Source organism: Amblyomma mixtum, chromosome 2 (genome assembly GCF_055824585.1).
Source record: "Amblyomma mixtum isolate Tamu chromosome 2, ASM5582458v1, whole genome shotgun sequence".
In the NCBI taxonomy this organism is placed as follows: Eukaryota; Metazoa; Arthropoda; class Arachnida; order Ixodida; family Ixodidae; genus Amblyomma; species Amblyomma mixtum.
The window spans coordinates 90,520,663-90,664,841 of record NC_143013.1 but is presented as its reverse complement, the minus strand read 5'-3'; the positions used below and the strand labels follow the sequence as shown (position 1 = coordinate 90,664,841).

At 47.3% G+C, this 144,179-nt stretch overlaps 1 protein-coding gene across 1 annotated transcript; it reads right to left on the bottom strand.

Moving 5' to 3' along the window:
* Window positions 1–36,416: 36,416 nt before the first annotated feature.
* On the bottom strand, window positions 36,417–101,948 carry LOC149360112 (SEC14-like protein 2). The gene is made up of 12 exons (XM_089572180.1): window positions 101,799–101,948; window positions 77,806–77,875; window positions 73,534–73,577; window positions 69,707–69,769; window positions 54,788–54,881; window positions 51,167–51,261; window positions 50,173–50,251; window positions 49,601–49,681; window positions 48,917–49,003; window positions 47,278–47,384; window positions 39,069–39,387; window positions 36,417–36,742 (listed from the first exon to the last, which is right to left on the bottom strand). The coding sequence occupies exons 1-12, from the start codon at window positions 101,850–101,852 to the stop codon at window positions 36,639–36,641; spliced, it is 1,197 nt and encodes a 398-aa protein (XP_089428306.1). The 5' UTR covers window positions 101,853–101,948; the 3' UTR covers window positions 36,417–36,638.
* Between the last annotated feature and the right edge of the window lie 42,231 nt (window positions 101,949–144,179).

Below are 144,179 nucleotides of genomic sequence, written 5' to 3'. Positions count from 1 at the left end.
TTACTTGCATCCAATAGCTCTAAACTGGATCCAAGCTTAAACAGCAAGCCGTCGGCAGATTTCCCTTGCCAATTCTCATGCATCCTGCCTTTTTCTGCAATCTCGGACGTCCCCATGGCACTCTATTTTGCCTCAGCTTTTTATTACTTGCATTATTACCTTCCCTTCAGTGTTTTGTCACATGCCTTCACTGACAGCTCTATGGGGACTGCCACCTTGCAATCAATACCAGCATTTCAGTTTTCCGAACAACATTTTACATGCTTTGGATTGACCTGTTTGCTAATGTTACTAAGAATGCACTAATATTTTTTTTTATTGTCAGCATTACATTTTGCCAAGTTATAAGGCCTCCCGAAAAAGATATATTCACTGTATACTGGTTCAAATAACTAATAATCCTGATACACCCACCCACAAGCTATGATATTTACACCACGACGTGTCCTTTGTATCGCCGTCTTCCAAGTTGCTTGCGTTAAAATCCCCTGTGTGGCATCAGATTGGGTATTCTTATGGCACATGCCACAAATCTAACTTAACTAGAATCGTGGAATGAGTTCAGACCTTAGCCGCTTGTTTTATTCTCTCAGACTATTTTTGAAGCTCCAGTGTAACAGCACTAAAAGTGAATCTTCAAATTTCTGCATGCCGTGCAGAAACAGATTTTTTTAAACTGTTTATTGTCACATAACCAACTAATCTGTTCTGAGTCATGGTTCCTTCTGCACTAGTCGCAGAAGCAGTGTTGTGCCTCAGCTCATGCCACTGCATTTCAAGATTCATTTTTGTTTTTGCCACAAAAGGCTGAAATGGCCTTCCAACTCACAGGGCTTACTAAACTCTTGTCCTTTGAGCTAGTCACTGCAGAAATCCATGCAGGAAATGATGATGTTCATCCACTGAATTAGGTAAATCCCCGAAGGTGAAGATTTGTGATAAGGGACTAATTACTCATTAGCATCCGCTCAAGTGGAGCCATAAGGCTACAAAGAAAACCTACAAAGTTTTCCTTTGTAGCGGTATGGTTGTACATGGATGCTAATGAATTACTTCCTATTAGTATAAATTACAAACTCATTAAGTTCTTACTTGGCGTATCATGTTAGCTCACCACTCAAGTATTGTCATTTAGTACTGTTTAGGTATAATAAATGTTAAAATAAGTAATTGTAATAAAGTGCTTAGCCACTTGCTCAGCTCAGGAAACCAATACAATGCTATCTTATGCGTAAGAACTATCCTCACAATCTATTTCAAGTAATATTGGGGCAGATTTACACAACAGTTTTGTCGGATGGTATATAGTTGCATTTAGGCTAACTTGCACACTGCACAAGCTAGATCTAGCCAGCTAAACTCGTGCACTGAAAAGCTAAGCATGCATTACGGTGCCTATCTGTGTCAGTCTTTCCTTGGCGCTTCTCTCTTATCGTATCTTCAGGTAAGCAAGACATCGACTTCAAAACATGGCTCAGTGAGAATGCTGCAAATGCATACATATGCATGTGACTTTTATATATTCAGGATAGTGTTTACAGGACTGCTGGTTCATCTTAAACACAAAAGCCGTCAACTTCAAGTTGAATTATAGAGATGCAGGAAACAACAAAAGCCATCACTGCTTTTCTGTTTTTCTTCGGCATTCTTCGGCCTAACTTCATATTGCTATTTTCCGAATTTCTGTTGCCTGTCAATGCCTCAGTTAATTTCTTTTTTTGAAAGCAGACTGGCAGTGATATAGGTATATTTTGCTGAACATGTTGATAGTCAGCAACTAATAGCACTCTAAAATTCAGCATATGATAAGTGGTATGAACATCACTTAACAGTTAGCAATGTTCACTTTTGCTTGCTACCTTGGGTAGTGGTCATCGTTACATTCAGCTATTCTACATTTTACTGATCAGTGAAAATAACTTTAGACATTGCTCTAAGACTGTATCAGAGAACATATGCAGATATACCTGTCACATACTTAAACGGCTTATTTGTGATTTCATTTTATTGCGCGATATCATAGCTTCCTTACTGGAAATCCAATTTTGCAAATTCTGCTTGAGAAGTTAGTGTTTGTTCGAGATAACCAGGTAATATGGCCATTGTACCCTGTTTTTCCTGACTATACAACTATTATTTCTCAGCCTAAGCCGGGAGCCGTGGCCATGTAAACCCTCCAAATTGGTTCTTGCATTTACTCTACCTCTAATCGAGTTTACTGGCTCTGACATCTCATGATATTTCTATTATTGACAATGGCATTGTGACAGACTGCATCGTCATCGGCACGCGTCGCACAAGACGAGTACTGCGCATGTCTGAGCTGAACAGCTGCCGGTATAAATACCGGAGCACTTCTTAATAAACATTCTTTCCTTGTTCCCACATGCTTGCGTGCTACATGGTGTCAGAAGTGGGCGGCGGTTTTTCACCGTCGTTGGTGTCGTCAGAATAGCCTGGCAGTTTGAAGACACCCCCGCAGGAACCGCCGCGAAAGCTCGGCAAGCATGGCGTCGTTAATAATTCCACCGCCGAAACGGATGGACACAACGGGAGACGCCTTTCACAGCTGGACCATCTGAAAAATGGAGTTCGACCTGTATGCAACGGCAACGAAGCTGAAAAAGCAAGCAAAGGAGGTTCAAGCTGCAACGTTCCTGAGGGCAATCGGTGAAGAAGCAAGGCGAGCATTCTACACTTTCACGTTGGAAAAGGAAGACGACAAACACGACATCCAGATTCTGACCCAAAAGTTTGAAGCGCACTTCAAGCCAACAACCAACTTGACGTTCAATGAATTCCGCTTTGGCTCCAGGAACCAGCAAGAGGGTGAGTCGTTCAACGATTGCCTCACGGAGCTTCGGGCGTGATATGTTTTGCCGAGCTAGTAGCGTGTCCCACCAGGCATCGGGTCCAGGAGCACCGCCGCAGTGCCGAAGGAGGAAGGGACGTGGGCCGCAGACGGGGAGTAGGGGAAATGAAGGAAAAACTGTATTTACATAATTACATGATTATTTACAAAAATGACAAACAAGGTAAAAACTGAGAAGTCTCAGGGAAACGTTGAGCGTATCGCTCAGGGAGTCGCTCCGGGAAATGGCTTCTCGATGAACGGCTCGAGCGCTTTAAGTAGACCCTCCCGAGATCTTCCCGCCTTTTTCAACCAATCGTAGGGACTTCGTCCGGGTGCTCCAAGGTCGTTCACCGCTTCGTCGTCTTCCTCGGCTGAGGCCCCTGGATACTTGGAAATGTCCAAAAGAGCGTGTTGACGGGCTAGTCGTTTCGGGCCAAGTGGATTCCATATCTTTGTTCCAAGGAAACGTCAAGGGCGAACACCTACAGCGTCGTCAACTCGCTTCATCCGCTGAGGCCCTTGGATACTCGGAAATGTCCAGAAGAGCATGTTGACGGGCTAGTCGTTTCCGGCCAGGTGGATTTCATATCTTGTTCCAAGGAAATGCCCCAAATGCGAACACCTGCCGCGGCGTCACCCCGCGGTTGACAAAAGAGCGAGGACGGGTTGAATGGCAGGCGCTTGGCAGACGCTCGTCTCCGCAGGTGGCAGCTGGCGTTTGAGTCATTGTTACCCTGACAGATGCACACACAAAGTCGCAGGGTCAATACTTGGGTGCCTTGGGTGACGTTTAAGGGAAACTCCGGAAGACACGTCGTGGCAGTTAGGCAGAGGTGGTGGTACCAGGAATACAGGAGTTGAATACGTCCCTCGTGTTCGTTTCCACCTGTCATGAGGTTGCATGGGAGCGCGTGCATGAAGACCACTTTCGCAGAACGGCGCACTGCCTCTGGGCATGGCCTAAGTGGGCACAGGTGTGATGGGAACACAAAAAGAGAGTTAGGGGGGGGGGGGGGGGGTGTAGAGGCACAACAGGCGCTAGCACAGCAGTGTGAGTTTGGCATATTACAACAACGAATGCTGCGCAGAAGAATTATTCTTGGAACCAGTGACAAAGTTCAGCAGCAGAGACTAGTTTTGGAAAATCCGTCATACACCAAAACTGTCGAAATCTGCCGTGCAAGCGAACAAGGCAAAGTACGTTTCAGTGAAATACAAGACGCATGTCCTGCTAGATTAGATGCACTGAAATCAAAAGCCAACACCTGCTTTAGATGTGGTTTCGACAGTCACAAGAATGGAAACTGTCCCGCCTTGGGTAAACAATGCAGGAAATGCGGAGGCCGCAACCATTTCGCACGTAGATGTCAACGGCCGCATCCACAACCGCGGAGCGAAGGAAGAAACGTACAAGCAGTTCAGATAACAAGCGACGAAGAATTGTTTCTTCAAACACTTGAAATCAATACTGTCGATCTGGTGGATCGTTGGTCTTCGGGAGTCGTTACCGCAAGCATGTATGTAAGATGCAAGATTGACACAGGTGCAAACTGCTGTGTAATGCCCGAGGCGCTCTTACGTCGCATAACATCCCAGCCTGCGCAGCCATGCTCCGCTACTCTGCGCACATTTTTCGGGCACAAAGAAATGGCATCGAAGAAGATTAAGCTCCCCCTTAGCCACAAGGGACTGTGCACGGAAGCGGAATTTTTCATCGTTAAGCCGGAAGTGCCAGTGACACTGAGTGGCTGCGTGGCTGAACGTCTTGACCTGATAAGCCGCGCAAGTTCAATTGATGCGTCCGGCTGCAAAGAACCTCGTGGATTTGAAGATGTCTTTCAAGGCCTAGGAGAACTAAAGTGCGTTGTCTACCACATACAACTAAAGCCCGATGCTCAAGCTACCGTCAAACCAGCAAGAAGAGTTGCTGTTGCCCTTGAAGACCGTATGAAAGCAGAGCTGCAAAGAATGGAAAGTGACGGAGTTATCGCAAAGGTAACTGAACCAACTTTCTGGTCAAGCCATATGGTAGTGGTAGTTAAAGATAAAAAAGTGCGAATATGCATAGATCCGTCAGATTTGAACAAGGCTCTCCTGAGAGAGCACTACCACATGCCAACCTTAGAAGACGTAGTACCGAGACTGTCTGGAGCACAGTACTTTTCCACGTTGGACGCGTCATCGGGGTTCTGGCAGGTAAAGTTAGACGACCAGGGCTCACGAATATGTACTATGGGCACCCCGTATGGCAGATATAGGTTTTTACGTTTGCCGTTCGGCATAGCGTGGGCTCCAGAAGTTTTTCAACGAGCTATGCACGGAGTAGTAGAAGGCCTTACTGGTGTAGCCGTTGTTATGGACGACATTTTAGTCTGGGGAAACACTCGCGAGGAGCACGGCAGCAACCTGTGTAATTTGCTGATGCGGTGCAGAGAACACAACTTGAAGTTTAACAGAAAAAAGTGTCATTTCTTGCAGTCCGAAGTGCGTTACATGGGCCATGTACTCACCAGAGAGGGACTCGGCTTGGACCCTGAAAGGGTGGAAGACATCCTACAAGTGCCAGCGCCAAAAAATCGTAAGGAGCTTCAAGTTTTTCTGGGCATGGTCAACTTTGTGGCGCGCTTCATGCCCAACATGTCCACTTTGTCTGCCCCACTTAGAGAGCTGTTAAAGAAAGACATATAGCATGGATTTGGTCAGACGAACAGGAAAATTGTTTTAAACAGCTCCGGACAAGTCTTATAAAGGCACCAGTCCTAGCATACTTTCAGCAGGACCAACCCGTGGTACTGTCGGTTGATGCTAGCCAGTACGGTGTTGGGGCCGTGCTCTTGCAAAACGGACGGCTGGTCCCGTACTCGTCCCGTTCGCTAACCGCAGCCCAACAGCGACACGCGCAAATTGAAAAGGAGACTTTGGCAATACTCCATGGCTGTACAAAGTTTCAAGATTACATATTTGGTCAACCAGAAGTAACGGTTGAATCAGATCACAGACCACTGGAAATGATATTCAAGAAGGCATTGTGCGAATGTCCGATACGCCTCCAGCGCATGAGGCTAGTGCTTCAAAAGTACCCAATCACAGTCAAGTACAAGCCAGGAAAAGAACTGCTGTTTGCTGATGCCTTGTCGCGTTTTCCAAGTAAGGTGGAACTACAAGAAGAAACTGAGCAGTTTCAGGTCAATATAGGTTCTTCTCTGCCCATTGTAGACGACCGACTACGAAGCATCCGGGATTAAACCAAGAACGATCCACTGATGTCGCAGCTGCTTTGTTATTCGAGTACACAATGGCCCGAGGACAGATTACAAGTTCCGGATACCTTGCGTCCGTTTTGGGCCTACCGCGACGGACTGCACGTAGAGGACGGTATGCTGCTTCGGAGCAACAAGTTGGTCATCCCGGCAGCCAAGCGCCCGGAAGTCCTCCGCTTAGTACACGCAGCACACGGGGGAGAGGAGAAAATGAAGGCAAGGGCACGGCAGGTAATGTTCTGGCCTAATATGAATGCGGACATTCGGGCACTTGCGAAACCTTGCCCAGTGTGTCAAAAACACAAAAACAGAAATGCAAAGCTTCCTATGATCAGTCATCCGGTGCCCAGTTTGCCTTGGCAGTCTGTTGGTACGGACTTGTTCTACTGCGGCGGCGCCCAGTACCTGCTTATAGTGGATTTTTACTCTTTTTTTTTTTCGAAATCCGAAACCTCCCCCACGCAACAGCGCAAGCGGTCATCCATGCATGCATGGAAGTTTTCGCAACACACGGGATCCCTGTCAACATCTGCAGCGATAACGGGCCCCCGTTCAGCAGTGCAAAGTTCAGGTCGTTCACGTCTTACTTTCACATCAACCATGTCACATCCAGCCCCTACTATCTACGTGGGAACGGCATGGCGGAGCGTGCCGTTCAAGAGGCAAAAAAGTTGCTTAAAAAATGCTGTTTTGGCACCTTTGCATTTCGCAGCGCCATGCTGGAATGGAGGAACTCGCCGAGAGACGACCTCCTGTAATCCCCAGCCGAAAGATTGATAGGCCGCCGCACCAGAACGAAGCTACCGGTACTAGACTGTCATCTCGAGCCAAAGACTATTCCTACTGCAGATGTCCGAACTCGTCTAGACGACATCAGGACAATGCAGCAGAGGTACTACAGCAGGTCTGCTAGACATCTGCCAGAGCTTCACAGGCGGTCTACAGTGTCTGTCTATGACACCTTGCAGAGAACATGGGCTCCAGCAGTAGTTGTAGGCACAGCAGGCACGCCGCGATCCTACATAATGGATACTAGCGAAGTACATCTGCGTCGCACAAGAAAGCATCTAAGAACTGCAAAAGAAGAAATGCAGGACCCTCCTTCGGAGATGGAGCCGCCACGCGACGCTTCGACTAGTCAGGCAACAACTGCAGACGGGCTTCGCAGAAGTAGTCGGCAGCGTAGGGAGCCACAACGTTATCCCTTGCCGGAACGGCGAACTTAATCGCCTATTTAATTTTTTCCCTCTCTCCTTCCGTACTTTTTTTTTTCGATGAAGAGAAGATGTGGCAGAGTGCATCGTCATCGGCACGCGTCGCACAAGACAAGCACTGCGCATGTCTGAGCTCAACAGCTGCCGGTATAAATACCGGAGCACTTCCTAATAAACATTCATTCCATGTTCCCACATGCTTGTGTATTACAGGCATGTAGAGACTTATACAAAGCCACCCACTTTGTTTTGCATTCCCAGGAACATTTGCGAATTCTTTGGAGTTGCACAGAGTATATGCCAGCTTGTTTTGTACATAGCAACAATGACATGGCATTTAGCAGAACTTCCCATACTTGTTTTCAACACTGCATTCGGGCTTGTGCAACTGCAATGTGATCTCAGGAAGGCATGCTAAACCCCAACTTGATGGTCGGCTGTCACTGTGCACAACAAAGCCATACACTTTTAGCCCAGTGATGCATGTCTAAGCCCCTTTGAAGCCACATAGTGCTATTTCTATTTTGGCTTTAATAGTGGCCTGGAAAACATGACAAACATAAATCACTATTGTTGCAGTGTAACTGTTCTGTGAAATACAGAACTGCTTTAATTACAACTAATTTTACCTGTTCCAGTTAGCTGGAAATAGAATTTCTCATGTCCCTTAGCGTTTGTGTTTGACAGCAGTGTTGAGCTAAATTGTGAATGTTAAATGCACGCATAATTCATTCATTTTTTCATTTATTTTTCCCTTAAAGGCCCAAGGGCATTGCATAAGGGGGCAGCGAACTCAAGATTTGCACCAACGGAAACATAACTCATTTTCACCGGAACAGCGCGCACTAAGACACGGACAAGAAGGGAGACAAGACACACACGTGTCTTAGTGCGCGCTGTTCCGGTGAAAATGAGTTACCAACTTGCCCAAGCATCTGTTTTAAGGAAACATAACACTACAGAGAAAGACAGACACACAACTTATGTATTGGCTAGGTAAGCATATCTTTTGCAGCAACAGTATAGGAAGCCTAGGAGAAGGCCATTTACATATTACAGTGACTGAGCAAAATGCTTGGGAAAGGCTGCAAGTGCAATTATTTTTTTTTTCTGTTTCAGCAATGCAAAAACACTGCAGTGTGCTATTTTGAATAACTGACTAAAAATTTAAGTATGTAATCTTAACTATTTAAAACAATATGATTATTCCGATTGTAATTACGGATGGTTGTTAGCAGCCTGTATTGCAGCCTGGCACGATCTAGATAATTCGCGGGGCAGCGTAACTTTCAGAGCAGGCAGCATTCTGTTATTTTGGGGCTGGAATCAAGGGCCGTTGTAAGAGCGTAGCGTCGAACGAGGAGGAGTACTCGATTGCGATGTGACGCGTTTTAAGCATGAAATGCTTTTAGCTCCCGTTGTCGGCATTGTGGTGACATCACGCCGAGACCGAGAGCCATCATTCGGGCACTGAAATCCACTCATCCGGGCTCTGAAACGAGAACATCCGGGCACCGTACGAGACTTAACGAGAGTCGTTGTTGTTGTGACTGAGAAAAGGATGAAAAGGAAATTGCACGGGCCTGCTACTGGCTCTAGCCAAGCCACCACCGCTGCCACGTGCAGATAGAGGAGAGGTAAGAGATCAGAGGAAAGAGAAAAAGGCAAGAAATACGCGCGTCGCAGCAACAACTGCGTCCGCCGGAGCGGACGCTGCTGAAAAAATCGGATAAGCGGCCGAACCCGCGCTCGCCGAAGCGAGGACAGATACTCCTACTCTTTAACGAGAGTTGTTGTTGTTGTTGTGACTGAGAGAAGGATGAAAAGGAAATTGCACGGGCCTGCTACTGGCTCTAGACAAGCCACCACCGCTGCCAACGTGCAGATAGAGGAGAGGTAAGAGATCAGAGGAAAGAGAAAAAGGCAAGAAAAGACGCGCGTCGCAGCAACAACTGCGTCCGCCGGAGCGGACGCTGCTGAAAAAATCAGTTAAGCATGAAATGCTTTTAGCTCCCGTTGTCGGCAGTGTGGTAACGTCACGCCGAGACCGAGAGCCATCATCCGGGCACTGAATTCCACTCATCCGGGCTCTGAAACGAGAACATCCTGGTACCGTACGAGACTTAACGACATTCAACGATACTCTCTAAGCCCTCCTACGGGACCGGCATACAAGCGCCGGTTGCTCTCCAAACGAGTCACAAAAAATAACTGCTGCCAGTGTCTTCTCAATGTTTATCAAGATATCAGTCGAGCTGTGCATTTGATAATGCACGGAATTATAATTTCCGATTTCTAATAACGTGTGGAAAAAGCACATACATACCACAATACACTTCGTTGTCATACGTGATCTGTTAGGGGCTTTGAGAGAAGGCCGCTTAGAGAAAGAGGGGAGCTCCAGGGGGAGAAAAGCTTTCGGCGGAAAACTTTCGCTCCCTCCCCAAGGATGGCGCTGCGGTCCCACACTCACGCATGCAAGACCGGCCGCTTGGCCTTCAAGCCCTTTCCCCCTCTGGCAGGCAGATGTACGCACGCTCGCGGAGTATTCGAACGGGCTGCATATACATTCTTGTCAGGCCTGCGTCTCGTCGTGTCCGCGTACGCTTCTGCATCGTCCTGGATTTCAATGCCGCCACCGTCACAGCTGCTTAAGCCGAGCAATGGAGCCTGTGTTAGGCCCGTAAACATTTCATGCTTACTCTACTCTCGGTTACGGAAGAGGCGCAATTTTTTCAGTCTCTTGGGTAGAAATGATCCAAACATGTATCCATTCCGACCACATCGCTTCAGATGAGCAGACTCGCCTTCGATCTTGCAATGTTTTCTCGCGAATTGGTTCGCGGCCGTTGGGCCGCCTGAACCGAGATCCGTGCAGTCCCAGCCCGAATCACAGCCGACTACCATTCTACCTTCGACAAAAATCCCGCAGTAAAATAAACGTTAATGCAACGGATATTGTCTTGAATACGCCGCAATTAGTACGGGTAATTTCTACCGCAAGATAACTGCCTGTTTCGCTACAAACACATGCCTGTACCGCCGCACGCGATTAGACGGGCGGCACTGCCGGGACCGCCAATCGTAACGTTCGAACCGTTCGTCTCATCCGCCAGCAACAAAGTGATCGTACAACACCATTCCGCCCCACGCCCGGGCGGTGGCAGAAAGCGAGTGGTCCGCTCGCTGGCGAATCCGCCCAAAAAACGATCGTACAACGGCCGTTGCACTCACTCACTCACTCACTCACTCACTCACTCACTCACTCACTCACTCACTCACTCACTCACTCACTCACTCACTCACTCACTCACTCACTCACTCACTCACTCACTCACTCACTCACTCACTCACTCACTCACTCACTCACTCACTCACTCACTCACATTCAGATCACGATCTGAGTCGTGGTTGAGTTCGAGCTGGCATTCAGATCATGGTCTCAGTTGTGAGTGAGTCCGGGCTCATATTCAGATCATGGTATCAGTTATGAGTGAGTCCGGGCTCATATTCAGATCATGGCCTCAGTTGTGAGTGAGTCCGAGCTCATATTCAGATCATGGTCTTAGTTGTGAGTGAGTCCGGGCTCATATTCAGATCATGGTCTCAGTTGTGAGTGAGTCCGGGCTCATATTCAGATCATGGTCTCAGTTGTGAGTGAGTCCGGGCTCACATTCAGATCATGGTCTCAGTTGTGAGTGAGTCCGGGCTCATATTCAGATCATGATCTGTGTTTTCCGGGACGACGATGTGCGCTTGTTTTTTTTTTCCTCATCACTTGCTGACAGGGGAAGGCAGGAAAGATTTACCGGCGCTCGAGGGCGAGCCGGCTTGGCGACGACATTTTGTTCCTTCCCCTTTGAGAGCTTACTCGGGTGCGGCAGTATGCCGCGTGGCGATGCGTCGGAACCTTTGACCGAGTCCCACCATGGTTGTGCAAGGGGGAGGGGGTCCCTTGTCACTCGTCTTGGTCGGTTCAGGGGAGTGCCACTTGTGTGCTTTAGTGAGCCCACGCATGTCTTCAGTACAAGCGAGTGAGTGAGCCGAAATTAGTTGTGAAGTGGGAGGAGTGACTGAACCAAAATGAGGCGTGAGTTGTGAGTCCAGATGAGTCGTTAGTCGAAGTAAGTCGTGATGAGCGGCTGATCCCGGTTGAGTCGCGAGTTGGAGTGAATCCGAATGAGTTATGAACCGAAACTAGTTTGAGTTCATTTCTTCAAATGAGCTCAGGTCTACGTGAGTATGAGCTTAAGTGAGCCCATAGGTTGAGCAAACTTTTGTGAATGAGCCTGAGTGAGAACTTGTGATTTTGCCAAGGTGTGGTGTCGAGTAACTGGTGAAACGTAATGTAAATAAACGCTAAGGCACATGAGCGGTGCTACTAAAGCACACACCTATTTTCTTAATGGCACGGCTCTTTCATCTGTCTGCTGATTCAAATATCTTAGCCTTTGTAAGGTCAATGGCCGTGCCTGGAATGTATTATGAGCAACAGATGAAACGCGAGCAAGGCAAATGAAACACGAACTGCAAAGCCCAGTACTAGCGTAGGTTCTTTTCACTTCGTAGGTGCGAACACTGTAGAGCAGAATGTTGGGCCAGTTGGTGTAGCGAAATATTCAGGAAAACTTTGAGCAGAATGACACAAGACGGAAGGGAGAAACACGTACACACACACGTACGCGCTCGTGTGTGTGTACGAGTTTTCTCCCTTCCGTCTTGTGTTATTCTGCGCAAAGTTTTCTTGAATATGGTGAACACTGTCTTTAGATGTGTAACCCAGCTTGTAATTCCTCTCCAGGAGCTAATATATTTGTGTTTTTGTGTTGGTGTTCGGAACTCTGTTGTTCGCGTTTCAGTTGTTGCTGATAGGACATGCTAATTACGTAACTTAAAAGGAAATCACATGCTTGGCTATTTGCGACAAATTTTCACTGTGCGCATATATGGCAAGCTTGCGATAAAGTTTGCCGTGCCGATTTCTGCGCCGTAACACACAGCGTAGCGAGAGGATCAATAACTTTTTAGGCGGAGGCATGTTATTGTCCATGACATCTGCTTGCGCTCATGAGTATGCTCTTAGCAGAAAGGAGTAAAAATATCAAAGGAAGTCCACTAGAGGTCAGTTTACTCCCTTTTTTACTCCCATACAGGCGTATTCGTATTAAGAGTGTATGAGCTCCGCGTTGTATAGATGCCATACATGACGTTCGTCAGCTAACCGCGCTAGGTTGAGACCTGACTGGCAAGGAATGTTATTAGGCAAATGTACACGTCTAAAGTGGCTGAAGGCAGCAGTCTTTAGGTACGCGGAAGAGCAATTTCAGCACCGGCTTGGTACTGTCAGCTTGCCTATGTCACGCAAACTAAATCTATACTAAATCCACTAGAAGGAAATCCACTAGAGGCAAATAACTAGAAGAATAAGAATGGCGTGGAGCGCATATGGCAGGTTCTCTCAGATTATGAATGGTAGCTTACCAATATCCCTGAAGAGAAAAGTACACAACAGCTGTATCCTACCGGTACTCACCTATGGGGCAGAAACGTGGAGGCTAACAAAGAGGGTTCAGCTTAAGTTAAGAACAACGCAGCGAGCTATGGAAAGGAAAATGATAGGTGTAACGTTAAGAGATCGGAAGAGGGCGGAGTGGGTGAGGGAACAAACGCGGGTTAATGACATCCTAGTTGAAATCAAGAGGAAGAAATGGGCTTGGGCAGGGCATGTAATGCGAAGGCAAAATAACCGCTGGTCCTTAAGGGTAACGGAGTGGATTCCAAGAGAAAGCAAACGTAGCAGGGGACGGCAGAAAGTTAGGTGGGCGGATGAGATTAAGAAGTCTGAGGGGATACAGGGGTGGCAACTGACAAAGGACAGGGTTAATTGGAGAGACATGGGAGAGGCCTTTGCCCTGCACTGGGTGTAGTCAGGCTGACGATGATGATGATGACTAAATCCGCACAAAAAATTGCTTCTCTCGAGGCTCTAGTACGCTCTAATATCACTTTAGCGTGGAATCCTGTTCAAGTAACTCGCACTGCTGCTCTTGAATCAATAAAAAAATCGCCCAACCCATTTTATCCTGTGAGCACTATTCACGTCACGCAAACATCACATCAGCTAAACGTTCCTGAACTTACCTAAATTGTCATATATAGAGCATCAGCCTCGCATTTCGGGAGGCGCTGGGTTAGATCCCTAGTGCCGGTGGGTCACTCTAATCCTTTCATAAAAAAAAACCGGCGGGTACCCACCGTTTTATTTTTTTATGAAATGATTAGAGTAAAATGCTTTGAATAGGGTTTTTGACAGCCTCACACGCCCTCAACGGGCAATCAATTCTCGTGGGATCGAAATACGTCTTGTGTGGCAAAACCCGTTGTGGCCCCTGTTTGTCCACTCAAGGTGAGGGTCAGTGACCCATTTCCGAAACATTTCACCCCGTACTGATCAATTCGTGCTAAAAGGCACATACACACAAAAACACAAACGGACGAAGCGCGTTTCGTCCGTTTGTGTTTTCGTGTGTATGTGCCTTTTAGCGCGAATTGATCAATATGAAGCACCAACTAGCCCCCGCTCTTGCATTGTTAACAGTTATTTCACCCCAGTTAAGCCGAACACCACACATATGGAAGTCGCACCAATTGTATCACCGATGCATTCGCCTTTTCCGTTTCTGCAGGATCTATCATAAAACACAATTTTAAAGGAGCAACTTTTCGCTCGCCCATTGTACTATCCGGACGAGTTTCCAGGACACGTCAGTCACATCTGCATGCCGATAGCTCCATTTATAATCGATGGCTTCAGACCACAATTGCGGCAGTAGAAGTTGGATTCGAATGCTGCAATAAATGATAGCGAAATGAGGTGATTGCTGAAAAACACTGCATATTGTTCCGAGGTCGCTTTCCGACCGTCCTAGAGACTTGTCCTGGATAGTAAAGTCATGAAATTTATGAGCGTGAACACGGCAGCGCGCGGCAGATAGCCTCGAACCCTACTCGTGGCGATACACGGCGGCCGCCTTCATAAACAAAATGGAAAAGGAGACGTGTCCTTCGGATTGCTGGAAGCTGGCAAGGCGGCATAGCCCTTTCCACCACGTTGCTAAAAGCAGCCGCTGCGTGTCGCCACAAGTAGGGCTTGAGGCTATCTGCCACGCGCTACCGTGTTCACGCTCGTAAATTTCATGACTGAACATCTCGTCTCGCCTCGACCACGGATTCAAAGCAGGCACCCAGTCTTTGCCGAGCCACTTGTTTCCAAGACCAAACAACAACTGAAATCGATATTTCTTGCCGACACAGTGCAAGCACCCTTGGCACAGATAAACCCAAGCTAATTATGTGTACAAATTTCTACCTCGAACCCCATCATCAGCAAAGTTTTCTATTTCTTTCTGTTGTGCCTTCCTGAAAGTATGAAAGTAAATAAAATTGCAGCCTCTCTCGTCGTCGACAGTGGATATAGGAGTTAAGTGCTTTGCAGTACCGGCGTAGATCTATATATAGGGTGCTGTATGTATGGCGGTGCTAGCCACATTCCTGAAATGAGTCTCGTCCTGGTCATGCCAGGCCACGAAGCACTTCATCCGCCGACCTCGCTGAAGCCCAGAACGAGCTACAGATGCTGACTCCCCTGAGTCAACAACATAGGCCTGTATCTAAACACAACCACAAAAAGCGCAGTACTGCTCGGGCTCGAGAACCCGCGCCATGGACCACCACCTTCCCGCCACCCTCACCAGTCTATTTATATAGACGCCGGACACCTTATCGCTTGCAAGCAATGAGTAACGAGACTTCTTACTGGGCAAGTGTGTAGGTTTGCATAATGGAAGCCAGGAGCAACAACAGAAAGAAAATGGTTGGTGACAGCGTTACCTGTACGTACGCCTTCTTACTCTGTGGCATCGTCCTTCTAGTTAGCTTCCATGGTCAATAAAGCTATGGAGACGAGATGGAATCGCTGTAAAATTAGTGCTGCCGATGGAGACTGCGATTTTAACCTTCGACGCAGCCGAGTGAAACTGCGTTGCCGCGTTGTTTAAGTTTCCGGTGGGCACGAGTGAGCCCCGTAAATCGCTTGTTTTCTCCACCGGCCTGGTAGTCTCTCGTCTGCGACCACACAGTTTCTACATATTGCCTAGGAGGAAAGCTGGCGGCACTGTCTATGAGGCTTTCTTAACTGCATCCGCTTCGGGAATGCTGGGAAGATGAGGTTTGTTACTTGGCTACTGTTGGTCCTAAAACATAACTACGACTGCAGAAATATAAATTTTCGCAGAAAATATCACAAGGACGCGTTGTTTTACGATCAGAATGTCATATAATAAAATCTTCCTGGTGTATATTGCAATAAATGAACAGAAAAGCAGATAGCCATAAACGAGCACCGAATTTTCCCACGGTTAGAGAGAGATTTTTCTTAACGTCGCCGTGCGAACAGCAAATATATATATAGCTAACCGTCGAAGCCATTTTTTTTTTGGCGTTTACCACACTTGCTTTTCAGAGCAAATACATAAGAAAAAAAAATTGCTAACACCTAACGTAGTACACTTTAGAAGCTGCCGTTTTTGCATTGTGAAAGATGGAAACATTTCATTGGTTACGTGTGCTGTTGCCGGTTCGCGTCATATGTTCGCGCCATGAGAAATGTCGGTTAGAAAGTTGTTCAGGCATGAAAAGTGTCGTCTCTCACCATGTCCTGGCGCTGCGCTTACGGATTTAGCCAAGAAAAATATGTGTTAGGAAGCTGAAACTTGTCCTGCCACAAGTAAGTGACGGCCATGTTGACGCTGGCGCATGCAATGTTTCTGCTTTTGCAAGGCTGTGTTTTAGGCCAGTTGGTGATTCATATTGGAAAAGTGCTTCGGTGCGGTAAAGAGGGACGAGGCAATGAAAGAAAACAAGTTCTGTGATGTGTCTTATTCCATCGTTCCGTCCCTGTTTGCCGCAGCGAAGCACTTTTTCAACCTTTTCTGACCCATGCTGAAATAAACCGCGCCAATAGCAGTTCGCAAATGAACCGCGGATTTGCGCTTATCATTCCAAGCAACTCATAAATCCGCTATTCACTGAAACGGGATGTGGATGCACAAACGCAGGAAGAAAAAGCGGATTGGCACAGGTATTCTTTAATTTTCACTTGTGTAGTCGACACAACAAACGTCCAGATAAAACAACTAAATGGGCAGGTTTATTAGCCTGCGAAGGTTACATAAGAACACAGAAAAGACGGAGCACAGCACGCATGTCCTTTTCCGCAAGCGAGTTCGTACGGCACTGCCCGAGTCTTTCTCCCCGACCGGATGTCGAGGGGGCCGCGGTAACCGGCGAGCGGTGTCCAGATGTGGCTCCGCGCCTCTCGGGCCTCCCGCTGCTCTTCCAAGAAGGGGAGCGTGGTCGCCGGCGCTCGGAGAATGGGGACCGTCGCAGGACTCGAACGGCCGGCGTCGCCTGTGCACTTGTCTCCAGAAACCGGAGCGCCTCCGTCGACAACAGTCGGCCATCCTTTTCCTTTCCAGCCGCCCTCGGTTGGTGTGCATCTTCGCTTTATCTTCTTTCTTAGTTTCAGCATACTGGCGTCCAGCTCCAGTGCGATTTCGTCGTCAACTGAGTCCGCTGTCACGTTCCGGGGGCGAAAGTTGAAAAGCAGAGTGAATGGAGTCGTCTTTGTAGCTCGATTTATCGTGTTGTTGATTCGCCATTGCACCTGCGTGAGCGTTTCGTCCCAGTCCTTCCCGTCGCTTCGTTCGGATAAGCTGGCAATCGCAGGGGTTATCATTCTGTTGTACCTCTCGACTTGTCCGTTGGCACGAGGCGTGCAAGTTGCGTTTTTCACGTGGGTTATGCTGAGAGTCTTACAGTAGTGCTCGAATTTTCGGCTGGTGTAGGCAGTTCCCTGATCGGTAACCAACCGTCGTGGGGCCCCGAATATGGAGACGATGTCCCTGAGAAAGCTTTTGGCGTAGCCCGACGCGGTGCTTCGCACGGCCCCAATGAGCACAAACTTAGTGAAGCCGTCCACTGCCACAATCACGTGTGTATTGCCACTCTTGCTGCGGATAAATGGGCCCAAGTGATCCATATGAATGGTGTCGAATGGCACGGCCACTTTTTCGATGCTGTGCAGCTTTCCAGGTTTTTTTCCAGACGGAACCTTTCGATACAAACACTCTAAGCAGCACGAGATATGTCGCTTCACGTACCGGCGCATTCTTGGAAACCAGTATTTGCTTTCGAGCAAGGCCATGGTTTTGTCAACTGCAAAGTGACCCGCATCGTCGTGGCATCGTCTCACGACCTGCCAACGTGCCGCTCGTGGCACTACCCATAGCAGACGCTCGTCGCCGTTGTTGCCACACGTTCTCCTGAAAAGCCTGCCTTCAACCAGGACATATTCTTTTCTGATGCGCTCAGCTTCTTTCGTCTCTGATGATCCCTTTAGGGAATCCACGATCGACTGTAATGTTACGTCCGTCTTCTGTGCTAGCGTTAGCCAGTCTTCGTTGGAGAGCTCTGTTACAAAGACATTAATGCCACTTGCAACGTCAACTTCTTCAGCTTCCGACGCAGGAGCCCTGCTGAGGGCGTCGACGTGGCTCATTCTAGCTCCTGGTCGATGCTTTACATCAAACGTATACTCTTGCAACTTTAGATACCACCTGCCGACACGTGGCACCAGATCTCGCTTTGACAAAGCAGTTCTCAATGAGTTGCAGTCCGTAACAACAAGAAACTCGGTTCCGTACAGGTATGGTCTAAGCTTCTCAATTGTCCAAACAACGGCTAAAGCTTCCAGTTCGTATGAATGGTAGCGTTCCTCGTCTCGCGTGGTGCTACGGCTAACATACATAACGGGGTGCATGAGGCCGTCTGGTTGCTCTTGCAACAACACTCCTCCGAGGCCGACCTTGCAAGCGTCGGTGTGCACTTCCGTTCTCGCTCCGTGTGCGTAAAGTGCCAGCGTTGGTTTGCTCATCAGCTGTCTTTGTAGCTGCCTGAATGCAGTCTCTTGATCGTCGTCCCAGCGCCATTCTTCTCCCTTGCAAAGCAGGATCGTAAGTGGCTTGGCTATCATGGCAAATCCAGCCACAAAACGTCGGAAATAGCTGCAGAGGCCCAGGAAGCGTCGGAGGTCGTGGACGTTTGCTGGTGTAGGAAAATTTGCAATTCCTATCAACTTGAGGCTGTCGGGGTTGATGGTCGATGCGGCAATTTCATAACCCAAGTAGCTAATTTTCTCTTGGAAGAAGGAGCACTTTTTCAAGCGCAGCGTGAGACCAGCCGAACGCAGGAGCTCGAGTACCTCGCCCAAGCTGTCTAATCCTTCCTCAAACGAAGCCGATGGAATCAGCAGATCATCCATGTAGGCCATGACCTTCGTGTGCCTAAGGGAGCCGAGGACGGTGTTTATCATACGCTGGAACACACTCGGTGCGTTGACAAGTCCGAATGGCATGCGGGTGAATTCGTAGTGTCCATCCGGAGTGACGAACGCTGTCTTCTCTCGGCTCTCTTTATCAATTGGCACCTGATAATAGCCGCACGCAAGGTCTAGGCTAGTGAACAGTCGTTTATCATGTAGCCTGTCAAGTTGGTCATCAATCAACGGAAGCGGATACCTGTCCTTTTTCGTTATTTTGTTGAGGGCTCGAAAGTCTACGCAAAGCCGCTTCTCGCCATTCTTCTTTGAAACAAGTAGGATAGGACTCGCGTAAGCAGAGTTGGAGTCCGTTACTACTCCAGCCTCCTTGAGTTCGTCAATCATTGTTCTCACAGCCTGCCTTTCGGAGTAGGCTAGGCGGTATGGGCGGTACGTTAGAGGAGCGTCGGTGGTCACCTCAATCTTCATTTGCGCCGCGACCGTGCACCCGATTTCTGAAAGGCACGTCGCAAAGCAGTCGCGGTACTGGTTAATCACTGCGACGAGTGCCTCTTTCTGCGTGGCAGAAATCGTTGTGCCAACCGTCAAATCTTCAGCCGAGATCGCCTTTACCAGTTTTCTTTCGTTGCTGTTTGCGATCAGGGAGGGTTCGGTATTTTCTTCTTCCATGCACAACGTTCCTCTCGCGATCTTCTGGTTTTGAGCGACAATCAGAGGAGATTCGGATACGTTTGCCACGGGCAGGCATATCTCGCCCAGTTCATCTTCTCTTAATACGCAGCTTGGCACATACTCGCCGCTCGTCTCGTGCAGCCTGCCGCGAACGAAGATGTCGCTGTGCGTAACGTTGTCACTCCCAAGCGCAATGAACCCGACGTAATTAGGAGGTATGACAACGGCCTCCTTCGCCCACAAGTTCACACGTCGTGGAGGTAGGGCCGGTATAGCAAGATTGGTGAGAGTTCCGTCTTCGTCCTCCGACCCGTTACGCTCCTCGAAAATGCGCACGGTGTTCTTCCGGCGCACCACCGTAATGTGAGGCTGCTCAGTAAAGGGTTGACCGACAAGCAATGGGACAGCCTGCACTTCGTCGCGGACAACGTGTACCTTGACGTCGGCCGTAGCCTGGTCCACCGTCAGCCTCGCTTCGAAGCTTCCCAGGGGTGTTGTTTTTCCCATTCCGAACCCTCTGATAGTGAATGGACGGCTGAGTGCTTCATAAGAGAGGTGTAGCTTTTCCGCTTCGCTTTCTCGTATCGTTAAGCATTGGCTGCCCATGTCGATGTACGCTTTGATCGCCTTCCCATTCACGTTGGCATCCATGAAGTACTTCTGATTTAGCACCATGCTGCCCCTTGTACTGCTGCTTTCTTGGGCTAGGACGGCTGTTTTAGCTGTGTCGCTGTCTGTCGAGCCTTTCCTCGAATAACAGTCTTTGCTCTCATGGCCTGCTTTTCCACAATTCGTGCAGCGCGGTCTACGCTGAGGTTTTGGACATGCTGCTGAGAAATGTCCATATGAAGAACAATTAAAACAAAGTGGCTCGCCTTTGTCGTTGAATTTTCGTCGGGGAGCCCTCGTCGATCCGTTGTCTCCAGCGCAGTGTTGAAGCTGATGCGCCGCTGGTGACGAATTGTGTCCTCCTAGGACGCGTTGAGGGTGCCGAATAGCTGGTGGTTGATACAGCGTCTTGGCTCTAGTTTCCTTTACGACTTCTGTACGCTCGTAGAGCCGCTTCATGCACCTGAGCAACTCGTCGGGGCTGGCGTAGTCTCTGACGCTGAGGGACCGCACAAGATCTTCATTGTCGAGTCCAGTGATAAGGTATTCAATACAGGCCGTGTCGCCTACATTGCAGCGCCTTGCTTTCGCCAGCTTGTCGTAGAAGTACGCCTCTATACTTTAGTGGCGCTGTTTCTTGCGTGCTTCCATGTCCCGGAAGGTGTGCTGGAAACTGGATGCTGATGGAAATGCCTTCTTCAACTCGTGTTTCCACTCTGCCCAAGTGCGCTGGACATTCGTCAGGCCGTCGTACCACGTCTTGGCAACGCCTCGCAGCTTTGTGAGTGCGAAGCACGTCGTTTGCTGGTCGCTCCAACCGTACGCTGCAGCCAGGTTGTCTACCTTGTTCAGCCACATTTCGACTGTTGGCTGGTCGTTAGATGACGGGTCATAACTTGGCACCAGTTGTGCGCTTGCCGTGGCCAGTCGTCCACCCACGACGCTTGATGTTCCCGTCGGTGGGTGATGTGGCGTTTGGGCCGCCTGCAGAAGCTGGGCTGCTCCCTGCAAGGCCTCACGTACCGCCGTCTGCACCGCAGCCTCCATCAGCGCCTGGAAGTCGAAGGCCCCGGGGGCTCTTCCGTTGGGGTTGTCCAGTCCGTGGCCGTCTACCGTGTCGGCGTTCATGGATCCCCGCCCTGAATTAGACTGCCCCTCGTCGTTTCGTAGAGAATCGCTTTCGCTGAGTGCCGCCTCCCTTGCCCCCACATCGTTGGGTGCGTCGCTGTCCGTTGAAAGGCCCGGTCGCGGTGCCACCTTGCCCGCAGGACCTTCCGTCGTTGGCTTCGATCGGAGCATCATCGTTGCTTACGTGGTCGAAGCTCTCTTTGAAGGCGCCAGTTTTGCAAGGCAGTCTCAATCCCACTTCTGAAGATGTAGTTGATGTAGTCGACACAACAAACGTCCAGATAAAACAACTAAATGGGCAGGTTTATTACCCTGCGAAGGTTACATAAGAACACAGAAAAGACGGAGCACAGCACGCATGTCCTTTTCCGCAAGCGAGTTCTGTGATGTGTCTTATTCCATCGTTCCGTCCCTGTTTGCCGCAGCGAAGCACTTTTTCAACCTTTTCTGACCCATGCTGAAATAAACCGCGCCAATAGCAGTTCGCAAATGAACCGCGGATTTGCGCTTATCATTCCAAGCAACTCATAAATCCGCTATTCACTGAAACGGGATGTGGATGCACAAACGCAGGAAGAAAAAGCGGATTGGCACAGGTATTCTTTAATTTTCACTTGTGTAGTCGACACAACAAACGTCCAGATAAGACAACTAAATGGGCAGGCTTATTAGCCTGCGAAGGTTACATAAGAACACAGAAAAGACGGAGCACAGCACGCATGTCCTTTTCCGCAAGCGAGTTCGTACGGCACTGCCCGAGTCTTTCTCCCCGACCGGATGTCGAGGGGGCCGCGGTAACCGGCGAGCGGTGTCCAGATGTGGCTCCGCGCCTCTCGGGCCTCTCGCTGCTCTTCCAAGAAGGGGAGCGTGGTCGCCGGCGCTCGGAGAATGGGGACCGTCGCAGGACTCGAACGGCCGGCGTCGCCTGTGCACTTGTCTCCAGAAACCGGAGCGCCTCCGTCGACAACACTTGCTGTCTCGATATACAGAGTATATACGCCATTTTCATAAATGAGACAACTCGAAGAAGTCTTACGACGGAAACGATGTAAAGTTTGGTCACCATCACTAGTCTCTCAGAGAAGCGCGTACCAAAGGGAAACAAAAAATATTTCCGTTTCTCGATCGTACAGTCAGGTAGACAACACAGGCGGGTAAGATCTTGAGCTACTTCACGTGAAATGATCGACGCTCTTCATAGGGAAAGCAGGTCACATTTGCGCAGTTCCCCATACACAAGCACAGTTACCGTACCTGCGCATTTTTTACCGCGACCATATTGGTTGCAGCGGAGTTGCTGCAGCCTGCGGTTGCTTCGTACTTCAAATGAAACGAGTGCGTAGCTGGATAACTACACTACAACAAAGCGCGCAAAAGATGAGTGAACAAGAAACTTAACAATCGAAATATTCAATCCATGAACCAGTCAACAAGCCATCAGACGTCAGTTCGAAGCCAGGTATTCCCGGCATGCCTAGGGCGCCCTTGGTGGGTGCAGTGCAGGACCGCTAGCGGCATGGTGAAAAAAATTGGCAGTGGTTTAGCTCTGGTTAAACCTGGAGGATTGCGAAAGCAACGTGGGGAGAGAGAGAGGCGATGGAGAGCGCGCGGCAGCAGCGGAGGCCGCGGTACGCTAGCTATGCGCCACTACTGCGCATGCGCAACTGGCGAGCGCGGCGGCGGCACTTCTGAGTCACCCGCGCAGCGACGGCGGCAGCGCGCCATGTGACGTCACCGCTCCTCGCGCATGCGCAGTATGGCCTTGCCTCCGCTCCGCGAAATAGTTCTGCGACTCGCGTAGTCTTACCTTCGCAACAAAACGGCGTGGTGCCCATGATGGACGCCCTCCGCATTGAGTGTCGCGGAAAGGGCGTCGGCGTAGTCACCGCCGAACCGTCGTATTACAGGTCGGCGTTTTCGCGCAAGCATTTCATGGAGTGTTCCCGCTATGCCAGAAAGCTCAGAGCGGTAGATACACAATGTTTTATAACCTCCTAATAGTTGCTGATAACACTGCGCTGGTTAATCAGCAACCTCAGGACTACGGAATATATGCACAACTGCGTTTTAAACACAGTTATCACAGCAATGTTTCGCGAGGTGTTTTGGTTTTACTCTCAGAATGTTGTGACGTCTGGCAAGGGTCTGAAACCCACCTCTCGTCATGTGCGCTCCCGAAACAAGGATTTAGTTGTTGCGCCAGGCGTCCCTTCTGCGAACCCATCTAAATTGTTTCTTCTAGTATTTCGATGGGTAAGCCCCGAGCCAGATTTTACGATGTTTGTGGGTTTTGTACCAAGTGAGTTTGCGATGCTTGTGGGTTTGTTCCAAGTGAAAGAAGCAAATAAACAAATAAAAATTACTGGTAGTTTAGCATTGCTAAGCACGAAATATTGTAGGTAATCATAGTTTTTTTTTAGGTAGACAGCACCGCGACGTACATGAAAGCGCGATTGATGTGCTCACTGACTCAGAGAGCCAGTGACACGCGTATTCAACATTTTCATCGTCAATACCAACTTACCCAATGTACGCTGGCCGCCTATACTCCGGTGCTGCGTTTCTGCAGCAATGTTGTCAAAGCCAATGCGCCTTGCTCTAGTGGCGCCTTTCTGCAACAATGTTGTCCATGCCAACGCATGCTGCGCGCATCTCTCTGTGACGCATCCCCCGATTATAGGTGGTCGGTTCGAATCCCTGCCACGAGCTAGTACTTAACTCGTTGGTTTATGCTTCTCGAAACGCTGAATCGGAACATTCTGCGGCAAACGGTTGGCATGATAGACTTTTTTCCGACGCGCTGTGCCGACGACTAAAACTACGACGCTGACGGCTTTTCTACCGAACGAGCTGTATACGCTGTCACGTAAAATAAACGACACGGAAAACGAAACTTACCTGCGCGGGTGAAGGCCTACATTCGGATTGCGCACGACCAAGGTTACACCCACTACCAGCCGGACATTACGTGCGTGCGTTGATTGGCTAAATCAGGCGGTTCAAGTGAAGAATACGTTTAATACAAAAACGCGCCTGGCATTTCCTCGCTGAGGAAGCTCGAACTGCGTGTCAACGCGTTAGCCCTGTTTGTGACGTCGCTTTCCGCTGAAAGCGTCGGAATAGAGGCCTCGAAATAGGACGCGATGGAAGTAAATTGCCCCGATGTGAGTACTGTTGCGGCGTAGAAGTTTGCCAAAAAGTAATTGGAACGAAAGGAAGTGCATAAAAGTTTTTTTATTGCTCAACGCAAAGCTGGACTTGTACGTTGAGCTAGCAACCGGGGAAGTGAATTACCGAGCCTTCTTACATTGGAACGACCGGACAGCAGCGCGAACGACTGTGTAAAGCACTGGAGTGCCCCACCACTTGGTGACAGACAACTTGCATAGCACTTGCCAGCGCTTGTATACGTCGTTATGTCTGTCCTTCATGTTCACTTCGCGATATTTTTCATCACGAACGCACACCAACTCGCCCAGCCTTCGGTACTGCTCACGCAAAGGCTGGTTGTACCTCTTTTAGCAGGATACCGTGTCAAACTCACATTCTCTCTTCTATTTTCGTCTACATGCGCACTCCCTCGGGCAAGCACACTACACATGTGCCTGTGTGCGCTACCTCATAAGGCGTACACTTGGTCAGTTTGGTCACTTGGGTCAATTTCACCATAACAATTCGTTCGAATTAGTGCTCTCTCTGGATGACGCCGACAACTAATACAGCTTTGAGCGAATGGGTTTCATCCTTGAGATGGCGTGCCCAATTCAGCGTTACCAAAACATTTAGTTTCTTCTGCGCTTTCGTGAGGCGGATAAGCAGGCCGAAGTAGGCCGAAGCCTGAAAACACAAATCTCTTTTTGTTACAATGTCGCTCTATTCACCCAGAGGTCGATGGCGACAACACAAGCATATTTGAGGCACTACAATTCTGGGAGAACGAACTTAACGTAAGTGCGTAAACGGTAATTTGGTTCAGTAAAAATGTTGGAAGATTGGCGCGTTGAAAATATGGAAGAAAGTGAAGGAGTGGCTTTAGGAGTCATATTTGCGACAGCCTAAATGCTTTTAAAATTTATGTTGTGAAAGAAAGGTGAAGTCCTGAATAGCGCGTGTCAAAGTTGAGAACACTTTTATGAAATGTGAAAAACTTCCTGGGCATGGAGGCACCCGCCGACACCTTGTTCCAAAGGGGAGACAGTGCCCACTCGTCTAACCAGCGGGCTGTAATTCATTTCGGATCTTTTGTTTACTTTGTTTCTGTCGCTAACTCCATTTTCTTAGCATCGCCCTTCTTTCGACTTTTCATGACTACTGCGCTTTCTATCAGACTTGCACATTACAGTTCGGAGCGCTTGATCCGAGGTCACGACTCCAAGCCCTGTTTGTACTAGCGGTGTCTTTTCACAGCTTTTGTATGCCCTATAGATACAGAGCGTCGAACTCAAACACATGGTCTGAAATAATAATGCGTTCGAGTTCAGAAGTTTAATAAAGCAGTTACTTACCGTCTGTGAGCAAATAGACAACTTTGCCACGGCGAGCGCGATGCAGTTCTACGCATCGCCATGTCCTTTCTTCGCGTTCCGTTTGCGTTGTTTTTCATCATGGACTGCTCCTTAGCTTTGCGAGGTTGTAGCTTCGAGACAATGCAATCACAACTTCAGTAACAAATAAAGCCAAGACGTTGTCGGAAGCCAGAGAGGCCAGCCTTCCATGGTATTTAACTGAAAATATCGCACGAAGAAGAAAAACAGGACGGAAGGAGAAATCGTTACACTGACGCGCCGAGTGAAAAACCGGGGGGGGGGGGGGGGGGGTAAGATTCGCCTTTAAGGGTATGACGCAACAGCGGGTTCCTCTTGCCCGCGAAAACACAGACTCTTTTTCCTCTTTTACAACCACAATCAAAATTTGAAAGACCACACAACATGCATATATAAAACCACGCTTTAACCAAAACAGGTATATTTACACGGAATACTGCCATTTGTCTGCTGAGTAGAAGCTCGAGCAGAGGCGTTTGTAACGTCAGTTGTCGTCTGCTCCGTATTTATATTAGAGTTAGGAAGAAGAGGGCGGTCGACGACCCGTGCGCTTGGGGCATGGAGGATGGAAAATTTCTCCATGGCCTGGCGCGTTCGCGATTGTTTTGATCGCAGCACTGGTGTGGCTGGCGCCACCTATGGGAGACTCTATAGTAACAGCCACCTTTTTAGCCAATCGATGCCGGTACCGGCTTTTCTGCGACACGGGGCTCTTAACTGCCTTAGCGCTGTCCCGTTAAAAGCGGAATGCGGTAAGGCCATCAGGAATTCTGAGATTAGCGGGCAACGAGACTTTGAGGACATGTTGGACGCGAGGCGAAACAGAAAGCAGATGGAACTCGACGCCCTGCACAGCTTCAGTCGTGACATGATAGATCTGCTGAAGGCCTAGAGGAGGGTCGCTGAGATATGCACTCGATAAGCAAGTGATTGTAACGGTAGCAAATTTCTTCACGTCGGCGAGCGATGAGGGCACTTGACACTGTCGCAGACGCATGGTAGGTTGTGTTAGATCGTAGCGTTTTGAATGTCCTTAGTTCCGTGTGTGTAAGGTTCTTTCGATTTGTGAAAGTGACGGTGGTCGACTTAAAATGCGCTACTGTTCGTGTATAACTTCAATGAGAGATTATGAGCGGTCCTCTTCAATCTTAGAAGATAATTAATCTGTTGAGTGCTACAGTGAATACGAAGCAACAGTTAGTGTGCAGCAGAAGCGTCTGCGTGAAGCTCAACGTGAACTGGTTTACTCAAACCCAGAGGTCGAAAAGAAAGGCGGAATTTTTTCCACACGCTTCCAACAGAGTCGTGGCGGCCTCTTCTTTAAGACAATGTTTCCCAATACTTTTTCTCAGGCTTCCGGTCATGCCACACATTTTAAATTGAAATCCGCACTATCGACAACGGATAACATTCTACATAATCGAAGAGGGGGACTAACAGTGCAATGTACCCGGTGAATCTTATTGCAATACAGCGGACACTTGCTTTGAAAAACACCTTTGAAGACGACATTTATTGCAGCTATAACGGAGGACAAACAACGCTTTCTCGGCAATGAAAGAAAGAAAAATGGGGAGGGGTTCCTTCAAGCTATTTCTAGCGGACGCTTTATCTAGCTGAAACCTTTAATGCCCAAAATAATGAAGAAATAAAAGAAATCGTCACCTTCATACTATGCTAGATAATGTACGGCCATTGAAAAACTAATAACAAAGTTTTGTTAGCGTCCGTAAGGTTTCAGAAATCGCAATGTCGTCACTTAGACAGAAATAGCATTTGATACATTCTCTGCGGTTAGTCCGTGTTGTCTGAAAGACCAAATGGAAGGCCTGGAATCAACTCGAAGGCCCAGGGGTAGAAAATAGTTTTTTTTATACGACGAATTCCTTCCTATCTTTATCACAACAGCGGTCAGGGAACGAGAGACGAGGAATTGCTGGACGCAGGCCGGACGTTCCGCAGTCGCGCCCTCATTTAATGAGAAGACATTACTAGTCCCATTAGGAGAAAGGCCGGCAGCGTGAGTGTGTGTGTTCGCATATGGTACAGAAAATCCCAGCAATAACACGAAAAATGCAAGAAGAATAGGGCGATGTCGTGAAGCGTCCGAGCGCCGCCACTTTAGAGAATCCTATACATGTCGTTTTTATTGCGAAAGCAATACTACTTGCACTTTCACGCCTTTGCCGTGCCGCGGCGGTGACCACCATTGACCTTCATTTGACCTTGATTACATTAGATTGGATTAGATTGGATTGAATTCGACTGGATTGGACTGGACTGGATTGGATTGGTTTAGATTACAGTAGATTAGATTACATTGGATTGGATTGGAGTGGAGTGGAGTGGAGTGGATTGGATTGGTTTGGATTGGATTGTATAACCGATGCATCACCACAAGTCTAACCACAAGCACCACCACCAGCTACACTACCAGCTGAACCATGGCGTAGGTACGGATATTGCTTTCGCAATTACCGGGCTTAACCAAGCTAAGCCACAGCGAATTTTCAATATACCAGATGTCCCAGCTAAATGTAACCAAGCTTTTAAAAAACACGGGGTGCCCTAGCCGTCTGAAACCAAATGAGGGTTGTTTAGAGTCGCGTGACCTAGTGTTGAGTATTTTTTCGTTCTTCAAGGTGGACTAATTAGTTAATTAACTAACTTTTTAATTATTGACCTGAGGAAAAGTTGTAGATCGCTTTGAGAAACAGCTTACTGAGACATTTGCAGCAAAGGAATATTTCCGTAAAGTAGTTTTTTACCGGCCTTTAACCATAACACGCACATTAAGAAAAAGCTTCCACATGACAACTATGCCACTTCAATGTGCCAGGACGCGCCTTAAAGAATAAAATTTATTTTTTCTGAAGTACTCTCCTCGATGAGACTTTGGGTGCACATTGGGGCAGAGAAGTGAGCGAGCAGCTCGTCACGTGACAACTTTCTTTTAAGGCCAATAAATGAAGCTACGTAAATCGTAACTTGACGGAAACAGCACTACTAGCGGTTTTTCGAGGTGATCTAAAACTTTTGCATTGACAGTTTCTTCCTGAAGTTAATAATTAAAAAGTTAGCTAATAAAACTTCACTAATTAATTAACATTGAATAGCGAAAAAAAATACTCAAGACTAGGCCACGCGACTATGAACAACCCTGAGTTGGTTTCACTGGACCAGGACACTTCACCTTTTTTAAAAGTTTGGTTACATTTAGCTGGGACACCCGGTATATACGTGTCACTGGTCGATCTCCATGCGGCGCTAGTTTTGAAGACGTTCGGACCAAAATTGTGACGCAGCCGTTTGTCGTGCAGCATTCCGGGCGGTATCATGCAATTTCTAGTTGCATATAAAGCCTACATGTGCTAGTCAAATTGGAGGCCAGCTTGCGACAGTGATTAAAACAAACAAAATATGCACCTTCAGTTGTATGCCTTTCCAGACTGCCGTATCAAATCTCTCATACAACTGTTCGTCGTACAGCGTTACAGGTGGTGTCATACGAGCATGCGTGTGTTTGTGTGTTGTCATAAATAGAAAAAAAACACTCATCGCCTCAAATAAACTCAGTTCGCCATCCGCAATCAAACATCTTGCGTCCACGAAATGCTTTAGCATTCCCACACGTAAGCAGTCTTAAGTGACTCTGCCGAATATTTTCTTCACACTGCTTACTTATAGTGGCGTCAAGCATCTTGGCCCTCAAGTGCTGGAGACTGAGAACAGGTTGAAATCAAATTTCGTATGCAAGATTCATGCAGATAGCGAATGCACGGCGTGTGAACGCAATGCAGGAAAGGTTAAAGGACTCATATTTACGCCAATATGAATTACTGCGTGTGTTCCGACGCTTTGTTCTCAAGAATTCTTTTTTTTTGCGTACATGAAGGGCACCGATATATTCAATGATATCCACGCTGATGGAGCTCGCATTGGGAGTGTTTCGCAGCCAGGCGGCGGAGATTGTTGCCGACTACAGCCGGGTGGAGATCGAAGACTGGATGAAGGCGACTCGTGCCACTTTCGCCGCGGTCGTGCGGTCAGATCCGAATCAAGCCACCCGCTTGATCTAAAAGGCCATGAGAGAAGCGTATCCCAAGGCCCGTTACAGGTCGCCATGTGGAGATCTTTCTATTTCTTTCATGTCCTCTATCCAAGTGAGGTATTGGACGTAATTTTTATTCTGGACTGGAAAGTCCAGATAAAAATCAAGTGAACGATACTGTTTGGTCCAGAATTCCATTCTAAATTCCTGCTAAATTCCATGGCCTTATGCGCTCGGACACAACCATATAATTTTTTTTTGTGTTAAATATTCAGGCATTACACTATGCTGTGTCCTCGCCTTTTTGTGCTATCTCAAAGCTACTTTCTTCATTCGAATAATATGTGGGACCAACTGACCCTTCAGTATATTTTGTTAACGCTTAATTTATAACAAATCAATGGATAAATCTATTCTAAAGCTACTTCAGTGTGTAGCTAATACGCTGCCCCGGTGAGGAATAACTGTCAAATGTACGCTACATCAATACGCTCATAGATGCATTAAAAGTTTTTTGTTTATTTACCAGCCGCGCCGTGGTAAGTACGGTACTTACCTGCTTCCTGTGGCCATCGACACTCTGTCAAATATATGCAGCTCAGGGGGCCTGCTTGCAAGCTGTGTAGCGGGGCTCCTTTGCCCATTAGACAGTCCCAAGCTTGGGAGGGTGGAGGACTTAAGCTCCTCCCGCCTTCGTGACGTTAGGGTCCCTGGGTATGCAAGAGGAGCCTCAGCATAGGGGCCTCAGAAGGAGACCCCTTCGGCTGTAATACTTTTGACAAACTCTCTGCGTTCGTAAGGAAACGTTTTACGGCCGTGCATATCTGCCAATATCCCGAAACGTACGATTTCGTTACTGTGTCAGTTCTTATAAGGATATCTCTGCTGGAGTGTCACAGTTGCCTTACGCATGCTGTTAAGTGTACACATAATAAGTTCACATGACCGACTGGCCACGTGACACATTAATTATCACGTGACCCATTGTCAGTGCTTTGTATAAATCATCAAATCCTTTGTGCAGTATTCATAAACGCCCTTACAACTTTTCTTCACATGGGTCAAGCTGCGTAGAGGACACCTCAGGATGGCAAGGCACAACTCCGGGAAATGACTTCACTGCAGGCAGTAGTGCATTGAAGCAAACACTTCCGCTCGTATTCTCTATTGTTGATAACAGCACTACACCAGGTTTGCACACCGCTTATAGTTTATAAACTAAGACCACTAATTTTCTTCAGCGCAAAGTCTTGAATTCCGCAAAGCGAGAGCTAAGGATCTGCAATATTCTGCTAGAAGTCTCCCGCGAGTTAAGGCGTGTAATAACGCGACCGCGCACTTCGCCTCGATGACTAAAGATCTTTGAGAAGTTGGCTTTTTTCGCAGCTCATAAGCCTGATGACTGAGCTAGCTTTGGGCGTGTCATTTCATTTCATTTTATTTACCTTCAATCGCATAAAAGCGTTGCAGAAGGGAGTGGTGGAAGAAAACACAAAAGCACAAAAAGCACAAAGCAAAGCAAAATGGAAAGAGAAATGTGATGCTAAACTAAAACAGGCAAACATATAGAAGAGCGTAAAAAGCTCAGAACAATAAAAATACTAACCGAAATATGATGGTAATCTAAAACGGGTTTTTACAAAAGAGGTCACATGGTGAATTGTGAAAAAGAACAGGATCTGTAATTGAGTGGTCGTCTTGTAGAAGGCGGTTTCACTACAAATGCATAAAAAGTACCAAGCCAAACAATAGAAACATACATAGAATGGTAAGGTGAAAGAAACAAATGAAATAATAAAATAACATCACGCCTTGTCTTCGTCTTAGCTTGTTTATCCGTACCAAGGCGTCTTGTTTCCCGCTGGTTGCCGGGTCAGAGTGGTCCTCATCTGGTAGTTGCAGGCTGACGGTTGTTTTCTAAATATGTGGTTACATAAGTTGAAGCAGGTTTCTTTCCACTGATTCATCTGTTTACTTCTATTAAAATCCTTCCTCCTCGTCGGCCTGCCGGATGGTGAGGTTCCGAATGTGACATCATCGTAATCAGGTTAACCACGCCCACTGCGTGGCAGAGGCCTTCCAATATATTTTCAATTAACTCTCCTCTGCCAACTGCGGTCACCTTATCCCCGCAAAATTCCTGATCTCATCGGCCCACATGACTTCTTACCGTTACCAGCTATGCTTGCCTTCTCGGAATTACCTTTAGTGGTCATCGGTTATTTTGTCTTCCATTAAATAACCTGCCAACGCCCATTTCTTCTTGAATTCGAGTACAATATCAATCACTCGCGTTTTCTCCTTGAGCCGTCTCCTTTTATGTGTCCTAGCGCTACACCTAACATTTTCCCTTCCATGTATCTCACTGTGTGGGCCTTAATCTCAGTTCAACCATTTTCGTTAGCTTCCACTTTTCTGTCCCATAGGTGAGGAATGAGTACTGCACTGTATATTTGCAGAGGCCAAGTTTAATTCGCATTACAGTGCTATTGCTATTTATTAGTATTAGTTTAGCGTTGTCCTTCATTTATTCCGTCTTACTTCTTCCAGTGCATGGGAGGCATTTCATAACTTGCGTAGTGTGATGTTTATTGCCTGTTTTCATCGTTCTCTTGTTTGTAGCATTGGTCGTCTAGAAGCCTTTGCGTCTAGCGCCGTCCGACCGTACAGTTTTCTTCCCAAATCAAGGATGTAGCTAAAGGTATGATATCTCCATTGTTTCTTTCACAATGTCGGTAAACAATTTGAGAGTGTCCTTTCTCTGTATGATTACAGGTTTCATCACGTTTGTGTTACTTCCAAGTTCTTTAATGCGATTTCTCCTATAAAGAGCTGCTTTTGAGCAGTTCATCAGGTAATGGCAGAAATATATAGCTTTTTTTCGACACGTACAGTCATGGACAAAATTTTGTGGGATGCGGATTTGCGGGATATGATAAAATAGGTTAGGATAACTTTATTTAACTCTAGCACAAGTGCTTTTATGTGGTCAGATGAGTCCATCCGCAACGGTCCTATTCCAGTGAAAAAAATTATTTCTGTGCTGCCTCAGTAGACAGATTGTATTTTTTTAGCAGATAGAGCACGCATGTCTCCTCATGTTACTATGCATTTCAGTGAACTGCTGTGCTTAACCTTCCCGCAATAAATTTTTTTCCGCAAATCCGCATCCTGCAAACTTTTGTCCATGGCTATACATCGTTAATTGCTAGAGTTGCTAAACTGCAATAAGTTGAACGGGAATCTATCATGTCTCCACAGAGCCTGTGAAGTATAATTATTAGAAGCAAAATGTTATTGGATATTTTTAGCGTTTTTAATTTTTTTTGGTATGCGTAAATTTGTACACCTTCCTCCTGCCATATTTTGTTCCATTTATGAAATAATTCTTCTCTTGGCACTTTCTTAAAAAATCCATAGGCTGTCTGCTCTACCCAAGCCCGTTTCTTCCTCTTCGTTATGACCAGGATGTCATTAAGTCGCATTTGTTCTCTCACCCACTCCGCCCGCTTCCGATCTCTTAACGTTATACCTATCATTTTTCTTTTCGTAGCTCGCTGCGTTGTCCTTAACGTAAGCAGAACCTTCTTTGTTAGCCTCCATGTTTCTGCCTCATAGTTGTGCAGCGGTAAGATACAGCTGTTGTATACTTTTCTCTTGGTAAACTGCCATCTATGATCTGAGAGAACCTGCCATATGCGCTTCACCCCATTCTTATTCTTCTAGTTATTACCCTCTCATGATCCGGATCTGCGGTCATTACCTGCCTTAAGTAGACGTATTCCATCACTGCTTCCAGCACCTCACTACCGATTGCGAACTGCTGTTCCCTTCCGACGCAGTTGAACATTGCTTTAGTTTTATGCGTATGAATTTTAAGTCCCCCCGTTCTGCTACTGCATGTCTACGCCATTAATCATGCTCTGTAATTCATCCCCTGAGTGGCTTAGCAAGCCCATGTCATCAGCGAATAGTAGCTTACTGAGGTATTCCCTGTTAACTCTTATCCTCAGTTGTTCCCAATCTAGGCTCCAGAATACATGCTCCAAACAGGCGGTAAATAGCAATGGCTATATCATGTCTTCCTGCCTGACATCCTTCGTTATTGTAATTTTATTGCTTTCTTTATGTAGGGCTATACTGGCTGTGCATCCGTTATAGTTATCTGCCAGTATTTTTATGGAAGGCCCATCTATATCCTGATTCCGCAATTCCTGCATGACTGTTAAGGTTTCCACTGAGCCAAATGCTTTCTCGTAATCTATGAAGACTATATGTATATAGGGGTCGGTTACATTCTGCGCATTTCTCTGTCACCTGATTGATAGTGTGAATATGGTCTATTGTCGAGTATACTCTACGAAAGCCTGCCTGATCATTTGGTTGATTGAAGTCTACGGTAGAAGCTGTAAAAAACCCAAACTTTACGTGGCCCAAGATGTGGCGGCTCTATCGTATCCCGACGCGTCTTCGAAACACAGCCCTTTGCTTGCCATTATTAAGTAAAATTGCACACGGGAGTGCCGTGGCTTCATTTAGAAAGGCTAAGAGGCCTTGCGCACAGTTGGCTTTGTCTGCGCTACGTGACTTTTGCAGGGTATTTTGCAGGTAGCATCGCACCCATTGAAATTCATCCTGAAAAGAACAATAGATTCGTGTAGTTTCCCACAAGACGTTCTACGGAGAAAACATTTGCACAGTAAATACCTTGTGCTCTTGCGGTTCTTTATTGACATGGACATATATAACAAGAGGTTGATGCTTGTTTGTGGCTTCAGGTAGGTACTTTTCCAGACGTGACAAAACTTACAACGCAACACAGAAGAGATTTAGTATAGCGTAGCCGTGTACCAGAATACCCTACTACTGCTGCGCACGCGCAGTGGTCCCACCCGGCCGCTCAACTGCCATTGGACGTGCGCAGCCGGCATACGGTAACGCTGTATACCTCTTCACTTCTACGTCTCCGCTATGCTAAAACTCTCTAATTACAAGACGTAACGTGCAATAGAAAGACGGTGTACGGTGCAAGACATCAAGAATACTTACAATAAAATTTTATACAAGGAACTCAAAAAAAACAGTGTTGACAAGTAGGTGCCACCAAAAATGAATGCCAACAAAAAGCGCACCTGTTTTGCACACTCAGATATGCGACACAGGTGCTACTAGTGCCATACCGTAGTGCAGAACAGCATCATTGCTAAGGTAATATTCTGAGGTACGTGAATCTATTCTCGGCGACATTTTTTCTTGAAAATGAAGCGAACGCTGCATAGGCGGTGCGTCCTTAATCGCGTCACTCGGCCAAAGAGTGCGGGCGCACGTCAATGCTCCTTCCATGGTACGATGGGGCGCCCTGCCGCCTGCCGCGTTGCACTCTACGAGGCACCTCCACTCCATCGCTGTTTGCGTCGCTGTAGAGTTCGTGTATATGCTATCTCGCTGCGGCATTTAGCGCCATCTATGGAGGCTCCTTGGTAAGAGACGTACTTAGGAAATGCATTGTAATCTAGAAAACTGTTCTTTTCTTACACTTGTGATGCTGAAAGTTGTGTTAAAAATATGCCCCCCCCCAAAAAAAAAAAAAAAACAGATATTTACGCGATTCAATGTTTCGACTAGTAACTGCCAGCGGGGACTATACTGCGCTGCGTGGAAGGAGAGGGCGGGTTTCCGCTTCGTTGCTTTCGCACGATTGTTAAAACAAACTGTCACGGAGTGTGGTAGTGGCAATGAGTTCGAGAAACAAAACATTCCGCGAGAAATAACGATAGAGATAGTATAGCGTTATTTCTAAAGGGCAGGCATTGACCATAGGTTAAATAGCTTTTTAGGGCAAAGACTGGAAGTTATTTCTTGAGGAGCGGTTTGTTCACATATCACTAGGGCCCCATAGAATGATTTTGTTCTTTCTAATTTGTTGTCGTTAGCTTTTTGTCTCTTCAACATCCTCACCCAGAGTTGACACGGGGGACCTTTGTGGGAAGCAGTTTATAATGATCAGTTATAGTTTCCGATTGCTCAGTCAACTTAGAGTAGCGCTGGAACACTTTCAATTGAGCGAAGACGTTCATGACGGCAAGCTAAGGTGTAGAACAAACCAGTCTAAGCCAATAAACACGCGGAGATCGGATAGCCACGGTCCTGCATTCATGAGCTTCCTTCATTTCAGTTCAATTTACAATACTGTTTCTGGCCGAGCCGAAACTCTTCAACCTTTCGGGTTTGATAGATATGTATTACGCCTCTAGCGTCGACATATTGTGAAGGGTTGGTTGTGAACTCTTTTATTACTCCCAAAAACAGGGGACCAGTCCAAGGACAGGTTGCGCTGGCTTAGAGGAGGTCGGCGGGGATCCCCTGGATGTCGCGGCCTCCACCACGCGCTGGATAAGCCGGTGTTGGTCTGCTGGCTCGGAAGTACGCAGGAGAGACTCCCACGTCTCTGGGGTGTTTGAGTTGTTTGTGTTGTAGTGTGTACAACTCCACGCCATGTGTATGAGAGTGGCCGGAGTTGAGCAGTGCTTGCACATGGGGTCTATCTGTTGCCGAAAGATCCTGCTGTATAAGAGGGGGTTTGAAATTACAGACATATTGTGAAGTAAACACGTTACATCTTGCAGACCACGATTCTAGTGTGCCTTCGGCTGGCAGATGAGTGTCGTCTTACGTGAGTCGTACCGTCGTTCCGCTGTACCAAACATCGTATTGAAATAAGTAATGCAGCGTACCAAAACACAGACACTTGCGATATGACGAGGAGTCAGTCGTGAGACAGGTAGTTCGAGTGTGGCCGCTGCCACATATTGCACTGTGCGGACCTTTGTGATCTACTGCGTGGGGCCAACTGGACATAGCAATCGCTAGGGTGTCCGCTTGAGGATGACTCTGCAGGATCACAGCGATTATGAATCCACTGAGTCCTCACCGGACGGGGCTAGAAGCTCAACAATGTAGGCCAACTTCTTGCTGTTTACCCAGCTGTATGAGTTGTCGAACTCCAGGACGTCTGCGAAACGCAAGAGCACCACATTTGCACCACTCATGTTGTGTCAGTGCAAGGTTAAATGAAGAGAAGAAAAATAAGAACACTTGAAAACACTTGGCTCACATTTGAACCGTGTGGTAGCACTGTGAGGGTAAGGGAATTCAGATAATGTATGGTGGAAGCGAAGAAGGGAGAACCAGGTCAGGCACCTCAGTCGTGAAGCAATATGTACTCCCGGCCAAATCTATAACTGGCGTGATTTTTGCATCCCAAATTCCACCTTGTAAAAGGCTTCTCACGGTTAATCCGCCGGCATATTTATGCTGTAATTTGATGCTTGTGGTGGCATTTAGTGGTCCATCTTTCTTCATATTATTCTTGAGTGTAGTATCTGCCTGATTAAATCAAAATTATTAGTAATCTTCACTGTCTGAATCTACGAAGAGCAAAAACAAGGGGGATACGTAGCAATAGCTCTGGTGGCGCAATCGGGCTTGCTCTTGTTAAACGACTTGTCTAGCATGTGAAGGGAGGTAGTTTACCCCCAGGAAGAAGCGAGATGAACCAGAACCATTGCTGCGTGTGCCACTTGTTTTTGGCTCCTCGTAGCTGCAGATGATGTGGATTTATAATAATTTTGATCCAATCAAGCAAGTACTCCACTCATGCCTAATATGGGAAAAAATTGACCACCAAATGTCATCACATGTGTCAATTAAAGCATGAATATGCCAGCGGTTTGGTCGAGAGAAACCTTTTACAAGGTGAAATTAGGGATGCAGGAATCACGCAAGTTAAAGATTTGGCCGGGTGCACATTCAGTAGCCAAAAACACCGCAGCACGTAGTAGTACACTGCATCATTTCCTTAATGTCTGTGGCAAGCGACTGACACTAAATGCGCCATTTTTATCGTCGTTCTGACATTCGTTTATTCATACAAATGTTCATTGCTTAGTATTTGTGTTTTCTATTTTGGCGTTAAAGGTGTTTGCGGGCAGATTTGTGCACAGCATTTACTAGAATTACAGGTTCTATTTCCTGACTTATTGGAGATATTGCAACTACTTGCTATTTGTTGGTTGTGAATACTTTCCCCAGAGTGTATGTTACGTCTTGTAACGGCTACCCGGTCTTCGTCAAGCTGTCTATTGACAGGATTTAGCGCGGGGAACCGCCAAAGCTTGGAAAATGAAAGTCAGTGAATACGAACGTAACTTGGTGCCGCTAAAGTAAGAGAAGATTGCTGGCACATGTTAAAAACCTCCGAAGTTCGCACATTGAAAAAACAATAGCGAACGGAATAGAGGACCACATCTGGACAGTGATATGGCAACAGAGGTCTTTAATCACGCCCTTTGTTTTATTTCATGAGTAAGGAATATATTGCTAGTGGGCCACATGTTGCGTGTAGGGACGCATGAAGAGCCCGGATTATTAACGTAACGCAAAAATTGTTGTGAGATTTCCTTGCAACGAATTATATTTTTTATTTTTATTTTCGCATACTGCGATGATGTCGGTGGGCAACGTTCGAAAACTAAAAGAAAAGTAAGCAATTGGCAACTCAACATTGTACGGTAAAAATCAATACAAACAAATACGAACCGATTATACAGACAACACTAACACGACGCATAAGATAAGATAGATCTGTAGGCAGTGCATGTCACGCTGTGAGTGTCCGCAGAAAATCATGAATGTTTTAACATATTGGTATGCGTAAGCATGTGAAAAAGTTATATATGGTTGTGGATTTAGCGAGTCCGTCGTGTGGATTAAGAACCTAAGTAGCTAGTAGAACTAAAATGAAACTGGCTAAAGTACAGAGCGAGTAAAGAAATTTCTTTTCTTCAAGTTTCCACCTGTTCCTCCCGTTTTCTAAATGGACATGCTGCTGGCAGTCATACAAAGAGAAAGAGATATAGATGTATGATAAGCGTTAAACACGAGGCGAACAGCGGTTCTCTGGGCCATTTAGAGTTGCTTAATATCTATATTTAGGAAGGAATCCCATGCCACGCGATCATTCTCTAGTTTTGCCTTGTTATAGACATAATGACAAAACATTTGAACTTCAGACGGAGCTTCTATTAGCTTACTCTTAAAAAGACAAGACGTTTAGAAGTAGGGCAGAGGGTATGGTCTTTGCGATTGGATGGTGTGAGGCGATCACTAATCGTAATTCCAAGATAATCACCAGCACCAGTGACCGGCCACTAATTGTATATGTATGATGTGCTCCTTTGCTAGTCATTGAAATGTGACTGCAATGAATGGGTAGGTTTCTTCCCAGTGTCTCCGCACAGTTCTATACGCGCGCGACAGAAGTCGCGGAAGGCACTCACATGTTCCGGGCCTGTCGCAGACCAGACGCCCTCTCTCGGGTATCAGGCTGCAGGAGGACACTCTCTGCGTCTCGATCAGGTACTCGCCAATCACGTTGTCGCCTCCACAGGATGGCTCGTAGCGCACGCCGAAGGCCAGGTCCCCGGTGGCCGTCTGGAAGCTCCAGCTGAGCTGCTCCCCGCTCCGCTCCACCGGCACGGGGAGCTCCCAGCGGCCACGGCGGTCGATGTGCCTCACCGTGGCGCCGGTCTCGGGGGAGAGCCTCCGCTTGGCCAGCGCCTCGCGGTACGAAGGCGGCACCTCCCCGCCAGGGCAGATCTGCGTCACCAACGGTGTGGTCAAGAGCAACGAAATCATGCACTTTACTCATCTTCGGATCGACTAAAATGTCATCTCTACCACTCCCATTCTGAAGCCCACCTGGTCCAAGCTCATCATTTCCTGGGAACCCTTGATTAGCTTCTCACAGTGTAGCAGTGGAAAATGAGTTTTTCGTTTCGAGACGTAGACAACGATGCCAACGCAAGCCACACAGAGGAAGTAGCCAATAAAGCCATCCAAGTAGAATAAATATCCATCACAGAGAGAAGGAAAAAAGGCGACGGAGGTCATGCAGAGAATTCAGGTACGCTGCTCAGCGCTCCTCTGCTTGGCTTGAAGCTGCTGCGAGGTCATTCCTACCCTGTATGCACTTGAAAGAATATTATGCACTACAGAGCATGACACGTCAGTGAGCACCTTATATCGCGGCAGGATTGGACTGGCCATTCCAAGGTACATCGGCAAGACCTTACTACCAATGGCATATTCTCGATAACACGAAATCTCCGGCTGCACTAAGTAACACTCTGGGTGACCACCAGGTCAATGTCGGAATTTCCCTATAGTGGATACATAGCACCGACTCGTGTAACCATAAAGAGACCGCCCTTGACCTCGAGATTGGCCTGTAGGAGACGGGGGCGAGGGCTTGGGGGATATCATCAATGCGCGAATCTTGGTTTCTGCTACTGTCGGTGTGGTTACTGGTAAGCCAGGAAAGCGAGATGGCTGCAGTGAATATATATAAAATTGCCCCTAGAGAATAATAACGTTGGAGTGCTACGCAACTAGAGAAGAATTTTATCACGATACGCCGGGAAGTGGAAGGTAAAGTGAAGAAAGTATATGACGAAGAAGAATGTAGACTCCATTGAGCACATGAACTTCCGTGGCAGTTTCTGAAACGAGAGTAGGAAAAGCAGAGGAAGGCCGCGGTAATGCTTTACGATAGCGAGCTCTATGGGCCGAAATGCAATCCTTCGGCAGTTTCATGCAGCATTTCGAAAGTGCATCTGCAAATATTTCAGGTTAATGACACTTTCAATGTCAGTATGCGCGCATGGTACATCGTAGTGTTATAATTTCTACGCTTTTGACGTGGGCAAATAAGCTTCAGACAGAGAGAGGGAGACTCTTTAATAAAATAAAGAAAATTTAGCCGGCGTTTAAAAATCGCTGGCATGCTACTCTGCGTAGGGAGGGGAATTTGGGAGATAAAGACGAATAAGTTTCAGTGTTTTTCATGACCAACGGTTGTCTCTGTAGCGGCTGTTTTTCGGAGACATGGGAAGAAGAAATAAAAATTTTCAGAACGTCTTCATGAAATGCAACTCTTCAAACGCTCTACCAACTTCGAAACAATGTGAACTTTTCGTTCTAATGGCAGTCAATTAGTGCTGAGTGATTAATCAGTAACTAGTCATTAATTAGTAATTTGTCATTACTTTGTCATCAGTTATGTCTGACGTCATCCAGTGGTGACGTCACCAGTGTCACATAGGCAAAGTGGTGCGGGAAACGCTTTCGCCTCTACGCACTTTAGACAAAGTGCCCCCTGAATTTTTTTTGTGCATCTCCACAGTTACGTGTCCGGTAGCACGATATCGCACCGAGAGCTACTCTGGCTCTGAGAGCACCCTGACCTAAAACGACCCCACAATCCACGCTGTGAGACGCCAAGGCGCAGTAAAAGCCAACACAACCCCGCTATATTCGGAGCAGATTGAAGCAGTAAATAAGGAAGTACGGGTTTCCGCCGAGTTATCATGAATGAAAGCACGCTTGTTGCTTATTTGAACTTGTGCGTGAGATTTTGTTGTGAAAGGCTTAATGGTGAAGAGAAAGGCATTTCCTTACATCTATCCACTCAAATTCGCTAATTCCTGCTCAAGGAGTAGAAAAGAGACTGTCACTAGATATGTCGGGTGGCTCTGCAGTGCTTGGCAGTTTTAAAGACCGAAATTCTGAAAATTTTTTTGCGATCTCATCCGGCTAATGCATTTCGCTCTCAAGCACTCGATGTTTTAATCAGAAAACCCAAATCACCGCTGGTGATTCTGTTAGAGCTAAAATGCCGCTATCATCAAATAAAAAATGCCAAAAGGTGAAAAACAGATGGCGCCATCACCAGCCAATTTCTCAACTAAAATGTTTGCGTCGATACCGTTTTTTTGGTGCTGATCTCAGCGGCTACGCTACATGGCCATTCGCTTCAAAACGGAGGCAACCCGTCCTTTTCTCTGATTTCACGAGTGTGAATCGATTGGAGGTCGGATTTTTTAATTCAATTGCGTTGGTGATAAATGCGTCTTCTGCTGCGGAACAAACCTCGACATATCCAGAAAAGGCCAGAGAATCAATCTTTACTGAGCACAAAAATTAGAAGACGTTCTCAGGGTCAATTTAACTACAAACTCAATTTATATCAGGGTGTCGAACCGGAATTTTTTCGGGTTCGGTTCAGGTTCGGGTTCACACCTTTCGGGTTCAGTTCCGGGTTCGGTTCCAGAGCGACATTCCGTTCCGGTTCGAACCGGTTCGGACCGTACTGAACCGGTTCGAACCGGTTCAAACGGGTTCAGGGTAAAAAAATTAGAACGTAGATGAGTTTTAATCAACCTTTTTACGGTGTTTACATTTTTTTTGTTGCATCGATATATAAAATAAAAAATGCAAAAATTTGTTCAATTAGAGATTTTCTCACTTTGCCCACTTTATTTATTGTCCGCTGCAAAAAGACGAATTTACGGCAAGAGCCGTAAAATGAAATAAACTCGAAATATAAGGTACGGCTATGTGTATGCTATAATCCGTCTGATGATATATGAGGAGAAAAGCCGCTGGATTTTGCATCTACAAAACTCTATAGCTTGAGCGATTTCGGAGACCTCGTCGTGCGAGAAATTGATCTCTTTGCAGCTCGAGTCAGTCGGGAATTTTTCGTACGCAGTGCACTTACGCGGGCGCCGACATGACCGCCGCACCCGGCCTCTACGTTCCCGCGCACTATTGAGAAACGGAGCTGCCACGCATCGGCTCCTATATACAGACAGACACCTTTTCGTCGTCCCGAAACCGACTTGCCAGTCACTCCCACCCACCGCCCTTTCCTACATGATACGGGCATATGCGAGAACCCCTCCACCACCCCTCCACTACCCATCCCCCCCCCCCCCCCCCCCCCCCCCCCCGAACGAGAGCCTCGTGGGATCACTAGCTCTCCCTAACACACTGAGGATACAAAAACATATTTTATTGAAATCACCTCTTCGAAATAGCCTTTGTGACTCGCGTTATATATATAAAGCCCCTGTCGCTCAGTATCTTAAAAAAGACAGCTAATCGTGTATTCTTACTAGTACAGTGGGAAATTGCGACTATGAATTGTTATGATGACGTCGACCTCTTTTATTCTGATAAAAAGAGTATGATGAAAAAAAAAAACACGCTTGGATAGGTTAGGTTGAGGCGCTTCGTTTCTGCACAGAGACAAATTGGTAACATCTTCGATGGGATGTTGCGTTGCAACATTCTTGCAAGTGCAGCATTCTGCTAGGAAGAAGGTGTACTTGCACTGCGTAGAATTTTTGTAACTTTTCCTGGGGGCTATCAAAGGGAGCCTGTGCCTCTACAGAATTTTTTGCGCCTGGTAGAGTCTGGTGAATGTGTCGTGCACCATTTGTTCGCCAACTTGTTTCAGGGCATTTATCTTCTAAACTACAAACAAACCCTTTCTGGGAGCTGTGCTTAATAGGCGGTTCAGTGCTCGTCTGTCTTTTCTGGGCAAGGTCGTGAGAGAACTTTGTGCTGATACATTCGGTTTTCTCCCTCTTCGCTTTTCCTTGGGATACCTGTACGACCTCTTCACAAGGCAGACGACAAATTTTGTGATCGGTCATTAATTCCTCTACCCATATATCTGCAGCAAGTTACCTAGCCTTTCTTGATACGAATTCAGCGGATGTAGTCCAGCCCAACGGCCGAAGATGTAACGAACGGGTGCGGTGTTACCGAGAAAATATGCATAAGGGCAAAGACAATTCGTCGCAGATACAACTAAAAACTTTTGCCGCACCACTCGGTTATAGCGAACGAGGAGGCGCGGTAAACTATCCTCGAAGTTGAAGAGGTCGTGCTTCCAGTAAGCGCGGAGTGAGAGAACGCCTCTCACCCTTCACGACACCGCTCCGGAATGATCATGTCGACCCAAAAATGCGATAAAAGGCGGCACTGCAGTGCGCAGCGCTAACCGGAAAATCCGGCGTCTGGGAACACTGTACACAGTAACGTAAACACGGTAATGACATGCTATAACTCCCTATTCAAACAGTAAGTAACCGCAGGCCAAGCCCGCGTCGGCGGCAAATGAGGGCAATCACTGCCTGCGTGTTCGTCGGCTGGGCAAAGCCTCTCAAGTGGAAGAAGCGCGGTGCGTGTGAGAAAGGGGAATCGTCGAAATCGAAGCTACTGACCATGGTCGTGGATCAAGTAATAGCAGCGATTTGAGAATTTTTAAAGCCTTGCTAGCCATGCGTGCTAGCTACGGGCTGGTCACGTGGTATGCATAGCCTGCCCAGACGGCTCCATCTTTTGCGCTGCTTTCACGTGCAGGTAGCGTCATAAAGCGGCCAGTGCAACTGATGCACTCTGTTCCATGAGCGTTGCGCTACTTTCGTCGCTGCATGAGCACAGGAACGACAGAAGCAGCTCGAAAACACACGTGACCGGACGCATGTAGATGTGTGACACCGCTTCTTTGATCCATGGCTGGCCAGATGTTTCCTGGCCAGCCGTGGATCAAAATTGCAGAAGCGCGGGCTGTGACGAAGACGAACACCAAGTACAAGCACTCCTGTACTCTCAGGAATCTTTTTTATGTGGCCGACCTGCCACCAGCTGCTGTGGACTCTTCAACCACGATTAGTTATACACCCGTCGCTAAATTTTATAGTTGGCAGCAAGGGTCTCCACGACGATTAACTGACCACCCTATATAGCCTGAAAAGAGCCGCTGCAGGATCTGCTTTGCACAAGTAGGCGCGAATAAAGCAGTTTTATAAGAAATAAACGCCACTTTTAGTGGCCTTAGTATTTTTGGCTTTTATACGAAGAGTCCACTTACTACGAACATCAGATATAACGAACAGAATCCGCGTGACTCTCAGGTTCGTTATAAATGGGCTTTACTGTAGTTTCAATCAGCCGCAAAAACATTTTTCACGCTTCAAACGTGGATCTTACGTGTTAGGACGTACCTTTGCGCTAAGGAGGCGTTTGTGGCATGGTCATTGAATTGCTACCCGTCAACAAAATAATAGTTTCTTTTTGTCGTGATGCTGCGTTTTTTTGGGGCATACTTCAGCAGTCTCTTAAAATGGACATTGAGATCATGCACTTCACAATAACATTTCTGTCTGCGACGAAGTCCTCCGGAATTCCGTGCGAATTCTTCGTGTTCGTAGGACCGCTTAGCGTGTGGAACACCCGCATGATGGATCAACACGCAGAACCCCCGCGTTCAACGAGGTTGCTGTTCGAGAAGGGTGCTCTTTACCGCTGAAGGAATATGCTGCTCAAGCTCAATCTCCTGACTCATTCCGAAATTTCGATGAGCGGGCGAAGTAAGGGAGCCATGGTGGCGTAAGGACTTATGCTGAGATCTCTGAATTCGACGAGATCAAGCAAGGCACGAGGGATGTCATAGAGGTTCCTAATATTTCATGCAACAACGATAAAAAGAAGCCTCGGAGATGGCGGAGTAACCTAAGGCATCTCCAAATGGAGGTTTTCTGTTGCGCCGCCACTGATACGAATCCAACTCGGAGTGTGCATATTCGTTTAGTTGTCCTTTTTACTGCATTAGCAGTTTAGCCTCCCTTCCCAAAAATAACCGCACTGTGTGTGTGTGTGTGTGTGTGTGTGTGTGTGCGCGTGCGTGTGCGTGCGTGTGCGTGCGTGTGCGTGCGTGTGCATGCGTGCGTGTGCATGCGTGCGTGTGCATGCGTGCGCGCGCTCTATCACGTCATATTTCGCCAAGGTCATCGAGTACTGCACTTTGACCTTCAGCAGATTGGAGCGCCAGAGGTGTGGCTGTGACGTAAGACCACGTGGCTCACCGCTGCTCCGACCGCCGCTTCACCAGACGTGGTGATGTGATGTGCACGTGACTCGGATGCGACACAACCTTGGATCAGCAGCCGAGCTCCACAGCCACCGCGGCATTTTTTTTTTCTTTATTGCACCACTGACCCATCGTGAAGGGTTTTATTTAGTACCTGCTGTCGCTGACAACGAACGCTTGTAAAAGTAAATTTTGCTCTACCCACTGCGGTGGCTCAGTGTTTTTGACGCTCGGTTACTTATTCGGTGTACCCGGGTTCGAACCCGGTGGCGTTTCGTTGGAGGGAAACGCAAAAGGCACCCATGTGCTGTGTGGTGTCAGTGCATGTTGAAGTCCAAATATTCCGAAGCCCTCCCCAACTGCACCTCTTCCTTCCTTTCTTCTTTCACTCCCACCTTCCCCCTTCCCTTGACACTGTTCCTGAGCCATTTCCTTTTCCCAAAAACCACTGCCACAGCGTGGTTGGGTCGTTGCGCTAATGTTTCATATATTTGTGGTAAATGACACAAATAAAGGGAAGGCATTCTCAATCGGTACATAAAGGACTGTGCACACAAATTTTCTTGCGTGCTTTCTTCTTTCAAACGATGACTTAGATATTGGGATACGTGGATCACCATACGGTATTCGCCTACGGCCGCTGAATAATTTAGAAAAGCATTTATTCTCCATGCTGTTTAGGGTTTCATCAACCTAAAAAAGCTGTGACTTGTAGTTGAACTGTCACGTGAGGCCTGCAAAAACTGTGATATAGACGCTGATACTTCGTTTTGACTCACTGTAAACCAGCCTACGTCAAAGGCTATAATTACAACAAACGACTTACTAGCAGTTACATTGCCGGTTTGTTTCGTGCCTCATGTAACCTAAATTTAACTACAGGTAACAGCCATCGTTCTGCTGATGAAACTAAAACAACGTCACGAAGAAATTCGAATACAAATTATGTATTGGCTGCAGGCAAATACCACGAGGTGGTCCATGTATACCAATGTCGAAATCATCGTCTGAAAGAAGAAAATGGGCAAGGAAAAATTTGGTGTCTATAGTCCTTTATTGAGCTAGATCAGTGCTAACAATTTGATTAAAACCATACGCAAACATAAAAAGGAGAAGCAATAGCTCAAGTTTTCACATAAACCTGACTTACAGTGCTTTAGAATTGGCGCTAGTACATTACAGAAGAGTCGATTAGGTTTCTTTCCACACACCATACTTCATTCAATTTTGTCGTCTCATGTACTGGGTGCCATTCTCCCACTTTCCAACACAGACAACTTGGGATGGATAAACCTACGCGCTAGGCTATCTCATTTTGTCGGAAAAAAAAAAAAGAAGTGTGCCGGGTTGCAAAAAAAAAAAAGCGGGGCTGAACCGAGCTCCGAACCGGTTCGGAACGGTTCCTTTGAATCGTTCCGGTTCGGGTTCAGTTCCAAGATGGCGAAAAAAATATGGGTTCGGTTCGGCTCCGGTTCCGGGTGAAAATTCGGGTTCGGTTCCGGTTTCGGGTTCAGGTTCGGTTCCGGTTCGACACCCTGATTTATATTAAAATGTCTACACTCGACATCATCGAAATATATCGATTGTAGGCTCATTTTATAGTGAGAGTTATAGTCGCACTAGAACACAGAAAAAGAGAACGAGGGGAATAGGTTAAAAAAATTTCGCCTCCTTAATTCCCGCCTATCTATTCCCAAGGATGTATCTATCTATATGCCCCTGTGCCCGATAGTGCTATATCCACACCACAGGTTTCAGGTGCGTACCAGGTGCGTGCAGCGGGGGTCTCCGTCGGGCCCCACCATGTTTCCGCCCCAGTGCTGGGGTACGCCGTCAGGGTCCAGCCGCTCCAACATACTGTTCCTCCATCCGTCTGCGTGATTGGAAATGCATTATTACAAATAGAATCAAAGACGCTAGTAGGTCTCGTAGATGAAGGGAAAAGCTGTAAGGCAAAAATCGGCGCGGCTGATAACTCTGCATGTGACATCTGTGGCCGCGATGAGACCATATCTGATATTATTTGTGCATGCCCAGCGTACAGTTCTGCAACACATTCTCTACGCTGTGCGCTGGAACACATCGATTCACACCCGCTAACGGAGTTGAAGATTCTTGGACAGTGGCCACGGCGATCATTGGCGGTGAAGGTCTTCCAGCGTCTCCGGTGGTTCTGAAGAGTGTCGGGAGTGCACGACAGGCTGTGACTGTGCTGAAGCCTTTTCACCTTCTGCTTTTTCTTATCTCTTCCTTTTCTCTCTCTCTTTTATATCCCGTCATCCCTTTCCCCCTAGTACATGGTAGCAAACTGGTTTCATCCGCTGTTGTTGTGGTCCTCTAGAAGATAATGGCGCGTACCCACTGCGGGGGATAGGCCAAGACACAGGCGGCGAATGACAAGTGCTTAGAACGTTAAAAAATGTACCGGTTAACTCTCCCCCGCGCCTGTCCTCCTGCTCTTCCTTCTCCTGTAAGGCAAAAAGAAACTGCCAGGGTCATTCGCATACCGGTGGCTGATGTGGAGCAGCGGGATACATGAAGGTGTTGTACATTATACGAACTGTCAGAGTGAACTACTGGATGGCCACCTCACCATCGCTTAAGCGGCTCTCTTGTTCCTTTAGTAGCACATCCAAAACTGTCGGACCCTGTCCCCGAGACAGCGCTATCTAGTACGCCGCCCCTAAAACGCATGTTGACAATTCTGATGCGCGCTAGATCATAAACCCTGATGCGTGCTGTTCGCCCCCCCCCCCCCCCCCCTCCCCTCTCTCTCTTTCGAACGCCCTTTGCACCTATGGGAAATGCTTGGCAACTTCCTCAAGGCTGGAAATAATTTTAGTGGTAAGAATGCGATAGCAGGACTATGCGGCTTTGACAAGCGGCGCTGACGTAGTTGGAGTGTGAAATTCCTCGCTATAGTTATCGCTGCAAAAGCAGTCTGTTTTTCGGAGGAACTTCGTAAACCGCATACGAACAATGGCCGCCATTCTGCTAATTGTTACCTGCAAAAAGCGTCATAGAAGGGGACAAAGACTTCGAAGAAACAGAATAACGACGCTGAATCGAACAGTAATGAAACAAAATAGTAATTATATTACGACATTGTTTGCATTAAGTCCTATTGTTTCCAGCATGCGGGCGAGTAATGTCACGTTCCTTTTTGGCCTGCATGGACACTAATCGACACGCAGTTACCCTCAGACTCCAGTCCACCTGGCTAACAGTGCATTTAGGTAGTGAATGGCAGTTTCTGACTCGTAATTAATACGTCAGAACATGCTCAGGAGACCGTTCCTGATGATGGTATCGGTGGGAAAGCTCCGTTATTCCCATTGCGAACTTCACTGTAATTTATGCCTGCGTTAGAAATGCGACAGTGTTAGTCGCTCTGAGCCAGCTCACCATTGCCGTAGATAGAAATCTTGTCCACCGTGCGTTGAGACAGGAACGGACAGAGCAGCTTCCAGAGGATGGGGAAGAAGCGAGGAGCTGTCAGGGGAAAGAGCAACCATGAATCAAAAGAGCAAAGTGTGGTACTTGGAGAGAAAAACGGTAACTGTTTACTAGACGCTAGGGTGTTGAGGTGAAGTACGGGAGCATCTCTCTCCTATGACTCGCTGCTCTACACTGACATGGAGATAAAAGGGACGATAGAGAGTTTTTAGGAACACACTGCAAAATCGAAAAAAGCAATAATATCCAGGATTTACCAATAGCCTCAAAGCCAGAGAGTGTGCTTTTGACGACCCCAAAGTGCAAAATCTGTGGAGCGTGAGGACGAATTTCTCTATCCCGTAGCGATCTTGGTGCATGCCTTCAGTGCCGAACCATACCGTTCAAAGGCAGACCCTGTAGCCGGACAACTTTTGACAAACCCTCCGCGCCTATACAGAATATCTGTGCGTGTGCGTAGCGCGAGGAAAGGCGATACAGATTCCTTGCCACAATTTGACCAGGGACCGGCATTCGTTAGAATGCCGCTCTGAGAGCAACAGAGTGGTTTTACTAGTCTGATGACAACCGGACACATGCGAAGCACGCAATACACGGCAGTGTTGTGAACCGTCTCGGAGAACATGAACTCACCGTTGATGACGTAGGCCTTCTCCAAGATCTCCGGGTAGTTGTCCTCGTAGATCTTTATCAAGTCCGTCAGGATATTGATGACTGCGAATGAGGGAGAGGCGAGCTTCACAGAGGCTCCCTTGTTAACAGAGCGCGAATATAGCGAGAAAAAGGGGCAGTGTTTTAAACATTCTAGTTTTACGCTCGCCACCAAAACAGTACGTCAAGAGAAGTACATTTGTCGTTAGCAAAAAAAGTACCGCAACAAGTGCTTAACCGGTAAAAAATTTCAAAGAAATTCAGGACAGCCATTTCTTGAACTATTCTTTTCTTCGTACTGTTGATTTCTGTAGAACGTTTAGTTAACCGGTGATTTATTGCTAGTGGTATGCGCCAATCATTCTGCGTTATAAAGTAACATAAAGCTTATTCTAGAGCGCAGTTCTTGTGTCCTCATCTTCTCTTGCTTCACGCTCTTGCATGGCACAAAGCCAAGGCGACAAACTCTCCATTCTAACCACCGTTGCCACTCAAAGACAAGCTGTCGGGAGTCCTTTGAACGCACCGTAACGGTCACGGGTAAGCCAACGTACCCTGCCACGAGTACAGCTGCCGAAGCGAAAAGTGCTCGAAGTCGGCGATGAGGAAGGCGGTCTCGATCACCTTCTGCCTCTGCGAAGAAGCAACATTGATGATCCGTTAGGACAACAACGGCGATCCACTATGCAGTTGAAACGTATTCTGCCGCCCTGTGGAAGAAATACTTATGCAGTTATAACAACTGCGGTTTGTGTTCAACGAAAGAAACTGGAGGGTCGGCATGGCGGCCTGACGCCTCATTTCCAGGAAGCCTTTAGGCTCGACACTTTTTTTTATATACATGAACATTCAATGATAGGTTGGTTCCTGGCAGAAAGGCCAGTTACTCCTTTTTGCATCTGGGGAGGATATACTACATGTGCTGTTTTTGATACGAGTTGAAAGGAAGCAAGAAATAGGGAGGATAAATAAACAGATGTAAGCCCCTCCCAAGGCCGTGCGCTTCCACCGTTGTTCATATTTCGAGCGTATGTGGTACAAGTGCGCAGTTAGAGTACGCTCCGGTAAAGTTCGGTTAGTGCCTGTGTATTCTCCTTTACTTCTCACTTCGACTGCAGAATCCATGACAAATGCTGTTTGGACATGGAAGGAAAGCAGCAATGTCTGTGAATTCATATCCATGTGCCTATAGCTGTAGCTCTCTTTGACCTTTTCTGGACTGGACTAACGTATCCTTGAATTTCTTCTTTCCCGCAGAAAGGTCTGAAACCGTTTCACAGTTTAGAGCGGCTACAGTAGCTAAAAATAGGTATGGAACAAAATTTTAAGCTGAATTTTGTCCCCAGCCTTCTGAGGTTGAGATGGGACATCTTCCCATGTACGTTGTGGGATGAAACTACAGCGTAAGCTGTATAATGACGGAACTATGGGCAATCGAACGTCCGTCGCTGTAAGCGTTCGTTTCGCGCCGTCTGTGATGTCGAGCTTCCGCCGCCATCAGTAATATGAGATCTAGAATGAAGCCGTGAATTTAACGCCGTTGTTTACCTGTACCGAGCTCCGTTTGTTGCGATCCATGATACTTTCGAAGAGGAACGCGAGGTGCTTCTTGACTTCATCGACACTCACCACTTCCAGGAATCCTGCGCAGCAGAGTTATCCAAACAATTCTAGGCAAGTCGGACAGGCGGGAAACTGGGTGCACTCATGCCGCCCCATTTGATTGTCCGGGTTGATGTCTGCCTCCTCTTGCAGAAGTGATAACCCTATGGGATAGGTTCCGTGGTTCCCACGGTTTTGTATTCACATTGGATATCAGTATTATACTGTGTGCAAACTGCTCTTATCCGGCGATGTAATTACCAAGCATGATCCCCCTATTGAGGGCATGTTCAATAAAATCACGGAATCCTCATACGTCACCCAGAAAGAAATTTAGGAATGATACCGTTTGAAAGAAAGCTAGGTATGTCCCTCAGCTCCTTTTCAACTAGAATAGATTGCATAATAGAACACCTGTTTAGCGAATTCAAGGTTGTCATCTGCGCATTCTCCGCTTTTCGATGCTGGCGGAACGCAAAAGGTATCGAGTGGTGTGCGATGTCAGTTCACGTTAAGGTTCCCCAGGTGGTCAGGCGCACGGAGTGATGAATAGGATGCGCGTTCCTGGGTAGTGGTGGTACAATTCTATTGCTCTGAACTTCCTCGAGCATGTCGAGTTTGGCAGTTGTTCTGTTGTCTCGACTCAGATGGAATTCGTCTAGAATGGCCCTGCTGGTTGTGGTCGCGGCTAAGCGTTCGATTTGGGACCTTCTTACTGCTTCCGTAATTTCTTTCTAGGTATTGTGCGTGCCTACCTCTAGGAGGCGGTGAGTAGTCGTGCGGATGGGCAATCCTAGAGCTTGTTTCGTGCACTGCCTGATAATTCCATCTATCTTTTCCTTTTCTGCCACTTTAAGATCAAAGAAGGGAGCAGCATACGAGACACGGCTAACTACGAACGCCTGTACCAGCCGCAGGAGATTATCCTCTTTCATGCATTGTCTCCTGCTGGCAATCCGCTGTATGACGCGCATCGTTTGTTGGGCGCAGTTCTTCATCTTAGTTATTGCATCACAGTTATACCCATTGCTTTGGATAATCATGCTAAAATTTAGATTTTTTTCAACCTGAGGTATCTCCGCCCCTTGCGCTTGTAATTTGATGTTGTGATGTTTGTCTCTGGTGCAGCTCCTGCGTGCGTTATGCTTGCCCTGTTTCTTTTTAGTCTTTCTGCTTTCTCATAAAGATTCTTTTCCCCAGCATTCTGCTATTTGTATTTATTACTTAATTTATCTATTTATGTTTCCCCAGAAAACAAAACTAAACAAACAAGCAAAAAATCTCAAAAACTCTCTATGCACCCCTCTTCTTGGCCGATCCCCCTCTGTGGGTATGCGCCATCCCATGAGGTGAACAACAACAACAACAACAAGTCCCTGGGGCTGACAGGTTTCGACCTCCTCTGTAGCGTGCTTTGGACGTGCGCGTCGCTGCCGCGAGACATAGTGATGTCTCTACATCTACATAGTGATGTCTGGTTACACCATCGGGCCCGGGGGCCGGGGGGTAGAAGCACTTGAGGAACGCTTCCGCTCCTACAAAGACGAGGGCGTGGTCAACGTGGATACCGCTGAGTATGGTAAGAATACGATAACCCTCGACGTCGTCAATAATAAACAGCACCTAAAAATAAGTGCCTATGGGGAACATGCGCTGAAGTTTGCCGTGTCGATTGCAGCGCCGTAACACACAGCATAGCGAGAGGAGCAAGCAGTTTTTGGGGCACTCGTAGCAAGCTCGTAGCGCTATTCCACGCCACCTTCCTGAATTTATTGGCGTGAGCTCCTGCGCTCTGTCGAAGCCACACGTGGTGCGTTCTCTGTTATCTGGGTTATGTCTACAGAAGCGAGGCAAACAGTGCTATCAACCAATCGCGGGCTTCTAATCGTTCAGAATGTGCCCTCGCGTTTGTAGCGGCCCAAGCGACTGACGGCAGCAGTTTTTAGTCGAATAGTGGAATAACTGCAGTGCCACCTGGGCAGCGCAGGCTCCCCATATACTGTCGGGTAACCCAGAGACGGCAGAGGAGGCTGCCATAGCACTGGCTTCTGTAGGCAGAAGAGCGAAGTATATCATCAGTGACTCCAAAGTTGCCATACTAAATTTTCGCAGGGGTCGGGTCTCCCCCTCACGAATACAATTTTACGCCATCAAGAAATAGGCCGAAAAATACGCTAGTCTGCTAGTCTGGACACCAGCACATGCATGCCTGCCTGATAGTGAGGCGACCCACGAGCTCGCCCGAGGCTTTTCCTTCCGGGCGGACCCGAGCGAGGTGGTCTTCACAGACACGGATCGCATGGTGCGATACAGAGAAATTACGCAGCACTATCATTTTTAACCCTTTGTGGGACAGCGGGACTCATACGTCCCACTTTTTCTAGACTTCTTTTTCTAGAGCTAGACTTCTTCCAGCGGATAGATTCTTAACCAGATACCAAGTCGTCAGCTGGCGCCGGTTACAAACTTAAACATTTCCAAACCTGGCCCTCTGGAGTCTTATGTACCCAGGGCAGTTTTCAGCAAAATGCGCAAACTGCGAACTTAGGGCCACCTTGGACCACATACTATGGGAGTGTCCTTATGCCCCCTGGGTGGGAGGACACATAAAGTCGAAAGACCAGAGGGAGGTATGACTACAGAGGAACAACCCGGAGACAACTACAACTCGTCCGACTAGCCGAAGCCGCCGCCGAGAGCCAAGACCTTTCGGCCGTCGTCTAGGCGGGTTGCTCTCGAGCTATCCTCTTTCTGTTAGACACTAAAAATTTTCCTATCCTATCCTATAATATCCCCAGGTGACCTCCACTACGGCACTTCTTTCTTTCTTTCTTTCTTTCTTTCTTTCTTTCTTTCTTTCTTTCTTTCTTTCTTTCTTTCTTTCTTCCTTTCTTTCTTTCTTTCTTTCTTTCTTTCTTTCTTTCTCTCTTTCTTTCTTTCTTTCTTTCCTTCTTTCTTTCTTTCTTTCTTTCTTTCCTTCTTTCTTTCTTTCTTTCTTTCTTTCCTTCTTTCTTTCCTTCTTTCTTTCTTTCTTTCTTTCCTTCTTCCTTTCTTTCTTTCTTTCTTTCTTTCTTTCTTTCCTTCTTTCTTTCTTTCTTTCTTTCTCTCTTTCTTCCTTTATTTCTTTCCTTCTTTCTTTCTTTCTTTCATTATTTCCTTCCCTCCTTCCTTTCTTCCTTCTTTCTTTCTTTCTTTCTTTCTTTCTTTCAAGAATTTTATTTTTTCAAGAAGGAAAAAAGTGTGGATGTTTTATGAAGAAGGAAAGGTGCAGTAACGTCTGGCTTCTCGGTGGACATCTCAACTGTGCCGTGAGGAAAAGGATGAAGGAAGGAAAGATAAGAAAACGGTGTTGCAGTGAAGGTGTCGGCATGATTTTGACCACGTGGGGAACTTTAACGTGCACTGATATCGCATAACACACAAGAGTTTTCACATTTTGCCGCCGTCGAAATACAGCCTCCGCGGCAGGTATTCGATCGCGCAACCTCATGCTGAACAGCTGTGCGACGTGACAACGCTGGGAACGTGCAGAGCAAGCGGCTCAACAACGTAGGGGTCCGACGTCACCCTTGATATCGATGCTTCCGATGGGCAACAGGTAGCAACAAGGCCCTTCTGGCGAGCAGTCCAGGAAGCCGCCGGGGAAGTGCTTCTGCAGGACCTGCGAAAACCGATACGCATGATGGCTGAGTATGTCGATCCACAAGCCAACGACAACTTCTTCTGGCTCCCTAATTTATTAAAGTTTCAGCTGTCCTTTGACCTTTCTTCAACTCTGCGCTTTTGTCGTTGACGCCGCCCGCACATTCGTATGGGCGCCATCCGTGCCCAGAAGTTGCCTCCACCGGGCCCCCACCGGTAAAAATGGAACTACTACCAACGAGCCCATCAACTACAGCAACTCTTGCACCTCCCAGCAGCTCCTGCATGCGATCTGTATGCGCTAGCGCCTTGCATCCGTTGCAGTGGCCCAGCGGCTACTTCGATACCTGTTTCTAGATATTTCCTCGGTTTTGTGCCGTTGGCGCACACGTCTACAAGCCTACCGCCGGGCACCCACGGCTAAAACTGCACCTTCGGGCATCCACAGGCAAAAATGCTCCCCCCATGACATACGAGCTCGAACCCTCGCGCACTTACCGGCAGCTCGCGTGCACGAGGTGTATGCGCTAGCCACCAGGCTAACCTCGGCTAGCTGAGAGGATATCCCCTCTTATATATCAACTATATTATGCCACCGTTTCTTTGCGATCACCGGCGAGCTAAAACTCCATCATTAGCCTTACAAGCTGGTAACCGTCATGTGATTTTATGTTTTGGCGATATCGCCGACTGAGACGGCTCGTCCGGCGTACTTGGCAGCGCGCCTAGGCTCTGCGGGGCTAGTAGCAGGATGACACGTTTATTAAAAAGGTATTTGTTCTCAGTAAAGGGCTAACCACAGCTAACGCTAAAACCTCCGCGTTGCACACTCGTAAACACGTTTTGAGTTTTGATTAATTTTGTACCTTTGCGTTTTACCAGTGGGTGAAGTAGTGCTTGAGGAAGCGGGATGAAAAGGCACGGTAAGTAGGAGACAGAAGCCGGAAAGGCAACAAAAATAAGGATGCCGCGTAGAATGCGCTTGAAGAAAATTTGCGCAAATTGAAAGGCAGGATTCATGGTGTGTATGGACTCAAGAATGCTTATTACTTACAATTTTTCTCTTTTTTTCCTCAAGCTGCCCTCAAGCGCGGCTTTTGGAATGGTGTGTGGAATTTATCATTCCGAAGCTTACACACCCTCTAAACGTGTCGGCGCTCACATACTCAAAGATGTCATTTGGTCCAAGTCAGCTTAAGCGGGACTGGGATGTGGTATGTAGCAGCTGTTTCCGCCATTCGTTCGCTTCCAAGGCGAGCGAAAACTCTGCGAGTTTTAGAGCGTAGCTCTTTGGCGCCCGTTCCTGCGTTTCGCGGCGTCGCCGTTGTCCGTTGTAACCAGCTCCACAGCCGGGGCAGCGCGCTACTCTAATTGCGCGCGCTCCTGGCGCCATCTCCCGCGACCTCCCGATAACTTAATTGTTCTCTTCGCTCAATCTCCAATGCCACCCCTGTGAAGCGTAGTGCAGCGGCAATCAGAGCGCCGGATCGGTGGCGGCGGTTCCCGATAGTAGAAATGGGTCGCTCAGGAGCGAGCCGGATTCTTTGCGTCGCTCTTTTTAAAGAGCGGGTGAGCTGTGGCGCAGTCTAAGTGAGCTGCGGTTCTTCTGGAGAGCCGGGATCTTTAGAGCCGGGCGCCGCAGAGCAAGAAGAGCCGAACCGTTCCGTCAAAACCGGGTCTTTTGCTCGGTGCGACTTCTGCGCCATCTATTAGCGATGCGAGAAAGCAACTGCCTTCCTACCCTTCCCCTCGCCTTCGGATACCTTGGGCTGTCTTTCGAGCCGCTCTTTTTAAAGGGGCACTGAGGGGAAACTGAAGTTGGCTTGTATCAGTAGAACACCAGCTCCTAAACACAAGTCTTTCTGAGAACAAAGCTCTTGTAAGGTATAAAAGCGAAAGAACTAAAATGCCAGGTATCGTCGCCACAGGCCAATCTCGCAAGTACCAACGTGATGAAGAAATAGCTATAGCCTTGGCGTCGCCGCCAAATCGCAGCCAGCAGCGTGGTGCGCATATATTAACAGCTGCCAACACCCCGAACCGTGAAAAGAATTTTCAAACAGCACATCGCAGCGAGGTGTTGCCATGCATCAGCCTCGCTGCAGCCTCGCCGCAGCTAAGTGAAACGCAAGTTTGCTCTTTTACAGAACACGGCTGAGGTGTGCGCAAGCTGACTTGCATGTTAAGCGGTTGTTGCAACAATGTGCATAATGCTGCATGCACGTGTGTACTTTTTAGTTAACATAACCGGCTGCAAGTATTGTTAGAACTTTATTAGTCCGAGGGAAAGACACCGGCGATGGTTGCGTCGGGAGCACGGTGGCCGAGAGATGCAAGGTACATGCCAGCGAGGGCCGCCGTCCCCACCTCCGTCGCCGCCTTTTTGAGTGGCCATTCACTTTCCATCAGAGTCTGGCTGGTGTGGAGCACCGTTCTCTTCGATGAGTGGAATAATTGATTTGAGTACCTCCGCCGTTCATCCCAATAGCGCAAGCCGTCGTCTGCTTCCATGGCGGCTTCAGCTGCACCAATTCGGCACCGACCACTGAGGCACAAGGTGCGTTCGATTCGCCTGCACTACATTAACTGGCTCTCGTGGTGCTGCACTTCGCCATTCGTTTCAGCGCTGCAAGATGGCGGAGTCTGCACGACGCCATTCGTTTCAATAAGTGCAGACGTTGTGCTGGTCTAGTTCAGGAAAGTACAGGAAAACTTTGCACTTCCTCGTGGTTGCTGCCGAAATGGTGCAGCTACAACCGCAATGGAAGCAGACGACAGCTTGCGCAACGATGGCTTTTGCGACGATGGCTTGCGCTTTGCAATAAAGGCCGGAGGTACTAATTATTCTACTCGTCGATGATAACGGTGCCCGGCCCGACTCTTATGCAACGTGACTGGCCACCCGAGAAGGCGGTGACGGAAGTGGCAACGGCAGCCCCCGAGGCGCCTTGCATTTCTCGACCATGAGCATGCAGCATGACGCACGCTTTTGCAACATTAACCGCTTAACATGCAAGTCGGTGTGCGCACACCACAGTCGTGTTGAATAAAAGAACAAACGTGCATCTCGCTTAGCTGCCGCGAGGTTGCATTGAGGATGATTCATGGCATCATTTATTCGCTGCGATATGCTGTTTGAAAATTCTTTACGTGGTTCAGGATGTTGGCGGCCGTTGATATGGGGGCCAGGCTGCTGGCTGGAATCTGGTGGCGATGCCAAGGCTAGCGACGACCAGGCCTGCAATCGACCATTCGATTTGGAAGCAGCCAGCGCCAAGTGCACTTGAATTGCAGGAAGTGCACGCTCACGGCACCGCCGCGGAACTTTACAGAACTGGTGCAGGGAGTGCAAGCGAATCGAACGGACCTACAGTTTTCCTGAACTAGACCTGCACAACGTCTGCCCTTTTTTGAAACGAATGGCGTCGTGCAGACGGCGCCATCTTGCAGCGCTGAAACGAATGGCGAAGTGCAGCACCGCGAAAACTCACGTGGTGCAGGCGAATCGAAGTGACCTAGAACAGGGCCACAGATCTCTGAGGCCAAAAAAGGTGCATGAAGGTTACTTGTTTGATCGATATTGAAGCATACAAGTTCTGTTTTGAAAACGCATTCCTCCATGTGGTCATTTGTTCCGCGTGCCAGCATGGTTTCGTTAAGCGCCTTGATTTACACAGGCGGAGTGCTGCTCGGACAAAGTTCGTGCAACGGCACGCAACTGCGACAATGAAAAATAGCTTTGTACAGCCAATGTTCAACGCACCTCCACGTTAGCGAACGCACCGCTCGGCGTCTTCGCTTCGTCAATGTACCAATACACTGGCCTGCATAATCAGCCTTACGAGGACTGTTATTACAGAATTTAAATATGCCCGCACGTTCCAGTCGCTACACATCAGAAGCGAAGGTGGCTTGGCGGTGAGAGCGACGCTGCCGACTCATCGGCGCTAGGATTTCCCTGCCAGACCCGCCGCCTGAGCCCTCAAAAGCGTCGCACGCTGTGTGCGGTTGAGGTCGCTGATTGCAGGCCGCAGTTGTTCGCGAGAACTTTGTTGTCGGAATCAAGAACGGGATCCATCTTAAGGATGGTGCAAAGGTAAACGAAGCGACGACGGCTGATAGTGGCCTTCAACGCCCAGCCGGCAGTATTCATTTCGGCTGCTGCTAGGCGGGAGTGCTGCGCTCTCCGCCAGCTATCCCGAAGTCCCCGTTTCCTTTTCCGCCGCTTTACATCACTGCTGCCTTATGTGGTCACCAGAGAGTCCAGAGTTCGAATAGTAACGGCGGGAAAAAAGTTTTTCAACTTTGAATTCAAATCTTTTCGCAATTAAATGCACCTTTCGCGGCCGGACAAGCGGTAGCAAAGCCACAAAAGGCCTAACTACCGGATTTCACGTCGCGCAGCAGTGCGCGACAAGTGATCCACTTGTCGTGCACTGCTGTGGACGCGTAATTGTCGACAAACTCCACATCCACCCCGCTGAGGAGGTATGTGCAACATCACGTTTATCAGTCGACATCACTAGTGGACTAGTTGTTAAACCAATAGCCAAGAACATGCTGCCAGGCAGACACGACGACCGCAGGAAAGCAAGGGCGCAGGCCCTTGAGAAACAGTACGAGAATGAACCACGAGCAGTGTACGTTGACGTAGCTCACCACATCAAAGGCGGAACATACGTGACATGTATGACCACTCCAAAGTCAGCCCTCGTTAACGCCAAAATCTTTCACGCTAGCTCTATACGCGAGGCAGAGGAAGTAGCTATCGGTCTGGCCATCGCGGATTCCCGGACCAAACTATTCTAAGCGACTCTAAGAGTACCATTCAAAATTTCGCCAAAAACTCGGTAAGCGCGCTCGCAGTGCGAATTCTGCGCAACCGAACTCTCGATCACAACATCAATGTCGTATGGGTTTTGGCTCACGCGGGTAACTCCGGAAACGAAGGAGTCGACCGTCTAGCCCGAGGTTTAACCAACCGGGGGACGGGAGACCTTTCGGAAACGGACACCGCAGCCGAGGAGCCTCGCTCGTACGCGGAGATTACAAACTTTTATCGTGAGCAAAGATGCACGTACCCCTTAGACCCTACCGATTATGTTTAATCACAAACGGTGAATATGACCCAGCATACCCGCACTGCGGTGACGGGACGCACGCCACCCAAGACCATATTTTAAGGGAATGCGTTAGCAACCCCCCCCCCCCCCCCCCCCCCCCCCGACGACACTCTTGCGAGCTCCCTCCGCGGAGGAATGGGACAGGCTCTTGGCCAGTTCAAGAGAAAAACCCAACTGGCTCTCACGACGCGAGCTCAAGAGGTCGCCCCCGACTGGAGGCCACCCTGGACTCGCCACAGCCCTAACTACTCCCTTCAATTTTGTGACAATGAAGTTGTAAACACCAACACCACCGACTAACAAAAAAATTTATAGCGTTGTCCTCAGTGTCCCTTTGAAAAGAGCGGTTCAAAAGACAGCCAAAGGTGTGGGGGTGGTTGTTGTGACTGTTACGAGGAAGGGCGGGAAAGCAATTTCTTTCTCGCACCACTAATAGATGGCGCGGAAGTCGCACCCAGCATAAGACTCGGCTCCGACGGAATGGTTCGCGACATCTACGGGCATGGCTCACTGAACGAGAGAGAGAGCCGGCTTCCTCTTTTCAAAAGAACCACGGCTCACTCGTTCTTTAAAGGAGAGGCTCAAAGGATCCGTCTCGCTCCTGAGCGACCCAGATACCTTCCCATATTGAAGTGAGCCGATGAGCCATTCAAATGAACCGGTCCAATTCAAAGAGCTCAGCCGTTCGGAGCCGCTCATTGATGTGAGCCGTTTTGCCCATCTACACTCGATATGTGCACCGCCAGAGCCGAAACGCATAGCCTCCGCCATTCGCCAGCCATATTAGTTTGATAGTAGTGATAGTAGATGAAGAAGACAATGTGCAATGCACAGCGCTAGAGTGTGCTACAGTTTAACACGAAGCGTGCCGACTAAATATCCTGGCGTCGGAGCGGATTACGGCCGTCGAGCGTTATGCTCAGAGTTTTGCCTAACATCGAGTTTTAATTTTGGGTCGCGTTCAAGCCTGGAACACCTTTCTGACAACAAGAAATTATTACGTACCTCAGGTCTTGCACTGCGCTAGGCATTACATCCAGTCTCTTCATCGAATACTTGCGACTTTTATTTGGGCGTTCAATTTCAAGCCGATGCGATGTGATAAACTTTTCAGGCTTGCTTGTGCAAAAGGATTGGGCTTAGTTCACCTGTATGTGAGGCAGTTAGTTGCCAGTTTATGCTTTTTGTGACTGTTCCCAGCCGATTATTGGAGCAATCTTGCCGATTAATTACATGACCATATTTCCAAGCTTAGTGGTTTCATCAGTTTGTACTGAGCGCCCCTCTTTACTGGGCTTTATGCAGGAAGTTTGTGCGTCCGCGCGGTCTTTGACAGTTCGATTTTCTAACCAGTGCTTATCTTCCGTTTCGCGTAAGAGTCTGTAGGATTTGATAAAGATGTTCTTTCCGACGCCATTTTATCGTTCTGTGTACTTTGACCTCAAGGGTCATGATGTGTTAACGCGAGTGTGCAAGATGCGGATTTCTCCTTGCACCAAAACGTTTTCATGTAAATTACACACTGAAGCTCTACCTGTTAACATGTGGCTACACAGAAAAATACATTTTTGAAGCGAAGGCTCTATTACGGGACCTCGGGATTCAATCGCGCAGCGTGTAAATTTGACCTTCAGCTCAGTTAGAGGTCAAACCATGAAAAAGAAACTGAATCAATATCTATGACTGGGAGTCGAACCTGCGGCTGCGCGAAAAGATCTCCTTTAAGGGTCGCTCAGCGAGACCACAAGGCTATCGCGGCTTTTTTTTTTTTTCCATTTATGAGTCAACACGCATCGTGTTAAACTACACCAGACTGTCGCGCTCTGCTTTGAGATCGTCTTCGTCAACTTCCATCCACTCCGTCCCGCGACACTGCCTGCTCACCGTCTTCTACGTTGCACAAATCTGTGCTTTCGCTCCGATTCGAAAGTAGTAAACATTCTTTGTAGTTTTTTGTGCCTTCTCTTAACTGCCATCTTTGCCATGTACATGAAACCAATGTTTCACTGTACACTGTTTTATTAGATGGAAAGACGCGATTTTTTTTTTCGGGATGTGTTGCAGAGGACGCTAAAGAAAGCCTGTTATAAATTCCTACAGTGTTCGTTACCTTGCGGTTACTCAAGTTAAGTGCGAACCACGTGACATGTTTTTCCTCATTGGACTTGATAGCCTGTGGGAAACGCGCTTGCTGAACCGCAATGGTCAACCTTTTGTTTCAGCCAGAAGCCAATTTCAGTCGATTGATGCTCCAAGTGAGAGACGTTCATGATGAAAGAGACTTTCTACCGTACTGGCTTTCGCTGTTGATACGGTGTGTATCTCTGCCTTCCTTTTAGCAGCGTTGTTTCCTGTCAAGCTAGGGCGGTGCAGTCACAAGCGGCGTGATTTTAGTTTGTCCGCCTCCACAGACAACAGATCAGGAAAGCCCGGCGACTGGTGACTCACGACCTCCTGCCTCTGATACCATGTGGCCACCACTATACCAAAGCCTAGAGCGCGCACAGCGTCAGGTACGTTGCCGCACCCCATGTCTGTGACACCTACGACTGATCTGGGCAAAAGGCATGATTCCGACCATGGCCAAGTTATGCAAGTGATTCCAATCCTCACGTCACTGATGAATGTCATGCGTGATCTGCTGTCCAGCTTACGCACACCAGTAGCACACAACGCTTTGCAAGTACTGGACGCGCTACAGCCAGTTCTTGCAACTCTACAATAGAAGACACCATGGCTCCCCCGGAACTATCTTTTCGGAAGAAAATCAAGCAAGCTTTTATTTTTCAGTGGAATGCCCGTGGGCTCCAGCCCCGGATTTCAGACACAACCGCTTCCCATTCTGGTGATCTGTGAACCGAATCTGCCCAACATTTAGCGATTATCCCCGCCCTTTCACAGAGGGCCCGTGGCCCAACCTCGGCCCGTGACCTCAACAGCCGACTACCTTCCTAGGCTCACAAGGCACTGTTTTGCCTTTCCGAGAGACTGCCTTGCTTGCTAGATTGTGACTTTGTCTCTCGTTCCTTCTCTCTTCCCTTTTTATCCCCTCATTCCCTTCCCCAGTGCAGGGTAGCCAACCGGAAACCTTTCTGGTTAACATCCCTGCCTTTCCCCCTCTCTTTATCTCTCTCTCCATATATATAGCCGCTTTCTGTACATACACATAACCTCGTGTAGTCTATTGTTTCTATCTATTGTGTGTATCTATTGTTTTTGCCCCCCTTACTCAATGCCCTTCTGGGCCCTGTAAGGTATTTTGAACATATTGCAACGGATAATCTCCGTGAAGACGACGCAGAGGAAGTGCCCAGTGTGTGCGCGCTTGCCGCTCGGGGCTAGCTGTGATCTGGACCCTGTGCTCCGGTCGTCCTTGTGCCGACATAGACTTCGGGCCACGTGCCGACATAGACTTCGGGACGCTGGGCCAAACTCTCGCCGTCAGGCACCGCATTGAAACCGGCGATGCCCCTCCCATCCGCCGCCGCCCGTATCGAGTCTCTCACGCCGAGCGTCAAGTTATCAATGCGGAAGTTACTAAAATGCTCGCGAAAAACATTATCGAACCCTCGCACAGTCCCTGGGCCTCACCCGTCGTACTTGTGAAGAAAAAGGATGGCTCCTGGCGTTTTTTCATTGATTATCGCCACTTGAATAAGATCACCAAAAAGGACGTGTACCCCTTGCCGCGTATCGATGACGCCCTTGACTGCCTTCATGGTGCCAAATTTTTCTCATCCATAGATCTTCGCTCCGGCTACTGGCAAATTGCTGTAGACGACCAGGACCGTGAAAAGACCGCCTTTGTGACACCTGATGGGCTTTACCAATTCAAAGTTATGCCTTTCGGATTATGCAACGCGCCAGCCACATTCGAGCGCATGATGGATGCCCTTTTGCACGGCTTTAAGTGGTCCACCTGCCTGTGCTACCTCGATGACGTCATTGTCTTTTCGCCCACGTTTTCCACTCATATCACTGACCTTTCCCAGATCCTTTCCCTCTTTCGTCATGCCGGCCTGCAGCTCAACTCGTCTAAGTGCCGTTTCGCGCGCCGCCAGCTCACCATCTTGGGTCATGTCGTCGACAATACGGGGGTCCACCCTGACCCTGAGAAGATCCGAGCCGTCAAAGACTTTCCCCAGCCACGTTCTTCTAACGACGTCCGAAGCTTCTTGGGGCTCTGCTCCTACTTTCGTCGATTCGTGCAAGGCTTTGCCGACATCGCCCGCCCCCTAACCAACCAACCTTCTGAAGAAAGACACCACCTTCATCTGGGGACCCGACCAGGCACAAGCGTTTTCCAACCTGATATCGCAGCTTACTACCGCGCCAGTTCTCGCCCACTTCGATGTGACCGCTCCCACTGAAGTTCGCACCGACGCCAGTGGCTACGGCATCGGCGCTATCCTCTCACAGAGACAATCCGGAGAGCACCGTGTGATCGCGTACGCCAGCCGTCTCCTCTCTGCCCCGGAGCGGAATTACTCAATTACCGAACGCGAGTGCTTAGCTCTTGTCTGGGCTGTTGGGAAATTTCGCCCATATTTATACGGCCGCCCCTTTACAGTTGTCACTGACCACCATGCGTTGTGCTGGCTCTCTTCCTTGAAAGACCCTACAGGACGGCTTGGTCGTTGGGCACTGAGCCTGCAGCAGTACAATTACTCTGTACTCTACAAGTCTGGCCGCTTGCACGCTGATGCCGACTGCCTTTCCCGTTACCCCGTTGGCCCGTGTGACAATCTTGGCACTGACAGCGTGGATGATCTGTGCTCCCTCTCTGTCCTTGCTAACAAGGCCGAAGAACAGCGCCGCGATACCGAGCTGCGCTCCATTATCGACCGCCTCAACACCGCCCCATTCGACCCTCCGATGCGCCGCTTTGTGCTCCGTGATGGAGTTTTATACCGCAGGAGCCTTAGCCAGGATGGCCCCGACCTCCTTCTCGTTGTCCCCGAGCACCTTCGCACTGCTGTCCTCCAAGAGCTGCATGATCTTCCCACTGCTGGTCACTTGGGTGTCTCCCGTACTTACGACCGCGTGCGTCGTCGATTCTTTTGGCCGCGCCTCTACCGCTGTGTACGCCGCTATGTTGCTGCCTGCGATGAGTGCCAGCGCCGGAAACGCCCCACCACTCTGTCAGCCGGTCTGCTTCAGCCCATTGACGTCCCACCCGAACCTTTCCATCGCGTCGGCTTAGACCTTTTGGGACCATTTCCGGAATCCGCCTCGGGCAACAAATGGATAGCTGTTGCCACAGATTACGCTACACGTTACGCGATCACACGCGCACTGCCCACCAGTACGGCTACTGATGTTGCCGACTTTCTTTTGACCGACCTTATCCTACATCATGGAGCTCCCCGTCAACTTCTGACCGACCGAGGCCGATGCTTTCTGTCCAGAGTTGTCGCTGACATTCTTCGATCGTGCTCTACGAAACATAAGCTCACCACCGCCTACCACCCGCAGACGAACGGCCTCACAGAACGCTTCAATCGCACTCTCACCGATATGCTGGCTATGTACGTTTCTCCGGACCATCGCGACTGGGATACCGCTCTCCCCTATGTGACCTTCGCCTACAACTCCTCCCGCCATGACACTGCCGGTTACTCCCCTTTTTATCTTTTGTATGGCCGCGAGCCCCTGCTGCCTCTGGACACGCTGCTTCCCACTTCTACTGCTCCGCCGTCTGCTTACGCCCACGACGCCATTACCCGCGCTGACCACGCTCGCCAACTCGCACGCTCCCGGCTCCTCGCTTCCCAGACCTCTCAGCAGGAATTCTACAACCGCCGTCACCGTGTGGTCTCCTTCACCCCTGGCTCCCTCGTCTTGCTTTGGTCGCCATCTCGCCGCGTGGGGCTCTCTGAAAAACTTCTGTCCCGCTACATCGGCCCGTACCGTGTCCTGCGCCAAGTCACCGCAGTCACCTACGAGATCGCTCCGGCCTTCCCCGGTGCCACGTCCTCTCAGCATCAGACCGATGTTGTGCACGTCTCTCGCCTCAAGCCCTACGTCTTGCAGTCCCCCTCACTGCCGTGATGAGCACCGAGACGGTGCTTTTCCGACCGGGGGGCCATGCAACGGATAATCTCCGTGAAGACGACGCAGAGGAAGTGCCCAGTGTGTGCGCGCTTGCCGCTCGGGGCTAGCTGTGATCTGGACCCTGTGCTCCGGTCGTCCTTGTGCCGACATAGACTTCGGGCCACGTAACAATATAAATAAATAAATAGTAAATACCATATCCTACAGTGTGCACTACCTTGTTGTTTCCCAACCTGACTCAAACCCCTATGATATGATTCGTCTGATTGGACTTCATAGACTTTGGAGAACGCGCATGCAAGACCGCAACTTTGGACCTGTTGTTTCACCCAGAATTCGTTTTAGCCGAAAGTTGCTGCAGGTAACGAACATTTACAAAGAACTGGACTTTTTACCGAATTGGTTTCGTCTCCTCAGGCGCTGTATATCCTTACTGGCCTTTTAGTTCAATATGCATACTCTCATGTTTGTGCCATGTAGCGCCTACCTAGGTGCTCTGTAAATAGTTGTTTTTGTCTGTGTGTATAGACCTTTTTCAGGTGCGCGCGGCCATCTTTCGACAGCAGCGCCGCCGTGCGTCTGGCCGATTTCTCCGCCATGTTGGCTTGGGTGGCTGCCGCTGCAATACAGGCAGCGAGTACTCGCCGCGCTGTTCAGCCTAATCTGAGTGTTGATTTTTGCATGATTTTGACCTGAAAAGTGTTGCACTGTATGCACTGAGCAGCTGTGAACAAAATGGCCCGTGTTTAGGCGAGCGGCGACGCGGATGTTTCCCTGCAAGTTGTGCCGAAAATCGACATTGGAGGCGCGCTTCTACGCCAGTGTGCGCAATTAATTTAACGGCTTTCTGGTATCTATAATGGAGACATTTATCAATGCGAGCACGAAACTTGCTGAGCGCTTTTCTGTTGTAGTTATAATTATAAAAGAAAAACCGCTCCGTTCCGAGCTAACAGCAGTGTTGCTGTCAAGCGCTCAAGTGGTCTGGTCTGCATTGCGCCGGTGACACGAACAGATTAAAACTGCGTTCGACCGCGTCTTTCACTACATTTTCCCTCTGCACTGTCCTAAAAAACGGTACTTTCTGTAGTGCTACATGGAGAAGGCACCGCTGGAGCGCATAAGCGTACAGAATTTTGTTGCGGCTTTTGGCTTTGCATAAATTTCTTGATTACTTCGCACTAACGGTAAAATAACTGGTGAAGCGTGCAAATGTAGGGTGGTCCACTCTTACAGGGTGAACATGCGAGTGTGTGGCCGCGCTCTTTGGAGCGCCAGTGCATCCGTCGGCGCCGCGCGCGTCGAAGCTAAGTGTCGCAGGAAAAGAGGAAACTGGATTTGAAGCTTCGCGTCGTCTGACATTTCGTTAAACTCGGAAAAAGATGTAGTAGAGAGGCATGTGGCCTTCGAACGCGATGTAGTTTATACACTCGAAACTGGTGCACCTGCTGCGACAGTTCCTGAGGGGCGTATCTGCTTGGTCCGTATCGGGTGCGGCCTCTGATTTATGCCGAAAGAGCGAAAAAGCGCGTGCGTGTGGTCGGGTGGGCACTGCGCGCCGTACACTGGAGACGCGCCCTCCACGTGCGGCCTCTCCCCACCAATATGTCCAAAGAGGATCATAATGGCAGGCGCCTGGCGCGGGCGGAAGCCTTGGACCGCCATTTTCGGAGCAAACCAGGAGTCTTCTACGTGGACGCGTCCGGCCCGGACCCCAGGGGATGGTACACGGCCGCGGTTGTCCACGAGGGTAAAACAGTAGACGCCCTTACTTTCAAGGCCCAGTCAGCAATTCACGCAGAAGAGGTTGCCATCGCTTTGGCAGCCTCTCACACCTCCTCCAAATACATAATCACCGACTCGCGAGGGGCTTGCCGTAACGTCACGCAAGGGTGGGTTACTCCCCTAGCTTATCGCATTTACCAAAATTGTAGCCGAGACTCGGATCCCGCGCACCGATCTCTCGTTTGGGCTCCAGGTCACCAAGGCGTCCACGGAAATGAGGCAGCCGACGCCGCCGCCCGCGCGCTCTCTCTCCGGGCATTTCCTACGGGACCCGACGCCGACCAGGACACTGATTTCAATCCGATTTATACTTTTAAAGAAATATGCGAGTATTACAAATCCACGCACCAAACTCTTCCCACCCCGTGCAAAGGACTGGGGAAGGTCAACGAGCGGGTACTCCTGCGCCTGCTCACCAACACGATGTTGTGCCCGGCAACTCTGCAACATTTCGATCCTCAATTCGACGGGCGGTGCTCACACTGTGGGGAGGTGTCTGACACTTACCACATGGTGTGGGCCTGCCAGCAGAACCCATCCCTACCCCCTATCCCAAACCCCACCCGAGAGGACTGGGAGGCGACCCTGTCCGGTTGCTGCACCCTCGAGGCCCAAAGGGCCTTAACGCAGCGCGCCCGGGCTGCGGCAAACGCCAATGGGGTACCTGTCTAGGCATCCCACCTAGTTGTTGTAAGGGCGTGACCCTTCAGGTCACGACCCCCAACACCTCTCCCTATGATTTAATAAATGTTTTCACCACCACCCGCCTGCTGATTGCACGTCCCTAATAGGCACAGTTCTTTTAAACAATCGGCACTTTGCATTATGACGTCAGTTGAAATTAGTATTTGGTCAAAGCATGAGGTGTCACGATGCAAGGTGGACACGTCAAAGCTGCGGCCTTCAGTTTTTTAAGTCCTGCTGGTTTATTGATATTTACTACACGCAAACAGCTGTGGAATTTGTGCAATGCATCATGGCTTTCAAGTACTGTCAAATAGCTAAGTTTACAGTGCCGTTGTCATTAATAATCAGTCGCCAGTGTCGGCAGTTATAACAGAAATGTTTCACGTAACCCACAGTGCTGCTGCATCATTTGCCCTAATTATTACTTATGTTTTGATTTTGCAAGGGTCACAGACGACACATATCTTAGCGACATCAGCAGTAGGTGCTCGCGTGTAAGGTATGTGTAGCTGAAACAGCCCACAACCGCACTGCCGCCGTGGCTCTGTGTTCTTCACACTGCTCCGCTTCAAGCCGCCTTCGCTTCCTGTAGTTGTTTGAACCGCAGACGACTGCGCTGTGGTTTCCCGAAGCCCTCGTTTCAGATTTAATCGCACATACACCCAAATCGGGCTACTACAGCTAAGCAACCGCATACAGTAAACACGGAGAACCGCAGAGAACGCACGGGACGCACGGACACCGCGCCTTTCCGAACCAGCCAGAGAGGAGGAAAGCAACATGGCGGTGTTTGGCGCGCTGGGAGCGAGGCTAAAACGGAAAAAGGTCTATACACGCACATGTGTATATATATCCTTTCTGTTCAAAACCATGTAAATAAATGCCATGAAAGAAATAAAAAAAGTGCTTTCGCGGACAGGACAGTGAAGCTGATTTGTTCGCGTGGCCGCGGTTTTGAATCCCAGTTGCGGATATTTATTTTTTTTATTCATTTGTTTTATTTGACTTAGACCCACAAACACTGCAAGCATAAAAAGCGTCGCAAGTTCTTGCTCATCATTTATCCATCAGAATAGGGCTTTAAGTTCACTTTTGGGCTTACATGTGCGTGTTTTCTACCCTCTTGCATCACCGAAAAAAATGCTAGCGGTGTTTTCGGTGTCAAGAAAACATTCGCCTGGAAAACCAAGCTCACCTCGGAAGGCTGGTAGTCCGAGAGGATGGTGTCGGAGCCCATCTTCTTCCTCCATGTGACGCTCTGCAAAGGAAAAGATTAACTTCACTGATTATTATCGCTCCATAATACTTCATCATCATAATCAGCCTGACTACACCCACTGCAGGGCAAAGGCCTCTCCCATGTCTCTCCAATTAACCCTGTCCTTCGCCAGTTGCGGCCACCGTATCCCCGGAAACTTCTTAATCTCATCCGCCCACCAACTCACTCAGTTTTACTATTTTTTACTTTTTCTGGCTAGGGTTCAAGGCTGTCGCCATACGCTCCCTCCGCAGTTTTTTTTTTTTGTTGTTGTTCCTTCATGCGGGTTTCTAGGCATGTGCCAAAACAGAAGGCGCTGCGGAAAGCGTTGTGCAGACGACGCGACGCCAAGGCTACGCCCAACCTTCTCCCGTCAGTCAGAACGATGCACCAATGGAGTGCCTTTAGCGAAAGTAACCCCCATGACGTCAACGGGGTTCAGAGTAGTGGGGCGGGGACGTTTTTGTTGAAGGAAAGAACGAGCGGGCTTTGATTTAAATTTTCGCAGCTTTTCGGGGCGCGCATGGCTCTAGTATTTTGCAGAGGTTATCTTCGGTGCCTCATCTATGCAGTGGGCTTGTTTTTCAAAAATGTCCGGACCCTGGTCAGTGGCCCTTTAAGATACAGTTTTTGTATACTTTTCTCTTGAGGGATATTGGTAAATTGCCATCTATGACCTGAGAGAACCTGCCATATGCGCTCCACCCCATTCTTATTCTTCTGGTTATTTCCCTCTCATGATCTCGCGGCAATAACTTCGGGGATAGTAAAACGACAATTGCAATTACATGTTATGTTTTGCTTTGAAGTAGGCTCTTTTCTTTACCTCGTGCTATCTTGATTCTGGATAACTCTTCGCTTTGCCCTATATACCATATGACCATATACTTACACCTTCCCTTTCTTTTGTACCCTGCCTTGTTTGGTACCTCGGTATTTCGTTTAGGCCTGGCCGTTCTGCTAAACTTAGTATGTTTCGTTCTAACTTAACTAGATTGCTTGATTCTTGCTTATTTGTGCCTTAATAATCTGCTTCCTTTTTATTCCTTGTTTCTACTTTCCATTTTTGTTTTTTGGAGCCTACTTCCATCTAATGGAAACTTTAAAGCAGCTGCTTCTGGGCTTGTGTTCCTCACCCAAGCCTGGTACTCTCGCACTGCGAGCTACTGAGGGCACTGAGAATGAATGAATGAACGAATGAATGAATGAATGAATGAATGAATGAATGAATGAATGAATGAATGAATGAATAAATGAATGAATGCGCTGATCGCGAATGAATTTTTATGATTTTTGTGTTGAAAAGATTTAACACAGTACAATGCCGACCTCAACCTTGGTATGTTGAGCACCTGTCAGTTGCCTCGGCAATGGTACGTGGATTAGAAAAGTACTCTTTAGGAGTCTGAAATTCAATGTATACGCTTTATCTACCTTTACTCCACGATGACGAGCGGCACTCACATCATTTGCTAAGCTACTAAAGCAACCCTTTTGGAAACGGTACGGCTCCAGATAAGATAAAAAACTCCGCCGCATTATAGCATGTCTACTAAAAACAGGTTGTAATGATATCGACATTGCGAGAGTTTCTTTTACGTTCCCAGACCTACTCAAGGTACAGCATAGCATGTATCCTCAAAAAATGAAAAGAAACCCTTATGAAATGCTTTGGAATAATTTAAATCAAAGCGAGTGTGATAATTTCTAAGCTGTGCAAAAACGGCACCTGGACAAAATTTTGGAATAGGGGTTTCGCATGGAAAAATTGGCGGCGGTGATTTTACCAGGAAGTGACCATTTTTCAAAATGTGACCTCTCGCTAGTGTGTCTCTTTCAAGTTGAGGCTCAGTCCATTCGAAGTTTACCTACTATATCCGCGTCTGTTGTGTTTCACCATCACGCTGCCTAGTTTGTTCACGTTCTGAAGGCGAAATGTCTCCCTCTCTGATGCGCAGTAGGGATTGCGCATCGCCATCTGCGTGGTTTGTGGTGTATATAAAATTGGGTGCAGCTTAGCTCTGCTATGCCAGGATATGCGTAGCATGAGGTGAGGGCGAGGTGTACACATCTCGGTGAACACCTGAACCAGAGGGAAGGCGCATAACTGCCCTTGTGGAACAGGGACACCTCAACCATGCTTTAAGCTAAGCGGCGGCAGTGACAGGTGTGCGCTGCATGCGTTGGCATTGACAACGTTGTGCCAGAAACGCGGCGCTGAAGCCATAGACCATCGGCTTTCGTTGTGATCATTGGTGTTAGCGTTGACCACGTTTAACACTGCGATCATATTAAGGAAAGGAAGTGCGCATAATGGCTCCCTGGGTCAGTGGACACCTGAATCGGGCTTGTAGGTACGTGGGGTGGTGTGAGAGAGATGTAAGCTGCAGGCATTTACAAGGTTGTGCCAGAAACGCGGCGCTGAAGCCATAGGCCATCGGCGTGCATTGTGTTCATTGTCGTTGGCGTTGTCAACGTTTTACACTCCGATCATTTTAAGGAAAGGAAGGCGAGCGCGCGCGGCGAGACACGCCAGTTGTGCGTAGTGACGTCACTTTGCTCCTCGCACTTGCACGGTATGGTGGTGCAAGAGCACGCGAAACGGCGAGACTGTGGGCAATGTAGCTTACGCAACAGTATATGGCTCCGCGCAGATGTTGCTTTCGCAATCCTCTACTTTTAACCAGAGATAAACCACAGCCAATTATACCCGAGACCTCCACTACGCCACCTATTTCTTCTTTGCTTCTTTCACTCCCGCCTTTATCCCTTCCCTTACGGCGCTGCCCGGGTGTCCATCGAGATACGTGAGACAGTTACTGCGTCATTTCCTTTTCTCAAAAACCAATTTTCAATCTAACCTCGCCCGACACGATGCAAGTTAGCTGGGCACCCAAGGTTACCTTTGTACAAATCCAACGCTTCTTTCCTAGTCGGGAGTCACTGTGTTCTTGCTCCTGAATGTTATTCCACTTCAACAAATATTCAGTCCTCAGTTTCTTCTTACCTTGATTAATTCCTGAAACTTACTTTATCTTCACGCAACGCTTGCCTCGACAGTGCCCCATTCTAGCTCGTTCGCTGATGTCGTAATTCAGCAGCTTTTCTCTCTGAGAACTGCTCAGCCCGTATTGCCGGTTTGCAAATCTCGGACACTCCCGGCTGCTATTTGCGTAATCGTGGCGGTTTGGCATCCCGCACGCGTCTTTACCCCTTCCGGAGCCTGCCACGTGCTCGTAGGCCAGCGTACAAAATTGCCCAATCTTATTCGCTTTTCAATGCCTCAAGCGCAAACGTATCACTTATCTAAGCACGGCGTACTATTACCGTGACGCTGCCAACGGCCTGAAGCGATTGCATCTCGCTTTTTTTCCCTCTCGGTTTTCTTCGCTGCTTGGCTGTTTCCGCAACCGGTTCTTGTATGCAAACACAAACAGAAGGGACACGACACGTGCGCTCGAGGTTGGCGGAGTCAAAAGCGATAGGCAGACAGATAGGATTTGAGTTTCCAAGCTGCGCGTTGAGTGTTGCACTGCGTAACGGAATAACCGTGGTTGCGTCTATAACGAGACCACAGTATGAATTATGGCAGACGCGCCAGCCACTGCTATAGAGTGAGGGTGGGAGGTGGAAAATACATAGTAAGGCCACTCCTATCTCTTCTTCCCTCCCAACCGCAGTGATTGGCGAGGTGGCGCCCCTTCACCGATGGTCCTGGCGACACTTTGTCACTGTCCAAGAGGTAGGGCACGAAGATATCTCACCTGTCGTAGCATGTGCTCCGCCTTGACTTCATCGAACTCCCTCGCTGCAAAGAGTAGAACATCTTGAATCAGAGACGAATGCTTTCAGTAGTGATGGACGACTAGGTGTGCATGTGCCGCTGGCAACGAAGAGGGACTTACGTATATCCGGGCTGCTAGAGCAGCAACACTAGTGTTCTGCATTATTGCTGAGCAGCTACAGGTATTACATACACATATTACATACGCATACTGAGCCGGCATGGTGGCTCCGTGGTTATGGCGCTCGGGTGCTGACCCGACAGACGAGGGTTCGATGCGGTGTTGAATTTCGATGAAGGCGAAATTCTAGAGGCCCGTGTATACTGTGTGTTGTCAGTGCGCGTTAAAGAGCCACAGGTGGTCGCAATTCCCGAAGCCATTCACTAAGGCGTCCCTCATATCTTGAGTCGCTTTGGGACGTTAAACACCAATCAACCGCACAAAAACACGCATATAGTTAGCAATGATGTTCTCGGCATCATTACTAGGCGAATAATTTCCAATCCCTGCATTAAGTACTTAAGGAAAAATGTGAGGCTCGTCACCAGCTTGTTCTGAAAAAACAAAAAAAAAACAAAAACAACAACAACAAAACTCGAGTTGTTCCTAGCGTTGTGCGCATCCGGTCAAAACTTCCCATTCTCGCCCAGTTTTAATCTTAGAGACTCTGGAATAGGGAGCTGACCGTACCTAACAAGGAAGACTAGCACGAAACTGTTATGAAAGTTTAACGACCCAAAGAGACTGCGGCTATGACAGACGCTGCAGCGGAAGGCTCCGGATTATTTCGACCACCTGGGGTTCTTTATCGTGCACGACATCGCACAGTACACGGGCCTCTAGAATTTCGCCTCCATCGAAATTCGACCGCCGCGGCCGGGATCGAACCCGCGTCTTTCGGGCCAGCAGCCGAGCGCCATAACCACTGGGCCACCGCGGCGGCCTCGCAACCATTATGTAAAACTTTCTAATTTTAAATGCGGAAATAAGGCGGGTGAACCGCCCGGTATTCATGGGAGGAAATAATCGGCCAATTTATTAAAACAAAATGCTCTCATCAAAGGTGTACTTTTTCTTGTGGTAAGACAAGACTCTCTCATTTTGATCAGAATGCGGTACTACATAGGCACATGAACTTTTATTCGTCCTCAGTGCTTCGTTAGAGAACAATTATAATTTCCGAAAGCTTAAAGCTTTGCTGCATTCCCTAGGGATGGAACGGTGGACGTGTTTCGCGCCGTGAACGGGAACTCAATGTCTTGCAGTGCAGAAAGGAACGAACTTGATAGTAGTTAGATGGTTATGAAGAAAGAAAAGACGCAATAACTGCTCACTGATGACGACAGATCAGCCACGCCTCGGGGAAAGTAATAAAAGAAGATCAAAAAATGCAGAGAAAAAGAGTTGCCGTTGTGGAGGGCTCCGTATTGATCTGGTGTTTTAATGTGCACTGATAGCACACAGCGCACAACCGTTTTTGTGTTTCGCCTCATTTTAGGATGCGGAAACCAAGGTTGGAACTCGATCCCGTAACCTCGTGCTCCGCACTCCAACACCGTGGCTGTGGGTACAGCGGACAGGCGGTCGACAGAAAAGGTCAATCAAGAAGGCGCCCTATTAGATGACGCTAGTGCCAGCGGAATGTGGGCGTGGTGTTTGAGATTTCGTCACTGGACAAATGACGTGTGCAACACATATCATGCAACGCGTAAAGTATTAATTGGGGTTACTTAACCACAACCTGTATGCGCACAGTGTGCATTAAACGAATCGGCCGCGCAGTTCAACCCGTTCCTTGCTAAGCACGCAGTAACCAGTCAGGTTAAAATTTTGTGATTAATATTCGCTGTTGTATTGTAGAAGGCAAGGCTGCAAAGCTGCCTGACTAAAGTATGTCACCGTTCGTTGCAAGATCGTATTTGAGAGACGAATGCTGCACGAAAGAAAAAACGTAAATAAAATTAAATATATAAAAATATTCAGGGGGGGGGGCGGCACTTTGTTGACGTAAAGGGCGGTGAGGCGAAAGCCTTTTGTGCGGTGTTGCTGCTTGTGTCACTGCTGTGTGGCTAAGATGTTAATTACGTACACAATTGTTTGTGTATCTTAAATGCTGGAGACACTGGAGGGCGTTTAGGAGGCATCCGTCTGATTCGACGCCTTTGTAGCGCCTACCTAGGTCCTCTGTAAATAGGTTCTTTGTGTGTGTGTATGCACACACACAGATGCATATATATCCTTTCTGTACAAAACAAGCTAAAAATATCATGAAAGAAAGAAAAAAAAGCAGGAAGTAGCGTAGCCATTAGCCCGCTCGACTGCTGAACGGAAGGATGTTGGTTCGAATCTCACCATGCACAAAATTTTTTTTTCTGGTCTGGCCAGAAAAAGCGTGATACTACTGCTGACAACCTTATGTCGACAACGATGAGGCATTAAAGGCTTTCGCCTTAAAACATGCGAAGCTCACTCAACGCTGCGAATAATGTCGCCAGAAGATCGCCGCCACGTGCCGCCCTGATATGTAGGATATTTATGGCAGAAGCCGAGCTTCCATAGAGCACACTATCTTCAAACTGCCCAGACAGTTTCCCAAACAAGCCTCTGGATGGGGTGACACCGGCGCTCCTCTAAATATAGCGTAACGCACCGAGCCCGCGCCACCACAGCTTGACAGTCACGAGGAGCCTGGCTTTCTTTCACGCTTAACAGGGCTGATAAGGCTGCTGATTAGCCCTTAATATTTATGGGCACAGCGAGCTGTTTTTATACGAGCTACTTCCTTTTTTAGATAATCTTTGCCAAAGTAAAGGGACGTCCGCTTAAGCGGTCGAGCCGATTGTGTAGAAGCTTAGCCTGCTGGTCATGCACGGTAGGCATTTAGTTATTCAGCTTTGGAGCGTTGACACAATCGTCTCCATTCTATGATACAAACACAGAGGGATTTAGGTGCAGAATTATTATCTAAACGACATATGAGCGCATAATGAGGTGAGTTTACATTCCAGGTTCACTGTGGTAGTCATGGTAGTCGTAGTTAATGGCGAAATGAATCTGGCCAGATTATTCATTAGTATTTAGAACTGTATAAAAGCATCCACGGCCGCTGCTTGTATCATGGCTAGCTCTCCTCTCGCATGCAGCACTTGCTCCTTATACCACCTCCACGCGATACTAGGGACCTTAAATATAGGGTGACCCTGTCGATTAGCGGCATAGGGGAATTAGCGGAGCGCTAGTGCGCATGTGCGGGACAATAACCGGAGGGGCGTGCATTATTGTCCTGCGCCTGCACGTTGATGCTCCGCTATTCCCTTATACCACTAACCGACAGAGTCACGCTATTCTAAAGATCCCTAATGAACTGCTGGCTGCGTTTCAGTTATCGCATAGGGGACCTTCCTTGATAGCCAGGGTTCTCAATTTTGGGCATTGCGGGAGTTATTGGCAAGTGACGACATGCAGCTGCCACTACGTAACCTGGGCCTAAAGGATTCTCGAGGTTCTGTGCAGAAAATGAGCATCAGATTTGCAAGATGGAACGCTCTAGAGGAGTCTAAGTGGCGGTTTTCGGTGTGACCAAAACTATTTCGGAGTAGCGTGCGCTCTCTCATTTGGCTTTCGTTTGCGGGTGGAAATGTACTAACCTAGGAAAGATTCTTGCGTGTGTGGTGCGCGATGTCGGTGCGCGTTCGTCGTATTTAGTGAGCGTGCTTCCCCCCGCGATGCCTGGACATTATGGACCCTTTGAACATTCTGTGCTGTGAATGATTTTGTGTGAACGGCGACAGCAGTCGCCGTCGTGTTCTTGTTTCATAGCTTGTTTGTACTGAGCGACACTAGTCGCTGCCTTGTTGTTTTTGTCTTTGTGAGGGACTATGGTCCCTTTGTATGAATAATCAGTCCAATAAACTTCTCTTCGAGGAAAGATTCTTGCAGTACGCAGTCCCCGATTCATTTTCACCGCGTTACACCTTTACAATGGAAGGCAAGTGTTATCTGTGAGCATCACCCATATGCTAGTCAAAACGTTTTTCACATTCACTGCCAAAGAATTGTACAGTTCAAATGTTTTTTTGTGGTACTGGATGAGGGTACAATATAATCTCGGATTTATATAAGCGACATAATGTACGGCAAAAAGAAGGGCTTGCGTTTTGAGGGAGGACTGTCTTATGTTCGGTGCAACTACGTGAACGTCTTTAAACGCAGGCGTACGCCTAGGTCACACTGTCACTGATGATTGCTCACCTCGTAGCCACCTCAAAAGGTAGTGGTCCGAGTTGTCTGGCTTGGTGACGTCAGACACCCTCTTGCGAAACTGTGGCAAAGAAAAAAATTTCAATGAAGGCGAAAATCTGGCAGCAACTGAAAATATTTCCGACATCTCTCCATGCCCGTCACGTTAGCCAGTCCATCGTAATTTAAAAAAACAATTTAGGCATTGCTCTTGCTGGAATCAAAGCGGAGACACAAATAAGCGCAAGAGCTCCAAACCTGGGCTTAGTGTCCTAGCTTATTTTATTTCAGGAACATGGGATATAGTGCATGTTGATGCCTCTATGCTAAATGCCTCGAAGGGTGCAGGGTTTGATCCCGGTCACGGCGGTCGCATTTCGACAGAGGCGATATGCAAAAATTCCCCAAGGCGATGAAAATCACAGAAGAACAGAAATTTTTGTCAATTAAACGCTTTTGAGGAACCGTTCGTTCAACTTGGTCCGCATGCTGCTAAAAAGAACGGTAGCTTCTAACACTGGTCGCCCCATTTAGTGTTGTGAGTCATTACAGGTTGTTGCGAAGTAACTAGAGCTGCGAAGTGCAGTTTTTGCGCTCTGTGGTGAACAAGCGGGTCGATGTCATGTCCCCACGACGATCCATCCGTACAAGCAACCGAGTCCTGCGAGCCGCGTCAGGCTTAGAAACAAGGGATCCGGCTTTTCCTCGTGTAGGAGGAGACATTCTTGCGAGCGAGCACAGTGTCAACAAGCTCCGTTTCCAAAGAAAAGTTTTGGAACGTGTCTGTCGAGTTGAGTGGCAGATATGCTGCCCCTTTGTTGCTCTCGTAGGAAAGAGGCACTATGGCCTATTTTTTCTTTTCCGCTGAGCAGATATGACAAAACAAAGACGGCCCGCTACTGCGCAGAGCTCCATTTGCACACGCGCACTGCTGCACACTGGTTCAAAGAAGACACGGAAGCACACTCACGTAAAAAAAAAAAACGCGAAAGCTCACAGGTACGCACTTTACGGAAACGTGCTCATGCGAACATACCGGATACGTATCGTGTTGAGTGAAGACAGAAGCGCTAACGACGACACACAAGGAAGAGATTATAAGAAAACGGACTTCAGTCACCACGCAGCAATACTGTGCCTTCCTCAAAACACTTTATTCTGGGGCTTGTGTGATTTAGCCCGGAATACGTGCTAAAAGAGCCGTGCTTAATTTACTGGTTTTGCCCTTCAAGGGCAAATAGCTGCTGACGTGGTGTAAGCCTCATAAATAAAAGAAGACGGGTACAAAGCCTGTCCTCCCTCTTTATTCTACACGACCATTTCCACAGCGAGTCTCTGGAAAAGCACAAAAACTCTTCGCGCATCTCAGATGAACCCATACCACAGTTGCGTCACACTAAGCAGTGTTTCTTGTGCATGAACTTGAAAAGGCTGGCGGGTGAGGTTAGTTCCATACCGAGGCACGTCGGCATCAACACATCTGTTGACCGGCGCACGTTTAGTGCTGCGTGAAGTTTTGAAAAAACGCGGAACCTTTTTTGTGTTGTTGATCTCAGGACAATTTCGCCCCATTAAAAGCTCACGCTAGGCGCTGCGTACTTGGCTTATTTCCAAGATTTCACTCGAGCGTTTCAGACGTCGAAGCGGTTATTTCATACTGCGTTAATCAAACCGGCATTGACTTTCGAACAACGGCTTTCCGTGAAAAATAGCTGCTCGACAACTTTTTGTATTTCGTGCCTGATAACGTACCGCATGAATTAAAGCGAGCACTTGGTTTGGTTTGGTTTGGTTTATTGGGGTTTAACGTCCCAAAGCAACTGAGGCTATGAGGGACGCCGTAGTGAAGGGCTCCGGAAATTTCGACCACCTGGGGTTCTTTAACGTGCACTGACATCGCACAGCACACGGACCTCTAGAATTTCGCCTTCATCGAAATTCAGCCGCCGCGGCCGGGATCGAACCCGCGTCTTTTGGGCCAGCAGCCGAGTGCCGTAGCCACTGAGCTACCGCGGCGGGGGCGAGCACTTGCATTCCTTCACCCAGTTTGTGCTGACGCTTCCTTCATTCCGTGTTATTATCCTGCTGTTGCGCCATGTTTTCAAAAGCAAGCAGCGGCCTTAAGGCACGGTGCTTGTTTGTGGAGTGCTCTTTACAACAGTAGTCGTAGTAGTAGTCGTAGTAGTAGTAGTAGTAGTAGCAGTAGTAGTAGTAGTAGTAGTAGTAGTAGTAGTAGTAGTAGTAGTAGTAGTAGCAGTAGTAGTAGTAGTAGTAGTAGTAGTAGTAGCAGTAGTAGTAGTAGTAGTAGTAGTAGTAGTTGTTTTTGATACTAGAATGGAACACACCATGAGAGAAAGAGATGGTAGAAATGAAAGGCAAAAGAGGTATGGGCAACGCGCCAGGTCGCATCGCGTCCAAATAGCCGTGGCGCAACCGCTCATGTCGTTGAATAATTTCAGCAAGGTGCGAGCTTTAGACGATGCTTCCTTCTGAATGGCGTCGCTCGTTTTATTGCGAATACAGAACGGATGCGATATCTGTGGTTAATCGGCTACGGGAGAACTTAGCACCCTTCCTGACTCTCGAGGCAGGGGATTTTTAGACGACGGCTGAGAGTTAATTGCACAGATATGGGAGAAGCTTCTGTCCTGCAGTGCTCATCATCATGCCGGTGACGGTGATGTTGATGATGAGAGTGCGGGAGCTTCATCTCTCTCAACATTCTCAATCACAAGGACCGATGTCAAGAGGCCCTCTGGGCCTTGTATCTCCGTTCGGTACCGCAATCCCATGGCACTGCTGACGTCCAACATATCCTCTAAGCGCATGACAATCAGTTTTGGTCTGTTAGTCCGCTTTATTTTCATCTTTCCTTAGAGTTTTTACAGAAGCGCAGGTTTCGTGCGGGATATTGTAAGGACGTCTTCCAACCCATGGGGAGAACGTGTAGCCGATTTCTTGTCATGATATAAGCGACTTACTGTAGAACGTTTTAATAACACGTAGAGCTGACACTTCTCCCTTAGAGCATCTGAAGATTTGTTTTGTTTCAGTGATGATGTCTGGTATCTCGACGTCATCGCAGCCCAGTAGGTCTCGGATTTTCATTAGCATGTGAACAAAAGAACACCTGGTCCCAATAAAGAATAGCATTATCGCATGACGGTCTGAAAGTGATCGCTCTTACTCCGTGACTTAAGGGAGCTTGGACTAGACTAAGATCTGGTGTCCAATATATAACGAAATGAAACTTGCTAACAACGCAAAAAGCACTACGAATTGACTTTGAGGCGACACCTCTTGCTTTAGAGGATCATGCCATGTTCGCAGTATGATTTCGAACACATAGATAACTCGCATATACATTATTTTTTCCTTTTACGCATGTACTAAGATCTCCATCTTCGGACGAGCAATCTTGGCGAAAGCTCTTCCCCGTAGTGTTAGTTTTTAATGTACCTATGAATCTTCGTGGGTAAATCCTTATCCTCCGAAAATTTCAACCTTCAGACGTGTCACAAATGCCTCATATAAGTCTCAGAAGAAGAATCTGTGGCCTCAAGACTTTCGACGTAGACTGTGCACGTAATTCCGGTTACAAGCAGTAGTAACGACCCGTCTCTGTGGCTCAGTGGTTAAGGAGTTCCTCTACTGAGTCTGATTACGCGCGTTAGAACCCGACCGCGGCTGCCGCGTTTCGATGGAGATGACACGCAAAAGCCGCCCGTGTGCTGTGCAATATCAGTGCACGTTAAAGATTCCGAGGTGGTTGAAATTATCCGGAGACCTTCACTACAGAATCTCTTCCTTTCTTCTTTCACTCTCTCCTTTATCCCTCCCCTTACGGCGCTCTTCGAGTATCCGCCGAGATATGTGAGACAGTTACTGCGCCATTTCATTTCCTCAAAACGAATTTTCGTTTTTTTTTTTTTCAGTAGTAACGGCAGGAGGCACTTAACGAACGCAATGAAGTGACGCATGCAAGACAGAAGCTCTAGTGTAAAGCTAAAACTTCCCGTTCACAGGGCGCAGTCCGGCGACCTAGAAACATTAAATGCCGGCTCCTAGATTTGCACCACAACGCGTAGAGATCCTCGATATGCCTGCCTGTGAGGCAACCGTGCAGGCGCACGCTATTCACAGTCGCATACATTGCACGTACAGTGCTGCCTCAAGGTAGGAAACGCGGCTTATCGAGGCAATCGCCGGGTATGTCAGCAGCGAGTCTTCCGCCGGAAATGCGCAACAATTCTTTTCTTTGACTCTGTTTGATATTTATCGTCTACTATGTAGACTGGCAGATTCCAGTGATGGCGGCACTGAAGCCAATGCGTAAGGACGAAAGGAGTAACAATATGAAAAAAATTGTCTCAAGATTATCGTTGTATTATCGCATCGAAGGCCACTTCCTGATCATTCACCGCGCGACCAGCCTTCCTTAGATTAGCGGCCGTTGCGTGTTTGCACTTGAAGCCGGCCAGCTCAATTGCGTTCTCCAGTGAGTTACTCTGAGTCTAATGGGCCCATTCATATTTCAAGGCTTCAGTCGGCCTACCCTCTCACTGGCGCGCCTCAAGCGACTAACAATTCGCCGATCTGCGCTAGAGAGTGCGCCGGTAAGAGGTGACCTTCTCGTGCTTCGGCGGCTTTCACGGCTGGCCGTACGTGGAGTTTTCACGCACTAAACGTACGGACAGGCTAATGGAGCAAAATGCACTAGGGCCTAATAGTGAAAGGAGCGTATTAGAGTAAATATTTAGCCTCGCGTCTCTGAGGCACGTATGCCGCCTGTCTTTGGAGTTGGACGGTAAGAAAAGACAAATGATTTCGTCCCTGATTTTGCGGCCACCATTTCCTTCTTCTGAATGGCAATGACACTATGCACGGTATCTATCACGCCATCTCTCTTGTGCGTCGGCATAAGTGCCCTTAGACAGGGATATAAGAACGGCGGGCGCAATTACAGGTTACGCAACTTGTTGTCAATAGCTTCTCCTGGAATGCACTTGGGAACGCACTAACGCAATGCACTCGAGACGCATTCCTGTAAATTCAATGGTGCAGTGCGGAATTTGGACGCTTTATATATATATATATATATATATATATATATATATATATATATATATATATATATATATATATATATATATATATATATATATATATATATATATATATATATAAGAGAAGGGGAATGAGGGGCTCGTTATAAATATGAAAGAAGCCAACAGCCACAGAAACCAAGGAGCACAGGGGATTTTTAATTTGTTTATTTATTTTGTGGTGTTGATCAATTTAGAATATTACTGAATATGTTATCGGTTAAAGCGAATTGATTAGAAAAGCAGAAGAAAAAACAACCACTGCTTAGCGAGGGCCTCGGTTCTGGCAGCCTTGACGCCATAGGAAGCATAAGAGGGTTCTCACGCAGCTTCCACCCTCTCCGTTCGATGACGTTCTACGTCACACCTGCGGTAACTCAGGACGTTCTACGTCCACCGCTTATGAACGTGGGTGGCGCTGATGAACACTCTCAAAGTTAGGTTACTTGTAAACATAAATACCCCCGAAAGCAGAAGATTTGACAGCCGTCGCCGTAGCTCAGAGGTAGAGCACCGGACGCGTAATTCGGAGGTCGTGGGTTCGGATCCCACCGGCGGCAGTGGTTGTTTTTTCTTCTGCTTTTCTAATCAATTCGCTTTAACCGATAACATATTCAGTAATATTCTAAATTGATCAACACCACAAAATAAATAAACAAATTAAAAATCCCCTGTGCCCCTTGGTTTCTGTGGCTGTTGGCTTCTTTCATATATATATATATATATATATATATATATATATATATATAGGAAACAAGGGAAGGGGAATGAGGGGCTCGTTATAAGTATGAGAGAAGCCAACAGCCACAGAAAGCAAGGGACACAGGGGATTTTTAATGAATTTATTTATTTTGTGGTGTTGATCAATTTAGAATATTACTGAAAATGTCATCGCTTAAAGCAAATTGATTAGAAAAGCAGAAGAAAAAACAACCACATGCCGCCGGTGGGATCCGAACCCACGACCTCCAAACCCACAGGAGTAGTCGCTCCACCAACTCTCTCACCTCACCGTATGCTAGCCTTCCCGGTTAGTTCAGTTGGTAGAATGACTGTTCCGGTGAAGCGGTGGTCCCGGGTTCGAGTCCCGGACCAGGGACGAATTTTTCTTTAACTACGAAGTTTCTGTGGAAGCTGTATACCTTTCCATTGTAGCCGTGTGGCTGCGCTTGGGTGGATGCCAATGAGTAATTACTCCGTTATTACACATCCACTCCACTTTAGGGGTATCCCCTAAAACATTTGATCTAGTATTACTTTTCGTTGCGTGCATTGTGCTTTGGCAAGTTCACTCGCCCCATCGAGAAGCGTGCAAGCTGTGAATAAAGCAACTAATGGTTTTCAAATAGCTTGGTTCTACCTTCTCTGTCGCTTAATGCACGGGTTTCACGCGAGAAAAGACGAAACGAGATTGTATACGCTGAAAGTCTACGTAAACTGATATCTTCGCTTAAAGTTTTCTAATAAGGAAAAATTTAGTAGCTGTATACCGTTCCCTTTGTTTCGCTGCCTGCGAAATATGGCCGACGGGTACATAATTCACTCCATCAATGCCACTCACAGCGCTGAGAACACACACACGCGCACAGTGAACGCGCGGACGACGCAGCTTTGCGATGCGTATATGCTGCCTGTTATTTATGAGGAATGGTACGAAATGAGTTCGCCATGTGTGCACAGTCGGCGGCCTCTGAGTCGTCGGTACCACGTGGAATCAACTGAAGCGCTATGACAATGATGGCGCTTGCTGCCGTGTTCCCAGCTGCAGCGATGCAGCTACTTCGGCGCTCGTTGGAATTTCCCACTTCACAGCAAACATGGCGCCCGACTGCTCAGCCCAAGGATGCGGGATCGAATCCAGGCAGTGGTGGACTCATTTAGATGGCGGCGAAATGTAGGAACCTCAGTGTGCGGTGTGACATGAGTGCTCGTTAAATAACGCCATGTTGTCTAAATAATATCAGAGCTCTGCGTCTCTAAGAGCCGATATGCAGCTCTAGCATACCATACCATACCATACCATACCATACCATACCATACCATACCATACCATACCATACCATACCATACCATACCATACCATACCATACCATACCATACCATACCATACCATACCATACCATAACACATGTATAGACCATGGCGAGAAGCCTTGACCACAGCTTGCGCCTTCAAAGGGTAAAGGCGCCTCATTGCACGCACAACTTCTGCGATATCCACTGCAACGCAAACCTCTGTGATATGCGCTGTATCACTTATGCCTGAAATATTCGCATTTATGTTGGAGATCAGACTAGTAAAAATATGATACAGTACGAATAAGCAGCACGTGCCCTTTTCAAGTATATCCGTCAAGAAACTGGCCGTGGCAGTTTGCCCTTGCTAGTCCTAGAAGCTAGATTATAGGCAGGATACTATACGCACTACAGGAATGCCAAGAAGACGTGTAGTGCGGCCAAAGTTGTAAAGCGATTTGAGAGTGTCCAGTTTAAAGAATTCGCAGTACGGACGATAAAGAGAACCGTCTGTTTACCCGTTCACAAGACAAGTATTTATACAGAATACGCCAAAGAAATGTGCAAAGAAGCGTTTTAAAAGCACACAGAAACAAAATGAGCCTTGAAGGCGTGGCGTAATCACAACGCTTGCCACCGAATCAGAACCTCTGCCTCGTGCCATCACAACTAACCCGCGAAGAAGCGAACTTACTTCTACGGCGAACAAAACGGCGCCGCACAAACGCATCCGAAATATTCGCGGTGCATACGTGCGGCTAGAGCAGTCAGGTGTGCATGGCGATCAATGTCTCGGTACAAGAGCAGAGTGCTATTACAATGAGGATTTCTCCCGAGCTCCGGAAATAGAATCGACGGGTGTCCTTCATTTCATTTTTTATGCGAAGCATATTACTAGAGCTACACTACAGCCCGTCGAGCGCGGCGGTGGAGCTACCATTGACCTTTAGCGTGACCACGTGACACCACGTGACAACATGACGTCACAGCAGAGGAGAGATGGGCTGCCGGCTCGCGCGGTCGGCCGCGGCGGTGGAGGCTCCACATCAGAGGCGCTGCAGCTGACCACGTGACGCTACAGCAGCGGTATAAAGCTGAGCTTGCCTCGCTCTCCGGGCACTTACGAGGCGGCCAGGTGTTGGGATGCCGCCTAGAAGCAGGGCTGATTAGAACGAGAAGCGAAAGCTTCAGCGTGCCACAGAGACCGATGAAGAGCGGGATGAACGTCAACCAAGGAAAGCCATGTATTACCAAGCCTAGCCATCAATATGCTTCGCATCTGACTAGGCTTAACCTTAGCTAAGCCTCAGCCATTTTTTTTACTTTCGTGTCACTGAATAAAATTTTTGACTCAGCCATTTTTTTTACTTTCGTGTCACTGAATAAAATTTTTTACATTCTTGTTTTTCTTTGCGAAGGGCTGTTTAATCATAGTTGTGACGGCAATGGCAGCCACCGTCCTCCAAATTCTAATAACACTACACGCGATGTTCTCGGCACATTGCATGTATTAGTTCTTGTGCTCAACGCTGTATCCTCTGTGACATTTTGGTGCTTTAAAGACCTCTAGTGAGTATGCAGCGTCTTATCGTACGCTATGCCACGGTATGCTGCCATCCACGTGCATTTCTATCTTCGCTGAGTGCGTCGAGCCGTACCAGATAGCACACAATTGATACAATATCATAATGACCGGATAGACACCGATAAAATCTCTGGAACCGTTTTTATTGACGTCAACTGTATACATTGGTTTTTCTCGCTCACCAAGCTTTTAGCAAGCATTGAAAAAAAAAAAACGATTTTTCAGCATGACACCCTGGCTCTATGGGCCAGGTGGTCGCCTAATACTTTTCGGAACCGCTTCTTTGTGATTTCAAGGCAAACATTGCCGGCTGGAATGAGGAGATTTTCATAGTGCAGGGTCACGCATCGCCATATCTTTAGCGACGGCGCTATTTTGATAGATTACTGAAAGCTCTAGTGAGTGGGCGAAAAACTGCTGAAATATTTATAACTGTGGATCCTTGTCCTTATCTCTGGGGCCGGTCGACACTTTTCTCTCTATATATTAGGCATCTTTGCCAGGGTTTAAACTTGTTTGAAGTAATTACAGTTAGTACATAGAGCCCTGAAGGTGACTTTCTGAGGCTTCCAGACGCACTTTTAAACTACCCACGTGTGAGTGACGATCGAACACAGCAGCTGGAAGCCCTCATTACGTTGCGATGAGTACACTCTAAAGGTGAATAGGGCAGATGTGGCTATTCCTGGTGAGCTTTAGAACAGGCAAGTGTAGGGCGTGTCACCAAAGGGTTGCACTCAGTGCAAGCACTACAGAAGAAAACAAAGAAGCCACGTGGCGACAAGAGTTTCCCGACGCTGAAGGGGCCGGTCACAAGACTGTGGTGATCTGCTTACTGCACAAGATATCCGCAATCTTAAACCGATTGTTCGGAAGCTTAACCTGAAAGCTCTTGTGTCCACTTCGGGAGGGGCTAGCTATCTCAAGCCTAGCCCTATCACTTCCCCAGACAAACAAGATAAGCACAAAATGGGAAAGAACAATGCAGCTTTACTCACACTATCGATACGATGCACGGGCTAAGAACATAGTGTATGGAATTCAGGGGAGGAATCGAGAATACCAAGAATATCTAATATCGCCTGTGATTTGCTGATCAGTGCCTCGACAGATGACCGGCGACGACCCGTAATAGTCTGCGTTTCCGCAATCGTTGTTTTGTTGCGAAAGCAACACTACGCGAGTCGCCGAGCCATTTCGCGGAGCTGAGGCAAGGCCATACTGAGCATGCGCGGGGAGCAGTGACGTCACACGGCGCACAGCTGGCACGCCGCCGCCGTCGCTGCACGGGCGACAAAAAGGTACCGCCGCCGCGCTCGCCAGCTGCGCATGCGCAGTAGCGGCGCATAGCTAGCGTGCCGGGGCCGCCGCCGCTGCCACGCGCTCTCCATCGTCTCTCTCGCTCTCCTCGTTGCTTTCGCAATCCTCCAGGTTTAACCATAGCAAAACCACTGCCAATTTTTTTCCTTGTAGATACTGCTGACAGTAGAAAGGGACGACCGTACGTCACGGTTTAACTAGTTTTGTGGGACGTGATCACCACGACTGTATTCCGCCATTTTCTTTACAGCTGTTTACGCCAAAACACTGCATGTGGTTTCAACGTCGGCATGCAAATGGTCATACCGAACGTAAGACAATGAAAGTACGGTGAATATATTGCAGATCAGAGTTTCCGGCCATTTTTAATAGAGAAGTAAGGAGATTATGTTGCTGAGGGACGTGTACTGCACATGTCACCGCATTGGGAGTTGGCTGCTGTCCCAAAAAACGTCAAGGGACTGGTTTAAGCTGTGGCCTTATGAAACGCGGAAGCGACCATTGCATAACCGCAATCGTTGCCTATAATGCATAAGGTAATTTAGTTTATTTCGTACACGCCTATCTGATGTCTGTTTCGTTATGTCGCATTATAATTTCGCTGATTACAGCTCATGGCCAAATGTTTCAATCAATGCAATGTGCTTTAATCATAGGAATTAACATGGAAGCCTGTGAACGGGGCAGGCAATTTTGATTCCGAGACGTTGCGCACCGATTTCTGAGTATCTGCCATTGGAAGCCACGTCTATCACTCCCTGTTGTGGAAAAATAAGATAACAAATGCAGGCTACCGAAGCTGCACGCTGGTTGGTGGCTGACGCCGCTTTGATGGTGCTTCCGAAACTACCGTTATACCGTTGACAACTGCCACCGCAAGTTCGCACCTCTAGTATAGCTGTTTTAGGGCACTATAGCAAAACAGTTCATATCTGAGCCGTTAGTAATTGAATTACACTGCCTTTCCGGGCTCCGAAACATCGACAACACACGAACGCTAATAGACATGAAATTCTGCCATTGCGCCTCGACTATTGTTTGATCCACAGCTTTACTTAGTGAAGGAATTTCCACAGTCCAGTCGCCATGTAGGCAAATGCGCTCAACATTTCTTACGTTGCACAAGGCTGGTGATAGCACATACGCTTTTTGGCACAACTCTTTCAGAATCGTGCACAGATATGCTGGCGGTACTGCAGATCCTGCTGCGGTAATTCCACAATGTTCTCAAGAGGTACTATCGCGCTCAATATGAGTTGCAACGCGCGGTCATCGTTCCGTGGCTCGTTCCGTGGGTTGCCTCCTCCAAACAGTCGCTCGGAATTCTGGGAGAAACTGCTGTTCCAGGAAACAACAGCACCCCCGCTCAGGAAAAAGTTTTTCCCAGAATTCCGAGCGACTGTTTGGAGGAAGCACCCCACGGAACGAGCCCCGGTCGATGACCGCGCGTTGCAACTCATATTGAGCGCGATAGTACATGTCGGCCATTACGAAAGATGCTGGATAGAATGCCTGAGGTAGCACAGGAAAGAGTAGCCAGTGGTTGTGGAGCAACTCGGAATTCGCTGTTAAGAGCGGGGATGCAGACCCTATACCGAGAACATCGTGTTCTACCAGCCGTGATAACGTTATGCTACGCGATGTTAGCAAAAAGATTCAGCGTATCGTCGTGTTATTCCGCAGACTGGAATAAATACGTGCAACCATAATATATTAACGTGCAAGTTACACAGGGAATCGTTAAATCTCTAGGAATACACCATCTATATGTAAGTGCATTTCAGATGACGCCATTAAAAAATGTTTCCTAATCTTTAATCGTGCACGCTGTGTTTGTATCCTTCTTACAAGAACGGTTAATTAATTAATCCCCAGCGACCGAATTCCGACATGCATATGCCCTGTGCACGCCGTGTAGTCATTTACTGCATGGAGCTTACAATAAAAGGTTGATGTTAATCGGTCTCTGTACGAAAGCACTGCTTCACGAGGTCTAACCGGCTCCCCGAGTTTGTGTAAACCTTGACCCTTGATGCTGACCTTGGCCAAGCCAAAAACAAGTATTGCCGTGTCTGGGTTTCGAACCGGTGGTGGCGCGTACAGATCAACTTCGCCGGCCACTGCACGAGTGCACAGTGCTATCGCTGCAGCCGATCACGCCCCGTGCTGAACTGCAACACAGTCCCGCGTTGTGCACTGCACACCATCGTCTCCATCAACTAATACTACTATCGAGCTAATACCATCGCCAGACGTGCCGACGACCCAGCAAAGCAACCAGGCTTAACATATACTTTCGCATTCTTATAGTTCTTTTAGCGCACAAAACGACAGCACGTGAAGACAAGAAAGACAGGACAGGGCGCTCTTGCAGTTAGTTGTTGCCTTGCAAGAGCGCTCTGTCCTGTCTTTCTTGTCTTCACGTGTCGTCGTTTTGTGCGCTAAAAGAACTCTGAGAATGCAATGGACCAACTAGCCAATGCAACAACTAGAGAGAGAGAGAGAGAGAGAGAGAGACTCTTTAATGAAATACAAAAAATCGCTGGCATGCTACTCTGCGTAGGGAGGGGAATTTGGGAGATAAAGACAATACACAATACAACTAGACCAACGCATTGTACTGGAACGTACTTTCGCATATCTACTCGGTTTAACAGCGTTAAAACCTTGCCAGCTTTTTTTAATAGCCAGCACATTTCCGATCAAACTGTTCGTCTTTACTGTGACCCCTGTGACTCAAGAAAAAGAAGGCGGGAATGGGGGACTTCCAGCCCGCGTCCAAAAATTCCTGGTCTCTCATTTCGTGACAAATGCTGAGGGGAATAAAAAGACTTGTGGGATAAAAATTGTTTCCTCTCTGTGGGCGTTCCAGTGAGTTCAAAGCCTTCAATTTGGTCTTTCATACAAGTCGGACTAACTGCACGAAATGTACGAAATGTTAATTAAGAGACGAAAGAGCGATTTCTGTATTTGTAAATTTTTAATACTGGGTTTTGAATTAAGGCTACATTAGGTAACACGATATGGAGGAAACCATATTTATAATATGGGCATTAAACGGTTAAAATGCCGGCGCCGAAGAAAGAAGGACTGAAAGATACGGTGCATTAGTCCCATTGCTTCTTCAGAAAAGGGGAAATAGAAGGGGCTCGAAGAAGAAAGCCATTTGTCTCCTTTTACTGTCAAACTCAAAAGAGCGCGACCGATGCGCGCCTGAGAGGCGCGAGACAATGTTTACTCGAATACGCTCCCTGGATTGTTTGGTCCTTGGGTTTTTGCGCATTTAGCTTGGCCGTACGTGGAGTGCTCACGCTTCGCTCTTTCAGCCTTCCGCAAGCTCGGAGTTGTTGTTGAATGAAAAGCACTCGGGACAAATCAAGGACACCAATCACAGACGCACTCTCGAGTGGTGTACAGCACCCGGCAGGCCGGCGATTACGGGTTGCTTGAGGCGCGGTGGTTATAATGGCGCGAAAACTTGGTGTAACTGCCATGCCTGCAGATTTTATCCCTTTTCTTTACTGCTTGTGCCTTTTCTTAAATATTGTTTTGGTCACCGCGCTAAAGGTGTCCGCTTAGTTCAGTAACTACAAATTCAATGTCGTTTGCCTGTGGCAACCCCCGTTTACTGCTAGTTTATGTTCTCTTACCCACGAAAAGTTTTGAACAAAAAGCTAATCCGCAGCATCTTACATGTGCCGATAGACCCGTCAGACCACGTGTGAAGTGCGCTGTGGAGATAGCTTGCAAAATTTCTCCACCTTTTGAAAAGTGTTCTATTGGTCAGACAGGCCGGTGCATAAATCAGACGACAAGGTAACGCTTGAAGTCTACTGAGAGAAAAACTATTAGAGAATCTGCTTGGGCACTGTGAAGCCACCTAATATATTATATACAGGTGTTTCACCTGAGATGTTCTTCAATTTTAAAAATAGGCTTTTTGAGTTGGAAGTCCACTTTTTCGGCATAGCATTGTCAGTTGTGTAGCGCATCACAAATAGCTAAGACGTGCTAGCCAGGAGGCTGTTTAACTAGTATTAATTGGTTACCCTCTGAATTATTGCTGCTAGTCTCTTTAATTACTTACAGCCGTGTAGCCTACTGGAAGTAATATCCATATTAGTTTTCAGAGTTTCAAAAACATAGCCTCGGCTCTGTGGCCCAAAATTTTTTTCGCTATTTCCGCGAGTTACACGCACTGGAGGGGTAGCTTTGCTTCCAATAGTGTCGAAAGCGCTTTTATTTTATTGCGATATAACCAAAATTTGTTGTGGCACAATGTTCAGGGTAACTGCGTTTTCGAAATTGTAAGAACTGATATGATTAGTTATGGCGGGCTACAAGGATTCAATAAATAAGGAGACTTACAGTGAAAGTTAGAAGTGTGTGTGTGTGTGTGTGTTGTGTTTTATGGCACATAGGCGAAAAGTTAGGAAGTTAAGTAATCAATATTAGTTTACTAGACTACGTTTTAGCGGTGTTCTGGTGAGTTACACCACTGACAATGCTATGCCGAAAAAAGCGCTTTACACTAGAAAAAGCTCACTTTTAAAAGTTACAGACATATTAGGTGAAACACCTGGTATTATATAACAGTGCAAGAGTAACAGGAAGAAGTAGGATCGTCATTACACGCGGTGGTATTACTAAAAGGATACTTAATGAGCGGGAATATATGCTTAAGTGACGCGTGTGCCTCTTAGCACCCCAGCGAGGTAAGGCTGCGAAAAAACCGCAGAAATCAAGCTAAGAGAACCTAATCTGAAGTAGAATCCTCTTCTGTGTATCTATGCGGTGTCACTCTTTCACCCTGATCCAGCCGACGTGTCCTTATTCGGCTAGGACTGTATCGGGTGTCGCTTGAAGAGAAACGGATCTCTGTTTTTGCAAGAAATGAGGACTTTTTCTCTTGCTTTGCTTTCTGCGGACGACTCCGAGGGCAGTTATGTATTTCACGATTTGTTTCTCTCATATCATGGTTCGTATAGTCGCAGGACTCTAACTCACTTAACTTCATGACACAGTGTGCCGATAAATGAAAGAGGGAAGGCTGCTGCCGGACGATTTCTGTTCCGCTCATGGCACGTATCCGGTGCCTCTGTGGTTTTCTTCTTTGTCCGTAATCTGACGTAGAAAAAAAACAATGTGAAACTTACAAGAAAAATCCTCGAACATTTTCGCAGCTTGAATCCGCAATTCAGGACAGTAAGAAACTAGCGAAGAACACTAAAAGGAGTTTCGAGAAAGACCAAATTTAAAATACTCCCTAAGTGAATTGAGAAGATGATCGTACAAAAATGTATTTGGATGTCGAATCAAGTACACTCTGCAAAGATCCGACTTTGCCGCTGTTTTCTCAGCGTTACATACCCATCGATGCGGTTCAACTAATGAAGCGCCTGCGCATTTACCAAGGTCAACGTTCGCAAGCACCGTAGCCCTTTAGACACGGCAGTAGAGGCCCCTGTGCACTAAGACCGTCCACGAGATCGACCTGCCGGCGCCGCTGTCTTGACAACTCACCCGATCGAGCGCCGTTTGCTGCGCGGGCGAAAGGTCTCCGAAGTAACCGCTCATGGCTTCTGCCTCCGTCTCACGCGCCGCGGGACAGAAAGTGTGGCGAGACCGCCACTGGTTCCGTCCTCTGGGCGGCCTTCGGAAGCGGGCGGAGTGCGCTGATAGCGGGGACCCCGAGGCAGTGCTCGTACGAGACGGCAAGGGCAGCCGCATCTTCCGTCTTCTATTTCTGTTGCGATTACATGAGTTCTTCCAACCGGAGGCCATAGATAGTCTTGCACGTCCGTTCTCTGGCCTTTGCTTTTCACATGCAAAAGCCTACAGATAGGCAGAACAAGCGCAAAGGAGACGCAGGACTGGAGATTAAATGATAACACACAAACACTACCGCTTGACTATTTTTCTTGTTCTGCAACGCATTTCCGGCGGTTTTCTCTGTTTATGAGCTAGCTAACCCGTTGTGGCAATCGGCGGTGCAGGCAGGGCATTTTTATACTTATATCTTATTCTGGACGCAACTAACGTGTGCCGGTAAGCTACGAAAAAACCGGCCCAGCAATTCATGCTCCCTGATACCCGTCAGACGTGAAAGGGAGTGATCTACTCGAGGCATAAGCCGGAGCCACAGTTGCTAGCGGCGCCTGTTCTCTGTCGTCTCTCGACCATTTGTCGGCTCCGTGCCAGGGCAACTTCACTAACAGTAACCTTTCATTCTTGTTCTTATGGAAAGTCAGATAAACAGTGAACAATCATGGAGGAAGCGATTTCTGAAAGCTCCATCTCGTTGCGAAATTTGATAATTTCCAAAATTGATGTGCTTATCTTATCTTCGCAGTTTGCGGGACATGCACAATGGAGTTGTTTTCATATCGACACGAAACACGAGTCGACCGATAACCAAACCCTTTTAGCACCAACACTATGCATACACGGGCGAGTTGGTGATGCATTATACTAGGACAGCGCAAGAGGCGACGAAACGTAAGGAAACAGAGGACAGGACAGCGCTTGTCCGATGTTTCGCTCTTTTTCGGCCACGTTTTTTGGCGCTGTTGCCGTAGTCATCATTTAAAGTGACAACAGGCTCTGGAGCAAAAAGAACGAAATTCCGCATTAAAGAAGGAATAAAAATATAGTGTGGCCGCAGCGCCTGTTAAGATCGCTTGGTCTGCATAGGTAACAACTCTATACATACACAGTACAAGCAGTCTCGCATGGGTACATCTACTTTTATCCGCAAACGTAGGTATGCAACGAAAACTTTACAAAGTTAAGTAATAATTTACACTGCAAGTTATTAATTCCCATGCCATAAAAAATTAGGTGGGGAGAGTTGGGCGAACAAAACTAAATTAATAAAGGTGTCTGATGAAATTCGCGAATAAATAATAAAAGTAACTAAATCAACAATACTACTGGAAGAAACTACTGAATACCTACGGGCTTCCATTCCAAGAGCAAGCACACAGGATCAACTGATACACCAACATGTAGCAACAATCTCTGCAGCGCTTCTTTTCCAAAACCAAGCTTTCACGTATAGCAATCGGTTAATTTATTTCTTGAACCTGTGTTTAGAGCAGGTAAAGTGTGCTCATTCTTCCACTTTACTTAGTATTTTAATTGCTTGGAAGCTACACGTTTGTTTTCGTTAATTCATTGTTATCTTCGGGGCGGTAGGAGATTTTTGTGCGAGTGAGCGGAGTTAAATGTCGTGATCCTGTTTACCCACCAGCTTACAATATTGGAAGCAACGGGGCGGTTCTCGTGTTCACATACTGGCCATGAAAATTCCTTTTGGTAAGAGGAACAGATTCCTGAGTCTTCGCCTCATACAAAAGCACCGTAAGAAAAAAAAGTGCGTAATACAACTCCATCTTCAATCAGAGTGGTAGCAGCGGCGTTGATTTGTACGAAATTCCAACAATTTTTAAACGATCGGCATTACTATGATTTGAATAAGCGTTCCAATATAAATGTTTATTTAATCATACTGCTAAGAACAGTTGTTCGCTTACTTGACTTATCTGGTCATCGTTGCACACAAGTTTATCTCGTAATGAAGTCAAGAGTTGGACGAAAACTCGTCTGGTCGGGGTAAATGATAATTAGATGAAACTGTAAACGGCAACCAAAAAAAAAAACAAGACATTCCGGATCCCGTACGGGAGAGAGTTACTATATTGTAAGCAACGGAGCTGTTCTAATGTCCTCATTCTGGGCATGAAAATTCGAGGTTGGTTACTTACAGTGGTTTATTGCAGGTTTGCAGCAAATATGAAAATATTTTCTTCTGTGGTTCAACCTAGCATTGACCTTAATGTTACCGTTAACCAAATGCATGAACTTTTGGTATTCAACTGTATTTGTGCCCTTTTGCGGATATCAATTGTGATTATCAAGAATTCTTGTAAAACCCACGTCAGAAGCACTTTGAAAACAAGGATTCTGAATGAAACGTTTATGAACATGGCAGAGAGAGAAAGTTGCTGTTTAATTAAAAACAGATATTTTATTCTGCGTTTAAAAAAAACGCTTACATGTTGCTCTGAGTTGGGGATGGGTTTTGAGAGAGAAAGGTGGTAAGAAAAGCGAGCAGGACATAAATAACGATATAAAGAAGAATTAAAATATATGGGTATCGATTTGGGGTGAATATGGTCCAAACGGGTGTGAAGTATAGTTTTACAGTTTGTGAAGAAGTCCAATGCGGAGCCAAAAATTCATGCACATGCTAAATTCTATAGGATTGGGAAAGTGAAAAGCACGGAATCGTCAAAACGAAAAATTATAGTCAGCCTCGGGTTTGATTGCTGGGGTGGGACTGGGCTTTGCGGTGGTTTTCCTGGCACATCATGCACGTCAGAAAATGAGGTAAAAAGACCTCCTCACTATTATCCTCATTGTTGGTTTAGTTCAGAGCTTAGCCATCCCCTCCGAACTCCCGTTACCCCGGTGTTGCTTGCGCCTGGACCACCCTGTCTCAGGAAACTTTCCAACCACACCACTTGGGTTATGCTTTTGCCTCTAATGGTTACGTTTGCCTTTGACTAGTACGCGCTGTCTTAATGCTCCCACTTATAATTGTTTCTTGCATTACACTTTATTCTCTCTTTTTTTTTCCGTAGCTGCGTACGAAATTCTACAGGGAGACAAGGCGTTCTTAATTTTTTCGTGACCGAAAACCAATGCTGACCAATGAGACTGTTGCCTATGTGCCATACAGGGCAAAACTGGCCCTCGTATTGTAATACCATTGCTTTCCTAGAATGACTGCATTGTCGATCCTTTCCATCGTCACAAATGGTGGAGTCCCATCGCCACTGCTTACACCGTCACCAATGCCAACACCAGCGCTTCATTTGTGATGTAAATGTTGATGTATGATGGTTCTCACGTCATCCTACTTTTATGGTCTTGCGCAAGTTTTCGGGTAAGTGCATGCTCATTATATCGGGACTGCATGCGTCGGAAAGAGGCGTTCATCATTAGAGGGATGTTTTTCTGTTGCCTCTTTCCGCAACCTTCAGATAAACAAGGTGGCTCCATCGATTGATAAGCCGGCGCGTAAGGCTTGAATTCGCACGCGCTCTGGACACGTGACAACTCTTGAGTATCGGCCAGGACAAGTGTCATTTGGCGCGTGTTTTTTTTTTGTACTTTTATCTTTGTGGCTGGTTGAGTGCTTGTGTCCACAAATTAATATCTTCTGTTTGTTTGTTAACGGGAGAGCAAACGATTTTAAGACAGTACCTGGTTATTTAAGAAAGGATGCAATTTAAGCACTGTTAGTTTCGAACTAGGAAATGGTAGAAACATGGTGAAACAAAATAGCTATCAGATTAAGTGCGAGCTGGCACGCTGCCACTTCCGTCAGCATAGGATTGCAAACGACGCACTCGTTCAGAAATACCACCGAGGCTCTGGCGCAATGCTCAATGATGCAGTTGAAGAGGCGGCTTTTATTTGCCCGACTGTAGTGGCCGCGGCGAAACGCCCGACTCTCGCGGTTTGTGGCCTGTGATCATACGACAATGCTTTCCAGTGAGAGCAAGACCATTTGGCATTCGCGGAGTGGTTTTCCTGTAGAAGAGGAAAGCGTCGCTCCACAGCTTATATAACAATCCACACTTACCGTCCCCTGGGCTATTGTCCTTTCAGGCACTGTCGCAACACCTTCAATCGGCTCCATGCTATAACAGGCGGCCCGTAAAAACAAGCATGACGGTTTTTTTCGCTTTGTGCAGTGAAGGCACAAACGGCTGTCAGTGGCAAGCTTTGCACCGTAGCATCGTTGTTATGATCGCACGTGGCAGAAAATCGCAGGAGTGTGGCAACCTCAGCACGACGAACTGTACACGGTGAACATGATTATATGGAACAACAGAGCCGAAACTTAGAGCTGACATTTATTTTCGACAAAGCGCATTTATTTAAACGTCCCTTTCTTAGAAACAGAAACTAAAGGAAGGGAGAAAGAAAGAAGAAACGGACGAAAGAACGAAGGAAGGAAGGAAAATCAACAAATAACCAAGCATGAACAGAATCAGGTATTCACAACCTATTTTTCTTTACCTTAACTGCCATTTAACTAAACGACGCAGGGATGCATTCTTTTATTTAGAGGCCCTTCCAGTGTCTACATGTATTGCCGCATAGCGCCGAGAGACGCTTTCATTGCGTTCGTATGAGATGAACAGAGATGTATCTCGTCAGTGATCGGTTGCCATATGTCCAGACTTCATGCGGCGGCGCAGATTCAAAGCTAAGCGAAATCACATGTGCTAGTAGCAAATCACCAAAAGAAGAAGAAAAAACCTGGAGTTGGGAGTGCTATTAGTTAATTTTGATCCAGTTGGGTTCACCGGCTTTCACTCCGCTGTGTTTAAGTGCTTCGGTGAAAACGTCTTTTTTTTTTTCGACCGGCGTAAGTGCCCGAAGTTTCTACGGTGTTAGTTTACCATTGTCCACTGCGCGTTAGTCACATGGTTCGATTTTATTTATTTTTATTTTTGTTACAGGAGCTGTTTTTTGGCCTGCTGATTTTCGTTTCCTGCATGCCGTTGGAACCCCTGGCATTAGAGACGGTCAACAAATAACCGCTCTTGTTTACATAGGCACATCTTGTCTGGGGAAATTATCTTCTATGGTCTCGGTAGGTAATGTAAAGCACGCAGCCATAACCCTGCAAACGTTCCACAACACAGTGGTAAGTTGCTATTCTCATTTTCAATGTTCTTGCTGGCGCGAGAGAACTTGCGCAACGACACTTAGCAGCTCGTCTATGGCGTTTTAGTCCTAAGGCATATTTTGACACCAAAACTCGGAGTAAAATGTATGAATTTGGCAGTTAACCTATTACTCAACGGAGCAAATAATGCGGCTTGAACGGCGCGCCAGAGTATGGCGTGAATTTCTGCAAAATCGCCTATACATTCTTTTGCACAATTCTTGCTTTGTATGCTCGTAGTTATTATTGCTCTCAATTTACTTTGCGTTGTAGCGGCCATTTATAACTAGGTTATTATTTCGTACGGATGATATTATTTTTCATGTTGTCGTTTTCTTTTTCTCTCCTGCAAATTGGACTTCTATCTGCTCCTTTACAGTCTTTGTAAGAAATATACAGCCCAAGAGATTTGCTTCCAAGCGGTGTAGCGGGGCTATTAAGCATACTTGACAGCCTTAAGGCTGTGAGGGTTGAGGACTTAAGTTCCTCCTGCCTTCGAGAGATTAGGGGCCCTGAGTATGCAAGAGGCTCACTGGAAGGTTCAGAAGAAGATCCCTTGGGCTGTATACTTTTGACAAAGACTGCACATTGTCCAGAGCTCTATTGCACGATGCATTTCGCCCAATTCCCTCACACCAGCTGAATACGTTTGGCAAAAAAAAAAGTCAGTTTCATTGAATGGAAGCTTCCACTCTATGGTTCCAGGTTTCGGCTGGTACAGCCGTGAACTTTATTATTTGCGTCAGCGGCAATTATCGAACGGCTGGTTTTTTTTTGCGCCAAACACAGCAAGAACATAATAGTCGAAACCTTTAGCTGAAGCAGGCTCCTAGCAGAACATACTGTTAAGTAAAAACAAAACGAAACAAAACAAACTCTGCCTGTAGAAGGCGTGGAAGGAGGAGTTAGCGCGCCTGATACACTGAGGTTTGAGGCGCACTTGGGCTTGCTATAGAAAAGACACCCATATTAGTAGTAATAGTAAACAGATTCTTACGCGGGCTAGAGAAGACGGTGAAGTATCTCGTAAATAATGGTTTCGGGTTTATTTCCGGCTTTGCGGTTTCTTTTACGTGCACGAAAAAAATGCACACGCGTTTCCGCATTTCGCATCCAGCTGCGGAAAGGTTAAAACCTGCGACCTTTCCCTTTACTGCTTGTGCGTTTCCTTAAACATTGCTTCGGTGCCTGCCCTAAAGATGCCTGCTTTTGTTGAATATCAATGAGTTCAATGTTCTCGCTTGTGGCTGCGGATGTTTTCTGTTCATTTATGCGCATTTTTTTTTCTCATAGAGTCTTATATCTGCAAGTACGTGGAACAGAAACTAGTCCACCGCGTTTGAAATGTGCCAATAAATTGGTCCGCGCGTCTAACCGCATGTTAAACGCGCTGTGAAAGTAAGCGAAATTTCTCTGTTCTCCGAAGAGTGCTCTATCCTTCAAACAGAACGATGCCTAAAGAGGCAGCTACAAAATACAAGATACACTCGGAGAAAAACTATGAAAGCATCAGCTTATACACAATGATTCAACCCATTATAACACGTATTTTATAATATTGCGTCAATAACACGAAGAAGTATGATGGACGTCGCGCGCGGTCGCACTAGTAAAAGTTCACCTAATAAATTGAAATATAGGCACAAGTGAGTACTGTGCATCGTAGCGCTGCAGTCAGTTAAGTTTGCATCGAGTAGTCATCAAATTATAACATTGTGTAATGCCTACCAGTCTCTTATTCAGATTGCTTTAGAAAGTTATAATGTGTCTGTATTTAAGAAAAAAACTGACGATTCTTTTCCCCCCGGTTAAACTTCAGCTAATTCTGTATACTTAGTTTTTTGACTGTGTGTTTGTCTTCTGCTTTTTTTTTCTTAATGTGCATATTTTAAAATGTTTTGTTTATTGTTCATTGATATTTATTATTGTCTATCATTAACTATTTTCTATTGTGATCATGTTTTCTCATTGTTTTTTATCTTTTGTTCATTCGGCCCCCGTTTCCATGATGTGTTGATCGGGGTGTAGGCCTTGTCAGGAGGCATGCTTGGTCTACCTCCTTTAGCCTCACCTCGAGGGCATATTGTATATAATATGGCCAAATAAACATACTACTACTACTACTAGTGTAGAGATTTAGTTTTCAGGCCATACTTATCAAAGCTCTATCATACGCACCTGTCCAAATACATGCTGGCATATATAAAAACTGCGCAGAGATCAATTAGAACATACTCTGAAGATGCGAGCTCTCCTGTGCATCTAGACCGTGCCAAGTATTTACCCTCATGCTGCTGACGGTGCCGTTACCAGCAAAGGGTCCAGTGTCGCTCGAAGAGAAACGGATCCCTTTCTGTGAACGCAGCGAGCACTGTCTTTCTGCCTTCACTGAGTCTTCCGAGGAAGAGTCCGACTGCACTCACATGCTGCAAGATTGTTTCTCTCATATCAGTTGTTTGTATGCTGTCCAACGTCTCCTTTAGCTCAGTTTCTTCAGAGCTTATCATGCCGATAATTGTTGCGATAATTGTTGCAAGAAGATTGTTGCGGGACTATTTCTGCTTCGCCGATGGAATTTGGTCGTTGCCTCTCTTGTATTCTTGTTTGTGGTACGTATGACGCAGAAAAATGAATGTGAAACTTAAACGGAAAGTCCTTGAGCACTTTCGCAGCTCGAATACGCAATTCTATGAAGCTTGGAACTAATAAACAATAGCCAAAGATATTTCGATAAGTCCAAATTTAAAATACTCTCAAGCTGAATTACATGTGTCAATCGGACCAAAACATAGTTCAATACAAAATGAAGTACAGCCGGCCAAATCTTCAGCTGGCGTGTGTGATGACCGCGTTTTCCGGGCTCCTGCAGCTTATGACGGCGCAAACTTGCTAAGGTATCATATTTAAGCAGAGCCTCACTAAACTCCTGCTTAATATTAAGCTTTCCCCAAGTTTGCTTCGTCACAAAGCACAGGAGCGAAGAAAAAGCGGCCGTCGCGGACGCCACCTAAAGGTTTGGCCGGCTGTACAGTCCGCAAAGACACAGCTTTGCCGCTGTTTTCTTAGTGAATCACACCTGCCGATGCGGGTCAACAAGTGAAATGCGTGCACATTAAACAGCATGGACTATCCCAGGAATCTTAGCTATTTGGACCCGGCAGTAGATCGAGGAGCCTGTGCAGTAAGATAGGTTACGGAAGCGGCCTAGAGCCGCCGCTCACGTGGCCACTCACCCGGTCAAGCACAGCTTGCTGCCCGGGCGAGAGGTCTCCGACGTAGCCGCTCATGGCTTCTGCCTCCGTCCCGTGCGCCGCTGGACAGAAAGTGATACCGCCACAGCTGCCGACGTGTTGACGGCCTTCAGAAGCGAACGCAGAGGGGAGCTACCGTAGGCCACCCGGGAACGGAGTACGCGGAAAGCGGGAGCCCCGAGGCACTACTAGCGCGAGACAGCAAGGACGGCCCGTCTTCCGTCTTCTATTTCTGTTGTTGCGATTACACGCTTTCTTGACATCAGAGCTTTTAGATATAAGGTTTAAATAGAAACTGATTTGTTGATTTCTCGTTCATTCGAGGGAATGAAGGGACTAAAGGCGGCTATAAAGCCTGGGAGAAGTCACTGCCCCCCCCCCCTCCCCCCTCCTAAAATAAATAGAAAAAATACTCCAACACCCATGTACCTATCACTGCATGTTTGGCATTGTACGAGCCCAAAATAGATTCTACACCAGGCACAACTCTAAGTTATAGACGCTAGAAGGAATTTAATAGAACGTAGTGTCATGCATGGATTCATCCACTTTTACCCGCAACGGATACGGGGGCCGCAGCTGGCAAAGGACAGAGTTAATTGGAGAGACATGGGAGAGGACTTTGCTCTGCAGTAGGCGTAGTCAGGCTGATGAGGGTGATAAGTACACAACTGAAACTTCGGCAAAGTCAATTATGAATTTCCCCATGCACATTTCCATGCACTCAAACAAATCGAGTGAATAGGATGATCAGTCAGTAAAATAAAAAGCAGAGTATTGAAATTCGCTGCATACGTGATAAAAAAGGGATATAATGAACTATAGGTGCCGATTTGCTGATTAATTACAGGAAGAAAGTATGGGATTTTAAAGGTACTCCATTCCAAGAGAAAGCACAGACGATCGAGTGATGCACCAGCCTGTAGCAGCAGTCTTTGTAACTTTTTATTTCCAAAGTTTTAACGCATAATTATCTGCTTTATTAGCTTCTTGAATATTTATTTAGAGCAATTGAAGTGTGCTAATTATTAAACATTGCTTATCATTTGTATTGCTTGTAAGTAAAACGTTTGTTTTCCGTAATTCGTTTTTATTTCCGGGGCACACGGATATTTTTGACCGACCCAGTGGTGTTGAGTGTGGTGATCTTCTTTAATCATCATCTTATTCTTAACGCAAAATTTTCAGCCTGACCTGCCCTCACCATGAAGAAACGGCTGTAAAGCGGGGCTCTTATCACGTTCGCGTGCTCGCCTTGAAAATGAGAGAAGATTCGAAAGATCCGTTTCGCTAAGAGGATTTAGTTCTTGAGTCTGCGTAGTTGTGCACCATACTAAAGCACACTAAGAGGGAAAGCGCGTAATACAACAGATGCGTTGTTCTGTACAAACCGTACAAGCCTCGAAGAAATTTTCATAGGTCAGCAATAAGACGATTTACATGTGCACCCCATTTAGGACGTTTATTAAATCGTACTCCTATACTTCGTCTCACAAAATTGTTTGCAGTACTGTGAAAGGTAGAGCTCTCTCGTCCAGTCACGGCCAAGGAAGACAATAAATAGTCCTTCGCATATTTGAGCAATGTTGCGACTATTTTTCTAAAAATTATTGTAGTAAATAACAAGATAGTTCGGGACGGTGTTCTGGAAGTATAGCGAGCGATTAGCGAGTGGTCCTCACGAAGACAGCACTGCGGAGATTTGCTGTAAAGTAACGCGCCGCTATTCGTAAACATGGCGTCCGCCGAGTACGCCCAGTCTCCTGCGAGCAGCAGCTAGACACTGGTGCTCTTTCCTTCCCAGGGATGGAGCCACCAGTTGCGGCGTGAGGAGAAGGGAGGAACACGTTTCGCAGTGCATGGCGTTCTGACTGGCTCAGATCGCCGCAGCCTTCCGCTGCAATTAACTTGTGAGGTGGAGCAAAGAACAGTCGTTCGCTTACTTCACTTATAAGGACATCGTTGTAAAAAAGTTTTATATCGTAGCCTGTTGGTTGGTTGATTAAGCGGGTGGATGATATTAAGAAGTTTGCGGGAATACGGCGGCCGCAGCTGGCAAAGGACAGGGCTAATTAGAGAGACATGGGAGAGGCCTTTGCCCTACAGCGGGCATAGTCAGGGTGATGATGATGGCAGGCCTAAGGCAAATATATTAAATAGTTTTTTCAGTGGCTTCATCTTAAGCATTGCGCTTTCCGCCGACAACCATATTTATGTGCGATTGAGGATCTTAATTATCATTATCAAGAAGCCCCGTAGAGCCCACGTCAGATACGCTTTGAAACCAAGGCTTCTGAATCATTCATTATCATCAGAGAGATGGATGGATGGATGGAAAACTTTATTAAGCAAGTGAGTTTGGACCGTACAAGATCTCAGGGCCACCGCACAGCCCTCACATTACGCGCATGTGTCCAGGCCACGTAGGGCCATGGCACTGGCACCCCGGTTCACACAGCGAAGTTGCGCGTCCGGGTCCTGCGACGCAAGGAGGGCCTCCCATTCCTCCCATGTACCGATGGCGGGCTGTCCCTGCGGGGGAGGATCGGCAGGGCAGCCGAAGAGGATGTGGTCTAGGGTGGCGTGCGGTTCTCCGCAGAGAGTGCACTCTGGGGAAACATGGCGGAAGTGGGATAGAAGCTGAGGGGTAGGAAGAGTTCGGGTCTGGAGTCGCCTCCAGAGGATTTGTTGGGAGTGGGATAGGCGGGGGTGGGGAGGGGGATAGAGTCGACGGGCAAGGCGTGCTTGTTGAGTTAGTTCTGAGAACGTGTGTGCCCGCTCCCTCGAGAAATCCCGGCTGGGGTCGCCATTTGCCCGGCAAATAAGTCCTCGGGCTATGTTATCGGCGGCCTCATTTCCGGGATTGCCAGAGTGAGCCGGCACCCACACGAGCTCAATACGCCTATCGGCATTTAGGGTGCACATTCTCAATATCTGCCACGCGGGGGGAGGGACGCGTCCGCGGGCGAAGTTAAGAATGGCTGTTTTGGAATCGCTTAGTATATAAGCCGCATTGGTTTGGGCAATGGCTATTGCTATAGCTGCTTCCTCTGCTTCTTCTGGGGTACAAGGTGGGTCTATGAAATGGGTAAATGGGGAGGCTGCTGGATGATAAGCCACAGCTACTGAACGGTCTGTACCACACGCGGCGTCCACCCAGCGCAAATCCTCTAAAGTGCCATATTCTTTATGGAGAGCTTTGGCTCGCGCGACTCGGCGGGATTGATGGTATTCAGGGTGGACATTCTTAGGAAGGGGTTTCAGGATAAGCGCGGAGTGTATGGCGCGAGGGAGAGAGATGAAGTCTGTCGTGTGTGCCGGTATGCGAATTCCCAGAGAATCCAGTATATATCGTCCAGTTTCCGTGTCAGCCAGACGAAGGTACTGTGTGTAGCGATGTGCATCTATAAGTTCTTGTATAGTGTTGTGCATTCCTAATTTTAAGAGTCTGTCCGTGCTAGTGCTCTTTGGTAGGTTTAGCGCTGCTTTGGTAGCCATGCGGATAAGAGCATTGATCTTGTCTTTATCCGAACAGGAGAGGTTTAGGTAAGGAGTGGCGTAAAGAATGCGGCTAAGCACGAACGCATGCAGCACCTTGAGATTATCTGCTTCGTCTAGACCGGCTCGTGAATGTGAAACCCTTCTAAGAAGATGGATGACGGAGTAGGTGGACTGTTTTAGTGCTTTCAGTGTAAGGTTGTTTTTCCCCGTGTCATGTAAATGCAGGCGAAGAATGCGGAGGGTAGGTATTTGCGGTATGGGAGTGTCATGCAGGTAGATAGTGATGGGGGAGGTAGGGACGCGCCGCGGGCGGATTATGAGGAGTGGTGACTTTGTGGGGGAGCATTCAAGCCCAATGTTTGCCGCGTGAGTAGCGATAGTTGTAGCGGCTTCCTGAAGGGTCGATTCTATGTCGCCATCCGAGCCGTATGTGGTCCAAACCGTTATATCATCCGCGTAAAGTGTGTGTCCTAAGTGCGGGATGCGGCTGAGAGCCTTGGCCAGGGGGATGAGGGTGAGGTTGAAGAGGAAGGGAGATAACACCGCCCCTTGCGGGGTACCAATGTTACCAAGCGTGAAGGGGGGGGGGGGGGGGGGGTCTGTATATCATCTATATGCAGTGAGGCTGTGCGACCGTTTAAGAAGGCCCGGATATAGTTGTAGGTCTTAGGCCCCAACTGCAGCTCTTGGATGCCCTGCAGGATGGCGCTGTGCGTAACTTTGTCGAATGCTTTGGTGAGGTCGACTGCCAGGATTTCTCTGGTGTGATGTAACATGTCATTGAGGATAGCGTGTGAAATCTGCAGTAGGGCGTCCTGCGCCGAGAGGTGGGATCGAAATCCTACCATAGTATGTGGATATAGTCCATGGGATTCCATGTGTTGCGTGAGACGGGTGAGGATGACATGCTCAAACAGTTTGCCCAAGCACGAAGTCAGCGAAATGGGACGGAGGTTCTGGGCGTTAATGGGCTTGTTTGGTTTAGGAATGAAAATTATTTTCCCGTGCTTCCATTCAGCAGGTAGCGCCCCCATTTCCCAGCACTCATTGAAGTAGTCGGTGAGAAGGGAAATTGAACGGTCATCTAGATTTCTGAGCATGACATTTGTTATTTGGTCCTCCCCAGGGGTTGAGTTTCGGAGCTTGATAAGGGCTGCTCTGACTTAATGGGGGCGTCGAGGGAGGGTTGATCGGGGCCCACATAGTCGGGATATGATACAGCTTGGCCCACAGTGGTATAAATTGATTGGAGTTGGCGTAACAGTGCTTGATGATTTTGACGATTTTTATGGGTAAGTCGTTTTAGTGTGAGCCGAGTTTGCTTTTTCGCTTGAGTGGGGTCTATCATATGTCGCAAAAGATGCCAGGCCCTGGTGGAGGAGACATTACCTCGTAATCCGTCACATAATTGGTGCCAGTTAGATTTACTGAGTGCGGCACTGTGTTCTATTTGTTTCTGTAGTTGCGCTAATTTTAGCTTAAGTTTCCGATTTTGCTTCTGGGTTTTCCAGCGTATGAGGATACTGTTTTGAGCTTGGAGTAGGTGCGCTAAGCGACTGTCTGCAACGGGAGTCTCGGGGGTGGCGTCTAATGTTTGCGTGAATGCCTGGACATCCTGTTTCAGCTCTGTCATCCATGTGTGGAGGTTAAAGGGGGATTCTAATGTTTTGGCCTCTCTGTGCTTCCGAAGATTATCCCAGCTGGTAATCCTGACACGGTAGTTTTTAGCTTTTTTGGCGAAATCAAGCTGTATAGTTATCATATAATGATCACTGCCCAGGGCCTCATTTGAGTTTGTCCACACCGGTGTGGGAAGGTTGCGACCAAAAGTAAGATCTGGGCTTGTGTCGGCAGTGACACTATTACCGATTCTTGTAGGTGTGCTCAGATCATTATATATGGACAGGCCGTGCATCTGAAGGGTGTTGCGCAATTCCGCTCCTCTCTTGTTAGTGCGTGTGTACCCCCAGTCTGCATGTGCGCAGTTGAAATCCCCTAATATAATGAGGGGGTCCTTTTTTGCAGCGTTGAAGGCGGCTTTAATTAGAGAGCTTAAATCTGAGACCGGTTGCCTCGGAAGGAGGTAACAGTTGAGGATGAAGAGGGGTTGAGATCTGTGAGTGGAGGGGATTAATTCTAGGAATGTGTGAGCTACCGGCGAGGTTAGTACATGACAAGTGTATGGTAGGAAATGTTGGAGATACGTGGTAACCCTGGGGTTTGGAGTGGTGTCGGAGGGTACCAGAGCGTATCCTGGCAGCGATAAATTTGTGCCAGCATCCTGAAGTGCTACTATATCAGGGGGCGTGGAGGAAGCAGAGAGGAGCTGCTGCAGGGGGTCTCGTTTGCGACGAAACCCCCTGCAGTTCCATTGTAGGATGCTTAATTGGAGATTATTGCCCGTCAACTGGGCCATGCTGGAGGGTGGGGGGGCGGAGGATGGGAGCAGCTATGGGGTTGCTAGCTGGGATATGTGAAGACATTCCAGCAATTATTTGTGGAATTTGTTGTAGAATAGCAGAGGTTACCTGACTGATGATAGTTTCTGTAAGCTTAGTGATGGCGGCTTCAATGTAATTTTGAGTCTGAGCCAGAATACTGGCTTCGAGCTGTTGGGCAAAGTTTTGTAATTTAGAATCCATGTCTGGAATGTCTTCTGGTCTGCGTTTATTTTGTGGAGGGGGTGTGGAGGGTTCGGGTGTAGGTGAAGAGGTTTGGGGTGTTGGTGAAGGAGTGGGTGGAGAAACGGTAGGAGGGATGGAATTAATGGCTGCCCTAAGATGCCTTACCTCTTCCCGCAGGAGAGCTATCTCTTCCTCCCGCTGTGAGGTTTGGGGTGTACTGGTGGGTTTGGTCCAGGCTCGCTGGTGATCTTGATGAGGCACTAGCGGTGGAAAGTCCTTTGGCGTGGGCACTGGTTGCTTGGGTTTCGGCGCGGTCTGTCTACGAGGTGGAGGGGTCCTGGCTTTGCACGAGCCGGTACCGGTAAGGTGGGAACCACCACAAAGAATGCAGCTTGGCGTGCATGGGGTCTCTTGAGGGGTGTGCTTCTCGCCACACCGCGGGCAGAGTCCAGCCTTCGGGAGAGGGCACACGTCGTACCTGTGTCCAGGTTTCCTGCAGTTTGTGCAGGCATCCGGGCCTTGTATTTGGTGCAGCGGTGTACCGCACACATATATATTTGTGTGAGGCACGGGACCTGAGGCAAAAGTTATTAAGATGGAAGTTGTTTTACCCATGCGTCGGGCCGCTATAATGTTAGCGTCCGGGTTTCTGTACTGTAAGTCAGTTAGGATTTGTTCTGGTGTCTCGTTCCAGTAGGCCCGGGAAATGACGCCCTTGACTGCCGCTGGAGGGGCCGCGATGTACGCGGCTACCGGGTATTGTAGTCCATCTAAGGTAATTTGCTGAATTTTCACCAATGCCAGAGCTGTTGCCTCCGCCACCGTCGCCACTGTGAAGGTGTTGTTAGTTGGGTGGATTCTTTTTTTTTTATTCGTGAAGTCTGCCTTGAGGCATAAGTTGAGAAAAGGGGGAGTGGAATGTAGGTTACAGAAAGTTAAAAGAAGGAGTGTAGACCAGTTTCGGCGAGGTACTCGCATAGGCTGCTGGTGAAGTGATTGTCCATAGTCCACTTCACATAGTCCCCGTCGCGGTTCCACCACATGCCGACCTCCCTGAGGAGCCGTTTTCTAATAGGGGCCGTCGCTGGGCAAGTCCACAACAGGTGCCGCACATCACAAATGTCCGTTGCAGAGCCGCAGTGAGGGCACCTGTCAGTTGCTGGCAGATATTTATCACCCCACCGATAACGGACAGATGGGGTCAGGGCCGCCCCTGCCCGAATCCGGCGCACTGATACCTCCTCCTGCCGAGTAAGACTACGGGGGAGAGGGTGCGAACACGGAGGAATTAGAGCGCGTGTTCGCTGGCGCAGAGCTTGTGAATCGGAGACATGGGACAGGAAGGGATCTGGGGGGAGAGGGGAAGGTGGCGGGTCGTCTGATGTGTCAATGTGAGTCATAGCATCTGCTTGAATGTTATGTGGATCGTGAGCATGACCGCGAATCCAGTGTATGCGTACAGGACATGGGTATTTTGCGCAGAGTAGGTGAATTGATTGTGTAATCTGGAATGTGCGTCGAACAGCCTTAAGCTGTTTAAGGGCGGCGAGGGAGTCTGTATAAATATGAACTGCATTGAATGTGGGAACGAGCGGAAGGGAATCAATGGCATTGTAAATGGCTTGAAGTTCCATTGCCAGGGGGGTACATGTATCTGCGGTGTACGTCGCACGAGAGTTGAGATGCGGATGGGGACTATATACAGCGGTAACTCCCCGCTCTGCAGTATGTGACGCATCGGTGTACAATATGCACCCTTCAGGCAGATGCGCGGCTGATACCGACGGGGAAACAGTGGGGCGATTGTCTGTGAGCTGACAATACGACCACGGAGGGAGCGTCTTTAAACGATGAAGTTGTAGAGACTGTTTGCGAGCTCTGTTTGCCACCCGCTGGTCGATGAGTTCACTGAGAGTATTAATTTGGGCGAACTCCTGAAGCACGGGTATGGGTGTCAAACGAGGCAAAAATGTTATTGCGCGCATAGCCTCACGATTGATAGCTTCAAGGGAGTCCCACTGTCTGCGGGTGAGACGTTGAAATTGTGCCTGATATATTATCCGTGGCTGAAGGATAGAGCGCACAAGCTGACGGGCCGTATGAGCACGTGCGCCACCAGATCGCATAGCTATGCGACGAATCAGACCTATAGTAGCGTGAGCTGATTTACGTGTGGCTGTCAGCCAAGGGGTGCCAGTCCCAGAGGTATGAAGGAGGAGGCCAAGAATACGAACAGTTTCTACCTGAGGAATCGGAGAACTATCTACTGTAAAGTTTAAAGGGACTGCTTTCCGTAAGCCGGCTTTGTTTCCAATGCGAATGAAACATGACTCAGTAGGCGAGAGGGTTAGACCCAGAGGTGGGAGGCGAGATGTCAAGACATCTAGCGCATGTTGGAGGGCCGACTGATGGATAGACGCATCTGGGTGACAGCACCACAAGGTTATGTCATCGGCGTACGCAAGCACACGGATAAAAGGGATGGTTTCTAGAGCTCTAACAAGAGGAATAAAAGCCACATTGAATAATGTGGGGGCGAGAACGGAGCCCTGGGGCACTCCTCTATTGGAAGTGAAGTTACCAAAGGGCTTTCCATGGACCCGTACACTGAAGATTCGATTTGTTAAAAAGGCGTGAATGGATAGGAGAAACCGGTGAGGGAGACCAAGAGTTTGAAGGGAGGCAAGAATGGCAGAGTGAAGGATGTTATCATATGCCTTTGTTATGTCTGTCGCGATCACCGTTCGAACGAGGTGACTCTGCGGAGAGTGGTGAAGCACGTCAGTAGCCAAAGTAGCAAGACCATCCTCCGTTCCAATTTGGGGACGGAAACCTATTTGGGAATCTGGGTAACAATCGTGTGATTCTAGCCACCACGACAAACGTGCGGCGAGAATGCTTTCGCAAAGCTTGCAGATGGTAGGCGTGAGAGAAATTGGACGAAGGGCCGAAAGAGATACTGGAGGCTGACCTGACTTGGGTATTGGGACCACAATAGAATGCTTCCACTCTCCAGGGATGACACCAGAACGCCACACTTGGTTGAAAGTATTCAGTAGGGTTTGCAAAGCAGACCCATCCAAGTTACGGAATAAAGAGTTTGGTATGCCGTCGTGCCCGGGAGAAGTGGTAGTCTTGAGGCGTTCAATGGAGGCTAGCAATTCTGCCATAGTTAGATCAGAAGTAACCTCATCGGAAGGCTCTGTAACGGATAAGACTGGAGGAGATGTAGGGGTGCAGTCATGGTGTGGAAAAAACTGACGGGCCGCTTGTTGTGCAAATGTATCTTCGTCCACATTCAGCGCGAGGCGAATGCTTTCAGTGTAATCTGCAACCTGAGAAGGGCGCTCCATGGCGTGAAACACTCTCCAAAGATGTCGATTGCCCTGCGTAGAGGACAGGCGGGCACACCATGCAGCCCAGCGTTTCCTGCCTAGTTGCTTTGCATAACGCTGCGCTCGGGCGGTAGCTCGGTGAAGAGAGGGAAGAACCAAGGGGTCTTCAGGGTTGCGAGAAGCATAATGATCGGCCTGGCGACGAAGAGCCCACAGATTCAGGAGGTGTATGTCCGGGTTTGGGTCGCCTTCATTTACAGTACAGGTAATAGTATGAGTTGCAAGAACATCAGAGAGGGTAGACACTGCTGAAGACGGGTTGAATGTTGATAAACGATTGTCAGCGCGTACAGAGTCCCATGATGTTATGCGTACGCTGCGGCGTACTTTCCGTAGACGCGAAGGAGTGAGGGAGATAAAAATAGGGCAGTGATCACTACCCCAAGAATCTGATTCAACATCCCAACGAGGGTTACCGGGCCCTAACCACCAAGTCAAGTCAGGTGAATACGGGCCACCTCTTGGGCGGGTAGAAGTATTCGGGTGGTTTAAAAGTTGAAAGGAATTATCTTAAAAGCTGCCTTGGATGTGCGCACCCCTTGAGGAATCTGCTGGGTAACCCCACGAAGTGTGTGCGCCGTTGAAGTCTCCACCAACTAGAATAGGGATACCCGGGTTGGTACAACGAAGGAAACGTACCCATCCAAGATTGGGAGATGCGGAGCTAGGACGGCCATAAAAAGAAACTAGAACAAGAGGGGTGCGTGCTGGTTTAACAAGAAGGGCGACGACCTCTTGACGTGTGTTGCACCACCGTGAAAGGTCTAGCGGAGTGTGGGGAATGGAGCTGTGAATATAAATTGCAGATTTACCTGGGGTGAGGGAGGAGGCGATGCAACGGCGATCAGGGGCGATCGAGGGTGAATTGTATGCGCAGAATCCCGAAAGGCGTGGTAGTGAATTATGCTCTTGCAACAGGAACGCCCATGCCTTCAACTTTCCGTCACGAAGGCGGATATTCACCTCAGTGGCCTTATTAGCAAAGCCTCGACAGTTCCACTGCACCACCATAGATGATGCACTATCCATGGCGAGGCCGAAGAGCTTCTATGATGAGGGAGGTCAACTGCTTCATGAGCGCCAATATTTTATCCACTGTCGGGGTAGTCGCGGTTAACGGGTGGTCGGCACATGATTGTGGTCCAGTGGTTATTGGGGGTGATTCCTGTGAAGATTGCTCCCGAGTGATTAATGTTCTTCTAGAGGAGTGAGAACGACGCTGTTCCCGGCGCTGGGTGAGTTCGTCTAGTCGACGGCGAGCCTCCACGATAGCATTTTCTAAAGCTGCGTCTTCATCTGTGGAATCCACTTGTGAGGGATGCACTGGTCGTGTTGGTGTATCATTTGATCCACGAAGGCGAGCCGCTTGTGCGTATGAACGCTGCCGAGAAGACGGGTGCTGAGAAGACGGGTGCTGCGCAGCGGGGTCAGTTGAAGGAAGCTCAGGGAAGTCGTCGTCATCACATGCGAGGGCAGCAAAACGATTACTTGTAGGAATATCCTGTTTAACAGATGGCTTGTGCAGCTTCTTCGCTCGCTTCTTCTTTGGACAAGCGGGAGAGCGTATATCGTGGTCCGGCAATTTGCATAAGGCGCAAAGAACTGATGGTTCATTCATGTCGACCACAGCAGCAGGATTAGGGCAGGTGGTTTGCATATGGCCTTCTTTGTGGCAATGATAGCAAAAAATACGACGTGGTCGGAAGGGCTGCGGTTTGATAATCGCACCGTAGTAAGTAAGGTACTCCGGCAGAGTCAAAGGGCCTTGCAGAACGAGCAGGTATGAGCCCCGGCGTCCCATAGGCCGTGCTTGCAGTACTACGTGAGACTTGCAGCGTATGTTAGCCCGCACCTCCTCCGGAGGACTTGTGCTGTCAACATGATAAACCATGCAGCGGAGGGTGTCAGGACTAGATGCAAAATATATTTGCACCGGGACATGCTTGCTATTGTCCAGGGGGATCTGAGTAACTGCGCACATTTTCTGGGCGTCCACCAAGGATGGCAAGTTTACCGTGATGGTGTTAGATTGGCGATGAACGACGAATCCGCAGTAGTTCGAAGAGCCAAGAGCGTGGTCAATTGTGGCTTGAACATACCGGGCAGGAATTGCAGTCATATCAAAGCGCAGTGTGGGCTTGATGGTGACGCGGAAAGAGTGAGCAGAAGGTGGAAGCGAGGCTCGACTCACGGGAGGCATCAGTGGAGGCTGCAGGGGCTCAGACGCTGGTGTCGACCCTTGATGGGAGTGCTGAACAGGTGTGACGGGCACTGTTTCTTGAGGGAGTGCCACAGGCACGTAGGCGGTGGAGCAGTCCATGGCACAGACCAGTGTCGTGGCATCGGGAGACTGAGCAGGTTGGAGACCTGTAGGCGCTGAAGGTAGCGCAGACGTGGAGGCCGCGTCAGGTGGTAACACAGCGGGCGCCCGCGTAGCTGTCGTCGACAACGCAGAATCCATGCAGGCGCGTAGCGCGGCCTCGCTCGGCAGCGCCGAGCTAAGCCTAGCTTGCGCCTTCTGGTTCCGGCTGAGTTTTTTCACTTGAGAGTCTGCCCACCTGGCCGGGAATCTCTCTGCAGGGGCGTCTTCGGCATTCGTTCTCACGGAGGGCACTGTCCCACCCACGCAAGACTCGAGAAAGCAGGCAAAACAACTCGAAAACAAAGAGCTAGAAGCGGACACGTATGCACCCACCAACCAGATCTTCGTCTTCTTCGTCCTATTCTTATGTGCAACTTATGTTATTATGTGCAACTCGCCAATCACCGAGCAGCTGAGCGTCGAGTGAAGTGCCAGCAGGATACTGGGAGCCGGGATCTTCTCCAGGGAGAGGCCGCCTCGCGGGTGAAAGACGACTCTGATGGTACCCGCCGGCAGTGCGGCGAGTTGCTTGCTTCTATGGACGACGGCGCGCGTCATGCGTAGGAGCTGTGGCGTCTCCTTGAACGCGCTTCGGGTGTTCCCAGATGCAGCGTCCGGTGGCGCACCGGCGTTGCTGGCGCTTGGTTTAGGTTGAACGGTGGCCGATACCGGGTGTTTTGGGGGCGAATTCGAATCCGTGGTCCGATTACGGTATGCATGGAGCACAGTTTTCCACTCACCAGGGTGGCAGTCCAATGGGTTCAAGGTCTCTCCATCCACGGGCTCCTCCATGGCTGTTGGGGAGTGAGGAACGCGGCGCGCCGGCGAGGCTCGCCTCGATGAGGCGAGGCTTAGCGCAGCGGCGTGGCTGCCAGAGACATTTTCAACTGGTAGCTCACCGAGGTCCTTGGGCACATTCAAAAGATGGTAGCGATTGGGGTCCGTGAACCTTCCAGGATCCGTTGAGGGCCTTGGTGGGTCCTAGAAAGGACTTATCTGGGCACAGGAACCAGAAATTGGCGGAGCCGATAATAAACGCGTCCGCTCACTCGGGCCCCCTAGCGGCCAAAAAACCATCAGAGAGAGAGATGGGTTCTTTAACGAAGGAAAGATTTTATTCAGCATTTAAAAAGCGCTCACGTGTTGCTCTATGTAGGGGAGTGGTTTTGAGCGAGATGGACGGTATGGGAAGGGCGCTCACCATACTTAAATAATAATAATTATAAAAGAAATGAAAATATTCAGCCATTTATTTGGGGTGAATACGCCTCAAAGCAGCGTTCAGTATAGTAGTTTGTGAAGCCATCTCAAGCGCATGCAAACCTCCCTACGCATGCTGAATTATATACACGGAAAATGATAAGCATACAATCCTCAAAACTAAAGGTTATAGGCACGATTATGTTTGACCTGATTGGCGGGAAGAGGCTTAGCGGAGTTTCTGCACATGAATGTTGTCAGAAAACTATAGATAACAGTCGTTCTCATTGTCCCAAGCGTGTTCATAGAAACTTCAGGCTTATCATCCCTGTCTTTGATTTACTGCACAGAAAAGGTTTCCCGCATCGAGTTCCAGTTACTGCGGCGTTGCTTCCGCCGTGATCTTTCTATTTTAGCCAATTCAAAACACTTGGATGGAGTTTCTACAGCTACAGGGTACGTTTGCTTTTCCCTGGTATGTAATTTGTCACAATGTTCCCATCGATAATGATTTCGTTGCATTAAATGGCGTTGTCTTTTCTCTCCCAGAACTGCATACAGAATTTCATATGGATGCAAGGGGCTATTGGAGTTCTCGTGTCCGAAATCCGATGCCTATACCAGTGCGACTGTTGCGCATGTGGCATACAGTGCGAGACCGGTACCGGCATCATAATACCATCGCGTTCCTGGAAGGATAGCATTCTATGCCGTCCCTCAAGCCCTTCCATGTTTTCCGTCTTTTCCGTTGCTACAAACGTTGGGCCACTGTTGCCGCCGTTCCCGTAGTCAGCAGTACCAAAACCTGCACTTCTGATGCGAATAACAATATATGTTCACTCTGCGGTCATCTCACCTCCGCATTCTTGCTCAAGCTTGCGAGCGTGATGCCTGCCCATTTATTGCGTGTGCATGCCTCTCCACGAGGCATTAATCATTTATTTATTTATTTATTCAAATACCCTAAAGCCCTCCGGGGAGGGTATTACATAGGGGGGACACACGAAGCACTTTGATGACAATTTGTTCAAAATCAGGTGCAGAAGAAAGAGAAAATTAAAATACTGACACCATTTTTGAAATACAGAAAAAAAACAAATAAACAACACAAAACAACAACAGCAATAGAGCGCAACAAAAACTAAAAAATGCAAACAGCTGTGATTATGAATACAGAAACAACGCAGGACAAAAAAAAAACAGTTACAGCGCAGATTAAGAATACAAAAAAAATCTGAAAGAAGGTAGTGGTATGCGAGGGAGCAAAAAAGAAGGATTATTAACTCTGTAAAGATACAGTGGTGCACAGGGACTTCACATTCTGATGTGAGTAAGCAGCATTTTGTGAAATTTGTCTGGGTGAACCTCGGTAGCAATATCTGATGGTAGCTTATTCCAGTGACTTATGGTTCTAGGTATGAATGAACGATTAGCGTGATCTTCTCATTCTTTTTTTTCCGCCACATTCAGATAATTAGCACAGGTCTAACTGCTTGATGAGCCGGCGCGTAAGGTTTAGTTCCTCGTCGGTATCGGGACGCGCGACAACTCTTGAACATCGGCCTCGACAAGTGCCGCTTGGCCTATGTTGTTTTTATCTTTCTTTTTACTTTCGACCTGCCTCACTGGTTACGCACTTCTGTCCGCATTTTTATTGCATTGTTTGCCTGTTTTTAGCAGAAAATAAGAGAGCTAAAGACTGTAACTGCAATGCCTGAAAGGACGTAGTTTAAACGTTGTATATTTATAAGTAGTAAATGAATCGAGACAAGGCAAAACCAGTTAGCTATCAGATAATGTGCATGCTGGCACGCAGCCTGCTGCCAATTGATTCGGTTAACAAACCACGCATTCATTCAGGAATCGCACCGAGGCTTTGTCGCGTTGCCCAGTAGAGCAGTTCAAGAAGGAGCATTTATTCGCCTGTCTTCGACTGGCCGCAGCGAAGCGCCCAAATATCATCTGGTGGTTTATGGCGTGCGATCATATGAGAATGCTATATGTGAGAACAAGTTGTTTTGGCTTTTGCGGAATGGTTTTCCCCTATTGAAGAAGAAGGCACCGCGCCACAGTGCGCATTCTTCTTCTTCTTCTTCTTCACCTCTTTATAATGGCTCATACCTACGTGGGGGGATTGGCCAAGGTAGTGAGCATTATAATATACACTTGTCGTTCCTTTCGATATTGCCCTTTCAAGCGCTGTCGCAACACCTCCAATAGGCTCCGTGCTATAACAGGCAAGCCGTAAAAAAAAAAAAAAAAAAACATGAAGAATTTTTTTTACCGTGCGCAATCAAGATGCAAATGGGTTCGAATGGCAGAATTTGCCCCGTAGCATGGTTTGTCCTAGAGTAAGTAATACAGAGGCTTTGTTTGCACTTATTTTTTTCTTACCAATTCGCAGGAGTGCATTAAATTAGAACGACGAACTGGACGCGGTGAACATGACCACACGGAACAACGGCGCGGGACTTTACAGCTGGCTTTCACTTTTGACAAAGCGCATTCATTTAGACGTTCCTTTCTGACAAACAAAAATGAAGGAAGGAAGGAAGGAAGGAAGGAAGGAAGGAAGGAAGGAAAGAGGAAGGAAGGAAGGAAGGAAGGAAGGAGTGAAAGAAAGAATCAAGGAAGAACGGAAGGAAGGCAGAGACCATTACAAATGATCGAGCAAGAACAGCATACGTCGTTAACCATCCATTGTTCTTTACCTGAAGTGACATTTTAATATGCGACGCAGAAATGCAATGAAGTCTTGGCTAGAGGCACTTCTGGCCTCTACCCGGGTTGACACAGAGAGAGTGCTCTGATAGACGCTTGCATTGGGTTCGTACAAGATTAACATGGATACATTTCATCATTTAATAATGGTAATGTGTCCAGACCGCATGCGGCTGCGAAGATTGGAACTGAGCGAATCACTATGTGCTAGCCACAAATCACGAAAACAAGGCAGGAAATAAAACCTGGAGTAAGGGGTGCTATAATGTATTTTTCCCCGTTAGACCGTCGCTTCTGCTGAGCTGTGTCTACGTGCTTTGGTTGAAAATATCTCTTTTTCTCCACCCACTTCAGTGATCGATGTTTCCACGGTGGCATTTTACCGTTGTTTGCTGTGTGTTAATCTCATACGTCTCCTTCATTTAGTTTTATTTACGTTACAGGAGCCGTTTCCGGCATGCGGCTTTTCGTTTGCTGGATATCATAAAAGACCTTGCATTAAAGACGGAGTCATGCACGGATCCCTTCGTCATTTAAATGTGCCCGTTAGTCATGCGTGTTCAGCGATGTTTGCCATTAAATAGCGGCTCGCATTTACATGGGCACATCTCCTCCATGGAAATCATCTTTTATGGTCTCGGTACGCAGTGTGAACCACAAGGTCGTAAAACTGCGAATGTTTCACACTATTTGCTTTTCCCGTTTTAAATTTTATTATTGGGACCAGAGAACTCGCTCAACGACACTAAGCAGCTTATCTATGTCGTTATAGGGGGCACTCTCGCATAAGAGCCGTCCTTAGGCATATTTTTGCAACATTACTCGGAGAACAATGCCTGAATGTGCAGGGTAACCTTTTACGCAACCGAGCAAACAAAGCGATTCTGAGTGGCGTCGCCATATTATGGCGCTGATTTCGGGAAAGTCGCCGATAAACTCTTGCGTTCAATTATAGCTTTGTGTGTTTGTAGTTAATTTTGCTTTCACTCTGCGCTGCAGCGGTCAGCTGTGACTAAGTTACTCTTTCGTACGTTTTTCTGGTTGTCTTTATCTCTTAAAAACCGGATAGACTAACTGCTGCTGTATCTCGGATGAAGCTGTATTCCAACACCTTTCTGCCCATTCGCCCCTTCCAGAATTAGAATTGATTTGACGTAAGAAAAAAAATTAAAATGAGTGAAAACTTAAGGACGATGGTTCCCAGTTTCGGCTCGAAAAGCTGCTTAACTTTACCTGTTTACACGCGACGGTTGGTTTCGGCGCGAAGCACTGTGACAGCCGGTCCTCATGAACATGGCCGGAACTTATAGCTGAAACAAGATCCTAGCAGAACGCCCTTGAATTCAAAAAAGAAAAAAACTAAGTTGAAAGCATGGAAAGCGGAGTTGGCGCGCCCGGGGCCGGGCAGTCTGAGGCGCACTTTCGCTTATTAGAAAAAACACCCATATAATAACGGCAGTAAATAGATTCTTCGACGTGCTATAAAGGAGGCTGTGAGGCATGCCGTAGAGGGTGGTTTCGGGTTTATTTCCGGCTCCATGATTTCTTTTACGTGCATTATAAAAATGTAGTCCAAGCGTTTCCGCATTTCGCCTCCAGCTGTGGCCAGATCCAACCTAGCAATCTTATTCTTTACCGCTTCTGTTTTCTTAAACGTTGTTTTGGTGCCTGTCCAAGCAATGCCTGTAAAGATGATTGCTTTGCTGAATAATGATGAGTTCAGTGTTTTCGCTTGTGGCCGCCACTACTTTCTGTTTGTTTATGCTTTTTTTTCTCATAGCGCTTTACATCTCAACGCCGTGGAACAAAAACTAATCCGCCACGTCCGAAATGTGCCAATATAAACGTCGCTGTGAGATATAAAGTGCGCTGTGAAAGCAAGCAGAATTTGTCCGCTCTGTTAAAAGTATTCCATCCGTGATACAGTGAGATGCATATGCAGATAGAAAACACAAGGCCTCCTCAGAGAAAAACTATGTAGGCATCAGCTTGTGCACATTGTTGCAGTTCAGTGTGACATAACATATAGGGTGTTGCACCTAAGACGGCACAATTAAAAAAAAAAAAGGATTTTTGAGTTAGAAGGGCGATTTTTTCGGCATAGCGTTGTCAGCAGTGTAGTACATCAGATTACACATAAGACGCGCTAACTAGCAGGCTGGTTAACTAATATCGAAAAGTCAACTTTTTAACTTTTACTGCTAGGCTCATTAATTACTGAGAAGCGTGTAGCCCACCGTAACCTCATCAGTTCGTAGAATTTCAAAAATGCTGTTACCCTCGGTGCTGTGCCCCAACAAATTTTGGCTATTTCGACGAATTACGTGCACTGAAGAGGTTGCTTCGTCTGCAAGCTTCTCGAAAGTGCATGCATTTTGCTTGATGTAGCGAAAATTTTTTGAGCTACAGCACCGAGGATAACCGCGTTTTCGAAATTCTAAAAACTGATGATGGATATTACATACGGTGGGCTACACGGCTCTTAGCAATTAAGGGTCTTAACAGTAATAGTTAAAAGTTAGCTGTTAATATTAGTTAACCAACCTCCTGATTACCAGCTCTTAGATGTATCCTGATGTACTACACCGCTGACAGTGCTGTGCCAAAATGTGTTCTTCTAACCCAGAAAGCCTATTTTTAAAAATTATTTAATGTCTTAGGTGAAACACCCTGTATAGTAGGGCGGGAATAACGGGAAGAAGTGGGAACGCCACGGCACGTAATTATTGGTAAAATCTTACCTAATGAGTGGGAATATAAACATAAGTGAGGCGTGTACCTCTTAGCGCTGAAGTGAGGTAAGTTTGCATCAAGCGATGCAGGGTCTTCTTTAACAGGCCATCTTTAACATCAGTACCTGCGGCTGACGCACCGTAGAATTGAAATCCATGCTAGCGTTAGAAAAACACCGCAGATATCAAGGAAAACATACTGTGAAGGTTCGCGTACTCCTGTCTACTATTTGGGGTCAGTTTTTCGCCCTCAATCTACTGACGGTGCCGTCACAGAATAGCACAGGTTCGAGTGCCGCTTGAAGAGAAACGGATCTCTATCCGTGAAAAGAACTCGCACTTATTCTTCTGTCTCAGTTCGGTCTTCTGCGGACGAGTCCGATGGCACTTATATATTGCACGATTGCTTCTCTGATGACATTTCTTCGTATCGTCGAAAGACTCCGTTAGCTCAGTTATGCTATCATTCAACACGCCGATAGCTGAGTGAAAGGAGAGTGTTGTGGGACGATTTCTGTTTCATCGAGGGCGTACGTCCACTGTCTTTGTTGTAGTGTCATTTGTAATAACCTGGCATAGAAAAAGGAATGTGAAACTGAACTGAAGCTCCTTCAGAATTTTCGTAATCCTGTACTGCAGGGTACTACTGAAGAACAGCAAACAGTGTTTCGAGAAAGTCCAAATTTAAAATTCTCCTAATCTTAATTAATATGACGATTGCAGCAAATTACATTTTGATATCCAATGGGGGTTCCAAACTTGGAACCCCTATAAGCAGTGTGAGATCAACCAACTGAAATCTGTGCAAAAGAAGGCCGGGCGCTTTGCTTGCAGGACATTTGACATGGATTTCTCACCGTCTACTTTTCTTCCCCAACTAGGCCTCGGTACTTTTGCCGCACGTCGTCGTCTTGAATGCCTCAAATGCATGTGCACTTTAGTCAATTCACGCCGTTTTCCTTCGCTAGATAATTACCTGACATTTTCAAAACCTTTATCTACATGAAGCTACCATGTTCTAAACATTTGGCCCTTTTATGTTCATGCTACATTCTTTAAGTACAGCTTTTTACTCATACCACTAGACAACATCTGATCAATATCGTTATAAGAATTCTTACTAGCTTCTTCCTAATGTTGTATGAATACTTTAGTTGTTTCTTTCTATTGTTGCTTCTTTCTGTTCCACCCCACTCCTGCAATAGACTCGTTAGAGACCGCTGTTTGTACAAAATAAATAAATAAATAAATAAATAAATAAATAAATAAATAAATAAATAAATAAATAAATGAAACGTCAACTCTGCATATTCGGCTTCCATGAAATTGTTCTCAAAGTGATCCCCTCCCATCGATACGTCCCAGATAGCGAAGCACCTGCACAGTTACAGCTGTCAGAGCTCGCGCGCACATCAGCCGTGTGATCCCGGCATCAGAGAGCCCTGTGCGGCGAGGCCGTATCGAGTGCAGCTTTCGGTCGCCGCACGTGCGGTCACTCACCCGATCGAGCGCCGCTTGCTGCGTGGGCGAGAGAGGTCTCCGACGTAGCCGCTCATGGCTTCTGCCTCCTTCTCATGTGCCGCTGGACAGAAAGTGAAACTGCCACCGCTGCCGTCGCGTTGACGGCCCTTCGTTCGTTGCTCGTAGGGAAGCGAGCGTGGAGGGCAGGGGCCTATCGCTAGAGCCGCGGAGTGCGCTGATAGCTAGGGCTCCGATTCGCTACTGGTACGGAACGTCAAAGGCGCCAGCGCCTTCCGCCTTACTTCTTTTTTTTTTTTGCTGCGATTATATACCTTCTTGCAATCGCGACTCCTACATACCCTTACGGGTCAATTATTCGGCCTCTACTTTTCAACCCGCCGCGGTGGCTCAGTGGTTACGGCGCTCGGCTACTGGCCCGAAAGACGCGGGTTCGATCCCGGCCGCGGCGGCCGAATTTCGATGGAAGCGAAATTCTAGAGGCCCGTGTACTGTGCGATGTCAGTGCACGTTAAAGAACCCCAGGTGGTCGAAATTTCCGGAGCCCTTCACTACGGCGTCCCTCATAGCCTAAGTTGCTTCGGGACGTTAAACTCCAATAAACCAATCTACTTTTCACGTGCAAGGAAACAACGAAGGAAAAGGTTAACCTTGTCCGAACTTCTTTCCAGGCGACTTGGTGCATTTTCCCCAAGAGCAGTCGGGCTTGAAAGGGGCGAGCAACTCAGAGCTTAAAGAGAAACTGCATAGGTTTTAGAAATCCACTAGCTTAAAGGGGTCGAATGTGTGAAACTTGCAGGTAAACCATGTGAAGTCTTTTTGGGCTAGCGTTTGAAATAGTGACGTAATCGCCCATTAAAATCTTGTCATCCTTCAAGCTTCTCGGCAGCGCACGTCATCGAAGGTATTGGTAGATTGGCAACGCATAAACGCCTGCTTTGAAGGAAAAACAAACCAACGCCACCGAAGGCAAACCCTGCCGCGAGCGGTTTGGCAATGTTCAATGAGGCACGGCAGGGTGTCGCTGACGGCAGCGGTAATTTGAAATCATACCTTCCGTGACGTCACATGAACTTCCCCGCATTCGTCTCCAGCATTGAGAAAAAGCGCTAAATTAAATCGTCGAATACGTTAGCATTTTAAATGCTAGCGCAAAAACACTTGGTATGCTTTACCTACAGCCTATATAGATTTCAATCCTCGAATATCGCGAAATTTTCCAAAAGTGGTGCAGTTGCCCTGTAAGAATGAGGCACAGTTAGCGATGCTTGTCCTCTGCCCTGTCGCCCCAGTTTGCCTTCTATGCGCCAGTATCAACTAGATAAACAACACCCTGCTGTTATTGGTCTCATAGAAAAAGTGAACAAGCGCGGAGAAAAAGATTCCTAAGAGCTGCTCCTGGCTGCTAATTGATAATTCTCCAAAAAAAGCTCTTTTGATTTTACCTCTACACCACAGACTTGGAGTCATGTAATAATGTAGAAATTACTCATTGGCGTCCACTCAAACGCAGCCGCACGGCTACAAAGGAAAGCTATGCAGGGTGATTTTTTGTAACCTTTAAAATTTGTTGCTTTAAAAACTGTGAGAGACACGTCCCTGCGCCCTGTTGAGCTAGACTGTACAGGGAGGCGGACGTTGCGTACCTCTTATGGATCAATAAATAAATGATCAATTAAGTAACATTAACTAATACACTCTTAATTTTTGATTATGAGGCAGTTGCGAAATTGACGGCCGCCAACATCGCAGGTGAGCTGCGTTTTTAAATTCTGATAATCAGAACTTTGGTTGTAAGTTTCGAAAGTCAAAAGTACGCTATTGAAAGCTCGTTGAGTTGGCTTGCCCACGTTGCATATTTATAAAACGGCGTCTTTCGCACTTTTTGTCCCCCAGATACAGGCGCAGTTGGTGTAATTGTTGATGTAGAAGAAATTGCTTGATTTCAGCGACGATGCCGCGCGCAGCGATGCAATTTTGTGATCAGGTACTGCGGGAAAGTTAACTTAACAAGCTTTCAAAGGTGTATTTTTAACGTTCGATATTTACGACCACACTGCCGATTAAGGAAACTAAGGAACAGTGCTCATCTTCGATGTTGATGATCATAAAGTTCGTATTATTGCCGGCTGAAATTAAAATAGAAGGTTTCTTAGTTAGTATAAGTTATTAATCGCCTAAATATTGACCCCTATTGGTTGGTTTCCGACTTCTAAGCTGGCGGGGCGGCACTGTTTCGTGCCTCTCTGAAGGCGCTGTGCCTGCTGCTGTTTTTCCAAAGCGACGTTTTCTTTCAACGTGTTCTTCAACGTCAAATCTTCTCCGCACCCCAGACTTCACCGGAAAACTGCTGCGGTGGCTGTGGAATTGCCCCCTGATTGACGTCACTGACATCGTGGAAGTGTTGTCGCGTTTCCGGTTGCCGGAATTGCAACTGGACACACGGGCGGCAGTGGCGGTGGTGGAAGGACGCTTGCCTTTTCTGCTCTTTTTTTCCCATCCAGTTTGGTAAAATCGCTTATTTTCCTGTCAAACGCTGCGCTGCTACTACCGCCGTTTCCACCGTGTTGTGCGATTTGCTTAGTGCTGTTTACTATACATGCCTTCTGTCTGAGTGATTCGGTGCGCCTCTGGACCACTTGTCATGGCTAACAAATGCCAGTCTTGCGATACACCATTTACAGGGCGTGTTGGTAAATCACGGTCACAACTAAAGACAAACACGAACAAGTAAGAGAACACCACATAGCGCTGACTTCAACAAAACTTTGTTGCTGCGCGCAGCAATAAACCCTCCTTCAAATAATGTTCGTCTTTTCCTTTCTTTTTTAGACGCTCTTTTAGAATTTGTGAGTGTGAGCAAATATGCATTAATTATAGGTGGTGACCTCAACATAAACATGTTAGCTGATACCAGTACCAAGACAGAAGTAGAATAATTACTGAACTGCCATTCCTGTCAAAACTACATAACGTCGCCCATGCTAATCACTGCACAATCAGCAACACTTCTAGATCTGTTTGTAACCAATTCAGGTTCTTCCCTCGTAAGAGCTGGCACTTTAATTAACAATATTAGCGACCACTTGCCTCTATTTTTATTCGTCAGTCAAGTTCATAATGCACTTAAACAACTGCATTCGGAATCTGCTTTTAGAGATTGCTTGAGTAGAGTAAGCTGTATTGATGGGTTTGCAGAGAGTGATCCCAACTTAGCACACGATTAATTTGCGGAAAAGTTCTTTGAAATATACTTTGCGTGTTTCCCGATCAAGGCGTTTAAAACATGAAAAGGAAGTCGGAAACTAGGTGTAAATGAATCCTCAAGCTTATAAAACATCGGGATAAACTGTTCGAGAGATTTATAATCAGTGAATCCCCCCCCCCCCCCCCCCCCCCCCCCGGAGCACTCAAGGAATTCAAGATATTCAGAAATTTTGTTAGTAAACACCTTCGTGATGCAATAAAGCCGCGGATTGAAAGCCGCGGATCCTCGCTACATTCAAACGAAGCCTGTGAAACACGTAACTTACTAGCGCCTTGTCTTACCCATCTTTTCAATATTTGTTTGTCGTCGCGACTTTTTCCCCGAAGCATGCAAATAGAAAAAGTAAAAGTTGCATTTAAAAAGTGTAATAGAAATGATTTGTCCAACTGCTGTCTTATATCAATTTTACCTGGGTTTTTCAAGGGTCCGGGGGGGGGGGGGGGTAAAGCGAACAAGACGAAGTTATGGGCGCGAACTCATAACCTCCCTACAATACTAAACAAATATGGACACACAGAGGGCTTGAACAAAAAACAATTACATTCCTATTTCGTGCAGTTGTGATCCATTAATTTTTGTTTGTTGTTTCCGCGTATGTGCTTTTCAGTTGTTTTATTTTGGTTTCAGTTGATTACTGGCTGCTTTATGTGATTGACATCATTGTTACTTGCCACAGTAACTGTTTTATTATTTCCTTATAACTGTCTACTTATATACTTTTTAATCTACTCATTACGCTGCTGCGTTGTAATGGTCTCTTGGGCCTCGTCAAGCTTTTGTGTAGCTTTTAGCCCAAGAGACCATCCAGTTGTTTTCTGGAAAATAAAGATGTATTGTATTGTATTGTAAGTACGAAGCAAGAAGGCACACAGACGAGCGCTGACTCGAAACTGAATTTTTATTGAAAAGAGAAAACATATATGCCTAATAATCACGTGATTATTATATATATATATGTTTTCCGTTTTCAATAAAAAAATTCAGTTTCGAGTCAGCGTTCGTCTGTGTGTCTTCTTGCTTCGTCTTGTTCGCGCTGCACCCCCCCCCCCCCCCCCACGATATATTATTACAAACTCGCCGACCTATCCATCCTTCTTTTTCAAGGGTTTGGAGAAAATAATTTTGAAACGCCTGACTTCTTTCTCTGACCGCTTTAACTTGATAAGCTCCTCACAGTATGATTTTCGCAAAAACAAATCTACCGAGTTCTCACTACTTGCCCAAAAGAAATTAATTTTAGGAAAATTTGAATTCAGAAGTATGGTACTTGGGGTTTTTCCAGATTTTTAAAAAGTTTTCGACTTCATTAATCATGAACTACTTCTACAAAAACTTGATCACTACGGCATAAGAGGCATCGCGAGCAAATTAATTACGTCATACCTGCAATAACGTTCTCAATTTGTCGTCATTGAAGGAGAACATTCCTCGATAACATACATTGCAATAGGTGTCCGGCAGGGGAGTACACTGGGACCGTTTCTCTTCATCCTTTATATCAATGAGATAGACCGCATTGATGAAACGGCCCATCAAATAATCTATGCTGATGACACGAGTTTGTTCTTTTCAGTTGAATCATGTGCTGATTTAGCTACTCGAGCGAATAGCGCACTGTCAAAAATTAATGCATGGGTAAATAACCTGCCTAAATGGTAACAGTAATAAAACGAAGACTGTTTCATTTCACCCACGCCACACACATCTGCAATTACCCCTTACTTTGTTAAATAACTCTGAAATTGAAGGGGCCAAGAACTTTAAATCACTGGCCGTATGTTTTTCACAAAACATGACATGGGATCATCATGTGAACTATGTTATTAATAAACTATCTAGGACAACCAGCATTATGCGCCGCCACTGCTACTTCTTTCCTACGTGTGTTAACATAATCATATATAATTCTTTTCTTCTTTATTAAATTCCGCCGCGTTTCTTGTATGGTAAACAACAGTTAGACATATCAGTAGACTTTTCGTCTTACAAAAAAAACTTTACGCCTATAGCCTATAAAGTACCATATCGCTCTCTCACTGCAGATTCATTGAATAAGCACCACATAATTAAGCTTTCATCAGTGTATGACTATAACGCTACGTCATATGTATAAACTCGGTTTATTAAACAATTTTGATGCTATACGAAGCTTAGCACGCCTAGTGGAAACCTTCTCCGCATGTAATTTTCGTCATCCCGAAGTGTGGTATTTCGCCAAAAGCAGAACCAGTTATAGACATCAAATGCTGAAATTTCTACAGCCCCCACTTCTGAATCGCGTATTAAGAGAATCTAACATTGACATATCTGCTATATGACCAAAATAACTGCGTGAACTGTTTGTATAATGATTCCATACAGCGGCATTTTTTTTTGCCGGGTACCTTCCTGCTTGAGCCTTTTTGCTTAACTCATGTATGTGCTTTTGTCCAAGTGTATTGTACTTCCTTATCCGCCAGCTTCTATTCTGCCCCGTGTTTTAGGGGATCACGGCTCCTCAAGCTGTTTCTGACAGCTTTTACCTGTCCTCCTCGTAACTTTTTTGTTGCGGAATAAAATTTGATTTGATTTGATATGATGTCCGCTTTGCTGTACAATCCAGCTCGACAGACCGCACCGATGTACCTCTCGCAGCTTTTAAAATAAAAATCTGTAAATGTAAAAAAAAAACACTCTGTATAAAGCTTCAACATGAACTTCGTAGTTAAAGAACAAGGACGATTTTTCCTTTTAACACGAAGCTCATGTGGAAGTTGTATAGCTTTCTTCTGTAACCGTATGACTGCGCTTGGTTGGATGCCAATAAGTAATTACTCCATCCTTACAAATCTACTCCGCCCTGGGTCATCTCCCAAACATTGCACTAACATGCTGGCGTGGCTTTCAACTTAACGCCAAACTCTTAATCAAAACTACTGAAAATCAGCCCATTGCAGGTGACAAAACGCTCAGAAACTAACACAAGGAAATCCCGCGCTAAGGAACAAAATGTATGTTTTAGTTAGCGCCTGTTAAGACCGGTTAGATGTGTTCCGCCTTTTACGGTGTGCCGATGCAATATATTTACGTCACTCCTATAGAAAGTGTTGAGGTTCTGTTATCAAAACTGTTATCAATTTTTCCTACGTATGAAGGGAGGCAAGGACTAAAGTCTATGAGAAAGCCAGACAGAGGTCTTTGTCCCCTGCACAATTTCGGGCTTGTCTGACGTCAAAATACGAGGGTGAGTCAAAAAGTAATCCTCAACTGGGGATAAAAAATCGCAATCATGTCGCACAGCGTTCTACTCTCGATATGTTATTTCTATAACCTCCAATTGTGCGGTTTGTTGACATCACCGGAAGGATGGACTTCTTCGAACTGTGTGTGCACCTGACAGGAGCCGCGTGCGATAATTTGTTTTTCGACAAGTGAGGCCGGAGAACCAGCTGGGGCCCATATAAGAATGAATGATGAATGCACGGCAATGGGCTTCCTGTCTGTCTTTTCCGTAGGTTTAGGAGTGCTATTGACATCTGAATCAAGCATCTGGCAGCACTGGCTCGAACAATACGCTCCGGACGCATGCGCAGTGCGGCCACGTCGCACTTTCTTTCTGCTGTAGAAGCCATGATCCAAGAGAAACGGCGGTTACCTATCGAAGAGATGACGGAAGGGCTGAAGGTTAATCCCAAGCAGCACAGGAAATCGGCCCAACTTTGGAATTGGATGGTTTTATTGGGGTCCTTTGTAGGAGCGGGCTTTGCCAAAAAATTGCGAGGACACTTTTGCTACTAAACTGTTGAGAGACGGAAGTCGAGGACACTACGCCGTGACGACATTCGGTGGATGTGACGTCACACCGATCCCATGGCTATATCGATACCCGAACTGTACATCTTTCGGAGATCTTAGGTGTTAATTACGCTTAATTACACATTTCTCCTTGCAATTTGACACAAATTCGACGTTTTCCCGACCATTCTGTGACAATTTTCACTATGCCGTGACGACTTGCGGTGGATGTGACGTCACACCGTTACCGTGGCTATATTGGTACCCAAATTGCACATCTTTCGGGGATCTTAAGTGTTAATTACGCTTAATTACACATTTCTCCATGTCATTTAACAGAAATCCGACGTTTTTTCGACCATTCTGTGACAATTTTCACTATGCCGTGACGACTTGCGGTGGATGTGACGTCACACCGTTACCGTGGCTATATCGGTACCCAAATTGCACATCTTTCGGGGATCTTAAGTGTTAATTACGCTTAATTACACATTTCTCGATGTAATTTGACACAAATCCGACGTTTTTTCGACCATTCTGTGACAATTTTTACTATGCCGTGACAACTTCCGGTGGATGTGACGTCACATCATTCCCGTGGCTATATCGACGTCCGTGCTATTTCGTCGAAATTTCGACACTTTCGCCTATAATTAATTGCAGCGAGAGCTTAAACGAGCAAGCAAGGAGCGATGGAATTCATCATGTAAAAAGAATTTGCTAACGATTAACCCCGGTTAATTAAGTAAGGTTTATTTTTTATTGTTTCTTCTATAAGGTACCTTAGTAACAGCTCTTAATTACAGACACTGTCCTGAAATAAGGAGCACAATATAAATAATAAATGTTGTCACTTGGGATACATCCACTTTTAGGCGCACAGATAATGAAACTCATAAAATTTCTACATAACATAAATTTCCGCATGAACATTTTCATGCACTCATAAAAAGTTCAGGTAATATGAATTTGATGAAGAATTGAAGAATTGCTAAAATAATAAAACACCGTATTTAAATTTGCTACATGGCAAAAACTCTTACAAAGAACAAAATCAACCATGCATACTGAATACGCACTGTAGAAACTATTGTATACCAGACACTTTTAGTTGGCCGTACGGAAGGGTGTTACGTACGCAGGAACGTTGCGGGCCGCGAGTGCGCATGCGCAGAACGTTCCGTACCGCTGGGCCGCTTGCGTACCTACGCACGCATCGTGTCGGTGCGTGTGTGCGCTACGGGCACGTTACGGGTTGCGTTGACAAGATGGCGGCGCCCAGCTCTCCGCTTCGAAATAAATACATGTCGCCGCTGCATTCTCCAACGGGATAGCTCGCTCAAATGGTAGCGGTTCGCTTTTATTTCGCACACTCTCGCCAACACGCAACAGTATAAGCGATAACTAGCCCCTGTCTTTCAAATAATTTGGCGATTTTCAAGCTGTAGGCCTAACCGTGTTTACATTATAGCAACGACACCTTGGGGAGCACTTCTCTGGCTTTTAGTCAATTATTTCATTTTCTTCTGCTTGCATAGTTTTTCTTGGAACAAAAAAAAAGACTCGCGATGCAGCCAGCTTCGTTACCAGTAATTAAATGCTTCTCGGCATTTCGATAGCTGCTGTGGTAGTCGCGGAGCACACGAGAATCACAACCTGAAGCTACACTGTACTGAAGCAAACAAAACAGCGAGAACGGCTGGAGGAGGATTGGCGAGAGGCTTGGCTTGGCTGATGTCAAGAACTTTTCAAGCATCAGTTCTTATTTCTTGCGCCAGATGGCGCGGAGAAGCACAGCGGAGAATTTTAGGATGCGCTTGGTACGTCCACTCGGAAGGACGCTAATGTACGGCTAACTTAAAGTGTGATGGACGCGCCATTCGCACCGTACGCAACGTAGTGAGCGTTGCGTACGTAAGCCCGCTACGTACGGCCAACTAAAAGTGTCTACCAGCGGGCCTCCGTACCGACAGCAAGCACTGGGGATCGGCTTGTTTGCTTCCCAATTCTGTGTTTGAAGCAGCAAAGCGTAATAATTCTTCGACTTTACGAGGCGTAGTGAGTAGGGATTTTGTTTAACTATCACCGTACCCTCTTTGCAGCAACTCAGACTTTTCCAACAACATATATACTCCGCCTTCATCATAAAGCATGGCTGAAAAGTGGGGCTGTTCTCAGGTTCGCACGTTTGCCATGAAAATTCGAGAAGACGCGAGCAATTTTTTTTACGGTATCACCACTCTCTTGTAAATAGACTTCTTTGTTGCGCTCCACACTAAAACACCATAGGAGAGCTTCAAGCAGAAGATGAAGTAATACATTTCCACCCGAAATAAAAGCACCCACTGTTTTCGAAAGCACATCAATAAGGTGATTTACAGGTATATTTCAATTCTGATGTTTACTTAACCATATTTCTAAAAACTGCTTTTCGCTTACGCTACTTAACTGGACATCATTATGAACAAGTTTTATCTCGCAATCTGTTCGTTTCTCATAGAGGTCTGTTCCGCTCTTTGCTGCAACGTTCTTTGTGGTGTGATCCACAGCGTCAATACGGACCCCTTCTTCGCATCGACGCCACTTGTGAATTTCGCATGCCATGCAATTTAGACAGACGCAATCGTAATTGCCTGCAAAGAAATCGTCTGGACGTTACCTTCACTAAATTAAATCTTTATAAAATTGGTGCCTCAAGTAGCCCTCTGTGCTCGACATGTGGTGTGCGCGAGGATCTACAGCACTTGATCTGCCGCTGCCAAATCTTTAATCCCCATCGCAAGGCACTGTTAAGTGCTTTAGGACTCCGTCAGGACGGCCCCGTGCACCTGGATCATGTCCTTGGACACTGGAGTGATGCGACTTCGGCTGCGCGAGGGACACAAGCATTCTTAGTGTTTCTTAGGGACAGTGGTTTAGTAGACATACTTTGACAATCATGTGTGTTTGTGAGTACGTGAGTGTTGAGTATGCTTGCTGTCACCTTTCTCTTTCCTTTTTTTTTCTTTTTGACCCCCTTTTCTATCTGGAGTAGAAAGCTAGGCTCATAACCAAGCGGACCTCTCTTTTCATCATTAAAGTCTCTCTCTCAGAGCGAATATCACGACTTGTTCCATAACTTCCTCTTAAGTATTGCACTTTTCTTCCACAAATGCACGTGTTCGCTCTAATGAATCTTAGTCGTGATTTTCAAGGAACCTCTTGGAGACCACGTCAAAAGTACCATGAAAACTTGGCATCTGCTTCAGAGATCCATATAAATGCGTAAGAGAGGCTTATTAATGAAGAATCGAGGTTTTAGCTTGGGTTTAAAAAGCGTTGACGTTCAGCTGTGCGTTGGGGAGGAGCTTCGCAAAGAAAGGCGGTAAGAGAGCGGCGCAGAAAAGAATTGAATTAAGGAACAAGAATACAAATATGCTGTCATTGACTTTGGGGGAATACACATCGAAGAGAAACCGAAGCAAATTTTAAAGTTAGTGAGGCAGTTCAACGTGCATGTAAACCTTCATGTAAATGCGAAATTTTACGCACATTCTGGTTTCTATAAAACTGTATAAGTGGTAAGCACGGAGCGCTCGAAGCTAAATATCATAGGCAGCCTCAGGTTTGACCGGCTTTCCGGGACGGGGATTTGCGGTGCACCTGGGACGTCAGTCACGTCAGACGATGACATAAAAAGTCGTTCTCGCTGTCCGTAGTGTACGCATAGGAACTTCAGGCCCATTTTCCTTGTCGCGCTATTACTGCAGAGCAATGGTCTCCTCCACTGATCTCCCGTTACCCTGGCGTTGCCTCAGCCACGGCCCACATATACCAGCAAACTAGCGAACCCCATCACTTTCATTATAAGATGCATAACCAACTCGCCCAAACTGCCATTTTACTACACTTGCATTGAGTTTCTGCAGCCATGACCAGTAGAGACCTGCAATGAGGAAGCCATCTACTCGATCACTCGAACGATATCAATGATCTTGGCTCTAATAAGTGTTTCCCCATCCTTCTCCTCCTGCCGTTATGGGGTACGTGGGCTTTTCCCTGGTATGCACTGTAGCACATTTTTCCCACCCATATTGACGTCCTCGCACTAAAGTGGTGCGTTCATTTTCCTCCTGTAGCTGCATACTGCATGCCACCGGGACACAATGCGCCGTTCGGTTTTTTGTGACCGAAAACCGAGGCCGGTTTGCCCATGTGGCATAGAGTGCGAAACTGTTCCTGGTATTCTAATACAGGCAAAGACAGTACCATATAGCGCCCATAAATGCGTTCTCTTTCGTCTACCATTTCCATTGTCACAAACGTAGGGCCTCCGTCAACAATTCCAACATCAGGTCGTCAGATGTGCGTAATGGTGTGCGGTCACTCTGAGATCATTCATGGGACAGATTTACGGGTCATTTCTGAATTGAGCGGCTGCGGAAGGCGTTCCTGTTTGAACCATGTAGTTTAAAAAATTTTTGAAACTGAACATGGTTTTCCTAAGAAAAACTTCAGGCTTCAAGACCAAAGGTTGATGAAGCACACATGATGAAGCAACCTTTGAAAGGATGTAATTTAAACCTTGTCAGTGGCGAACTGGGATAAGCATCGATGCAAGACCAGACCAAATAGCCATAAAATACTTTTCGTGCTGGCAAGATGCCGCTGCCGACAGATTTGGTTAATCAACGGTGCACTTGTTCACAAATCACACCGACGCTCTGGCGTGTTGCCCAATGCGGGAGATCAGGCAGCAGCTTTTATTAGGCCAATTGCTACCGGGTGGGGCAAAGTGTCCAAATCACATCTGTCGGTTTGTCGTGCGTGATCGTATGACAATGCTTGCGAGTGAGAACAAGGTAATTTGCATCTCGCGACATAGTTTTCCTGTAGAAGGGGAAAGTGTCGCTCCACAGCGTGCGTAATAATCCACTCTTCTCGCCCTCTTGGCTATTGCCCTTTCAGAGGCTGTCGCAACGCCTCTGATAGGGTGAATGCTACAGAAGCCCAAGCGTAAAGTAAGCACGGCGATTTTTTTCCTTTGCCCAATCGAGGTGCAAATGTCTCCTACTCTCAGATTTTGTGCTGTAGCATCATTTATTCTGAGAGTATGCAACAGAGAGGTTTTGTCTAAACCTTTTCTTTATCAATTCGCTGGAGTTCCCTAACCTCAGAACAATGGGCTGGATACGATGAACATGACCACAAGGAAGAACCCCGCGTCAATTTTCAAGCGTCATTTATATTCGCTGACGCGTATTTATTGATACATCTCTTTTGACCGATATACAAAGAAGGCAGGAAGGAAGGAAGGAAGGAAGGAAGGAAAGAAGGAAGGAAGGAAATAAGGAAAGAAGGAAGGAAGGAAGGAAGGAAGGAAGGAAGGAAGGAAGGAAGGAAGGAAGGAAGGAAGGAAGGAAGGAAGGAAGGAAGGAAGCCTCGAGTAGGGGCACTTCCGGCCCCTACCCAGGTCGCCACAAAGAGAGTGTGGTGATAGAAATATGCATTACTTTCGTATGAGATAGATATGTCTCGCAACTTAGCGGTGGCTTTACGTCACGGACGGACGGACGGACGACGGACGCGCGGACAGGCGGGCAGACGGCTGGCATGGGTGGACGGACGGACGGACAGACAGAAAAATTTTACTTGAACGAAGGCATTCGGGGCATGCAGCCCCCTGGGTCTCCGCACGACCCCACTGTACTCAAGTGTAAGTTCCTGCAGTTCATGTTAGTGCAGCGGCGAGGATTCAGAGGTGAGCAAGTACGCATAGACAAAAAACAAAATCATGTAAGGAATGAAAAAAAAAAGAAAATTTAGGGTGGGAAATTATGTTAGACATTTTTGTTCCGGTTGGACCTGTTCATGTATGCCTGCGTGCTTCAGTCCAGAAATCGCTTTTTCTTCACCTACTTCAGTGGACGATGTTTCTACAGTTCTACTTAGTTTCTCACTGCATGCTGCACATACAGTTTTCATTTTTTTAGTTTTCCTTCCTATCTTACAGTTAATGTCCTTTGTGTACTGTTTTTTCGGTTCGTGCATGAGTAGAAAGCCTGAGCTGCCATACAATAAGGTTTATTTTTTAGTTATTGCTCGAATTAATTTCTGCACATAAATACGAACAGCACTGTGGTTACAGGGTCATCAAGAACCAACTCGTCCAACTTTCTGTTCTGCTTTCTCGTGCAAGGACTCCAATAAGTGTGTTGTGCTGCTGTTAATCCGCGTTCAGCAGTTTATCGACCAGGAGGTCTTTTTTGTGTCATGGCGACCCTTTTGTATCGTACTACAGGCCGCTGTGCTGGTTGCGCAGTTTCGAGAACAGCATTGGTAACAGGTTGGTAATTGTGATAAAAAACTATTTTGGCGACATGACTGAAACATGCTCAGCTGTTTGTTAACAAATAGCTCCTCGCATTTAAAAAAACACATATTGATCGAAAAAATATGATCCTATAATATCGGTGCTTTATGTCTGCTGCACTCTCACAATCTTGCAAGTGGTCCCATACAGACTGGAAAGTTGCTGTTGCAATTTTCGTGTATTACTGGCACCAGAAATATGACGCAAAGACACTTAGCAGCTCGCGTACCTCGCTATAGGGGTAATTTACACGCAACAGCACTCGTAAGATATACTTTTACAGCAAAAAATAAGTCAACAATGTCTCGACGGGCTAGCGAGCGAATTACGCAACGCAGCAAACAACGTGGTTACGCGCGGCTCTGCCGTAGCATGACGTCCAATTCGTTAAAGTCGCAAATGCATTGTCTTGCACAATTCTTTCTCTTTGTGCTAGTAGACACTGTTGCTTTCAATTTGCGTTGCAGCAGCCAGTTGTAACTTGGTTACTCTTTCTAAAGGGGGTAGTTTTCTTCGGGCTTTTTCTCTCTTGCAAACTGGCCGTGCAAATTGCGCTCTACATCGCGTAAAGCTCTCCGAAGTCCCCCCCCCCCCCCCTTCCCCCTCGACAAGAAAAGTAAAGTAAGTTTACTTGAGCGGAACCTTCGACTAAAGGGTTCCACGTTTCGGCTCGACCAGCGGCTAAATAGGTACAGGCGCAATGTTTTTACTTGTCTGTTTTTTCTTTTTCTTCAAAGAGGCTTTCAGGCCCAGTAATCATTACGATTAAGCTCCATTAGGCAATGCGCAGCCTAAATAATTAGTTACTAGTGATTTTCTACCGGCAGTTTCGGTCTGCGTCAGCTCTGGAGTGCTTCATGAGGCTATGGTCGACCGACTAGTGCGTTGTGATCAAGCAGCTCAGAAAACTTCGACATGAGAATGTCGTCCACTCATGCCTCCAGCGCGTACGTTTTCGTTCTAACCAGTAGTGTGTGATGAAGTAGTCGCCATCTGAATAATAATTTCACCTGGGAAGACGTGCGGCCAATACGTTAACGCGCTGTCGTTGCTACCATTCCTCTGCTTATCTAACTTCACTTGCCGTGCGGCCGTAGTTCCCGTAGGTAGCGAGCTTACCGTGCGATTGTGCTAAAACATTCTATTAGCTCTTCAGAGGGCGCCTCCATGCCGTCGGCAAACGAGGTTTCGGTGTCTCTGTTACCACCTACCAATAGTCGTCGCCATCCGCATCGCCCCGCCCCCAACCACTCCGAGTGGCCGCTCCTGTGGCCTCGCGACTCTCTCTTACTTAGCGCTTTTTTTATAAGGCAGATAGAACGAGCCATCTCACTATTATATTTTCAACTTGTTTTAGTTTACCTTGCCTCAGGTGTCTTCTCTGTGCTTTTTATCGCATAGGCATTTGCAAACGTACAGCAGTCGTCTTACGTGAAGATAAGATAAAGTCTTAACTCTTCTTCCTTGATAGGAACATCGCCATTTGCCTTTGATTCGTTGCGGAACGCTGCAGTTCTAGTGCAGCAAGGTTTCACTGTATGAGAGGTTGGCAGTATTTTACGTTCCTTTTTGCTATCTCAGCTATTGTGTGGAAAAATACCACGGTAACGCAGGAATAAAGCAGCGTTGCATTGAGATACGGTAAGTTTTGAGAGCATCGTTCGTGTGAAGGCAGTCTAAACCGACTAACCGCTAAAGGCTTTAACACCCTATCTCATATCTTTTATCTGCTCAGAGGCTTAGCCGAAACAAATGCCTGGATGTCGTCATATGATATACATAGCAGTGACAGCCATCTGCGGCCGAAGCAGTGCATGCCACGCACAAATGTAGATTACAATAAGCGACAAGTGTTTGCGTCTCACTGTACCACGCTCTGCCTATCTGTAAAGAAGAAAGATGTGACGAAAAAAAAATAATTGTGAGTTCGGCTCTTGGCAAAGCCGAATAAGCTGCTTACGACACACCGGAGTGCTGGGTTCCAGACTTATTTCTAGGGATCCCGCCATATTTCCCATTGAAACGTACATACGGGAATATTTCTGCATTTCGCCTCCATTCTAATCACGTGATGGTTTGAACCTGCGACCAGGATGTAAATGGCGAATAGATAGACATAAAGGAGCATTTGGTTCGCACGGAGAGGGCGAAGTTTGGAATGCACGGATGCGAGCATAAGTAGACGCAACAGACTGCAGCGTTCAAAGCCTACACCTTAAAAAAAAAAAAATACGCCCAAATGGGATCAAATGGCTTGTCCTCTAGCGCACACCCAAAATCAGCTTTATTTGCTCCCTATAAATGGAGTATTTTTTTACTCCGCTATAGAAAGGGGGGGGGGGGGGTATTTAGGAGCACGAGGAAGTAAATTTTTTACTACCCACAGAAATGGAGCCCAAAAATGGTGTCATGTTTGTTTATTCTCAGTCAGGCTCATTCTTACAGCAGTGCCAGCGGCGGAAATGGACAGGTAGGTGCGGGAGCCGCAGGCAACTCAGCTTGGGAAAATGCGCTGCGGAAATGTAATCCCGCGTCACGTGTTCTTTTTGCCATCTGCACGCCCAGCGGCGGCGTATAGGCGTAGGCGGCAGGAGTCGTCTGCTTGTTGTTTGCTTTTGTTTTACGAGCTCGTTTCGTTGCCTGTGATAGTGGGTAAAGCGATGTAAGATTAGAATAAAGAGCTAAAAGCTGCAAACGACTCTAGGGGTAGTTTTCGTGGTCATGCACCACCTTATAGTCGATTAAAACCCTGAGCAGATTGAGTTGAAAATTAGAACACCCCCGAAGGTATTCTGGTATGGCAGTGTTTGCTTTCATCTTTACTTGTTTAAAGCTTGGTTTCTTACACGACTCAGGAAAAATGTAGCCTCATTAGCTCTATCAAGAGCTCGGTGTTGAAACTATGTTCTGTCATAGTTCCATGTTGATGCAACACGAGAACCACACCGAAAAAAGCCGTGAGAATTAGGCCTAATCGGGGCCTCCAACGGGGTGGCGACACTAAGAAGAGAAGGTCAGGTATGGTTGGAGTGCGGGAAGCTTCACAGGAGCAGTTCAATTATTTAGCTTACTGTAGCGGAAAACGGCGACAAGCCGATATCTTGTAACGCGGTAGGCTCCCGTGAAGGAGCAGCAGTAAGCAGAGATCCAGCGACGATGGTTACCAAGGAGTCGTAACTCACCGCCTTTGTGCGGACGGTGTGGACGGCGCATTTTTTCTTTTTTGCTTCACTGAGGAGTTGGGGCGCATTGAGACCACGAAACCCCATTTCAAATTGGCAGATATAAGGAAGATAATCCTCCTTTATGCCCCGTTATTCTGTGCAGGGAGTAAAGTAGGTCATTTAGAACATTTTTGATCCATTTTGATGGTGGAGATGTTTCCACATATAGAGTTTAAAGAGTGACGCCAGCCGTTTAAACTCCCAATTTGGTTGATGATTGTTTACGGTGTATGTACCCACGCATTGCCCATTGGAAGTTTCGAGTTGTCTACAGGGTCGGTCAAAAGTTCCCAGATCAGAGGGTCTGCTTTTGAGAGGTTTAGCCGAGCAGTTATGACACCCCCGAAGCTCTAGATATCTGTAGAGGATCGAAGAGGTACCTTTTTAACCTCGAAGAACCTTTGATAGCTTTATCGGCATTTTAAGTGCCAGGATATAGCGATGAAAACCAGACCCTGTGGCTTGAGAACTTTTGACCAACCCTGTACATTCTGTTGCTGGCCACTGGCACTCAGTGGTTTTCTTCCTTTGCTAGAAATGGCGTGACTGCATTAATAACAGAACTCTGTATTCCACTGCGTCCGGAAATGTCTTGAAAGTCAGAGGAATATTGTGGTAATGCTCCACCAAAAGTTAGGTCTTCCAGGGATGCTATACACGAGTCCCACAGTGCAGCTTTGAAGCGAAACACTTGGGCTCATTAATTTTGACAAAGCCAGTACGTTGGCGGTGTGATGCAGCAAAAACTCTTTGGCATGACTACACTCAACATGGCTTTGCGAAGCTTGTGCTCATATTTATTTGTTTTAACTTTCGAATGAGGAGGGGAGAGGAGGAGTGGGTTTTATTAACTTGCAGTGCTGATACTAACATCGAAATGTCTCAAATCAATAAGTAATTCATTTAGTTTGAACCAACTGCGCAACAATTTCTGTTTGCGGCGCTGTGCATCTGTTTCGGTGGAAAAAGCCTCTATACGCTTAGGTTTTTCTTGATTTGCGGAGAACCTGCAGAGGTACTACGGGAGGGATGCCACAAGATTCTCCGGTAACACGCGATGTTTCCCACTCTAAGAGAATCCTAATCTTGGTGCTTCCATTTACATGGGAAAAAGAAATGATATCCTAAAATTTCTGCGACCTTTTCTGGCCTTGGCATAAATGCTTTCTAGTGCACCTGGAAACGCTGTAATTAACGCCAGAACTCACCTACGCAGGTGGCTTTTGTGTCAGCAGCGTAAGATTGGCTTCAGTTAGGCCTGGACAGCGTAAGTTTAGCTGTTCGGTGCGGTCGCTTGCCAACGTTTTTCCATTGCCTCTCCAATGTGGCATTTCTCTGGTGTTCCACGCTGAAATGATGTATAAATTCGAGAGTGATCGCATGAACTCGGTAGCTGTCTATGAAAGTCGTGTTATAACGTGTCAACACGATGCAGAACAAGCGCTGCGTAGCAGAACTGAGTCGAAGGTAAGTACTGAAGGTAAATAGTCGAAGGTAAGTACTGCACTGAAAGATTTTTCAGTACAACTGAGAGCAAGCTCAGACTCCACCTGGGCATAGATATCCCAGGAGTGGGAACCTTTCTATTCCGTTCTACCTTATTGGCTGAACATTTGACAACAAATTCCCCCTCCCCCCTCCCCTTCCCCCCTCCCCCGATTCGTTTGTTTAGACCACTGCATTTGTTAATCGGCTCCGCCGTCCATTTATTTCATTCAACGGAGTAGTTTTGAGATATTGTGTTAAGTGACACTTGAATTCTTAACGTCCTCATTAGATGTCGCAACTGGTTTGCAACCGTCTTCTAAGCGAAAGGAGTAAATCGGGAAGAACAAAATCGCTTCAGAACATCGGTTTGATTTTGTACTTTAACGCTGCAGAGTGGTACGCTATAGTGCTGGCTCTATATTCCATTCCAGGAATTTGGGACAGCTGTGAAGATCATTTGTTTTGCCCCCCTGTAGCGCAGGACACTAAACTGCCTCTCTTTTTTTATGGTGAGAAGGACAGTAAACTTTATTGAAGATATCATTATTTTTGTAGCCTCCCGGGAGGAGCCCTTAGTCCAGAACACCACTGCAGCCGCTCCTTCCGGCCTAGGCTTCACCATGAGCTTAAGCTGTTCGGAGGCACCTGTCGTCACAACTGTGGTCTACCAGAAGGTGGGTAGGGGCACAGCTATCGGGGAGGGGCAGGTCCAGAGATGACGGTACGTGTGTCGGGTTTTCCCCAAATTCGGTACAGTTAAAACGGGCAGACTGTAGGATGGAAGTGATGAGTGAATTGAGCTGAAAGAAATAATGCTGTCTATGCATGTCTCCAGCGAGCGGCTCAGAGCTTGATCGCAGACGCGGGGCCGTTGGAAAAGCGGCAGCTGTTGGATCAGCCGCATATGTTGGATAGCCGCATACGTTGTGGAGTATCACGAGGTTAAGAGGGAATCATACGGACACGCTGCTTCCGTGGCCGAAGCCTGGCCATCGATAAAGCCGCTGCCTGCTAAACGCTCAGCAACGGGTAAACAGCGCGCTTTCAGATTCGAACAGCAGCGGGAACGCGACCACTCGTATAACTTTTTTTAGCATTGTTCGTGTTAAGCAGTAGCTTAGATGATGCTATTTTTGATACATGTCCGTTCAATAAACAACCTAGCAGTTACACCGCTTGGAGTTGGTCTGAGTGTAGTTTGGACAATAGAAAAGGAGTTGGACACCCACTTGCTGTAAACTGTTCATTACATCGTAGCCTTGATCGGGGTTTAACGGCTCAAAGCGATTTATACCCCTGTCACGCGGGCACGTTTGAACTCCTTTGAACTCCCTTCAGCCAAGGTAGTCTTTATCTCGAGGGAGGTGTGTGCCGTGTCACGCGGCAGTCCTTAATTAAGGTTGTAGTTCATTTAAGTTAATTAAGGGAAGGAAGTTTAAAGAAGTTCCTTGCGAAAGGAGATCGGTCATCTCCCTTACGCTACGCGGAACGCCATAGTGAAGGGCACCGGATATTTCTGCCACCTGGGGTTTTTCACGTCCTGTAAAATCGCACAGTACTGAAGACTCTAGCGTTTCGCCTTCATCGAAATGCAATCGCAGCGGCTGAGATCGAACCCGAGTCTTTCGCGGCAGCATCCCGGCAACATAAACACCAAACGACCGCGGCAGTCTTCAAGAACTTGTGCGGATGCTGAAATGCCTGTAATCAATAATAATAATCATCATCATCGTCAGCCTGACTACGCCTACAGCAGGCAAAAGGCCTCTCCCATGTCTCTCCAATTAAACCGGTCCTTTGCCAGTTGCGGCCACTGCATACCCGTAAGCTTCTCAATCTCATTCGCCCACCTACCTGCCCACCGCCCCCTGCCACGCTTGCCTTCTCTTGGAATCCACTCCATTACCCATAAGGACCGGCGGTTATCCTGCCCAAGCCCACTTCTTCCTCCTGCTTTCGGCCAGGCTGTCATTGATCCGCGTTTCTTCCCTCACCCACCCTGCCCGCTTGGGTCTCAACATCACACCTATCATTACTCTTTCCATAACTCGCTGCGTTGTCCTTAATTAATAGTCAATAATAGTCCCTCTCACTGCTGGCAGTTGAAGACTTTCTTGAAGAGAGGAGGTGGCATTATCAATCCTGATTTGAGTAGGAGTCGTCTTTAAAACCAGCGGAAACTGATTGCTGTGGAAACGCACGTAAATTGCGGACCCGACGAAGACGCATCGGCATTCTCGCAACAATCGATTCGCCATTTTCTCTGTCAGCCGCACTCAGTTCACTACAGGAGAAAAGTCTCCCAAAGTCATCTCCAGATGGGGCGGTCTTGCGCGTGAGCGACAGACCTGCCCTGAGGAGTCTTCGGATCTCCACAACCCAACCGACTTTCCGCGGCTTTCGGCTGCATATGGCTTGCTTTGGTATCCTCGCTATTGCCTGAAAGAAGAACCCGTTATCACAACTTACATTCTCTGCCAAAGTGCATTTTATCATCCCAGTTTTGCAAACCCAGGAAATCTGGACAAACGCTTCTCGTTTTCAGCTCTGGGCCACGAGCGGCGGGGCGCTGAAATGAATTTAGCCCCGGGAATTTCGAACTTTCTGTACATCCCACTGATTTTCCTCGGCTGTCGGAAATCGATGCTTTGAGCACAGAAAGTATTTTATAGGTCTGACTTTGCAGCGAGGAGGAAATGTTGGCGATGATTGCCATGTTCGTGCAAAACTTCTCTGGGCTCTCAAGCTTTCTCAGAATCACGAGCTTAAAATCTCCACATTGTCTTACGCAGTGTGCACTAAGGCGGCCAACAGAAGGCACTAGTTATTGCATATCCAGGAATGCGAGGCATGAGCTGGAACACAGAACACTGGCGCTTCTTCTATAACCAGCGGTTCGTTCTTTCGGTCTTGCAACGTTACAGCTGCAATTTTCCTCTTCATCGCTCAGTGTGATGCAATGAAGCCGCAGAAATGAAGTTACGTTAAAAGACCTGCTGCGTTTTAATCCTTCGTACGCCATGGCTGGAGCAGCAGGTGTTTTGTGGGCCGATGATGCAGCCTTGACGCGGCGAGGTTCTGTAGATTACACCTGCGTCGCGCAATACTATTCCAGCTTTCGGTAGAATTGTAGTTTAGATTTTATTATGTGACAGACGCCATCTGGAATATAGATTAACCTCACCTCTTAGTCACTCGCCAGCACGTGCGATATACCCAGCCTCATGTTTCAGGAGGGCTTTTTTTTTTGGTTTGCAAACCTCGAGGTTTGGAAACCTGTACAGTGCTACTAATTCAACTTTCAGTAGAATTGTAGTTTATTTTTTTATTATGTCACACATGCCACCTGCAATATAGATTTACGTCACCTCTTACTCACTCGCAAACACGTGCCATGTACCCAGCCTCAAGTTTCAGCAAGGCTTTTTTTTTTTTGGTATGAAACGTTCGAGGTTTGAAACGCTCGAGGGTTTTCAAAACCTGGAGCGTTTCGAAACCCCTGACATCCATGTGATATATTATCATCGTCATACGTGCGCTGTGCATATTCTCCCACCCCGTTCTCTTCTACCTTCCCCTCGCCGGTGGGTTATCTTTGGGTTATCTTTTTCGATTATCGATTATTTCCTTCTGATATGATGTGCACTAAAGGCTGAAAATATTGAGCCGCCGCGGCGGCTAAAACAAATGCTCGGGGAAATTCGGAATCCTATTATGAATCTCCTCACGCGGCAGTAGACTCGTTTAGGATCTAGGCACTATTTTTTTGCAATAATGTTTAGCTTTTTAGTGAGTGATAATACCGGAGTCCTTCTGGATACCTGGCTGCTTTGAAATGCTGCTTGTGCATTCCTTTCAGGACTTGATATCATTGCTTGGCGGCAATAAAAAAATATCGAGATTCTTAGAATTTCCAGTGCACGTGAAAACCCGGCTGTTTTAAGGTTCCTTGAGTACTTCACATCTGCACGCAGAAGTACCTGGTAAATGTATGTGAAGCTCTACAGAAAATTTAAGCACAAAAAATGTTTCCCGAAAAATGTACATAACAATGCATACCCTAAGAAAAAGTGGTTTACTGAAGCATGAAATTCTCTTCCTTGATTTTCGGAAGACGAGGACCGGCTCATTTCCTGTATAATTTGCAGAGAGAAACTGAAACGAGCGCTATAAGGTGAATCTTGACTAACGCTTTGAAGGGACTATGATATCAGTAACGTTTGCCGCAGCTTGTGCGCATATA

Bases quoted from the DNA above. Each gene is read 5' to 3' on its own strand.
- LOC149360112 (XM_089572180.1), bottom strand. From the start codon at position 101,852: ATGAGCGGCTACGTCGGAGACCTCTCGCCCGGGCAGCAAGCTGTGCTT. The intron at 69,770-73,533 runs GTGAGATATCTT...TTTCCTTTGCAG, and splicing joins CGGAGCACATGCTACGACAG to AGCGTCACATGGAGGAAGAA. The intron at 39,388-47,277 runs GTACGCACCTGA...TTGGTGACGCAG, and splicing joins ACCCCCGCTGCACGCACCTG to ATCTGCCCTGGCGGGGAGGT.